This window comes from Lathyrus oleraceus, chromosome 4 (genome assembly GCF_024323335.1).
Source record: "Lathyrus oleraceus cultivar Zhongwan6 chromosome 4, CAAS_Psat_ZW6_1.0, whole genome shotgun sequence".
In the NCBI taxonomy this organism is placed as follows: domain Eukaryota; kingdom Viridiplantae; phylum Streptophyta; class Magnoliopsida; order Fabales; family Fabaceae; genus Lathyrus; species Lathyrus oleraceus.
Genome location: NC_066582.1, coordinates 263,780,596 through 263,924,774, shown reverse-complemented (window position 1 = coordinate 263,924,774; position 144,179 = coordinate 263,780,596). Strand labels below are relative to the sequence as shown.

Here is a 144,179-nt window from a genome sequence, read left to right as displayed (position 1 = left end):
AAAACAATGATATTTTATCAATTAAGTCATGCAAAACATTTGTGGAGTTGAAACAAATAAGAGTGCAAATAATTGGATAAAAGCTCAAACTGATTTGATGGAATGGTAGTTTGCGAATGGCAAGACTCCATAGATCTGTACAAGTTTGAAATTGGTGATATATATTGGAAAGGGTTGCATTGAACATAATGACCATTTCTCCACCAATTCCGAATTTCGATGTATTCGAAGCTTCAGTCGACGACGAATCAAGAATTTTCTGGCGGATGACAGATGTAGAATACAGTCTTGTCAGGATGCAGTTACTTGCCAAATCCCTAATTTTTGCCTAGATTGCCCTAGTGTGAGGTACTCAATCTAGCGGGATGCAAATTCCTTTTTTCAATGTCTCTAACTTTTGCCTGGATCGCCCTTTCGGGTTTTCAATCCACCGAGACGCTCTTTTTTGCCTAAGCCGCCCTTTCGGGTGTTCAACTTAGCGAGCTATTCTGTTTTTATTTTAGGCGAAGTATTTCTTGACTGCATCTGAATTCACAGGACGAGTGAAATTGATCGCGACTTTATGAGTCGAATTGGGGTATTAACTGCAAGTGCACAGTTCTATCGCGTAGTTTTAAAAGATATCGATCCCACCGGGACTTATGAATCGATATGCCGTTTTCTAAGGTTACTTCGTAAAGCTAAGGCGGAGGATACTTTGATTGTTTGGGGGAAAAGTAAAACTAAACCTAGATCTAAATTAAATATCAATTAAGCGGATATCGGTATGTAGTTCGTCGTAATTAGGGAATCAAATCTTCGTTGGTTTCTTGGTTTTAAAATAAATCTTTTCAGTAGACACTATTGATTAAAAGCCTTTTCTCAAACTCTCGCTCTGTTGAATAGACCATGACTTTATATTAACGTAGTTGTCACTTATTAGTTAAGTCCAAAATCACTTTTTGAAAACAATAGAATCTATAGAAACTCTTTTTATTAAAATAATAACCATTTAAACACCCTCGTCTCAAACTCTCGCTCTGTTGACTTTGATTATATAATTAAACTTAAATGCTTAACTCTCGTCCTCACATTTAACCTTTAAAAATACTTTTTGAAAAAGATTAGAATTTAATTAACTTTGGGATTAACCCTGTAAATTGAGGCCATAAAAAGAGTGACTTTATTTTAAAATGAAATTAAACCAACTTAGTTTCGATTCCTTCATTCCGCTTACTTTACATACCGATATTTAAATTAATTAGCCGGACATGCTAAACAGATCTAAACAATTATCATGCTTAAATAAAACCATATCAGGCAAACAATATAAAAAAACAGTAATGCAGGGCATATATAAATTAAAACAATAAATTAAAGAACCTGAATAATTAATAGCAATCTTGAACACTCCACCACAGACCGGTTGGATTTGTTCTCGAATTCTTCAATCGGACAGGAAAATAAAAGCGAAGGAATAAAATTCTAGGATCTAACGTAAGGTTAGATATAGTAAAAGATACACAATAGTTTCCGGTGTAGAAACTATTGTGTGAAAAATTAATTTAGTGCTTAAAAGATTGACTGGAAAAGAAAATAAAAATTGCAAATAAAGTAGAAAACTGTAGAAAAGTAATGCTGTAAAATATGTTTGCACGGAGGAAAAAGACGGAGAGCTTCAGGGTTGGCTAAGAGCAACTATTTATATTAGTATACTTTGTAACGGTTTCCAAAAGTCCTTTCCGTAAAATGTGAAGGAGAATTGCGGTCCAAAACGCAGCGGAAATTAAAATTTTTCTCCTTTAGAGATCCTTACGAATGGTCATGATCAGTGATAGAATATTTACCTCTTGTGACGGTTGAAACCTTTGGTGCAGATCTCTTGTGACGATCAAAACCTTTGATGCAGATCCACGAAACGATCACGAACGTTGAACGATGACAACGTCTCTACTCAGTCCACACGAACGGGTTCCTTCAATCTCAGTGCTAGCTGGTACGAATGAAGGTTTTGAGTGAGAGAGAGAGAGTGATAGAAAACGAAAATAATGCAACCGCAAATTTTTGCTTCTGCACAAGGGTTCTATTTATAGAACCACTTGTGTGGGCTTCAAGCTAAAAGCCCACTTAAGTGTATTTTGGCCCATATCTTATAATATGCCCAAAATCACTTAAGCTCATGGTACCTTACCATATTTCGTATTCTACTCAAGTACATCGTACCTTACGATGTTCTATAACTCACTTAAGGGTACCGTACCTTACGATATTCCTTAGTTACTCTATCTCTCATTAATCCGTCCTTTGTGTGTGACCCTGTAGGTTTTCGTGACGTTGGCAATTATATTAAATCATGCATTTAACATAATAAACAGTGAGCGGTATCTAGCAACACATCACTGCTACCCAAGACACGAAAATGTCATGTGATCTGACAATTCCTTCTGTGATAATACTTATGTGTATAATTACCCTTTTGCCCTTATGTCTATATTGAACACAAGGCATAGACCGTGTCATCCTTGTCCAGTTCAATATTGGGCCCATAGACATTTATCCTGTTACGCAGGATGGGCAAATTCCATCTAGGACACTCATGTCCCTCAGCATGCTTTGTGGAGTACCCATCAACTGTCTTTATGGTTATCCAGTTACGGACAACGTTTGATCAGCAATAAAGCACTCGACTCTACATCTAGGATCCATAGTGGTTTCAGGTCGAAGAGTGGAATACACTATTATCACCATGAGAATAACTTATGACACCTTGCATAACTTTCTATATAGTATTCTCATAGCGGGTCAATCCGGTATAAATATTACTCCTAATATTCATACCCATGTTTAAGACTTGATAACTCTTTATCCATGATCCATGAGATGTGATCATCAGTCTACAAACATAATAGTCTTAATGCTTTAATGTTATCCCACTTCACACTAAAGCTCGACTACGGATACTTTAGGAATAATGTCCTTATGTTTAATGTGTTCTCATGATTAAGTCACACTTAATACATTAAACGGACTATCTATTCCAGGGACTTTACTAAACAAACGTAATAAAGAAAAAGCCTTTTATTATTAATAAATAATTCGATACAAGTACCAAAAGTATTGGCCTCTAGGGCTTACACCAACAAAATGGTCTTCACGTTCCAAGGGTCAAGCGTGAGAATAGGCTTCAACGTGCCTCTGTTGCACTTCTGGAGCCTAAAATATAGGAGAGGGGTGTTACGGGCGTCACACCATGTGTTACGCTCGTAACACAAGGTAGTAAGGCGTGACGCTCGTCACAGCTTGTGTGGCGATCGTCACAACTTCAACGCTCCTGGCTTGTGGGCTGGGCTTTTGTGGATTTTGCTTTTCATTATCTTTTTGCACCCCTTTTTCTCCCTTTTTCACTTATGCTTCAGATAAATTACCTGAGACAAATAAAAGGAAAAATACCAAGTAATATCGAATAAAATGAAATAAATCCAAACAAATAATAATATAATTTAATTAAATCGAGTCCAAAAATGTGATATTATTTCATGTTATCAAACTCCCCCATACTTAGACCTTTGCTTGTCCTCAAGCAAGATACAGTATAGAAATCGTTTAAAAATTTAGCCAGATGAGATTTCAAAACACACATCAATTCGTACTAGGTTGCAAGTAAACCTTGTTTAGAAGTAACCTGGGTTTAATCTTGACATCAACAACTACCGTTACAACCTCAGATAACCTCACCTTATGCAAACCAGTTCGAGTCATGCTATTATAACTAGCCTAGTTCCTTTACTCTTATTTCACCCGTTTTCATTCTAGCGAAATCACATTAAGCCCTTTATCGTTTCGCGCACATAGTGGAGTGACCGGTTAGTGATTCTGATCCCCTTTTTAGCTTGAAGGTCTGGTACATAAGTTGGATAACTTCGTTATTTAGTCCATTGCAAATTGCGGGGGATCGGACCATAGTCCTCCCTACCAAGTTCAACACCAGATACCTGCTGAACCAACTCATAATGGATCTTTCGTATCATGCTTTTGTATGATCTGCAACCTTTAGATTAAATGATCGGGTAAGGATCACCTAACTTAATTAGTGCATTTCCTGATATATATTTTTTTTTGTAATTTTGGGAATCATTCACTTATATTCATCGGCCCTCCACGTAGTTTGCTATTAAGATGGTGCTGACTTCTTGTATAAACTACTCGGGGTTACTATAAAACTAAAAGTTCAAGGGATTGGTATGATAGGTACTTTTCTGATCTAACATGTTGAGGTTTGTTTAGAGCGTTGGTATGGTAATTAATTTGTCTTGATTTCACTCAAGTTTGATAAAATAAGCAACCTTTATATTTATTGATTGTGTTAAATTTTTGTTATGGCTCAAGAAAATTGAGGGGAATAGATAATGGAAAATTTTCACACTAGGGACTTAACTTAAAATAAATATATATTATAATAACTAATTTTTTTTATATAATAAGGAAGGGAAATAACAATGAAAGGGAAAATAACATACTTGAAAAGGGAAGATTGAAAGAACAAGGTTTTTCCCCCTCACACTTAACTGGAACATTGTCCCCAATGTTTCAAAGAAAACAAAAGAAATAGAAAAAAAAAACTAAAATCAATGCTGCCTGCCGCCTCTTGTTCTTGGACCTGGTGATCGTTGACGTACTTCTAAGTCGTCAAATCTGCTGAGCAACTCAGTGAACCGCTGGTCGGTTATGGCATTTCTTGCTTCCTGTTGTTGTTGCATCTGGCGCATCATTTGCATCACTTCGAGATTCTGCGCTTGCATACCATCGATAGCATCCATGATGTCGTCGTTGGTTGCTGGCCTTCTTCGTCGACGACGTCGTGTGGATGGACCAGCTGCGTTATCGGAAGGGTTGAGCGGGACTGATTGTTGTGCAGGAACCTGATCGCCTTGCTCCATTTCTTCAAACTCGTCTGTAGTTGGGTTTGCGTGTGAAGGCTCGGTAGCTTCGGGAGCATTAAGGTCGTAGATGAAGCGGTTGGGATTGGTGACATCGGTGAGGGCGATGTTGGGTAAAACAACGCTTGGGACCTCGTGGTTACTCACCATAAGATAATACCTTCCGCCTACCCTATTTTTGATTAGGCGGCTGGACCGACAATAGCTTATATCCATAAATAGGGGTGGGAGAGCTTGTAAATTTTGAAGTCGGTCCCCTAGATTTAAGCCAAGTGCTATTGTGGTTATTAATCCTCCAATGACAAAAGGTTGGCGGCCTCTAGCACATAGGGTGCGGATATGATGAAATAAGAAAGAAGCAGCGTTTACCTTTGTATCCATTTCAAAGACGCAGTGGAGGAAGAATAATTCCTTGGCGTTGACTTTGTTGTTGTTCGGTCTTCCAAAAACTGTGTTTTGCAGGATGCGGATAAAGTACCGGATGGTTGGGTTATGTATATGGGAAGCAAGTAGTGCATCCCAATTATCGGTTTCTACTCCGGATATTTTCCTAAAGAGGTCGAAGGCGTTTATTTGCCACTGGGAGTTCGGAGGGATTCTTGGGTGGACTCGGTCTCCTACAGGGAACTGTAGCATGGCACTCAGTTGATCCTGGGATAGTGAGTATTCGGTGTTGAACATGCGGAAGGTTGCGGTACCGGTTAAGTACTCGTCTTCACCGGTGGGAGTGTTGTACGAATAAGAACTTAAAAATTCTAAGGTGAGAGATGGGTAGGTAGGTTGATTATGAGTGCATAGAAAGGTTAAATCAGCAAGGCGGAGCATCCATTGGATACCTTGAAGTAATCCTAATTCTTGTAAACAATTTAAATCAGGATACCTGGTAGATAGGACGCCTCGCTGTTGGAAACGCTCGAACTGCTCCCTTTGATAATTATCATCTTCGGATCGGAAGATGATATTTTCGAATTCCTGGTTTCCCGCCATACTGATAAGTGGGTTGAAAGAAGTAGAAGTTAAGAAAATGAAATGTATTTTATAGAATGGTTTGTGGTGTATGAAGAAAGGTATGGTGGGTATTTATAGGAAAAAATTTGGAAGTTGGAAAGGGAGTGGGTGAAAAATAAATAAATGTGGGTAAATGTGAGTAAATGGGTGAATGAATGGGGAAGGTAAAAAGTGGGTGGTGTAACGGTCGTGTCTCCAACGGTTACTAACGTTCACCTAGTCTGAAGGTGTTACGCTCGTGACAGGGGTGTGACGGGCGTCACAGGCACTTGGTGTGCCGACCGTGATGGCGTGTGTGACGCTCGTCACACAATCAGCTTGTAACGGTCATTTGCGTGGGTTCTTCATACTCTGTTTTTATTATTATATTTTATTTTTGTTATTTTGTTTTGCTTATGTTTATTTTATTTTGCTATTGTAATGCTTTTAAATTGTCTTGCATGCTATTCTACTACCATAATATATGTATTTCTTTAACATGCATAGCATATAGTGGATATCATTATTTGTAATAGAAATTGCATAGATCAAAATAAAATAAACCAATAATGCAATAGCTTCATAAAATAATCATAATGTAACATTGGAAAGCAAAAGCAAACATGCGAAAGAAAAACAAATACTAATATTAAAAATAATGTGAAACAAAATTAATAAATAGCCTAAACTAAAATTAAGTAACTAAGAAAAACAACTTCTAGCCACTTGCATGATCTCTGGCTGGAGGAGCAAAGGAGTTAACACGATTTAGCAACTCGTGGAATTGATTTGTCATACTGCTCATGTATCCCAGAAATTCTTGTCCCATGTTAGCTAACTCTTCTCTGAGGGCGTCTTGTTCTGACATCAAGGCTTGAATGATGGTGTTATTGAAGGAGAATTGCGGTCCAAAACGCAGCGGAAATTAAAATTTTCTCCTTTAGAGATCCTTACGAATGGTCATGATCAGTGATAGAATATTTACCTCTTATTACGATTGAAACCTTTGGTGCAGATCTCTTGTGACGATCAAAACCTTTGATGCAGATCCACGAAGCGATCACGAACGTTGAACGATGACAACGTCTCTACTCAGTCCACACGAACGGGTTCCTTCAATCTCAGTGCTAGCTGGTACGAATGAAGGCTTTGAGTGAGAGAGAGAGAGTGAGAGAAAACGAAAATAATGCAACCGCAACCAATGCTTCTGCACAAGGGTTCTATTTATAGAACCACTTGTGTGGGCTTCAAGCTAAAAGCCCACTTAAGTGTATTTTGGCCCATATCTTATAATATGCCCAAAATCACTTAAGCCCATGGTACCTTACCATATTTCGTATTCTACTCAAGTACACCGTACCTTACGATGTTCTATAACTCACTTAAGGGCACCGTACCTTACGGTATTCCTTAGTTACTCTATCTCTCATCAATCCGTCCTTTGTGTGTGACCCTGTAGGTTTTCGTGACGTTGGCAATTATATTAAATAATGCATTTAACATAATAAACAGTGAGTGGTATCTAGCAACACATCACTGCTACCCAAGACACGAAAATGTCAAGTGATCTGACAATTCCTTCTGTGATAATACTTATGTGTATAATTACCCTTTTGCCCTTATGTCTATATTGAACACAAGGTATAGACCGTGTCATCCTTGTCCAGTTCAATATTTGGCCCATAGACATTTATCCTGTTACGCAGGATGGGCAAATTCCATCTAGGTCACTCATGTCCCTTAGCATGCTTCGTGGAGTACCCATCAACTGTCTTTATGGTTATCCAGTTACGGACAACGTCGGATCAGCAATAAAGCACTCGACTCTACATCTAGGGTCCATAGTGGTTTCAGGTCGAAGAGTGGTATACACCATTATCACCATGAGAATAACTTATGACACTTTGCATAACTTTCTATATAGTATTCTCATAGCGGGTCAATCCGGTATAAATATTACTCTTAATATTCATACCTATGTTTAAGACTTGATAACTCTTTATCCATGATCCATGAGATGTGATCATCAGTCTACAAACATAACAGTCTTAATGCTTTAATGTTATCCCACTTCACACTAAAGCTCGACTACGGATACTTTAAGAATAGTGTCCTTATGTTTAATGTGATCTCATGATTAAGTCATACTTGATACATTAAACAGACTAGCTATTCTAGGGACTTTATTAAACAAACATAATAAAGAAAAAGCCTTTTATTATTAATAAATAATTCGATACAAGTACCAAAAAGGTATTGGCCTCTAGGGCTTACACCAACAATCTCCCACTAGCACTAGAGCCAATCAGGCATACCCTTAATACCCATAGATCTAGTATGGCCATCATGCTTCTGCTGCGCAAGAGGCTTTGTCAGTGGGTCAGCAATATTGTCAAGTGTAGGTACTCTGCATATTTTCACATCTCCTCTATCTATTATCTCTTGAATGAGATGATAACGCCTAAGTATGTGTTTGGATCGTTGGTGAGATCTAGGCTCCTTGGCTTGTGCGATAGCACCATTGTTATCACAGTAGAGACCAATGGGATCCACAATGCTAGGAACTATGCCAAGTTCACTAATGAACTTTTTGATCCAAACAGCTTCCTTTGCTGCACTTGAGGCAGCAATATACTCGGCCTCGGTTGTAGAATTAGCAACTATATCTTGCTTTGAACTTTTCCAGCTCACAGCGCCATCGTTTAAGCAAAACACATAACCAGATTGCGATCTAAAGTCATCCTTATCTGTCTGGAAGCTAGCATCAGTGTATCCAATTACAGCCAACTCTTCCTGACCTCCATATATCAAGAATGAGTCCTTAGTCCTTCTTAAATACTTAAGGATATTCTTGAAAGCCACCCAGTGAGCATCACCAGGATCAGATTGGTACCTACTCGTTGTACTTAAAGCATACGAGACATCTGGTCGAGTACATAACATGGCATACATAATAGATCCTATTGCAGATGCATATGGAATCTTATTCATACGATCCCTTTCTTCCTTAGTTAAAGGGGATTGTGTTCTTGATAGACACAGGCCATGTTGCATAGGTATGAATCCTTTCTTGGAATCATGCATATTAAAGCGTCTCAACACTTTGTCTATGTATGTACTCTGACTTAGGCCAAGCAGTTTTTGTGATCTATCTCTATAGATTCTGATTCCTAATATATAGGCTGCTTCACCTAGGTCCTTCATAGAAAAGCATTTCCCCAACCAAGACTTTACTTGTTGTAGGGTGGGGATATCGTTTCCAATGAGTAATATGTCATCTACATATAATACCAGGAAAACGATCATGCTCCCACTAACCTTCTTGTAGACACAAGGCTCATCTTCGTTCTTGATGAATCCATATTGTTTTACTGTTTCATCAAAACGAAGATTCCAGCTTCTGGAAGCTTGCTTCAATCCATAGATTGATCTTTGTAACTTACATATCTTTTGGGCTTCCTCTGGTATGTCAAATCCTTCAGGCTGTGTCATGTACACATCCTCAAGAAGATTTCCATTAAGGAAAGCAGTTTTGACATCCATTTGCCATATTTCATAATCATGATATGCAGCTATAGCAAGTAAAATCCGAACAGATTTAAGCATTAAAACTGGTGAAAAGGTTTCATCATAGTCAATCCCATGAATTTGTTTATATCCTTTTGCAACCAGTCTTGCCTTATAGGTATGTACCTTACCATCCATGTCAGTCTTCTTTTTGAAGACCCACTTGCATCTTATAGGGTTAATTCCTACAGGAGGCTCTACCAAGGTCCAAACTTGGTTTGTGTACATGGAATCCATTTCAGATTTCATGGCTTCTAGCCACTTCTCAGACTCGGGACCAGTTATGGCCTCTTGGTAGGTCACAGGCTCATCTTGATCCATGAGTAATACATCATCTTGATCAGTTATGAGATATCCATATCTCTCAGGTAGTTGACGTATCCTGCTTGACCTACGCTGGTCTTGTTCTACTTGAGCAGGTTGCTCTTCCACAACTTCTTGTGTTTCCTGCTCTAATTCCTCCATAGGTGTATCTATGCTTTGTGATTCTTGAATTTCTTCAAGCTCTACTTTCCTCCCACTGGTTCCTTTGGAAATAAAATCCTTTTCTAGGAAAACTCCAGTTCGAGCGACAAATACTTTGCCCTCAGAAGGATTGTAGAAGTAATACCCCTTTGTTTCTTTAGGATACCCCACAAATAAGCATTTGTCAGATTTGGGCTCAAGCTTAGTTGAAATTTGTCGTTTCACATAAACCTCGCAACCCCAAATCTTTATGTAAGACATATGTGGTTTCTTACCACTCCATATCTCATATGGTGTCTTATCAACCTTCTTGGATGGAACACGGTTAAGTGTGTAAGCTGCTGTCAATAGTGCATGTCCCCAAAAGGAGTTTGGAAGATCGGCATGACTCATCATGGATCGGACCATGTCTAACAGGGTTCGATTTCTTCTCTCAGATCCACCATTCCATTGGGGTATTCCAGGAGGAGTAAGTTGGGATAGGATCCCACACTCTTTCAGATGGTCATCAAACTCCAGGCTTAAATACTCACCACCTCGATCTGATCGAAGAGTTTTAATATTCTTACCTAGTTGGTTTTGTACTTCATTCTTGAATTCCTTGAACTTTTCAAAGGACTCTGATTTGTGTTTCATTAAATACACATAACCATATCTACTGAAATCATCAGTGAATATGATGAAGTACTGAAAACCTCCTCTGGCTGGTATGTTCAGTGGTCCACATACATCAGTATGTATGAGGGCCAAAAGATCATTAGCTCTTTCACCTTTTCCTGTGAATGGAGACTTTGTCATCTTTCCAATTAAACAAGATCTGCATGTCTCATATGATTCATAATCAAAAGAGTCCAAGAGTCCATCTTTATGGAGTTTGGAAATGCGTTTCTCATTTATGTGGCCTAATCGACAATGCCAAAGGTAAGTTGGATTTAACTCGTTAGGTTTCATCCTTTTAGTATTAATGTTATATATAGGCATTTCGAGATCAAGGACATACAGTCCATTGCTCATTTGTGCAGTAGCATAGAATATATCATTCAAATAAATTGAGCAACAATTGTTCTTTATTATAAATGAAAAACCAAACTTGTCCAAACAAGAAATGGAAATAATATTCCTGCTAATTGCAGGTACATAATAACAGTTCTCTAACTGAATTATTAAACCACTAGGTAAAGTTAATACATAAGTTCCTACGGCTAAAGCAGCAACCTTTGCTCCATTGCCAACTCGTAGGTCAACTTCACCTTTTGCCAAATCTCTACTTCTTTTTAGCCCCTGCACATTTGTACAAATGTGAGAACCGCATCCAGTATCTAATATCCATGATGCAGAAGTAGATAAATTTATTTCAATAACAAAAATACCTGAAGTTGAAGTCTCTACTCCATTCTTCGTATCTTCCAGGTACTTTGGGCAGTTTCTCTTCCAGTGTCCGGTCTTACCGCAATGGAAGCAGGTGCCTGCCTTTGATATGCCTCCACTAGGCTTCAAAGCAGCAACAATGGGTCTGGGTTTGGCAACTTGCTTGCCTTTCCCTTTGTCACCCTGCTTGGTGGGCCTTTTGTTCTGTCTCTTTCCATTTCCGATCATCAGAATAGACTTCCCTTTTGTCTTCAGATTCTGCTCAGCTGTTCTTAACATGCCTAGCAGTTCAGGAAGATATTTATCCATATCATTCATATTGAAATTTAGGACAAATTGACTGAATCTATCTGGCAACGATTGCAAGATCAAATCAATCGCAAGTTCCTTTCCGAGGGGAAAACCCAATCTGTCAAGATTTTCCACATACCCAATCATCTTGAGCACATAGGGACTTACAGGGGCTCCTTCAACTAACTTGCTTTGAAAAAGGGCTTTTGAAACTTCAAACCTCTCATGCCTTGCCTGCTCTTGATAGAGCAACTTCAGGTGTTCGATCATATCGAACGCTGACATGTTCTCATGTTGCTTTTGCAATTCTGAGTTCATGGTAGCTAGCATGAGACAAGCAGTTTCATTGGCATCATCAACATGCTTCTTATAAGCATCTCTTTCTGCCTTAGGTGCAGAACTAGGAGGTTCCTCTTCAGGAACAGGAGTCTCCAAGACATACAGCTTTTTATCATGTTTGAGGACAATCCTCAGGTTTCGGTGCCAATCCAGGAAATTTGTCCCAGACAATTTTTCCTTGTCAAGGATTGATCGCAAGATGTTGTTAGAGGTGTTTGTTGTCATGGTAATCTACATAAGAATTAATGAAAATATAAGTATCAATAACATATTTAATTAGGCCTTTAATTAAACATGCTCCCACTATTTTACTCAAAACAAATGACCCTCATCATTTGATTCGGAAAATCCCGTTGGAAGATTTTCTAGTGGGTCGAGATCCATATTTCACTTCGTTCTAAGTCCGCGTAGGCAGATTACACAAAACTAGGTTATTTAGGTAGGAACTCCTTCCAATTGTATCTCATACAACTCTCGAAAATTTCAGTTGGGTGAATAACTCCTTATTCCAATCCATCATATGGATCATTCCCAACTCTTGCTTCTACACATATATAATCTTATTATAATTTGTTTAGTTAAGTTTGACTCATTGTTTTAGCAGTTGGATATTACAATTATCCCATCGCACCTTACTAATATAGAACATGCACCTCGCGTAGGCGAAACCTACATTATCCGATACTAGTCTTGATGAGTGCTAAAACTTGGAAAGCATAAACTTAATATTCAATTTGAGGGAATTGTAATTGTTATGATCTCACCGGCTTATTTATCATATAAATCGTCTCTTACATGCATCAACATACATTCACATACATTCACATGCATCAACATACATACACAACGAAACAGTTATGGCCCCCTAGCGCAATTGTTCTCCCAAGCCAATGAGAGAACCTAAGCTAACCTAATAACGATCTAAGCTTCTCCAAGCAAGATCTTCAAGGTTGTCCTCCTTTGATATTGAAATTTTCTCCTTTCTTCATAACATTGTCTTCTTCTCTTTCTTCATAACATTGTCTTCTTCTCTTTCTTCATAACATTACATTCCAGAAGAAACTCGTTTTACATACGAGGGTTTGAGATGAGAAGAGAAGTTACACTAAGAGATTAAAAGGAGAGGCACGACACGCAGGTCGTATTTATAAACCAAAACAAAATGAAGGAAGACTAAGGCCATAATTGATCACAACAAGGCAATAATAACAATCACATTATTATTATTAATTTTTAATTCCTTTAATTAATTAAAACCAAATTAAATTTTGGCGACCGATCACACTACGCAGAGCCCCTGTCCAAAAATTTTGCGGGGTTGGAGGGGCAGCGCCCCTGTCCAAAATTTTAATGAACAATTCATTTGAAATGGACATTGTTTTGCATCAACACAACCCTTGCGTAGTCACAAAACAGAAACCCCAAAATTTTGACTCTGGGAGTGTGACGACTGTTACAGGCGTGTGACGACCGTCACAGGCAATGTGAGTGTGACGACCGTCACAAGGCATGTGACGACCGTCACGTCCTTGTTACGACCGTCATGGGCGTGTTACGACCGTCACGCATCCAGTTTGTTACGCTTGTTACGCTCGTCACACGAGCTTCACGCGGCCAAAATAACAGACTTTGAAACAGTCAACAGACGTGTTCCAAAAGCCCTAAATTCACAACTCTTTGACGGCACAACCCTTGCGCCGTCACCAACCCTAATGCGCCAATTTCAGACCGTCAAACACACCTCAATTGTTGATTCAGTATGATTGATCAACAGGTCATTGCTACACCATACTAATGTCGGATTCCGAAGTAAATGACCATTGATCGCTCAAAGGAAAACAATCATTTAGTGTTCGAGTGAACGAAACAGAAACAGTATATCACATATACCGTACTTTGCATTAGGATTACTTATATCATATATAAGTGGATCGGTCTCAATTGCGTAACCTATGGACGATTGATGTATCGCTCCTTCACCATACTAATGTCGGATTCCGAAGCATAGTCAACATCAATCATCCAACTCGTACACTCATGATGCCAAATTTTAATTACCCGTTTAATTAATTGATTCATTCTGTCTTTTAATCATATTAATACAAAAAATAAACAGTTATCCGATTCATGGTTTCGTAAGTGGCTCTGATACCACTGAAGGAGAATTGCGGTCCAAAACGCAGCGGAAATTAAAATTTTCTCCTTTAGAGATCCTTACGAATGGTCATGATCAGTGATAGAATATTTACCTCTTATTACGATTGAAACCTTTGGTGCAGATCTCTTGTGACGATCAAAACCTTTGATGCAGATCCACGAAGCGATCACGAACGTTGAACGATGACAACGTCTCTACTCAGTCCACACGAACGGGTTCCTTCAATCTCAGTGCTAGCTGGTACGAATGAAGGCTTTGAGTGAGAGAGAGAGTGAGAGAAAACGAAAATAATGCAACCGCAACCAATGCTTCTGCACAAGGGTTCTATTTATAGAACCACTTGTGTGGGCTTCAAGCTAAAAGCCCACTTAAGTGTATTTTGGCCCATATCTTATAATATGCCCAAAATCACTTAAGCCCATGGTACCTTACCATATTTCGTATTCTACTCAAGTACACCGTACCTTACGATGTTCTATAACTCACTTAAGGGCACCGTACCTTACGGTATTCCTTAGTTACTCTATCTCTCATCAATCCGTCCTTTGTGTGTGACCCTGTAGGTTTTCGTGACGTTGGCAATTATATTAAATAATGCATTTAACATAATAAACAGTGAGTGGTATCTAGCAACACATCACTGCTACCCAAGACACGAAAATGTCAAGTGATCTGACAATTCCTTCTGTGATAATACTTATGTGTATAATTACCCTTTTGCCCTTATGTCTATATTGAACACAAGGTATAGACCGTGTCATCCTTGTCCAGTTCAATATTTGGCCCATAGACATTTATCCTGTTACGCAGGATGGGCAAATTCCATCTAGGTCACTCATGTCCCTTAGCATGCTTCGTGGAGTACCCATCAACTGTCTTTATGGTTATCCAGTTACGGACAACGTCGGATCAGCAATAAAGCACTCGACTCTACATCTAGGGTCCATAGTGGTTTCAGGTCGAAGAGTGGTATACACCATTATCACCATGAGAATAACTTATGACACTTTGCATAACTTTCTATATAGTATTCTCATAGCGGATCAATCCGGTATAAATATTACTCTTAATATTCATACCTATGTTTAAGACTTGATAACTCTTTATCCATGATCCATGAGATGTGATCATCAGTCTATAAACATAACAGTCTTAATGCTTTAATGTTATCCCACTTCACACTAAAGCTCGACTACGGATACTTTAAGAATAGTGTCCTTATGTTTAATGTGATCTCATGATTAAGTCATACTTGATACATTAAACAGACTAGCTATTCTAGGGACTTTATTAAACAAACGTAATAAAGAAAAAGCCTTTTATTATTAATAAATAATTCGATACAAGTACCAAAAAGGTATTGGCCTCTAGGGCTTACACCAACAGTTATAACTATCTTCGGGCATATGATGTCTAGGATCAGGTATTGCCGACTCTTCGGTCGGGATAGGTTGAGGAGGAGGGTCAATATTATAATAACCAGATGGTGTCTGAGGGTCAGACTCAGCATACGGAATCTGGTCGTCACAGATCTCATAGTCCTGGATGGATTCAGTAGATCTAGCGAGAGATGGTATTCCGTTCAGGTTGTAGAGCCAGTTATTGCGGTTATGAACACTAGTCCTCGGACTAGGAAAGGTGAATAGGCAAAGAACTTGGTTGTTAATTATTAGTTCGAACTCTTCAGGCCCGAGGTTTGCTATAAACATAATGTTGAAGAGGAAAGGTATACTCATAGTCGCAATGCCACAAAAAGGGCTTAGGTGAATCATAGGTTGACGTAATCCGATAGCATTACCAATCATGGTTATCAATCCGCCTATTTGAATGGGTGCTCGTTCATCTTGGATAAGGCGGTCAAAGTTTGCCAACATAAAAGTGGCACCATTCACAGGACGGTTCTGGGAGGCACAAAACATGATGAAGAGTTCATCACGTGATATTGTAGTAATATTTGACTTCTTCCCAAAAAGGGTATGGGCCAGGATCTTATGGAAATAACGAAAGGCCGGGTTATGTATGTTTCCAAAAAGAAACTCATGTTCCTCGGGGTCGTCATTTTCAGTCAAGCTTCCCCAAAAATGTTCAAGTTCTCTATATTCAAAAAGGTCTTCTTGGCTCACTGTGAATGTATCAAAAGAGGTAGGGAAACCTAAAAGGTTGGTAAAATCTTGAATGTTAAATTGATACTCCATGTTGAACATTCTGAACTGAATGAAGCCTCTGCTTATTCCTTTTCCATGGCTGGGTAGATAGATCAGAGAACTAAGGAATTCTAGAGTCAGTCTCCGGTAAGTGAAAAATTGTCTTCGGATAGGAGTGGTTTCCCACCCTATTTGATACCCATACGATCAATTTGTCCCATCAGGTTAGTGTTAGCTAGAGAAAAGAAAAACAAGAGTTTTAGTCATGATTTGGCCAAATGCCGAAAGAAGAAAAGAATAAAAAATTTATAAGTTAAAATAAATTAAGAATGAATACTAAATAAAATTTGAAAGAATAATTAAAAAGAAATAAAAATAAAAATAAAGAATATTTGTGGGTTGTCTCCCATGAAGCGCTTTGTTTAATGTCGCAAGCTCGACATAAAAACTATCAAATATAATCTATAAATTCTGGAGGCATTACGTCTAAGTGCAGGACTTGCAAATCTTCATTGTTCTCTGCATAATGATAATGTTTTAGACGCTGCCCGTTTACGATAAATGGTTCCATAGATTTGCCTTTAATTTCCACCGCTCCACTTGGAAAGACATTGGTGATTTGGAAAGGGCCTGACCATCTAGAACGTAGTTTTCCTGGGAATAACTTAAGTCTAGAGTTGAACAAAAGGACTATATCGCCTTGTTTGAATATTTTTCTGGATATACGTTTATCATGCCATTTTTTCGTTCTTTCTTTGTAGATTCTAGCATTTTCGTAGGCGTCTTGTCGAAGTTCCTCTAATTCGTTTATGTCAAGAATTCGCTTTTCACCAGCGGCCTTATAGTTTAAATTTAGATTTTTGATAGCCCAGTAGGCCTTATGTTCTAATTCTACCGGGAGATGGCAAGATTTTCCATAAATAAGCTTAAATGGGGTTGTCCCTATGGGAGTTTTGTAAGCGGTTCGATATGCCCATAAATCTTCGGATAGCTTCAATGACCAGTCTTTCCTTGAGGTGGCGACTGTTTTTTCTAATATTTGTTTAATTTCTCTGTTAGACACTTCCACTTGTCCACTGGTTTGAGGATGGTAAGGTGTCGCTACTCTATGTCTTACACCATACTTAAACAGTAGTTTTTCGAGTATCTTAGATATGAAATGTGATCCACCATCACTGACTACTATTCTTGGGACACCAAATCTCGGAAATATTATATTCTTAAAGAGTCTAGTTATTACTCGTGTGTCGTTTGTTGGAGAAGCTATAGCTTCAATCCATTTTGATACGTAGTCAACCGCTACGAGTATGTACTTGTTACCGAAAGAAGGTGGAAAAGGTCCCATGAAATCTATCCCCCACACGTCGAAAATCTCTACTTCCAAAATGCCCTTTTGTGGCATCTCGTCACGTCTAGATATTTTTCCTGTGCGTTGACATCTATCACATTTTATGATAGCCGCATGCACATCCTTCCATATGTTTGGCCAATAAAGACCGGCTTGTAGGATTTTGGAGCAGGTCTTGGATGTACTTGCATGTCCACCATAAGGAGCGGAGTGACAGTGTTGGATTATATTTTCTATCTCTTCTTCAGGTATACACCGACGGAAAATACCATCGGGGCCTCTTTTGAAAAGTAAAGGGTCATCCCAGTAATAATGTTTTATGTCATGGAAGAATCGTTTCTTTTGTTGGTAAGATAAATTAGGTGGAACTATTCCGACAGCTAAATAATTGACGAAGTCAGCGTACCATGGTGTAACACATATAGCTAAGGTGGTCTCTACCTGTTTATCAGCTTTATTTTCTTCCGAAGTAGCTATAAGTTTATCGTACGAGAAATCATCGTTGATCGATGTTCTTTCCGGTTCCAGGTTTTCGAGTCTAGAGAGGTGATCTGCTACTATGTTTTCAGTTCCTTTTTTATCTTTGATTTCCAGATCGAATTCTTGTAGCAACAAGATCCACCTTAGGAGTCTAGGTTTAGCATCCTTTTTTGTTAAGAGGTACTTAATGGCGGCGTGGTCAGTGTAAACGATTATTTTAGCTCCGACCAAGTAAGAACGAAATTTATCTAGTGCAAACACTACTGCTAAAAGTTCTTTCTCGGTTGTGGCGTAATTCATTTGTGCTTCATCTAGAGTTCTACTTGCGTAATATATGACGTGAAGTTTTTTATCCTTTCGTTGTCCTAAAACAGCGCCTACGGCGTAGTCACTTGTGTCACACATTATTTCGAATGGTTCATTCCAATCCGGGGTCTGCATTATTGGTGCGGAGATCAATGTTTGTTTAAGCGTTTGAAATGCTTCTAAACGTTTATTGTCAAAGATGAATTCAGCATCTTTCATTAATAATCCGGTCAAAGGTTTAGTTATTTTAGAGAAATCTTTAATGAATGGTCGGTAAAAACCGGCGTGTCCTAAGAAGCTTCGTACTTCTCTCACAGTTTTCGGAGGTTGAAGGTTTTCGATTACTTCTATTTTGGCTTTGTCTACTTCAATTCCTCTATTTGATATGATGTGTCCTAAAACAATTCCTTCTTGTACCATAAAGTGACATTTTTCCCAATTAAGTACTAGGTTTACTTTTACACATCGCTCTAGAACTCCTTCTAGGTTTTCAAGACATTCTTCAAAGCTTTGTCCGCATACGGAAAAATCATCCATAAATACTTCCATGATATTTTCGAGAAAATCAGCGAATATTGCCATCATGCACCTTTGAAAGGTTGCGGGAGCATTGCACAAGCAAAACGGCATTCGTCGATAAGCGAAGGTACCAAAAGGACATGTGAATGTTGTCTTTTCTTGGTCATCAGGGTGAATTGGTATTTGAAAGAAACCTGAGTAACCGTCTAGATAGCAGAAATGAGAATGTTTTGCTAATCGTTCTAACATCTGGTCTATGAATGGTAAAGGGAAATGATCTTTTCGGGTTGCTTTGTTTAGTTTCCTATAGTCAATGCACATTCTCCATCCCGATTCGATTCGTTTGGTTATAGTTTCTCCTTTTTCATTTTCAATAACCGTTATACCTCCTTTCTTTGGTACTACGTGTACAGGACTAACCCATTTGCTATCAGATATAGGATATATGATACCTGCCTCTAATAAATTTGTTACTTCCTTTTTCACTACCTCACTCAGGATCGGGTTTAGTCTCCTCTGATGTTCCCTAGAGGTTTTACAGTCTTCTTCTAGCATGATGCGGTGCATACAAATAGAAGGACTTATCCCTTTAAGATCGGTGATGTTGTATCCTAGTGCGGTTGGATATTTTCTTAAGATATGTAGGAGTTTTTCGGTTTCAAGTTTTCCTAGGTCTGCATTAACTATTACTGGTCGTTCAAGTTCTAAGTCTAGGAATTCATATCTTAGATTTTTGGGAAGTGTTTTCAGGTCGAGGGTTGGTTTCTTAAGGCATTGCGTAGGGTCCGGTGTTATTGCTAAACATTGGTTAAGTTTGTCTTCTACACGATAGTCAGACAATTTGTCATTTTCTAACTCTGTTTCTTTTATGCATTCATCGATGATATCCATGAAGTAACATGTGTCTTCTATTGCAGGTGCTTTCAAAAATTGGGAGAGAATGAACTCAATTTTCTCTTCTCCTACTTCGAAAGTGAGTCGTCCTCGTTTTACGTCTATGATAGCACCGGCGGTTGCTAAGAATGGTCTTCCCAATATAATGGGTGTAATTTCGTCTTCTCTTATGTCCATAATTATACAATCAGTTGGAATGTAGAATTGACCTATGCGTACGGGAACGTTTTCAAGAATTCCTACAGGATATCTAACGGAACGATCTGCTAATTGCACAGACATTTTAGTTGGTCTTAATTCTCCCATTTCCAGTTTCTTGCATATGGATAAAGGCATAACACTGATACCGGCTCCTAAATCGCATAAGGCTTTATCTATGACAAATTTTCCTATGTGACAGGGTATAGAGAAACTACCAGGATCCTTAAGTTTTGGAGGCATATTCTGGATTATGGCGCTACATTCAGCAGTGAGTGTAACGGTTTCGCTCTCTTCAAGTTTCCTCTTATTAGAAAGAATTTCTTTTAGGAACTTAGCATATGAGGGCATCTGCGTAATAGCTTCTGTAAACGGAATTGTGACGTTTAATTGTTTCAGTAGGTCAACAAATTTTTTAAATTGGCCTGCATCTTTGGTTTTAATAAGCCTTTGAGGGTAAGGGATAGGTGGTTTATAAGGTGGTGGATGTAACACCCCGATAAAATAAGATAATTATTTAATTTAAGTTAATAATATATTTATTAATTTAATTAAATAATTGGGATTATTATTATTGGATTATTTTATTATAATTATTGGAAAATATAAAAGTTGGAATTTAGAAAAGGTCCCATTTGGTAAAAGAGTTATTTTCACGTGAAAAGGAAAAAGAGGCAGAAAAGTGGAAAAGGGGCAAAGAAAGCCAGAGAACAAGGGTTGAAGGAAGGAAAAGCTTGAAGCTCAGAGATTTGCCGGATTAACTCAGGTAAGGGGGGTTTATCGTCGATTAATGGGTATTATGGGATAATATGTCATGGGTAGTGATAAACCATTGATTGATCTCTGAATTGGATGATTATGATGAAATTGTGAAATATTGGATGAACGAAATTGGGTTATGATTGAGAGGAATTCGTAGGAATTAGATGTAAAAATGTTAGATTTTTGTGAAATCGAATAGGGTATGATTCGTGTTAGATGATATGAACAATTATTGTGAAAAATTGGACTGTGGAAGGTTGAATTGGATAGATCTCGTAGCAGAGAAAGCCATAGCAGATCTGGAAGTCTGGTTTCTGGTCATACGCGTATGGCACTAGGCAATACGCGTATGAGATGGTCTGGTACGCGTATGGCACTAGGCAATACGCGTATGGATGAGGAATATGATGTTTTGAACGTAGATTGGTCTCTGTTGGTACGCGTATGGAGAAGTGGTACGCGTAGCATACGCGTATGAGATGGTGTTACGCGTATGGGATTTGGTCAGGAGATGGGCCATACGCGTATGGGGTTAGGCAATACGCGTATGGGCAGGATTGTGATTTTCCTGAGCTGTTGTTGTGCAGTTTTTAACTGTTCAGCTGAGTAACGTAATGCAGATGATGTATGATATATTAGGGATCATTTCCCGTTGTTTTGAGTAGTATAGGTATTAGTAGAGTGTGCTAATACTGTGGTTGTTATTTAGCATGATATGATATGCTTATGTGATAAAATACTGCTGATGTGTGATAGTATGCGTGATGCTGTGAATGTATCAGTTATGTGTGCATTGGTGAATAGACTGTTTTATGGCTTAGAGTGTGAGCATATATCTATTCTTGAATTGTTGTTGATGATGTAGCATTGCTAGGTGATTAGCATGCATGTTGTGGCCTTTATGGTGGTAGCTAATTCCCATGGTGAGGAATTAGTGATGAGTTATTGTGGATTGTTGTTGATGTTTGCATGCTAGGTGATTTAGCGTGCATAGCATAGCCCTTGGGGTGGTAGCTAATTCCCATGGTGAGGAATTAGTGATGTGAGTCACTAGGTCTCAAATGAGTGGGACTAGTGAGCTTGGTAGCCGTACCTGGATTTGGTCGGTGAGGTTGAACTATATGTTCACGAGTAGTCGGTACCGCATGCATGGAGTCTCATTGCATAATATATGTATGTATGGCGTATAATATGAATGGATGTATTCCAATATTATACGTGTGTTTTATGGTTGTTTGAGTTTGAGTATGATGATGGTGATGATTATGAGTTGATATTGTCGTTGCTGAATATGTGTAATCTGATTAGGGTAATGATATGTGTTATATTACTTAGCATTACATGATATTTTATAATGCTCATTATATCGATTGAAGGACTCACCCTTACAACTATGTTTTCAGGTAACGAGCAGTGATTGAATAGAAGCTAGTCCTGGGAGTCTAGTGTAGTCCTTAGTGGGTCATGCTCTGGTAGATGTAACATCGGGATGGGATGTTTTATTATGTTTTCTTTTGGTTGTTGAACAACTTTACATGTAATGTAGTACATGATTTGAATGTTGTTATTTTGTATCCGCTGCGAATTATGCAAAGGTGTCTTATTTTGATTAAATAAATGAGCATGACAGGATATTTTGATGATTGGTGTGAAATGATTGTGTGACACCCTTCAGGGCATAATTACTCTGATTGATATTTTTATTATTTATTTTAATTAAATATTTGGGGTATTTTAGAAGGGTGTTACATTAGTGGTATCAGAGCATAGTCGGTCGAGTCGAGTCGTAATTATTCTGTTTTCCCTGTACGGGATAGGTGTTGTGTAACCCTATCAGTACTTATTGTTTAGCTTGTTGGGTTTTCAGAATAGAGATGGTTGGAAGAGGTAGAGATGATGCTGCAATTGCTGAGGCTCTGGGTATGCTAGCTGGAGTACTTGGGGGAAATCCGAATGTTGTGGGAATGGGAGCTGCTCGTCAACTGAGTGAGTTCCAGAAGAACAATCCTCCAATGTTCAAGGGAGCATACGATCCAGATGGTGCTCAGAAGTGGTTGAAGGAGATCGAGAGGATCTTCCGAGTGACTGAGTGTACCGATAACCAGAAGGTCAGGCTCGGTACGCATATGCTGTCAGAGGAAGCAGATAATTGGTGGGTTGCTACCCGCGCTGAGTTGGAACCTGCTGGGAATGCTGAGATTACTTGGGCAGTGTTCAGAGAGAGATTCCTGAGGAAGTATTTTCCAGAGGATGTCAGAGGAAAGAAAGAGATAGAATTCTTGGAATTGAAACAGGGTAACAGGTCTGTTACTGAGTATGCTGCTAAGTTCACAGAGCTGTCAAAGTATTATACTCCCTATAACGAGGCTACTGGGGAATTTTCGAAATGTGTGAAGTTTGAGAACGGGTTGCGTCCCGAGATTAAGCAGGCTATTGGGTATCAGCGGATTAGAGTGTTTTCTGATTTGGTTGACTGTTGCAGGATTTTTGAACAGGATTCCAAGGCTAGAGCAGAGAGCTATCAGCAAAGGGTTGATAGGAAAGGCAAGAATCAGACTGATCGTGGGAAACCGTATGCAGCTGGCAAAGGTTTCCAGAGACAGAGTGGGATGAAGAGGCCTAGTGGGGGAGACTCCAGTGCCCCTGCCAAGTGTTACAGATGTGGTCAGGCTGGACATCGTTTCCATGAGTGTACCAGTGCTGAGAAGAAGTGTTTCAAGTGTGGCAAAGGTGGTCACTTGGCTGCAGAGTGCCGGTTGAAGACTATGACTTGTTTCAACTGTGGAGAGGTGGGTCATATCAGTCCGTAGTGTCCTAAGCCGAAGAAAGAGAATCAGTCGGGAGGCAAGGTCTTTGCTTTATCGGGTTCTGAGACTGCTGCAGATGATCGGTTGATCCGAGGTATGTGTTATATTAATGGCTTTCCTCTTGTAGCTATTATTGACACAGGTGCGACTCATTCCTTTATATCTTTGGATTGTGCTGTGAAATTTAAGTTAGAGATATCTGAGATGCTTGGAAGTATGGTGATTGATACTCTTGCGAAGGGTTCAGTGACTACTACTTCAGTTTGTTTAAATTGCCCTTTGAGTATTTTTGGTAGAGACTTTGGAGTGGACCTAGTGTGTCTTCCACTAGTGCAGATCGATGTTATCTTGGGTATGAACTGGTTGGTGTTTAACCGAGTTTATATCAATTGTTTTGATAAGACTGTGATCTTTCCTGAGATTGAGGAAGGAAAGAGTTTGTTTCTATCAGCGAGGCAGGTGAATGAGGCAGTAGCAGATGGGGCAGAGTTGTTTATGCTGTTAGCGACTTTGGAGGCTAAAGATAAACTGGTGATTTGCGATCTAGCTGTGGTGTGTGATTTTCCTGATGTGTTTCCGGAAGAAGTGAATGAATTACCGCCAGAGCGTGAGGTTGAGTTCTCGATTGATTTGGTACCTGGTACTAGGCCGATATCGATGGCTCCGTACCGTATGTCTGCTGTGGAGTTAACTGAATTGAAGAGTCAGTTGGAGGATCTGTTGGATAAGAAATTTATTCGTCCGAGTGTGTCACCGTGGGGTGCACCAGTGTTATTGGTTAAGAAGAAAGAAGGTACTATGAGGTTGTGTGTGGACTACAGGCAACTGAATAAAGTGACGATCAAGAATCGGTATCCTTTGCCGAGGATTGATGATTTGATGGATCAGTTGGTTGGTGCGAGTGTGTTCAGCAAAATAGATTTGAGATCAGGGTATCATCAGATACGTGTGAAGACTGAGGATATTCAGAAGACTGCTTTCAGAACAAGGTATGGACATTATGAATATTCTGTAATGCCTTTTGGTGTGACTAATGCGCCTGGAGTATTTATGGAGTATATGAATAGGATTTTCCATCCGTACCTAGACAAGTTTGTTGTGGTGTTTATTGATGACATTTTGGTGTATTCGAAATCTGAAGAAGAGCATGCTGAGCATTTGAGAGTGGTTTTAGGAGTTCTACGAGAAAAGAAGTTGTTTGCTAAACTGTCTAAGTGTGAATTTTGGTTAGAAGAAGTTAGCTTTCTTGGTCATGTGATTTCAAGAGGTGGTGTTGCTGTTGATCCTTCTAAGATAGAAGCGGTATCTAAGTGGGAAGCTCCGAAGTCAGTTTCTGAGATAAGAAGTTTTCTTGGACTTGCAGGATATTATAGGAAGTTCATTGAGGGATTTTCTAAGTTGGCGTTACCGTTGACGATGTTGACTAGAAAGGGGCAAGCGTTTGTTTGGGACTCAAAATGTGAAGAAGGTTTCCAAGAGTTAAAGAGAAGGTTAACTACTGCTCCTATTTTGATATTACCAAGTCCGTCAGAACTATTTGAGGTTTTCTGTGATGCTTCATTGTTGGGTTTGGGTGGTGTGTTGATGCAGAATAAGCAGGTTATAGCCTATGCTTCGAGACAGCTGAGGGTTCATGAGAGGAACTATCCGACGCACGATTTAGAGTTGGCAGCCGTGGTATTTGTTCTGAAGTTATGGAGACATTACTTATATGGGTCAAGATTTGAGGTTTTCAGTGACCATAAAAGTTTAAAGTATTTGTTTGATCAGAAAGAGCTGAATATGAGACAGAGGAGATGGTTAGAGTTTCTGAAGGATTATGACTTGGTTTGAATTACCATCCGGGTAAAGCAAACGTAGTGGCTGATGCACTGAGTCGGAAATCATTACATATGTCTATGTTAATGGTTAAGGAATTGGATTTAATTGAACAGTTTAGAGACTTGAGTTTGGTGTGTGAGAGTACTCACAATAGTGTTAAATTGGGAATGTTGAAGTTAACAAGTAGTATTCTGGATGAGATTAGAGAAGGTCAGAAATCCGATGTGTTTTTGGTTGATAAGTTGACTCTAGTGAATCAAGGTTAAGGTGGTGAATTCAGAGTGGATGAGAATGGTGTTTTGAAATTTGGTAATCGGGTGTGTATTCCGGATGTTACCGAACTTAAGAAGAGTATTCTTGAGGAAGGACATCGTAGTGGCCTGAGTATTCATCCTGGGGCTACGAAGATGTATCATGATTTGAAAAAGTTATTTTGGTGGCCGGGAATGAAAAGAGAAATTGCGAGTTTTGTTTATTCTTGTTTGACTTGTCAGAAGTCGAAGATTGAGCATCAGAAGCCGTCTGGACTAATGCAACCGTTGGCTATTCCAGAGTGGAAGTGGGATAGTATCAGTATGGATTTTGTTTCTGGTTTACCGAGGACAACTAAGAATTTTGAAGCCATTTGGGTGATTGTTGATAGATTGACGAAATCGGCTCATTTCATTCCGATCAGAATGGATTATCCGTTAGAGAGATTAGCCGAGTTGTATATTGAGAAGATTGTAAGTTTGCATGGTATTCCGTCGAGTATTGTTTCGGATAGAGATCCTAGATTTACATCGAAGTTCTGGGAAGGTTTGCAGAGGGCTTTGGGAACTAAGCTGAGATTGAGTTCTGCATATCATCCGCAGACTGATGGTCAGACTGAGAGGACGATTCAGTCACTAGAAGATCTTTTGAGAGCTTGTGTTTTGGAAAAGGGAGGTGCTTGGGATTGTTACTTACCTTTGATTGAGTTTACCTACAACAATAGTTTTCATTCGAGCATTGGTATGGCACCATTTGAAGCTTTGTATGGTAGGAGATGTCAGACACCTTTATGTTGGTATGAGTCCGGTGAGAGTGCTGTGATTGGACCGGAGATTGTTCAACAAACTACGGAAAAGATTAAGATGATTCAGGAAAAGATGAGGATTGCTCAGAGTCGTCAGAAGAGTTATCACGACAAGAGGAGGAAGTCACTTGAGTTTCAAGAGGGAGATCATGTGTTTCTTCGCGTTACTCCGATAACTGGGGTTGGTCGAGCTTTGAAGTCGAAGAAGTTGACACCTCGATTTATTGGTCCTTATCAGATTTTGGAGAGAATAGGGGAGGTAGCATATCGTATCGCTTTACCGCCGTCGCTTGCGAATTTGCATGAGGTTTTTCATGTGTCTCAGTTGAGGAGGTACATTCATGATCCGTCGCATGTGGTCCAAGTAGATGATGTACAGGTGAGACATAACCTGACTGTTGAAACATCACCTATGAGGATTGAGGATCGAGAGTTGAAGTAGTTGCGGGGTAAAGAGATTGCTTTGGTGAAGGTAGCTTGGGGAGGACCAGCAGGTGGCAATGTGACTTGGGAACTTGAGAGTCAGATGAAGGAGTCTTATCCGGAGTTATTCGCTTGAGGTATGTTTTCGAGGACGAAAACTCTTTTAGTGGGGGAGAGTTGTAACACCCCGATAAAATAAGATAATTATTTAATTTAAGTTAATAATATATTTATTAATTTAATTAAATAATTGGGATTATTATTATTGGATTATTTTATTATAATTATTGGAAAATATAAAAGTTGGAATTTAGAAAAGGTCCCATTTGGTAAAAGAGTTATTTTCACGTGAAAAGGAAAAAGAGGCAGAAAAGTGGAAAAGGGGCAAAGAAATCCAGAGAACAAGGGTTGAAGGAAGGAAAAGCTTGAAGCTCAGAGATTTGCCGGATTAACTCAGGTAAGGGGGGTTTATCGTCGATTAATGGGTATTATGGGATAATATGTCATGGGCAGTGATAAACCATTGATTGATCTCTGAATTGGATGATTATGATGAAATTGTGAAATATTGGATGAACGAAATTGGGTTATGATTGAGAGGAATTCGTAGGAATTAGATGTAAAAATGTTAGATTTTTGTGAAATCGAATAGGGTATGATTCGTGTTAGATGATATGAACAATTATTGTGAAAAATTGGACTGTGGAAGGTTGAATTGGATAGATCTCGTAGCAGAGAAAGCCATAGCAGATCTGGAAGTCTGGTTTCTGGTCATACGCGTATGGCACTAGGCAATACGCGTATGAGATGGTCTGGTACGCGTATGGCACTAGGCAATACGCGTATGGATGAGGAATATGATGTTTTGAACGTAGATTGGTCTCTGTTGGTACGCGTATGGAGAAGTGGTACGCGTAGCATACGCGTATGAGATGGTGTTACGCGTATGGGATTTGGTCAGGAGATGGGCCATACGCGTATGGGGTTAGGCAATACGCGTATGGGCAGGATTGTGATTTTCCTGAGCTGTTGTTGTGCAGTTTTTAACTGTTCAGCTGAGTAACGTAATGCAGATGATGTATGATATATTAGGGATCATTTCCCGTTGTTTTGAGTAGTATAGGTATTAGTAGAGTGTGCTAATACTGTGGTTGTTATTTAGCATGATATGATATGCTTATGTGATAAAATACTGCTGATGTGTGATAGTATGCGTGATGCTGTGAATGTATCAGTTATGTGTGCATTGGTGAATAGACTGTTTTATGGCTTAGAGTGTGAGCATATATCTATTCTTGAATTGTTGTTGATGATGTAGCATTGCTAGGTGATTAGCATGCATGTTGTGGCCTTTATGGTGGTAGCTAATTCCCATGGTGAGGAATTAGTGATGAGTTATTATGGATTGTTGTTGATGTTTGCATGCTAGGTGATTTAGCGTGCATAGCATAGCCCTTGGGGTGGTAGCTAATTCCCATGGTGAGGAATTAGTGATGTGAGTCACTAGGTCTCAAATGAGTGGGACTAGTGAGCTTGGTAGCCGTACCTGGATTTGGTCGGTGAGGTTGAACTATATGTTCACGAGTAGTCGGTACCGCATGCATGGAGTCTCGTTGCATAATATATGTATGTATGGCGTATAATATGAATGGATGTATTCCAATATTATACGTGTGTTTTATGGTTGTTTGAGTTTGAGTATGATGATGGTGATGATTATGAGTTGATATTGCCGTTGCTGAATATGTGTAATCTGATTAGGGTAATGACATGTGTTATATTACTTAGCATTACATGATATTTTATAATGCTCATTATATCGATTGAAGGACTCACCCTTACAACTATGTTTTCAGGTAACGAGCAGTGATTGAATAGAAGCTAGTCCTGAGAGTCTAGTGTAGTCCTTAGTGGGTCATGCTCTGGTAGATGTAACATCGGGATGGGATGTTTTATTATGTTTTCTTTTGGTTGTTGAACAACTTTACATGTAATGTAGTACATGATTTGAATGTTGTTATTTTGTATCCGCTGCGAATTATGCAAAGGTGTCTTATTTTGATTAAATAAATGAGCATGACAGGATATTTTGATGATTGGTGTGAAATGATTGTGTGACACCCTTCAGGGCATAATTACTCTGATTGATATTTTTATTATTTATTTTAATTAAATATTTGGGGTATTTTAGAAGGGTGTTACATTGGAGGTACATAAGGTTCTTTCTTTTCTACGGTTTCCTTATTACTCTCTTCCTTTTCCTTAGGTTTACTTTCTTCCTCAATTGACTTTTTAGAGTTTTGGTTTTCCATTCTTGGATCAGACGGTCCTTCTACTTCCGTTCCACTTCTTAATATGATTGCATGAGCGTGGCTTTTCGGGTTAGGTTGGGGCTGTCCAGGAAATGTACCAGTTGGGGCAGCAGTAGGCGCTTGTTGTTGATCTACTTGTGAGATTTGTGTTTCCAGCATTTTGTTATGGGTAGCCAGGGCATCTACTTTACTTGCTAGTTGTTTAATTTGTTCGCTAGTGTGTACATTCTGGTTTAAGAAATCTTTATTGGTTTGCTGTTGAGAAGCTATGAAGTTCTCCATCATGATTTCCAAGTTGGATTTCCTAGGAACGTTATTGTTAGGTGTAGATGGGATCGGCTTTTGATATCCCGGAGGTATAGCTGGGGCTTGATTGGGAGCTTGTCCTGGTGCGTATAAAGCATTATTACTCTTATATGAAAAATTAGGATGGTTCTTCCAGTTAGAGTTATAGGTATGCGAGTAGGGATTTCCTTGAGCATAATTCACTTGTTCTGGTTGGATTCCTGTTAGGAGTTGACAATCTGCAGGAGTGTGACCTTGGATTCCATAGACTTCGCAATTTTGAGTTACGGCAACCATGGTGGTTGGAGGTGATACATTCAAGCTTTCAATTTTCTGGGCAAGGGCTTCCACTTTTGCATTCACATGATCAAGTCTACTTATCTCGTACATGCCACTTTTCATTTGAGGTTTTTCTACCATTGTTCGGTCGCTTCCCCACTGATAATGGTTTTGGGCCATGCTTTCGATAAGTTGATAAGCATCGGCATAAGGTTTATCCATAAGCGCACCACCTGCGGCGGCGTCTATTGTTAATCTTGTGTTGTACAAGAGACCATTATAGAAGGTATGAATTACTAACCAGTCCTCTAAACCATGGTGTAGACAAAGTCTCATCATGTCTTTGTATCTTTCCCATGCTTCGAAAAGAGACTCGTTATCTTTCTGTTTAAATCCATTTATCTGGGCTCCCAACATAGCTGTTTTTCTTGGAGGAAAATATCGGGCAAGAAAGACTTTCTTCAACTCGTTCCATGTGGTGACTGAGTTGGAAGGAAGAGACTGAAGCCATCTTCTAGCTTTATCTCTTAACGAGAAAGGAAAAAGACGAAGTCGAATCGCCTCTGAAGTGACACCATTAGCTTTAACAGTATCAGCGTATTGGACAAATACGGATATGTGAAGGTTTGGATCCTCGGTAGGATTTCTAGAGAATTGGTTCTGTTGCACTGCCTGTAGCAGCGAAGGCTTAAGTTCGAAGTTGTTTGCTTCGATTGCGGGTGGAGCAATACTCGAATGCGGCTCATCTTGCGATGGAGCGGCGTAATCTCGAAGAGCACGAGCTGGTTCTTCCATCTCGGGTATCGGTGAAGGAAGAAGATTTTTGAGGTCGGGCACTTCGATAGGAGGGAGATTGTTTGCAGCACGATATTCCCGAATTCGTCGTAAGACTCAGAGATATAGTTCAATGTCGTTGATTCGTAAGTAAAACGGCTCGCCTTGTGAGCGAGTGTGTGGCATACAAATCAACGAAAGAAAGAAATAAAATAAAAATTGCCTTAGTCTCTACAGCGTAACAGAAGAGTTACGATATCGACTAAATAAAAGTCCCCGGCAACGGCGCCAAAAACTTGATCGCGACTTTATGAGTCGAATTGGGGTATTAACTGCAAGTGCACAGTTCTATCGCGTAGTTTTAAAAGATATCGATCCCACAGGGACTTATGAATCGATATACCGTTTTCTAAGGTTACTTCGTAAAGCTAAGGCGGAGGATACTTTGATTGTTTGGGGGAAAAGTAAAACTAAAACTAGATCTAAATTAAATATCAATTAAGCGGATATCGGTATGTAGTTCGTCGTAATTAGGGAATCAAATCTTCGTTGGTTTCTTGGTTTTAAAATAAATCTTTTCAGTAGACACTATTGATTAAAAGCCTTTTCTCAAACTCTCGCTCTGTTGAATAGACCATGACTTTATATTAACGTAGCTGTCACTTATTAGTTAAGTCCAAAATCACTTTTTGAAAACAATAGAATCTATAGAAACTCTTTTTATTAAAATAATAACCGTTTAAAAACCCTCGTCTCAAACTCTCGCTCTGTTGACTTAGATTATATAATTAAACTTAAATGCTTAACTCTCGTCCTCACATTTAACCTTTAAAAATACTTTTTGAAAAAGATTAGAATTTAATTAACTCTAAAAATTGCTTTCACCCTGATTTAGAATTAATGCCCAATTTACACTGTCCAATCAAAAACTCAAACTTTCGCTCTATTGCTTTTAACTTCTTTATATCTTTTACTCTCGTACAAAAACTTTGGGATTAACCCTGTAAATTGAGGCCATAAAAAGAGTGACTTTATTTTTAAATGAAATTAAACCAACTTAGTTTCGATTCCTTCATTCCGCTTACTTTACATACCGATATTTAAATTAATTAGCCGGACATGCTAAACAGGTCTAAACAATTATCATGCTTAAATAAAACCATATCAGGCAAACAATATAAATAAACAGTAATGCAGGGCATATATAAATTAAAACAATAAATTAAAGAACCTGAATAATTAATAGCAATCTTGAACACTCCACCACAGACCGGTTGGATTTGTTCTTGAATTCTTCAATCGGACAGGAAAATAAAAGCGAAGGAATAAAATTCTAGGATCTAACGTAAGGTTAGATATAGTAAAAGATACACAATAGTTTCCGGTGTAGAAACTATTGTGTGAAAAATTAATTTAGTGCTTAAAAGATTGACTGGAAAAGAAAATAAAAATTGCAAATAAAGTAGAAAACTGTAGAAAAGTAATGCTGTAAAATATGCTTGCACGGCGGAACGAGACGGAGAGCTTCAGGGTTGGCTAAGAGCAACTATTTATATTAGTATACTTTGTAACGGTTTCCAAAAGTCCTTTCCGTAAAATGGTCTTCACGTTCCAAGGGTCAAGCGTGAGAATAGGCTTCAACGTGCCTCTGTTGCGCTTCTGAAGCCTAAAATATAGGAGAGGGGTGTTACGGGCGTCACACCATGTGTTACGCTCGTAACACAAGGTAGTAAGGCGTGACGCTCGTCACAGCTTGTGTGGCGATCGTCACAACTTCAGCGCTCCTGGCTTGTGGGTTGGGCTTTTGTGGATTTTGCTTTTCATTATCTTTTTACACCCCTTTTTCTCCCTTTTTCACTTATGCTTCAGATAAATTACCTGAGACAAATAAAAGGAAAAATACCAAGTAATATCGAATAAAATGAAATAAATCCAAACAAATAATAATATAATTTAATTAAATCGAGTCCAAAAATGTGATATTATTTCATGTTATGAGAAATCCTCCCCCATCCATTGTTGTAAGTGTCAAAGCACCGCCTGAAAAGGCTCTCTTGACAACATATGGACCTTCGTAGTTTGGAGTTCACTTGCCCCTGGAATCGGGCGCGAAAGACAAGACTTTCTTAAGCACGAGGTCACCTTCTCGGAACACACGAGGCTTGACCTTATTATCGAATGCTTTCTTCATTCTCTGCTGATCTAACTGACCATGACACATGGCAGTTAATCTCTGCTTTTCTATCAGATTCACTTGGTCGTAACGACTCTGAATCCATTCAGCATCAGTCAACTTGGGATTTGAGGGTGTTATTATTCTTTTGTTTCTTTCTTTCTTTTTTTCTTTCTTTTGATTTTGATTTGATTTTGATTTTTTACCCCCCCCCCCCTTTTTTTGATTACATTTGTAGTGCCCCAGTTGGACTATTTTGCTGATTCTCGAGATGCAGCTGAATGATCTTCTTTTCTTGCTCAAGAAGTCGGGAAATCTCATCAGGAATCCTTTCAACATCATCTTCCTCTGCTTCGAATACAGGGAATTCAAAATTGGGAGATGGCGTTGGATCATTATGTTCAATGGGTTTTAGAATCAACCTGCATAATGATTTTGATATGAAAAGCTTTTTGGAAATCAAACAAGGCAATCATTATGCAGATGAAAAGATTGCTTTTATTCTTGTTTTTAGGGTTTTTTGTGATCACCAATTCCATGCAAAAAACAAAAAGGGAAAACAAATGGAAAAACAAATGTTTTAACACGAATTTATTTGAATGAAAATATCATTGCACAAATGTTGCCAACAATGTCATGACTTCTCCTTTTGGCATGGGAGAAGGGTTTTTTAAACAAAGTGATTATTACTCTGACTTATGAATGACTGTAGGAACATCCACAGCGACCCAATTGTGACAGATCCCTCTAGGGATGACAAATGTCAGTATCTTCTGCATCTTCTTCCCGAATAGCAGCAGCTCCCTCAGCTTTATCGGCGTGGATAAAACCTCCACTTCTGAACAACTCTTTTCGTTGAAGACCCCAGAAGAAAAGCCAATGCCATCCCGGGACTTGCTGTCTTCAAGCTCGATTAACATTGGGACCTACGTCCTCAAAGCTCAGAATACCTGATCTCATAAGGTCTTGAACCTTATTCTTCAACTGAAAGCAGTTGTCCACATCATGGCCAGGAGCACCCGAATGATACACACAATGCTGATCAGGCTTATACCACCACCGAGGGTTGACGGGTATAGCCGGTGGGTCTCTGGGAGTAATCAAGTTCCGCTCTATCAAAGAGGGATATAGTTCTGCATACGACATAGGAATCGGATCAAAAGTGATCTTCTTCCTCTCATTACTCGTACTAGCTTAATTACCATTGCGAGGCTGGTTAGCCTGTTGTTGAGGACGATGTTGTTGATGTTGATATTGCTGAGTTGGTCTTCTTTGCTGTTGTTGAGGTTGAGTTGCTGGAATAGTCACAGCAGCGACTTGACGATATTGTCTTATGTTCACATTCCTCCGATGGTGTACAGCATTTGTTCCACCCTCTCCCCTTCCGGGTGCCCTAGAAAATGGCTTCTTAGAACTGGAAGAGCTTGAAGAGCCAGGATATCGGATCTTTCCTGCTTTGATAAGACTCTCCGTTCTTTCTCCACAGATTACAACATCTGAAAAGCTACCAAACGGGCAACTTCCCATACGGTCCATGAACACACCCTGCAGGGTTCCAATGAACATATCGGTCAACTCTCGCTCCAACATCGGAGGTTGCACTCTTGCGGCTAATTCACGCCACCTCTGGGCGTACTCTTTGAAGCTCTCACCAGATTTCTGACACAAACTCTGCAGCTGAGTTCTGCTCGGAGCCATATCCATGTTGTGCTTATACTGCCTCAGAAAGGCTTCACCCAGATCCCTCCAGCTTCTAATGGATTCTCTCCTCAGGTCCATGTACTAGTCTAAGGACGCTCCAGACAAGTTGTCTTGGAAAAAGTATATCCACATCTTCTCGTCGTCAGTATATGCGGAGATCTTTCTGTAGTAAGCCTGCACATGGGTGCGAGGACAAGAAGTGCCATTATATTTGTCAAACGATGGCGCCTTGAATTTGTAAGGGATCCTCAGCCCATCAACCAGTCCCATATCGGTAACATCAAATCCCAAAGAGTTCTGACACTTCATGGCCCGGATCTTCTCAGCAAGGGCATCGACTTTTCTATCCCTCTCTTCAGTCCTACCCACCTCATCATCATCGCTAAGGAGAGTGAACATATCCTCTTGTCTATCAACCAGCGGAGCAGGATGGCGAACCGGAGCACGGGTTGCTCTAACATTAGCAGTCTCTGCAACAATAGGTTGTCCGTTGATTCTGATACCCCTCAATTCATCACCCACAGCATAGTTATTGACGGGAATGGTAGCAGCAGCAACGTTATCATTAACAGGGATTCCCTCTGGCGAAGCACGGTTGACCGGTGGAATCACAGCTTCCTGTCTCTGGGCTAAGGCTCGCAGCTCCTCTTGCCCTTGTACAACCCCTTGCATCATGCTCATGAATTGGGCCATGTTAGCCCTCATCTTTGCCATCTCAGCCTGAACTTGATCCATACTCCTCTGTTGATTCAGTCTTATCGCGTAACGGTGCGGACGACGATCAGCAATCCTGCCTAGGACAGGAACCAGAATGAGAAGTCTCTTCAAGAACACCTGTAATGCAAGAATGATATGGGTATGATGCTTATGATGTGTATGCTGTTTATCATGAATGATCCTGAAAAGGATATGCGTATGCGGGTTAACTTTTTTCCTTCTTTGCATTTTTCATCATTCATTTTTCATTTTTTTTTTGCGTTACTTTCTTTTGATAATAAACATGCTATGATGCAAATGATGCAACTATGACTGGCTGGCTGTGCATCACAAGGCACAGGTTTAGAACTTCGGCATGAATTCGGAACCGGAAACCACAAATCAAAGTCATCTGGAACCCAAGGTCATCTGGAACCCATACTTCATAATCAAGTCACCAACAGGACCCAAGAGTCACCCACAGGATACGGTCACCAACAGATCAAGTCACCAACTGTACCTGTAATGATTCATTCCCTCCCCACTCACGGGTGTCATCTAGGCCAGGGTAAGGTCAAGAGAAATGCAGGATAAACGACCCTTTCAAGAATATCATCATATACACACCAGATGTATGTAACGATAATACCCCATCAGAATATGAACTGCTCGTGATATCATGTTCCGCTAAGTGGCGCCACACCACCCACTTCCCATGAATCACTCTATTCCTAGGTGTCCTAAAGCTCACTCATAGCCTGGGTATTGGGCCTTTTACCTCTTGTGAATTCCCACCCAACAGAGAAACAGATACACAGCCAGCACAATGATAATATGATGAATGCAAACACATAATGCACATATATACAATCACATCATAATAAACAAAATGCAATAAATAAAGCAGTACAAGCAACCACAACTATCCTAAAGAGTGCTAGGATTTACTCGCTTAGGGAAGATGGACCAGTAAGAGGTCAACTTCTCTTTAATCTCCAACAGAGTCGCCAGCTTTCGCATTACACGAAAAACCGGCGGGAAAAAGACACAAATCCGCCACCGTGCGTTATTTATCCCAAAGGAGGGAAAGGAAACGCTCGAAGTAAACCTGGAAAGGAAATGGTCATACGACCAGAGATTGATAGGATCGGGAGTCGGTTATGCGAAGGGAAGGTATTAGCACCCCTATGCATCTGTCGTACTCGACGGGATCCACGCTCAGAAAGAATAGAATAGGGTTTCCAAATAACTGCTCGGAAACTGCACAAAATTGGAATAAAACACAGATGAAAGACGGAAGAAACCGGACTCGGCAGGATGTCGCATCCTGGGCCTATGTAATTTGTCAGAGACAAACATCAGAGTTAACGTAGTTCGGGGACAGGGGAAACGTGCTCACTAGGACATCGCATCCTATGCATACGTATCTTCTCTAACCAGAGAAGAATCAGAGCACTCGTAGCTCGGCTCACGCACGCTGAAACAAAACACTGAAACAGGGACGCTGAGACGTCAAACGAAACACACAACTGGAAATGGAATGCCAATCGCTGGTCTTACATCCAACTCCGAACAAACAACAAACAAACAGGAAACCGAATGCCAATCGTTGGACTTACATCAGACTCCGAACAAACAAACGCAAATAGGATATGGAATGCCAATCGCTGGTCTTACATCCATCTCCTAACACACATAACACAAAAGGGTTTAAAAAGAAAAAAGGGCGAACAAAACATACGCAACAAAACAAAAAGGGGCGCCCGGAGAGATCAGCTCAATCTCCTTCCTACGTACCTCATCTGGTATGAGGATCGGGGTGACGTAGTTCCCCTTAACAGGGAAAAAACTTCTATCCTAACCAGAGACTAGGGAGATAACAACTAAGAGGGAGACTGCGACTCGAGCCTAGAAGTTGTCATGCAAACGATCCCTATGTCGAGGTCTCTAATCAGATCCTAACTTGCACAGGAAGCAAGCTAGCCTAAACAATAAGTAAGCAATCAAAGGTGAACAAGTATCACACGTTATATGCACACAAATGGCTCAGACAAGGTTGGGCTTTAGTCAAGGGGTCATGTCAACCTCGACAAACAAGCCAACTAGAAGGGGTGTTTTGAGCTCTTAACCCTAACATTGAGAGTTAGGGTGAAGCAGATGAAAAGGTAATGAGGATCAGACCTCATAGCTCTTAATCCTGGCCTGGGTGAGCTTCAATCAATGAAAACGTGGGAGTCCAGAATGTGGGACTCTACTCCACTTGACTGACTCTATATACAATGATCTTGGGTGTTTATTCAAAATGCATCAGCACGTAGTGCGAGCAAGATGAAAGACTCAACTGAATAGCAGGGGATGGATTGTACATCCCTTCTATCTGCCAATGCCTCTTCACTTAGGAGGTCTTTGAATTACAAGGCACAAAGACAAACAAGCACAAACATTGCCTCTTAAGGAGGACTTCAGACATGTGCCTGCCAAAAGAACATGACAGGTCTTCCAGACTACATGGAGTTAGAGGTTATTACCTAGGTGGTATGCCAATAACAAGCAAAGCAAAGCAACTCAAGCAATGAGTCAAAGCTACTAAAGTACCTGTGTAAACAACCAATCAATCAGTATGGTCTTCAGACAAAGTACTAACAGACAAACAGACAGTGATTCCAATAGACATAATAAGTCAAGCCAACAAGTAAACAACTCAAATGAGTTCATCTCCAAGGAACCTAAATCACAACAAATGTTAGTGGAACACATCATTTTGCATCTCAATTTATGAGATCAACATCATCCATCAAGACTAGAAGCTTGAACCTGAAATGCACAACTCAACAGATGAGTACAAACCACCAGCACCAAGGCTAGGGTCAAAGGTAAGGCAAAAAGTCAAAACAGCAACCAATTCTCAACATGGAGCACATTTAATCTATCATGAACATGTCCTAAAAAGGACCAAGTCAAAAGCATTAAGCAAGGTCATCATTCAACCAAGAGAAGGCAAGGCAAGCAAAAGGTGCATACAATTGATCATCAAGAATCAAAATTCCATATTAAAACAGAAATGACCCAAACAATTCTGGAAATTTTTATGAGCATACTGTCGCAACCTGAAAAATACAGTGCGCGAAAAAAACAACCGGCGAAAGAAAAAGACAGGAGAGTCGCCACCGTGCGTTATTCATCCCAAAGGAGGGAAAGGAAACGCTCGAAGTAAACCTGAAAAAGGAAAGGACAAGACGGGGTCTCGCAACCAAATCTTGGGTTCGGGAGTTGGTTATGCGAAGGGAAGGTATTAGCACCCCTACGCATCCGTAGTACTCTACGGGATCCACTTTTGTGGTTTTCGTCTAAAGGGTGTGGGTTTACCTAATGTGTTTATTTACTAAAAAGGTTAAGAGAAATGACTCGCGCGGATGTCGCATCCACTGCATACATATCTCATCTGAATATGAGAATCAGAGTCTTCGTAGCTCGGCTGACCTATGGGTTGGGAGATGTGTGCTCGCTAAGACATCGCGTCTTATGCCTACGTATCTCATCTAGAATGAGAATCAGAGCAAGCCGTAGTTCGGCTAACTACGGGGTTGTGGATTGGGTTTTGGACGAACGACGTCACTACGCAATCTACCGGATGCTCGACCTTTGGAGACTTACTCGCCTGTAGTAGAAGGAGTAAACGTGTTGCTTTGGGTTTTAGGGTTTGGGATGCTCGAGGGCAAAGAGGCAGTCCTTGACGAAGGAACCGCGCTACATGTGGGGATATGAATACAAAATACAAAACATGTATCTCAAAGTAAAATGCCACCAAGGGGCTCAAACATTGCCTCCTATCGAGGTCTTCCAGCTAAGAAAGCGATAAAGTACGAAAAAGGGAAAAAATTACCACACGGATAAAGATCCGAAGTTACAGCAATTAAAGGATTAGCAACCCTGAGATCTCTCCAGCTGATTGGAGAGATTGATTAAGATTGAATGGTACGGCCGGATCTGCAAAATAATACTATGGTTTGTGTGAGGCGGAGTGAACTTCTCAGGGCTGCCTGAAGGTTGCTGCAGAGTAGTTCCTAGGTTTCCTTCTCTCAAAATCTTTCTCTAGTGAATCTCCCAGTGTAACTCCAAGTGTCTTTTCCTCTACTGAAACTTCAGTATTTATAGACTGATTTTCGTGGGTACTGGGCTCAAATGAGGGAGACCCAAGTCCAAAAAAAATTGTTATATTTTATTTATTTATTTAATTAATTTTATTTATTTATTTATTTTTAACTTTTTTTTTTCGTTTTTTTTTTTTTTTAAGTTTCTTGGATCTAATTATGATTGACATGATGAAATGCAATGTATCTAATGTTAAATGACCTAAAAATGAATGCATGCATGAGGTGTAAAGCGTATGCTTCCAGGAAAAATGAAGGGTAAATTTTGGGGTATTACAGTTGCCCCTATTCAATCAACTGGAGACCCGGAAAGAAGATGGCAGCTGCTTTCGTACTTTCAAGGTATCAAGGGATTGAATACAATAAAAGCCCAAAAATTTGCACTGAAGTGAAGTGAAGTGACAATGCCTGTCAGAATCGGCAAAGAGGTGGTCTTGAAAGAAGAATTCGTCTGGTACGGTGAGAGTCAGTCTAAATACCGAAAAAGAATGTTAACTTGGATACCAAAATAAATGGTAACACAGAAATAACCATGGCCTGAATGCCGCTCATCAGTCTGAATACTAGAAATGACTTCGATCTGAACATCGGAAAATTGGCCTGAATGCCACAAGTCGCATCGACCTGAACGTCGGAAACTTCTTCAATCTGAACATCGGAAAGACTTGGCCTGAATGCCACTTCGATCTGAATATCGGGAAAACTGGCCTGAATGCCACTTCGATCTGAATATCGGAACACTGGCCTGAATGCCACTTCGATCTGAATATCGGAACACTGGCCTAAATGCCACAAGTCGCATCGACCTGAACGTCGGAAACTTCTTCGATCTGAACATCGGAACACTGGCCTGAATGCCACTTCGGTCTGGATACCGGAAAACTGGCCTGAATGCCACTTCGGTCTGGATACCGGAAAACTTCATGCCTGTCAGCATCGGCAGAAATATGGAAAGATAATAGAGGCGGCGCATGGGCCAATGACACTTACTGGGGATAACCAAGGTGGGTCATGAACAATCTTCAGTCTGAGTACTGGAAACAACTTCTAGCTTATCACTTGGGATACCGAGAATGTTTTATGCTTACATGCGTATGTTTGAATCTTTCAATGGCGTAATGCTCCATGAAAATGGAAATGCTACGCGATTTGGGAGGATGCAATGCAATATGATTCTACATGCAGGGATGCGAAATGCTAGGTAGAATGCCAAGCTGAGGCAAGGGGATCTACTGGGGAAATGATCACCATCTTCTGGACCCTGACAAGGCTGTTGGAGATGCACAGCGCAAAGAATTCTGTGGGGAAATGACCCGTCACACGGTGTTCTAGCAATGACGAAATACCGAGATTCTGACTGGGGAGAGAACGACACTGAACACCTGTTGTTGGGGAAAGCGATAGTGGTTCTGGCAACCACGATCTGCGAGAGATGACTCAACAGGGGAAGCAAACACTGATACGGTACCGAGGTTCTGCTTCAAGGAAAGAAACCATGGATCTGGCATTGGGATTATCGATCTGGCCTCGAACTCTAAGGAGCAGCCACTTCTGCTGGGAAGATACAGTCTGGCACTGTCAACTCCGCTGGGGGTATACAATCTGGCACTGTCAACTCTACTGGGAAGTGTATGTCCTGAAACAAACGCTTGGGGAAGTACAGTGGTGAGAACCTGCTGGGGATTGAAGAATCCAACACTCTGATCAGCTCTGCAGGGATAAGACACCAGATTCGTCTGTTGGCGACTTCACTGGGGAAGATACTCACGATCATCTGCAGGGGATTTTAAGGAAATGCCCCGAGGGTATCTGTTCTGAATAGACGATCCAAAGCACTTAAAATTTACAGCAATTTTAAATGTTTATTGAGCATGTACCTGTAAAGCCCTTATGTGTCATGATGCAATGTTTATCAAAAATTCAGACGTCATTTTTGCAAACAAAACAGTAAAATGAAAATGAAAACAGAGATATACTTAATAACATGATTTTATTGATTGAATGGCCTCTGAATAGGCATTTACATCAGGAAGCAATCCCTGGAAAGAGGTAATCGCACAAAAGATAAAAACAGAAATTAATCTAATGGCAATGTGAAATGGATTTCTATTGGGTTCCAATTCTGCTATGACTTGCCCGTCTTCAAGATCCTCCAGATGATCAGCCTTCTGAAAAGGTGATTGGACTGTTTCCTACCTTTCGAAAATTTCCAGTCATCGACATGAGATGAGATTCAGAACTAACTCAGAACGCAGTCATTCGCTTAATCCCTAACTTTTGCCTGGATCGCCCTTTTCGGGTTTTCAATCCACAAGGATACCCATTTTTGCCTAAGTTGCCTTTTCAGGTTTTCAACTTACCGGGTGTACGATCTTTTCATTTTTAATCCCTAATTTTTGCCCAAACCTTTTCATTTTCTTGGTTCGTCGGGATGCCCATTTTTGCCTAGACTATTCTTTTTACTGTCCAGCGGGTCTATTTTATGCGAAGTATTTTTTAACTACGTCTGAATTCACAGGGGAAGTGAAGTTTTCACCATCCATAGTTGCAAGCATTAAGGCCCCACCATCAAAAACCTTGGTGACAATATACGGTCCATCATAGTTAGGAGTCCACTTGCCCCTATGATCTGTCTGAGGAGGAAGGATCCTTTTCAACACTAAATCTCCGACTTGGAAACAACGAGGACGCACTTTCTGATCAAAGGCTCTCTTCATCCGACTCTGATACAACTGCCCATGACAAATGGCTGCCATTCGCTTCTCTTCGATAAGACTCAACTCATTGAACCTTGTCCGAATCCATTCAGCTTCGTCTAACTTGACATCCAACAGGACTCTTAGAGAAGGAATCTCCACTTCAACAGGTAGGACTGCTTCCATACCATACACCAGGGAGTAAGGGGTTGCCCCGGTCGATGTACGTACTGAAGTGGGGTACCCATGCAAGGCGAAAGGTAGCATCTCATGCCAATCTCTGTACGTGACGACCATCTTCTGCACAATCTTCTTTATGTTCTTATTTGCCGCCTCAACAACGCCGTTCATCTTAGGGCGGTAAGGGGAAGAATTGTGATGCTGAATGTTGAAGTTCTGACACAACTCCTTCATCATTTTGTTGTTGAGATTAGAACCATTATCAGTAATGATTCTTTCGGGAATCCCATAGCGACAAATGATTTCTTTCTTGATGAAACGGGCAACCACATGTCTGGTGACATTCGCGAACGACGCTGCTTCGACCCACTTGGTGAAATAGTCGATGGCAACAAGGATGAAGCGATGCCCATTGGAAGCAGTCGGCTCAATCTTTCCAATCATGTCAATGCCCCACATAGCAAACGGCCACGACGAAGTCATCACATTCAGAGGATTTGGCGGTACATGCACCTTATCAGCATAACTCTGGCATTTATGACACTTCCGAGCATATTTGAAGCAATCTGATTCCATGGTCATCCAGTAATAACCCGCTCTCAACAATTTCTTAGCCATTGCATGTCCGCCGGCATGAGTACCGAAGGAACCTTCATGAACTTCCTGCATTAACATGTCCGCCTCGTGTCTGTCCACGCATCTGAGCAAAACCATGTCGAAGTTCCTCTTATACAGCACATTGTCTTTGTTTAAGAAGAAACTGCCTCCCAATCTTCTCAAAGTCTTTCTGTCATTGTTGGATGCCCTTGCAGGGTACTCTTGATTCTTCAGAAAGCACTTGATATCGTGATACCAGGGCTTGTCATCGACTACCAGTTCAGCAGCAAACACATATGCGGCCCTGTCAAGGCGCATCACATCGATCCTAGGAGCATGGTTCCAGCGAATTACCTTGATCATGGAGGATAGAGTAGCAAGTGCGTCTGCCATCTGGTTCTCATCACGAGGTATATGATACAATTTTACTGTTGTGAAGAAAGTCAACAGTCTTCTCGTGTAGTCTCTGTAGGGGATCAGAGTGGGCTGGAGAGTATTCCAATCACCATTCACTTGATTGATCACCAGAGCCGAATCTCCGAAGATGTCCAGAGTCTTGATTCTCAGATCAATGGCTTGCTCAATACCCAAAATACAGGCCTCGTACTCAGCTTCATTATTTGTGCACTCAAAAGTCAAACGAGCGGTGAAAGGTATGTGGGCACCTTTCGGAGTAGTAATAACAGCGCCAATTCCACTTCCTCTAGCATTGACAGCCCCATCAAACAACAAAGTCCACTTTTCGTTTGGATCAGGTCCCTCCTCAACAACTGGCTCTTCACAGTCTTTCATCTTGAGGAACATGATGTCTTCATCTGGAAAATCAAACTTCATCGGTTCATAATCATCAATCGGCTGCTGAGCAAGATAGTCTGACAGAATACTCCCTTTGATGGCTTTCTGGGATGTATACTGGATATCATACTCTGTCAGTACCATTTGCCAACGAGCCACCCTTCCGGTGAGAGCTGGCTTCTCGAATATGTATTTCACTGGATCCATCTTAGAAATCAACAAGGTAGTATGGTTCAACATATACTGCCTCAGTCGGCGAGCAGCCCAGGCCAAAGCACAACAAGTTTTCTCAAGCTGCGAATATTTGACTTCACAGTCGGTAAACTTTTTGCTAAGGTAGTATATGGCATGCTCTTTTCGACCAGACTCGTCATGCTGTCCCAATACACACCCCATCGAGTTCTCAGTCACTGATAGGTACATTATCAGAGGTCTCCCAGGAACTGGAGGTATAAGGATTGGAGGTTTCTGTAGATACTCTTTTATCTTCTCGAAAGCCCTTTGATAATCTTCATTCCACCTGATAGCCTGATCTTTCCTCAGCAATTTGAAAATTGGCTCACACGTGGCTGTTAGGTGAGAGATGAACCTTGCAATGTAGTTCAACCTCCCTAAGAAACTACGGACTTGCTTCTCTGTTCTTGGCTCTGGCATTTCCTGTATTGCTTTCACTTTGTCAGGATCCACCTCAATCCCTTTTCCGCTAACGATAAAACCCAACAATTTTCCCGATCTCACCCCGAAAGTGCACTTGTTCGGGTTAAGTCTCAGTTTGAATTTCCTCAAACGCTCAAACAGTTTCTGCAAATTCACCAAATGTTCTTCTTCTGTCTGAGATTTGGCAATCATATCGTCCACATAAACCTCGATTTCATGATGAATCATATCATGGAACAGAGTTACCATAGCTCGTTGATATGTTGCTCCGGCATTTTTCAGACCAAACGGCATCACCTTGTAGCAGAAGGTGCCCCATGGGGTTATGAAAGTTGTCTTTTCCATGTCTTCTGGTGCCATCTTGATTTGGTTATAGCCAGAAAAGCCATCCATGAAGGAGAATACCGAGAACTGAGCTGTATTATCCACCAAAATGTCGATGTGAGGTAATGGGAAATCATCTTTAGGGCTAGCTCTGTTCAGATCCCGGTAGTCGACACACATCCGTACCTTTCCATCCTTCTTAGGTACTGGGACGATGTTTGCAACCCATGGCGGATAATTGGTGACTGCTAGAAACCCTGCATCCAACTGCTTTTGTACTTCTTCCTTTATCTTGACAGCCATCTCTGGTCTTGTTCTTCTGAGCTTCTGCTTGACCGGAGGACAACCTTCTTTGAGAGGCAAGCGGTGTACCACGATGTCTGTGTCCAGCCCAGGCATGTCCTGATAAGACCAGGCGAAGATGTCAACGTATTCTTGCAGCAATTCAATCAGCCCTTTCTTCACATTGTCTTCTAAAGCAGCCCCTATCTTGATTTCTCTCTTGGCATCCTCGGTGCCGAGATTAATCACTTCAACAGACTCTTGATGCGGTTGAATAACCCTTTCCTCTTGTTTTAATAACCTGGTAAGCTCTTCAGGGAGTTCACAGTCTTCATCACCCTCTTCTTCAGCTTGAAAGATTGGATTTTCAAAGTCGAAGCGAGCCATAGCAGAACCGTTATCAATAGGATCCGATGATGTGCATCTGCATGAGTGATGGTATGTGCTTATGAGTGTGAAAAAAAAGTGGAAACTAAACAAAACATTGCCATTTTTTTATTTTGAAAAACTGCAAAAATAGAAAGACAGGGAACGAAATATTTGAATGCAAAAAGACGTCCTTTATTTATGATAAAAAATGCAAGTGTCACATAGATGGGCCCTACAATGAGTCATTACGCCCTGGGCGGAACGTAAGACTTGGATATGCATGAATAAACAAAGAAAATTACTCTTCAAGAAGAGTGACTTGGATAATCTCTTCAGAAGACCAATTGTTGATGACTTCACCCGGGATCCTCAGACGCACCCAGTTGTCGATGTCACAATCACTATCCCCACCCTCTTCATCATTGACCGTAGAGACCTGGCCATATTGGATGACACCCGCACTGGAGAAAGTAATCGGCCCCTGACGAGTCTGAGGCGTTGAAGTACACACATCCGAAACATCGGAATCAAGTTCAATTACATCAGGATCATCCACATTGGAAAAAATAAATACATCATCATGGATTACAGAATCAGTAGGAACAACATCTGCGAATTCATCAGTAGCATCTTCAAACCCTTCTTCCTCAACCCCTTCCACAAACTCTTGGACAGACAAATCTTCAACCTGGAGGATACCTTTGTTGAGCAAGGCCTGGATACCCTGTTGTAGCTTCAAACAACCTCCACTCTGAGTGGCACAATCCAAACATCCCTTCCCACAACCGGGGAAAACATCGGCCTTCATCAAGCATCTTTTGATATCCAACAATGAAGTCTTCAACTTCAACACATCCTTAATGGACTTGGCTTTTCCCTCTATCATGTTAACGTTCGCACCACCATGCTGGGGCATGGGATTGTTAACGACATTCGGAGCCGGTGCAAGGTCGATGGCCTTTAAATCTATGAGGTCTTGAACTACGTGCTTAAAAGCTTTGCAGTTCTCAATATTGTGGCCAGGTGCCCCAGAGTGGAAGCTACACCTAGCATTGGCGTCGTAACCCACCGGAAGTCTACCAACAGGAGGAGCCAGAGTGCGCAACTGCACAAGTTGTAGTTGTTGAAGACTAAAAAGCAACTGAGTGTACGACATTGGAAGGGTGTCGAAACGCCGGTCCATCATCCTTTGCCTCTGTTGATAAGCGGGTCTGTTACCCGGTTGCTGCTGCTGTTGATACTGAGCTGGTTGACGTTGTGATTGTTATTGTTGTAGTGGCGCTGCAGCTGGAATGGTCACAGCCGCAACATACGGTTGCTGATGATAATTCTAAAAATTATTCCTCCGGTTATCCCTGTTCTGATAAGAAGATATGGCATTTGCATCCCCTTCTCTCCTCTTCTGTCCCTGAATGAACGGCTTCTTCACCCCTGATGAGGATCCACCTCCACTCTGGCTCTTATAGGTCTTTAGGTAATTCTCCACCCTTTCTCCAGTAGAGACCACATCAGCAAAGTTGGAAGCATTGCAACCTACCAGACGCTCCAAGTAAGGTCCGGGCAGAGTGTTCATGAACATGTTGGCCATTTCCTTTTCCAACATCGGAGGCTGAACACGGGAAGCTGTATCCCTCCAGCGTTGAGCGTATTCCCTGAAGACCTCATTGCTTTTAAGAGACAGATTCTGAAGTTGAGTTCTGTCCGGAGCCATGTCTGCATTATACTGATACTGCTTCACGAAAGCCTCTGCCAAATCCCTCCAGCAACGGATGTGGGCTCTGTCCAGCCTCATATACCATTCCAAGGATGCCCCAGCTAGGCTGTCCTGGAAGAAGTACATAAGTAGCTTCTCGTCATCAGAGTATGCAACCATTTTACGAAAATAGGCTTACACGTGAGTTTTGGGGCAAGAGTTGCCATGGTATTTGTCAAATATCGGGACCTTGAATTTCGGTGGCACTCTCACACCTGGGACCAGCCCCAAGTCAGCAACATCTACTCCCAGAAGATTCTGTCATTCCACTGCTTTCAACCTCTCTTCCAATCTTCTAAACATGGGGTCCATGCCAAAGTCTTCCTGAAGCAAGGGGAACTGATCATCCTGACCATCCTGAATGGGTTGTTGATCTAGGTTGACATGCGGGATCGGGATAGGCCCCGGTCCATTGGGACCATTAGCCTCTCCAGCTGGAGGATCAGCCAACGTCTCCGGTTGAGTAATAGGGGGATCCCTCTGTACCAACAATCTAAGCTCCTGCTGTCCTTGAGCCACCCCTTGAACCAAATCCATGAATTGATTCATGTGAATCTTCATCTCGGAGAGCTCTGCTTGTAGGCTCTCCATCGCTCTCTGTTGATTCCTTCGGGTACCGTATTGGTGAATGCCTGAGTCAGCTATCCTGCTAGTGGAACACCAAACAACTGAGAACACTGCAGCGGTACCTGTTATGCAAGACATGCTATGGATATGCAAATGCAATGACATGTTTATCAATTCCAAAAGGTATTCTACCCCCTTGATTCCAGTCTCTCGTTTGATAAACAGTGTAAGAAGAAAACCCCGACTAGAATCAAGAAGAAGATGTAAACCCCCTTGAAATGGATAAACATGTGTTAAATGATATGAATGCAAATGATATGATGATGTGAATGCAATGCAGTGGTATGTCAATCAGGATTGCTGTATCTGCTTGAACATCTGTCGGGTTACACTGTCTGAAGAGAAAACCACTGAGGAATATAATATGAGATCAAAGCTCTGCTCCAGAAAACCGGGTTGGTTGGAGGTTAAGGTTTCCTGAATTTAGCCAGCCCCTCACTGGTAGGTTCTAAGAACAGAAGTTCGTCAACTTCAGCCCTTCAGTCGCGAATAATACGTTTACCACTGAAGGTTTGGCATTAACACCCAAAAGCTAGTAAGTAAGTAAATAAATGTACAAAAGCATGAACACCCAATGAACAAGAAATCACAAAAGCTAGGAGGGACTCGCTTAGGGAAGATGGACCAGCAAGAGGTCAACTTCTTAATTCCCCAGCAGAGTCGCCAGCTGTCGCAACCTGAAAAATACAATGCGCGAAAAAAACAACCGGCGAAAGAAAAAGACAGGAGAGTCGCCACCGTGCGTTATTCATCCCAAAGGAGGGAAAGGAAACGCTCGAAGTAAACCTGAAAAAGGAAAGGACAAGACGGGGTCTCGCAACCAAATCTTGGGTTCGGGAGTCGGTTATGCGAAGGGAAGGTATTAGCACCCCTACGCATCCGTAGTACTCTACGGGATCCACTTTTGTGGTTTTCGTCTAAAGGGTGTGGGTTTACCTAATGTGTTTATTTACTAAAAAGGTTAAGAGAAATGACTCGCGCGGATGTTGCATCCACTGCATACGTATCTCATCTGAATATGAGAATCAGAGTCTTCGTAGCTCGGCTGACCTATGGGTTGGGGGATGTGTGCTCGCTAAGACATCACGTCTTATGCGTACGTATCTCATCTAGAATGAGAATCAGAGCAAGCCGTAGTTCGGCTAACTACGGGGTTGTGGATTGGGCTTTAGACGAACGACGTCACTACGCAATCTACCGGACGCTCGACCTTTGGAGACTTACTCGCCTGTAGTAGAAGGAGTAAACGTGTTGCTTTGGGTTTTAGGGTTTGGGATGCTCGAGGGCAAACAGGCAGTCCTTGACGAAGGAACCGCGCTACATGTGGGGATATGAATACAAAATACAAAACATGTATCTCAAAGTAAAATGCCACCAAGGGGCTCAAACATTGTCTTCTATCGAGGTCTTCCAGCTAAGAAAGCGATAAAGTACGAAAAAGGGAAAAAAATTACCACACGGATAAAGATCTGAAGTTACAGCAATTAAAGGATTAGCAACCCTGAGATATCTCCAGCTGATTGGAGAGATTGATTAAGATTGAATGGTACGGCCGGATCTGCAAAGTAATACTAGGGTTTGTGTGAGGCGGAGTGAACTTCTCAGGGCTGCCTGAAGGTTGCTGCAGAGTAGTTCCTAGGTTTCCTTCTCTCAAAATCTTTCTCCAGTGAATCTCCCAGTATAACTCCAAGTGTCTTTTCCTCTACTGAAACTTCAGTATTTATAGACTGATTTTCGTGGGTAGTGGGCTCAAATGAGGGAGACCCAAGTCCAAAAAAATTTGTTATATTTTATTTATTTATTTATTTATTTTTAACTCTTTTTTTTTTTCGTTTTCTTTTTTTTTTTTTTATTTCTTGGATCTAATTATGATTGACATGATGAAATGCAATGTATCTAATGTTAAATGACCTAAAAATGAATGCATGCATGAGGTGTAAAGCGTATGCTTCCAGGAAAAATGAAGTGTAAATTTTGGGGTATTACACATACAACATGTCTAACACAATCACCATGCCAAAAATCAGGATCAACAGAACTCAAATGACCTAGAAATAAAATGCACAAGCAAGACATCCAATTGTGTGACACACATTGTCACACCATAAGTCCATGTGTCCAAAATAGGGAAGGAAATAGCAAAAAATGCCAAATAAAAACACACAAATCCATCAACATGTTAAGAATCATCATGCAAAATTTCATGGCAATTGGATCATTTATGAGCATTTCACAACAATTTGAATGAGGCATGTCACAAAAGCACACATGTTCAATTAGTCTAGCACATTTTAATTTCCAGAAATGATAAAATCATAAAATCACAACCAAAAAATAATAGACAGCTCAAGGATCATGTAGGAAAAAACCTGGAATTATTTGGATCATTATTCTATTTTTTATAATTTTTTGAAGTTGGATAGAATAATGAAATAAAAATTGAAAACATGGAAATAATGAAAATGAATTATGAAGTTTTGAAATACACTCAGGCTGGATCGAACCGAGGTAGTGCCAAAACGACGTCGCTCTCAGGCGCGTTTCACTAATTGAAACGCAGCGTATCAGTGGACGTGGCGTCCCAGTCAGCTTCCAATGTGCATGTGGAGCAGCGAGAACCAATGAACTCGCCACGAAAGCGCATGCGTGGACACGAAGCCCTAGCCAACTCTGCATGTTGCAGACGGAGGCGCTAGCGGCGGAAACCACCGTCTCCTTCGTTGAGACGGTGGATGAACAGTGACGTTCATGAAATTTTTTCCAGATTTCGCTCATGAGTACATCAAATAAAAGCTTACAACATGAGGAGTGCAAATCCACCATTATTTTACTCTAATTCATCATGAATCATGCAAATCGAAGAGAAAACAAAATGAACATTCAAACTTTAATTTGCCATAACTCCATCCATATTGCACCAAATTTCATGTTCTTTATACCAGTGGAATCAGCAAGCAACGAACTACAAGTCTATGGCAATAAAAACAAGAATTAAGAGATGCGAAAATTTGACCTCTTGAAGCTCCAACAATGGCAGTAGTAGATTCAAGGCTTGGCACGTGTGTAGATCCACTCCTGAACACTTGTTATGAATCCTGAAGTTGAAATTGAAGCCTGGAGATGCTTGGATCTAGCTCAAACAACAATTTCCATCTTCATGTTCTTGCTTGGAGTATGCACAAATTCTGCTCGAATTCAATGATCCAATGCTTGATCTACACTAAATCAATATCAGAGAACAAGAATATGGAAGAAAAATCAAGTGTTCTTTGAAGAATTTTTGAATTTGGAAGAAGAGAAATTTTTGGAGGGAAATTTTCAATCTAGATCTAGAATTGTGTATTATGAAAATTCTGTTAGGATTAACCTTTTATATGCTTGCCTAATCATGCTGAAAAATTAATTAAGCTTTGGTTAATTGGAGATTAGTGAGAAATAAGGTGTTATGCAAAAATTGGTTTTTTCACCCCATGCATGCAATCCCACGTGAACAGTAACCAATGGCCATGCATTTTCACTTAAAACCATATTATGAACATGTTGGAATGGTTAAAAAGTCCACATGATGCACCAATTTTGAATTCATGATTTTCCCTCCAAAAATCACATGTATGCACCAATGATCATATGATGAAATTTCATGCAATGTGATGAATGATTTGGAAAGTTCACGTCATGAGAAGAGTTATGCAAAAAGGAGAACTCAATTTGGAGTTATGAGTCAAAAGTTATGGCCTTTTGAAGTTCCATGCACACTTGGCAATGATTGGATCATATCTTCTCAACCATTCATCAGATGCTCATGATCTTGGACTTTTTAGAAATGGGAGAGAAAGATATTCAACTTTCATGTTGGACAAAATTTCATTTGAAGCTTTTTTGATGTTGGAAAGTTGAGTTGAAGTTGGTCCAAAAACTTGCCATTTTTGGAAACTTGAAATTACAGGTCACTTTCCATTTTGGGAAACTTTTGATCTGGCTTCAAAATCTTCAAGGCATGAGTTTGACATGTTGAATAAACCTCTTTGGGACATGAATGAAGTGTCTCAAGCCATTTCTCCACCTCCTAGCCCTCAATTGACTTGTAGTTGACTTTTATGGGCCCTAGATGACCAGAAACTGCACTGTGGACTTTGAGCCTTTAGCACTTGATACAATGGCTTCAAAATGAACCTTGGCTCATATAAGCTCTCTAGAACAACCATAGGGCTTTTATCTCAAGAAAAACCTTGCTCCTTTGCACTGAGGAATTCTCCTGATGCCAGTCTTGACTGATGAGATGCAATGTACTATGCAATGATAATGTATTGTCAATGTAATGTCAATGACCTAAAAATGAAATGAACGCATGAATGGGGGGTGCAAATTTGAGGTGCTACACTATGTGAGCCACGTGGTGCTGGTTACCGGCGGGACGTACGATCTTCCTCCTCACAGAGGGTTTTTTTGGTTTCAGATGGGAAGTCACAGCATGTACCTCTCTATCTTTCTTCTTTGCAAACGACCCATAACGTTTGGCAGAAGAGCCTTCTTCTCTGGTCAGACGTCCTTCTCTAACCCCTTCTTCTAGATGCATCCCCATATTCACCATCTCGGTGAAGTCAGAAAGAGGGCTAGCGATCATCCGCTCATAATAAAAAGAACTTAAGGTCTTCAAAAAGATCTTAGTCATCTCTTTCTCTTCTAGCGGAGGCACGATCTGTGCTGCTAACTCTTGCCACCTCTGGGCGTACTCTTTGAATGTTACCTTGTCCTTCTGGGACATGGCCCTTAATTGATCCCTATCGGGAGCCATATCTATATTGTACTTGTACTGCTTGACGAAGGCCTCGCCAAGATCGTTGAAGGATCGGATGTTCGCACTGTCTAAACCCATGTACCAACGCAGAGCGGCACCGGATAGACTGTCATGAAAGTAGTGGATGAGCAATTGGTCATTGTCGGTCTGAGTTGACATTTTCCTGGCATACATGACCAGGTGGCTGAGAGGGCAAGTATTTCCCTTGTACTTTTCAAAGTCAGGGACCTTGAATTTCACAGGAATCTTCACATTAGGAACCAGGCATAGTTCGGCAGCAGACTTGCCAAAAAGATCCTTTCCTCTGAGAGTTTTCAATTCCTTGCGAAGCTCAAGAAATTGATCGTTCATAGCGTCCATCTTCTCATAGACATCTGGACCCTCAGACGGCTCAGAATGATAGATGGTGTCGTCCACTCTGGGCAGAGTATGCACGACAGGAGGAGGAACAACAAGGACCGGGCTAGATGCCAGCATAGAAGCAAAGGTGGGAGCAGGACCCTCAGGCATGAAATTGGGAGGCATCCCCCACGGGAACCCGGCTGGCATGGACGTTGGAGCAAAGTGTGCACTGGCTGCAGGCACAGTCGAGGAGACAATCTCAGAGATGACTGTCCTCTGGGGAGGAGTTGAAGGTGTCGGAGAAGACTGGCTTTGGGCAGCCATGAATGATTCCATCAAGGCACTTAATCTGGCCACTTCCTCTTTCAGTTCACGGTTCTCTTGTTCCAGATGATCCATCAGTCTTGAAATGTTGGCTCTGGTGTAGTACCGGTGAGTCAGCTTGTCTTCAAAATAAATAAAGAATACAGAGTTAGACCACAGGACAAGAAGCCGGGAACAAAACCTGCTTATGCACATGATGCATGCAATGCTCGTGCATATGATTTTTTTTCTTTTATTTTCAAAGGAACTTTAGGGTTCTATTTGCAAATTTTTGGAAATATTAAACATTTATCACATATGGAAATATCTTATCAAATAATATCGGGGAAAAGAAGTACAACATTGTCAATCATATACAAGAGAAAAGGAAAATAGTCATCCTATGGATCCCTATAAACAATCATCTAAAGCTCGAGATGCAGGAAGATAAGATGCACGAAGCCTTTTCACCTCCCTCTCGTAGGCTACCTCCATATCTGCCTTCTCTTTGGCGAGTCGATTATACTTCCTCTTCCAAAACTTGGAAGACTGAGGAAGTAGAGAAGTCCATGCATCATCAGGATCATCAATAACCTGATGTTCGAGGAACTTTATCAAAGCATCCTCCTTAATCTGCTGAAGCAACTCCTCCCTTTCACGGATCCAAGCACGTGATCAGTCTTCGTCTCTTAACTCCTCTACTCCTTGGTCAGGGAGGGTTGGAGGCCCAGCCATAACCAAAGGTGTAGGTCTTGGATACTCGTAAGGCATGAGATACTCGGACGCTCTCTTCCTAACCCAAGCAGTGTAAGACTCCATAGCAACACAATTCTTAGGACCCAACTCTTTCCTTCCCTTCTTATGGATCTTGCGCCAAGCACGGATCATTTTGCCCTTCAAGCCTTGGGGATCTTTACCCTCCTGAAAGAACACACCCTCTAACAGAATGTTATTGGGTTTATCCTTTAGGGGGAACCCAAGCTGACGATGTGCCAAAACAGGGTTATAGTTAATCCCACCACATGTACCAAGAAGAGGTACATTGGAGAATTCACCACAAGAGTCGATAATCTGCACACCATCATACACACGGTTGTACCAAGAGATATCATCATTAGTGAGAGACATAAGTCTCGTGGACCACCGTAGACATCCTTTGTTCTCCTTGAAAGCGACCGTCTGAGGTAAGTGAGAAATAAACCACTTATACAACAGAGGCAAACAGCACACAATGGCACCACCACCCTTTGCATTCCTCATATGCAAAGAGAAATAGGTATCACCCAACAGAGTCGGAACGGGATTAAGAGTAGAGAAAATCCTAATAGCGTTCATATCCACAAACTTGTCGACGTTGGGGAATAACACTAACCCTTAGATGAGAAGTACAAATATGGCCTCAAAGGCGTCCTCACTCATGGCCTTCCCATACATAGTAGCTTGAGCAATGAGGAACTCAGAAGGGAGACCTTGAATTCCACCTTTGGTAGTCATATGAGCACCAACCAGAGATTCATCTATATGAAGCATATCAGCTATCTCTCGAGAAGTAGGAATACTCTCCAAGCCACTGAACGGTAACTGGTCTAGAATAGGTATGCCCACAAGGTAGGCGTACTCCTCAAGTGTAGGCAAAAGCTGGAAATCCGGAAACGTGAAGCAATGGTACAAAGGGTCATAAAACTGCACCAATACACTCATCAACCCTTCGTCCACCTGAGTAGTCAGAAGAGGAAGAAGCTTTCCAAAACGAGCCTTGAAACCTAAGGGATCCAATACATAAGATGTCAAATTCCTTAACCCTTTCAAGTCTGGTTGTCTGAAACTGTACTTATTTGTATTCCTTCTTTGTCTTTCCATGTCTGAAAATTTTGCAAATAAACCCCTTAAGTTCCTTGAAAATTTTCTTCATTATTGATGATATGGATGCAAAAGGGTGCATGAATGCATGAATGCAACAATCACACTCAAGGATCAAGCAAAGCACACCAAACAAAGGTCATGGGATGGATCATATTATCCTTAATATCAATCATCCATTTTGGTGGATTATGGTTTTCACCTTATCAACACCCAAGTTCCATTGATATTAAGGATACATGAACGGATCAACCATGAATCAAGGGTTTGTTGCGAGTCACGAGCATGGAGTCTCGGTTAAGAACCACCCAAAGGGAGTGTACTAGGGTTTAAACCTGCCAAACATGTTCTACAAGAGGTTCCCATAGTCATCATCCCATTTTTCGGATATTATCGGATAAACGACTACTCGTTTTCCAAAAATATTCTCAAGAGAGACTCTTATGAGTGTAGTATCGCATAACAATCGTATCAAACCTTACACTTGAACGACTTTCACACTACATCCTAAGAATAGGCCAAGATGGGCTTGGTAAACTAAGGTCCTTGGCTTCTAAGGTCTATATTGGAAAGAGTAATGTCTAACCACAACTTACTTGTGTGACATTATTGATCCCAACATGACCTCCACCAAGTGAATGGACTTGCAAGTCAACTTGCTAAGGAATAACTCCACACAAGTCAACAAGACTACGCCATTCTCCTATCCTAAGGGCACTCGAGTTCGGGTATAGAACTCATCTCACAAAGATCACCAAGCATACAAGGAATTAATATTCAAGCAATTCAATCATTACATACAATACAGTAATCCCAAATTGCACAAAAATATGTCACAAAACAATACAATACAATACAACAAAAATATGAAAAGTAGGCAAAACCCACTAGGGAGTCCCCAGCAGAGTCGCCACTTTTCTGTAGCGGGGTATTCGTTACCATTAGAGATATTGACTAAATCCAAGGTAAACCATATAAGTCAAGTCGCCACCGCACTTCTATTTATCCAAAGGAATGGTTAGAAAGCGAACAAAAACCTAAAAGTTTTAACAAAAACTAGTAAAAGAGAAACAGAGATCTGGGTAAGGGGGTTGGTTATGTAATGGGAAGGTGTTAGGCACCCAAAACATCCTAGGTACTCCTAGAGAGCCCTTTTCATACTTGTTGTAAGGTTTTTGTTTTGTGAAAGTTTATTTGTGCAAACATGATTGAAGAGATGAGAAGAGAATATACAAGTTATTTACATTTTTTGTGTTTGGATGGATAAACCCATTGCCTACGTACCATCTTAAAAAGATTAGGATCAAAACCTAGTAGTTCGGGGTAAAAATCTCAAAATGAGTTGGTGAATTGATTGATCCAAAAGCCTTAAGGTCTTTTGTTATCAAAGGGAGAAAACTCAACCTAAAACCACAAATCCACCATGTGAGGATAGCTTCAACATGCTAGTGAGAGGTTAACCCTATAATAAGCATGGAAGACTCATTGTCCATCACTAAGGATATAGGTGAGTATTACATCTACCACAAAGATAACTCAAACCTAATAGCTAAAGGTTATGAAAAAAGTTTTGATTAGAAAGTGGCCATTGAAACCACAAAAAGACATTTGAATGGGTTATATTTACCAAATAGAAGTATATACAAAAATGGTCAAAGTGGACTTAAAGATTCAATTCAAAATAAGTATTATGAAAAGAAAGTTTGAAAATCAAAAGCATAAGGCTTACCTTTCTAATGTTTGGAAACAATGGTTGAATGTTTGCACAAAAGTTTTGGCTTGGGTTAGAGTGGAGGGAAGAAGAAGAATGGCTAAGTCCTAAGCAAAGCAAAAAGGTGAGGGATAAAGAAACAAAACCACCATGGAGTTCCTCTCTTGAGATCATATGGATGATCCAAGTAGCTCCCATCCTTTGGAATAAGCAATCACAATAATAGATTCAAGCAATCATCAATCAAATGAACTCTTGGGAAGACTCCTCAATGCATCTTGGATCTCTCTTTCTTAGAAGCTTATGGCAGTGGTTCCCCAAATTTGAATCAAAGTGGAATCCCTAGCCCAAGAACACACACATCAAAGAGTTTTATGAAGCAAATCAAGAACGGACAAAGGGTGAGTTTAGAGGCTTGGTCCTTTTAATCCAATTTTGCATAGGGAATGTCCTAGAAACTAAGTCCATTTCTCCATTTTTGCATAGGGAATGTCCTAAGATCTAAGTCCAATTCCTTGCATTTGGTTCACAACAATCAAAACAAAAACACAAGCACAATAGTATATACACAATTATGTGCTGAAGTGAGCAAAAGGCAAATGGCATTAACATAAACATGTGCTCAAGTGAGCAAAGAGAAAAGCAAATGGATAAAATGTGCAAGAATAGTAAATTGCATAAAAGTAAAGAGCAAAAAGTAAATGTTAGTTGTTAATGGTTAGTGTTAGTAGTTAGTGTGCCATAAGGCAAATTTAGTGCTATGTTAAGCAATCGTAATTGGACTTGTGTAGAAGTCACAACTATCTGAGGCCGGTCAATAATAATGTAGGCAACAACACAAGTTAGAAGTCTTGATTAGTGAACCAAGTTCCAACAACTTGCCATGCCAAAAAAGAAAAAGAGAATTGATCTTGTATTGGTTTAAGCCTTTTGCATGATTTAGAAAACAACCTATCCTTAATGCAAAGCCATTCACTTGATCAATTGATCAAGATGAATTAGATTTGAATCAAGGAAGATTAAGTCTCCCTAATCAATGCTAACTTATCAACCTTCAACTCATTGATCAAAAAGGAAGAAGAAAAAGAAGAAGAAGATGAAGAAAGGATAAGGAAATGGAAAGATCAAAATGCATAAGATGAAATAAGATGTATCAATCCATATGTATTGACCAATTGACATTGAAAGTCAAAGTCAAACAATAAGAAATCAGAAATGAGATGGAGATTGGAGATCAAACAATGAGCCTAATATTTTTGGCATTTTTAATATTAAAATAAACTTGAATTAAAAATAAAAAAAAGGTCAAACTTCAAAATTACTTCAAATCAACCTTGAAAGGTCCAAGTAATTTATCCCAAGTTCAACAAGGTCAAACAAAGTTTGACAAAAAATTTCAGCATTTTTAAAAGTCAGAAACTATTTTTAATCAATTAAAAATGAATAAAAATAACTAAATTGAACTAAAATCTCAAATAAATCTCAAATCAATTAAAAATTTGATGAGAATATTTTTCATAGATTCATCATCACTCAAATAGGTTAGGAAAATATTTTTGTATTTTTTGAATATCAAAAACTATTTAAAATGAATTAAGAACAACCTGGAAAGAGAAAATTCATAAAAAATATCAAATGACAAAATAAAAAAATAAAAAATCATTTTAAGAAACTAGAAATTATTTAGAGACTAATGCAATTGGTCCCATAATTTTTGGATTAAAAATGAGAGAGATATGAATTTTTGAAATAAAAGGAAATAAAGAAAATAAAATCAGAAATTAAAAAAAGTGGAAAATCAGGAAGCGTTGGATCACGTCCATTAATTGACGTGGCCAATCTGATGGTCCTGAAGCGCCCGCTCATGGTGAGTCTAGGTCAATGCAACCACACGCTGATTAAGCAAAAGTCATAACATCGAAAGGTTGGGATTTAATCTGGAGATGAAATCCAATGATCCAGATTCAAACTGGCAATGGGCGGCCACCGGAGCCACCTTCTTCTCCGGTGAGCTTCCAAATTCCGGCCAGATTTGCAGGTTTTCAAACCTTCACCATTTTGCACGATCCTTATACCAAAATGAAGTTGGGGTGATGTACATCACCCCTGTAACCTTGAATCACACTCAAGATTCCTATAGGTTAAGAAATCTGAGGTGGAAGATTCAGGTATGAAAAATGCAGATCAAAGAAAAACAAAATTGAAGCTACCACTAGCTTGCCTCTCAAGTGAGGACTTCAAAAAACACTTTGGCCAGGCAAATGGATCAATATATGATGAGTTTCGAAGAAAATACCAGTTGGAGAACAAACTTGAATTCTGGAGATTTGAGCTCGATTCCTTGTTTGCTTTGCCAAAATAGAAAATCAATGAGCTGCAGGATGAAGGTTTAGAAGCTCTAGATCCAAGGATTCAACCAGATGTAGTTGAATTTTGGATCTGAAAATTTTGAAGAAAAGTGAAATAGCTTCTTTGGTAACGGTTATGGATTCAATTGTGCAGCATCTTAGGCGCCATTAGGTTCCTTCTTGAAGAGAATGAAGCATGCTATTTATAGCCAAGGCTGATGCAAGCAAGGAGAAAACTCATGTGCGTGGAACTTGGACTCTTCATGCATGGGCCTGTACAGGCGCGTGCAAAGCCCAAAAATGGATGGAAATGCAAGCTGAACTCAAATGCCAATGGTTTGGACGTGTGATTAGAGCTGCATTGGCTTGTGCATGAAGTTATGATGTGAATTCCATATTTGAACCTAAATGTTCACCTCTTCGAAATTGACACATGGAAAATCCAAAAATGGTCATGTGAGTAATGGTTGGAAAGGTTTTGATGTAAGGAACAATTGTTATGTTGGGAAAAAATCCATTTGAAGTGTGGAAATTGGTGAAATTGGAGTTTAAAGTGCAAGGTGCAAAACATGAAAAGGCAAAGTTTCTAAATTTGGCCAATGTTCAAGCCCTTCTGTTTTGATAATGCAAGCCTCAAATGAAAACACCTCCAACATCAAAGTTGTAGACCTTTTCAATACAATAAAAATGGACTTAAATTTTGCATCATTTGGAGTTTTGATGAAAGAGTTATGGGCACTTGAAGTTGGACTTTTTTGCCTTTCAATGCATTTGATCCAAAAGGACCTATAATGTCTTTCATGATCACATGTATTTCCTTTGATATTTTGAAATTTTGTTAAACATAACATTTTAATTAGACATCTTAATCTTTCCAATGCATTTGATCCCACCTCAAAATCATAAAAAATGGATGAGTTATGTCCTTGGGAAGTTGACCCAAAATTAGGGTTTCAGTCAAAATGACCTATAATGTATTGGAATGGGAGATGACCTTCCAAGCTTCAAATAAATTTTTGATGAACATGAAAGTTGTTCATATTGTCCTTAAGAACATTTTTTCTTTTGGAACCATCTCCATTTGACCAACACATAAAAAGTTAGGTCTCAATACATTTCAAAATAGTCAGATGAATTGACTGATCAACTTCTCAAGGCCATGACTCATATCTTGATGAATTGATGATTGAGGACACTCAAACAAGATAAAATATGCATGAAATTATGAATTAAAGAACTTCCCTTGATTGTATTTGACCATGGACTGAGGTTGCTTCATGAGCAAGGCATTGTGGTGCACAGATGAATTAGGGTTTCCATGAGGAACCACTCTCAAACCCTTTGACTTGCTTTGATCAAAATGATGAATTGAGATGCTAGTGAGGCATACTTGATGGATGAGAGCTTTGGGAACCAATACCATGCTTGCTTTCATCTTCTCTTGGCCATGTCATTGCATAAATGATCTCCTAGAAGCTTTGAACCTTGTGTTGCTCTAGCTACAAACAAAAGATGTTAGTGACATATTTTTGTGCTTTTGGTTAGTAAACAAAATGAGAAAAGTAATGATATACAACTCAAGCATGCTTGGTGATCTCAAACCACTCACAAGAGGTCCCACCTAAAGGCAAAGGGAACCAAGATGCTTATGATCCTTTAGGCAATGCAAGTGCAATGTTATGATGCCATGAGGGATCTTAGGGACAAAATTGGGGTCTTACACATAGTAGCATGCGCTTATACTCGTCAAGACGCTTACAACCATTTATTTGATGTGTACAAGGCCAACACCATCATGAATGTATATACTCAAAGCTTCTCAGTACTACCAATGGAGGATTACTGGCCTCCATATGAAGGTGATATTGTTTGACACAATGACGAGATGCGTAGAAAGAAGAAAGGAAGGCCAAACAGCACACGTATAAGAACAGAGATGGATTCCACAGATAAAATGATAAGATTATGTAGTATCTGTCGTCAACCAAGACACAACAACAACAATTGTCCCAATCGAGGAGCATCATCTAGGTCTTAAGCTTTTTGTAACATTGTATTTCTGTAACATTCAATCATTATATATCATTAAGTTCTTGTTACAACGAGGTTCACAACAAACATCAGTACAAAACATCTGAAAACATTAATATTTCTAACTGATTATAACAATCAAATTGATATCGTCTCGACCGAACATCATTTCCCTAGCATCCTTATCAGTCTTCATTCGCACCCAACCAAAGATATTGTCAAGTCTCTCAATACTTCTGATTTTTTCCCCTTCTGGTATTTTCCCATCTAACCAACGAACCAGCTCCCTCTTCAGTTGATCGAACGTGGTGATGTTCCAAAACAGCATCAGCATTTGAGGTTTGTCTCTCGCATAAATCACTTTTCCGTATCGACGACGAACATCAAACATGATAGCCAAATGATTATATGAGATGTGGAACAATAAGTCACACAACGCATCTATTTATAAGACAAAAGGTGCATTTTAGGAGGAGTCTCCAATTGAATTGGCGACTCCTTTTAAAACCTACACATGGGCGCCAATTGGATTGGCTAGGGCACCTGCCCTAACCAATCCAATTGGCGCCTCCATTCAAGTTTTAAGTGGAGTCGCCAATTCAATTGGAGACTCCTCCTAAAAATGGGGTATTTTGGAAAAAAAATTGAAACCAGGGGTATTTTGGAAATTTCATTTAAAAAGTGGGTTATTTTTGTAAAAAAACCAAAAGAAAAAGATATTTTGATTTTATTTTTTGTTTTTTAGACTAAAAATACGTTAAAATACTAATTATTAAAAAAATAATTTAATAAAAATTTGAAAATAAAATATAAAAAAATAATAAATTCAATTTTTAGTTTTAAAAATAATGTAAATGAGGGTAAAACACAAAAAAAATCTAAAATTGAGAAATGTGGGATTTGAATCCAAATCTTTATGCTAAACGCATCCACTACACTAGAGTTATTTCATTCATTCAAAATAAAAAGCTCTTTAAAACTATATAAGGTAAGCTAGTCAAAATTTTGGATATGACACATTTCCCTTGTGTAATCGACTTCCGAACTCGAATTTGGTTGCGACGATCATATTCTTTTTTTTATCGATATTTTTCATTTCCTTCCTTGGAATAAATAAAGTTCGGTGGCGATTCTATTCGAATCATTTTTCGCAAGCGCGCGAACGCCTCTCAGAGGATCGTATTTTTCAAAATGTGACACTGCCTTCTTGGTCAAACCTGATTCGAACCAATTAGGATGGTCATCTTTTTTAGATCCAAGAAGAGACATTCCTTTCCACGACAAGAAAACATAGAGAATCACTGAAAGACTGTCCCTGGACTTCAAGAGGAGACAAGGGAGGCACCATACATGGCAGAAAGGATATCAAACCAAAGACCAGAAGCATCAGACAGAAGATGTCATCTTCACTTGGTTAAAGGAGCAAGATAACTAGCCGAAGATCTTTAACTCGTAAACCCTCATTCTTCTTAGACTTGCAAACATAGGACCGTCTAATCTAGAGTATCCTTTCACACATCCCCAAAAGAACCTCCTCTAAATCTTGACTAACTTTTTATGCACTTTTATAGACATTTTGAAAAAATAGCAAAAGAAAATAGAAATAAAATTGAGAACATAATTAAGAAGAACAACCCTTCCATCTAAACTAATATACTTATGATTCCAAGAATGAAATATATTTCTAATACAGGCTCAACAGAGGTTCACAAAGAGATTCTTATTTAATGAATTATCAAGAGAGTGCTTTTTAATGTTATTTTTAGTATACTAACATTAAATAACCAACATTCACTTATATTTTATTACAAATTGCTCAACTAAACTTACTTAAATTTTAATACGAAGGAAATATATCTTGTTGTATGATGTTCTTTGAGGGACTTTACCGTTTATTTTTGTAAAAAACAGTGCTTTTGAAAAAAAATCAGTTTTGTAAGCTTTCATAAGTTTATTACATATTCATAAAAAATAAGAATCTAAAAAAATTTAAAAACAATTTTAAATCAAAAGTTGTTAGGAGCAGTTTCTTTTAAAAATCTATTTTCTATTACTAACTAATTTATAAAAAAAAAAGTAACTTTCGTTTCTATAAACAAACCCAAAACAATTTCTATTTTTTATAATTTCTAAAAATTAATCTCTAAATTATTTAACATCAAAATCACATTTTATATAATTCATATCAAATATGCTCTTAATTAATTATGTTTCACAATATATATTCTTACTCCAAAATGACAACACTTACAATTTTAGTTTATCTTTATGAAACAAATTCAATGATAAGGATGTATGTATAACTTCATGTTAAGGAATGACTACTTTTTATTGAAGCAATAACAAAAGACAAGCATGTGTAGCCATATGGTAATTGATGGAATGAAAAGGTTTTGGGAACAAAAGGGAAAAGAAAGAAACATGAGCATTTGATATCAAGCTTTACCATAAGAACTAATCATCCTAAAGCTGATCTTGTCATCTCATATGCCAAGAAGCATGCTGCATTTGCAGGAATACTTCTTCCCATTGCAGGACCAAAACCCTTATATAGGCCTTTGATTCCCTCAGAAGATTTAATCTTTCTGAAAGCATCCAATGAACCCGAGAATTTTGGGTTCTTATGATCGTCTACTTGAAGCACACTTTTGATAACATCGGTCGGGTAAATAAGGAACCAGAACGAACCACCTGCCAAACCTCCCGCAACAATCAGAGAGCCTCTGCTTAGGCCAGAGGTATCGGTACCTCCTGCAAACCGTTGCTTTAATGCTTCGTATACGCCAAACATTATCGCGTTTCCAGGTATCTCACGTGCCATTGTGGGAACCAGGCCTTTGAAAAGACCTCTCACGCCCCCCTCTGACCGAAGAACCTGTCTGGCTACATCCATTGGTCCTCCATACTTAACAGCCACAGCTGCTGTTCCTGTTTCAGCTAGTGCGCTTTGTGCTTGCAACCTTATGATATTCATAAAGAAACAAAAAGATTATTATTTTCAAAAGAGATCAAAATCGAGGAAAATTTTACGAAGAGAAAAGGAAGGAAATGAGAACAGCAGAGCTACCTGCATTTGATTAATTCAGTTGGGCAAGCAAGAAAGGAAACAGCAAAACCAGCTCCAGCTCCACAAACAAACTGCTGACTCACTGTGAGGGGGGCACCTGGATGTGACCTCAATAGTGATTCCATCTGCCCCCTTACTGTAAACAAGACTGCGTTGAAGGCTGCTACCGTAGCGAGTGGGGCGCCCATTCCTTTGTATAAACCGCCTGCACCTTCGGCTGCTATTGTCTGTCTGACGGCATCAAATGCACCAGCATATTTGGGAAGCTGACCAGGTAGTGGTGTAGGCTGGCTTTGGAGCTTGACCTTGATGGTGTCAAAGGGATGTCCACATACTAGTTGTGCAGCCCCTCCAACAGTACCGGCAGTAAGATCCTTAGCCACGTCTCCCATCTACAAAATATAGTTTCCAAAGAGGAAAACAAAGAATTAGGATAATGAAATATAAAAGTATTAAACTAAAAGAGTGTTGTCGATGGTGGATGAAGGAATCTGGCGGAAGGCCAAAATTCAGGAATATAAACACGCCATTGCGGCCTATGGTGCCACCATGGCGGTCATCCATTCACAAATTGTCAATAGTGGTTGTCAGACATGGCGGTATCATAGGCCACAATGACAATGCATGCTAGCAAGTAAGCCAAACTTCACATGATCAAATACTGAAATTATCAATAACTCACTGGGGTGCATACTCTTCAGTTTTTTCGATTTTAATGACAGACCTATGTTTTTTGCTTTATTGCATATTCAATGTTGTTGTCTAAAACACTTCTAAGAGGGTTCAATAATACCACAATATGAACCATGCAGACAGGACAACTATACACTTGATGAATAGTTAAAACAAGCTTAGCGATCAAATCAAAGTTCTGTTTATCAAAAGAGGACTTAAAAGTTTATAGATATACAAGAAACATCATAGGCAAGAAAGAATATTGAATCATTGATATATCCTCTACATAGATTCCACTTAATCCTTCACTCTATGTATATATGTACATAAATATCACGCCAGAAAGATTCGACAACAAAAAAATAATGTGAGCGATCATTGATATTGCATAGTAGAACTGCAATCAAATGCATTTGATACAGTTACAACTATGGTCACGGTTGCAGGCATTGCGATGGCAGCAGTCGTTACGGCTATTAATGCGTGAATATTGATTGGGAGGTGTTTCAAATATACTATTGAGAGAGTGTTGATAGTAAGATTTTTCATTAGATCTAAAGGAGATTGGGATCTAGGGTTCAGAAATTTTAACTTTTGATGAGAAAATCTAAATGAACATAGCCAAAGTTGTCTGATGTAATGCCTAATGACACCGCAATTGCAATGTGATGCTATTGTGGAGGAAACAGTAACAGCAATACCGTGGTCGCAATTGCATATGGCAAGCCATAATTTAAAACGCTGCGGACCACTACATGGACAAATACACAAATACAGCAAAGGCAACATGTAATAAGCACGAAAACGAAAACAGACATTAAACACGAAACTGATTTCGAGTAGACACTATTAAAAGCAATTGTGCATAACAACTTCGATGTAAGACTAGAAACTTACCGAGCTTTAGCAGAGTCCAAACTAATCAAACGACGCAAAGGTTGAAAAAAAGCTAAATCTCCAAAATTTCCACCGTTAGAAGAACCTGGGAGAAAACAAAAACATTATCATCAACCAATGTAGAATGTTTAACGAAACAAGAACGTTGTATTATTATCTGGTACAGATGCGTTATAGTGACGTGGTAGAATGTAAAGACACTGAAAAAAAAATGTAACAAAACGGTAATTGAATATAAGAGAGCCACAAGTTAGTTGAGAAGAGGACAAAGAAGAAATGCGGTTGGAAAAGGGAAGATTAGGAATCAGAGGCAGCAAAGGCCACTCACGTTATTCAACAAGAATCGAACAGTGACTGTTGTTCTGTTGCGTTTTGTTTCATCAAAATGGGTGATTCCTTACTGTAACAAAAAATGCTTGAAATTTAATATTGTCCAATCTCAATAGTTATGGACATTCCTACCATTGTGACTAGGTTCATACTTTTTACTTTTTGTTTACAAAATCTATAAAGTATGTAGTATAATAAATTATATGTTTGACCATGCCACACATAATAATAATAATAATAAATTCTATGACTATAAATAAAAATAAAATACTTTTGTAATACTTTTAATCAATTACCCTAATTAAATTTATTATAGTCATAATTATTGTTGATGAAAAGATGAATATATTAATTTTTAATAAAGTTAATTTATTAAATTAAAAAAAAAGGATCGGAGAGATGGAAAATCTAACCCATCAAAAAATTAGTAATCATAGTTTAACATGTTCAACTTATCATTCAAAGTTCTTTCAAAAATATAAATAAAAAGTGAATCTCACCAAGTATCATAATCAACAAAAGAATCAACATTGTGTAATCTATTTGAAGATGCATTTCACTCTTTAAAAATGTGAGATATCTTAAATTTAAAGAAATATATAGTATGTAAAATATTCTTCCATTTAATTAAAAGACGTCAATGAATAATATTCAAATTAGAAAATACATGAATGGTAAGTGTTGAGTTGGTTTCAAAACAAAGATTTCACTACAACAAATAGCATATTTCACAACAAAAAATTTCATTGATTAACTACACAACCAAAGTAAAATTTATTTTATGAAATATTTTTATTTTATTTTAATCAAAAATAAATCAAACCAGATGAAATAAAGTAAAATTTATTTTATGAAATGTCTTTATTTTGATTTAATCAGAAATAAATCAAACTAGATGAAATGCCTTTATTTGATTAACTACACAACCAAAGTAAAATTTACTTTATGAAATGCCTTTATTTCATTAAATTTATTTTATGAAATGCCTTTATTTTATTTTATGAAATGCTTCAGCGTATGTTAGTCAAACCAGATAATTTAATCGGAAATAAATCAAATCAGATGAAATAATAATATATGGATACACTCATAAAGAAAAAAAGTGAACAATGGAAATATTTGGCTCAAACCTTACTAGATGAGGTATCTGTAAGTTTAGTACAAGTCTGTTGGTTCTTTTTTCATCATTCGCCTTCAAGTTGCTAGTTGCTATTGTTATAATCAAATTTCTTTTTGGATCATCCGTTCAAAGTTAAAGTTCTAAACTTGCAAATCTGAAGAAAAAAATCAAAACAACTACAAATTTGTTTATTAAAGACAATATAGATCTTCATGGAAGGGTCATGCTCGAGTAGCTAATTCCTCTTTTGGACGGTCTCGAATAAAAATAAAGTAGATTCTGTAAAAAAAATGGTTAAAACCGATGGATTGCCTCCCACCCAACACTTCTTTAAGGTCATAAGTTTGATCTTTCGTTTTTTATGTTAGGGCGACATATATGACACGAAAAACACATCATCATTCTTCTTCCTTTTGTTTGGTAGGAATTTCATCACTTTCAGGAACTAAAGATTTTTCTTCCATATTTTCTTCAGTTTGATAGTATCGAACAAGGCATAAATCTCATCTAATATTTCATCTATTTATCCTCTTTTATCATCTTTGTTGCTAGGTGTAGGACTATTCTTTTGTTGAAGATCTTATAGTTGGATATCTACGTCTAAATGAATGATTGAATTTGGAGCTTCATCCAAAACTATATAATCCTCATATTGAATTCTTATTCTTTTCCTACATATATTTTTCACCTCCATTTCTTCTATTCTTACTTCTATTTCTTCATCAGATGGTGTGAATTTTTCTTCTTCTTTCTCTTTTTCAACTCTTTCTTCATCGACTACCTCACTTTCCTTTTTTACCTCTCTTTCTCTTTTTCAACTCTTAACCTCGCATACAAAACAAAAAGAAGAATATCTTAGTAGCACTGCACTAGATAAAAAAACAAGAATAGAACTAAAAAGAAAAACAAATAGAAAAAGGAAAATGAAGAAGAAACAAAAATAAAATATTTACAAATAAAAATATTTACAATTGAAAACAAAAATAAATTAAAAAACTAAATGTTACACAAGCGTCGCCATGTTGAAAAATCAACAGTCCCCGACAGCAGCGCCAAAAACTTGATGAGTTCTCGGCAAGTGTACCGATAATGTCGAAGTAATAAAAAGATCGAATCCACGGGGACTGCCGTCAAGCAAGATAAAATGTGTAATGTATAGAAAACTAGTAAAGGGGGGGGGGGGGTGAGTTTCAATTTGAGAAGTAAATAAACGAGTAAACAATATCACAAAAGTGGTCATGTTGTGTTCTAGAATCCCTTATTCCTCTATTGTTGATTTTTGATGCCTGGTATGAATGGTCTTATCACTATAACACCACAACGAGTTAACAAAACCGTTAAAGTCGATCCCTCACGAAATAACTCACAATTCAGTACTCGGAGTTTTCTATCCCTAGTTCTCCAACATAAGTAGAGGTAGGCGATGTATAGAATGTTAATTCTCTATGCCATTACTCGGGGTCTCCTATTCCTATTCAATCAACGTAAGCACAACAATTGTCGTAGGTCCAACACATAGACTAATGGTCAGTATTTCCTATATGCCCAAAATCAGATTAAAAGAGTATCTTACATAAAAAACATTAAAAACAATAAGCAATTGAATGACATTATAGATCAAAAGGTTCATACAATAGTCAAATCAACATAGAATCCAACAATATAGAAATAGGTTCATCATAACAGAATCTAACCTAGAGGGGCTTAGCTACTCATAATGCAATTAACAATACCACAATTGATATATGAAAATAACATATGAAATCCATTGAAGTAATGGCCTTCAATAACTTCAAATGCTCTAAAAATCATCATGTGTGCTCTCAAAATCGTGTCTTGATCTCCCAATTTTGTAACCCTAGTGAAAGTGCAGAAAATCCTCTTTTTAAGGTGTTAAAATGGACCATAACGCATCAGAAAAGCCCATAAAAAGTGTTTATCGCACGCGTGATAACTTGCATCGTGCAATGCAGCCTTTATGTCACTATCGCGCATGCGATGCTGCGCATGATTATTTCAGTGGTTGCACGCTTTTTGCTCCCTTTTCACTCAAATTTTCACTAAGTTCACAATTTTCACACTTAACTTTTTTTCCCTCCTTCTTTGGTCATTCTTCTTCATTTTAGCTCAATTTTCACTTGTTTTGCTCCAATTTTTCGACTAAATATATGCAATGACGAACTGCCATAAATACCCATGAATACTTTTTTTTAATTATAATTTACTATTTTTTCTTATATGATGTAAATAGAAAATTATGTGTATAAATTTTGAAGAAGACGCAAGGTAAGAAGAATCACGGAAGAAAAACGTGTGTAACTAGGGTTTTAAGTGAAAAAGAGATTACCAAGTTAAATTAAGTGGCTATTAATGAAAGAAATTTACCAAGTAGAATAATTTTAAAGGATATTTAAGTATTTTTTTTGGTCAAATAATCTAGTGACTTGAATTCGCTTTTTTAAAGGTGAACAAGTGGAATATCGCAGATTCGAACTCACATTCGTGCACTTTATGCCCCTACACGTCTACCAACTGAATTGGCTTAACGAAACGAAAATAATATCTTTAGTATTATAGAAAATTAGGGGTTATCAGCTACATTGGATGGTAGTAGAAAATCTTTATTTTAAAGCAATCTGGCACATAACCAAATTGATTAAAAATAAATAAAACAAACTTTCCAAGAAAAAACATTTTTCTTTCCTTCCAAAAATTAGGGGTTTAGAATCAGTTCTTACTATATGAAGATTTAACAAATAAGAAGTGAATTGATTTTATATTAGTTTATCAATTCTAAAAGATAAGTTATACTATTTTTCATTTAACTTTTCTCCCCTTGTTTTATTTTGAATCAATAAAAAATTAGAAAATTAGGGTTTTTTCTCCATATGTTTGAGTGCCGCCTCCCCTTTTGTAGGGGTTTCACCTCCGCGATCATAGCTCATCTCCTCCAACATGGATGTTTCTTCTCCCCGATGGAGGGTTCTCCCCCATTGTGATTTTTTTCTTCTATCCTTACCATTCCTTTAAACCACTCATCTCTTTTATTCTTATATCTTGTTCTATCACCAACCTCCATCACGGTTTCTCTCCTCCCAGTCAACAACCACCAAGCTCTCATTACCCAAATCAAATATGATAATGTGTTCTCTACTCCAAAACCATTTGCATCAACAAATGGTCCACAGCTATACGGACATGGAAAATGACCTCCACCTGAGCCTCCACCACCGGAAGATACGAAATCGCTAAGATATTGTGTTAGTGTATCTATTGTAATTATTGTTATTATGTTCTCTTGTCTGTTTTAAATTTGTTTGTTGTTCTTAAGTTTAATATACTTTAAGTTTGTTGTCACGATGTTTATTGAAATGTCCTAAAGAGGTGTGGATGAAGGAAATGTGTTTACGAGTGAAAATCCAACAATGGTTGTTGTATATCAAATTCTCTTTTCCACTCAACAAAAGAATCCTTCACGCATGATGTGTTTGACCAATTTCAAGAACCAGTATAATTGAACAATGCATGATAAAGCTAAAGAAATTATCCATAAATTGATAGATTTAAAGATTATGGTTCCTTAACTCACCTATGATATGTGGAAGAGTTTTATTTGATTGCTTGGATTAAAGAATTGGGTTGGTGATGCTCTATTATTTTCTAAATTTTCAAAGGTTATTTGACGTCTAAATCTTAGTTGGCTTAATTATTAATTTTGTTGTTAAAATCTGAATGGAAAATGTTTCATGTTTGTATTTTATTTATTTTATCTATCAAATGCATAAAGTATTAACCGTAAAAAAAGAAGTTATAAATGCATTGCATGATGAAATTTGTAAAAGATATATTTATTGTTTAAATATAAAGATATGCTGTCAAATAAACTTATAGAAAAACATGAAATAAAAGTTTTTTTTTAAAATAATCATGTTTTTTAAGAATTTTTTTTCAAATAATTATCTTTTTTAAATAATTTTAAATATTTATATTAAAAAAAATATATTTACATGTAGAAGGCATGTGAATCCAATTGAAATTTTTTTACTCAAATATCCCACTTTTTCAAAAACTTTTCTAAAATAACCTAGTTTTCAAAAAAAAACCTAAACTACCCCAATTTCAAAAAAAAAAACGTAAGGCATAGGCGTCAAACCAATTGGCGTCTACCCTTAAACTTTAAGTGGGGGCGTCAATTGGCTACATCACATGGTGCTGCCAATCTAATTGGCGCCCATGTGTTATTTTGAAGAAGAGGCGTCAATTGGTCTGACACCTCAGTGTAATGTGAAATTTTTTAGTTATAAATAGATGTGTTGTGTGATTCATTTTTCCATATCTCATTTCGTTATATTGCAAATACGTTTGGTGTTCGTTGTCCCTATGGAAAAGTGATTTACTCGAGAGACAAGTCTCTGATGTTGATGCTCTTCTGGAACATCTGTAGTTTCGATCAACTGAAGAGGGATCTGGTTCGTTGGTTAGATGGAAAAATACCAGAAGGGAAAAAAATTAGAACTATTGAGAGACTCGATAGTATATTTGGTTGGGTGCGAGTCAAAACTAATAAGGATGTTAGGGAAATGATGTTTGGACGAGATGACATCAGTTTGATTATTGTAATCAGTTAGAAATGTTATGTTTTAAGTTTGCTTATATTGTAGTGATGTTTGTTGTTAACCTTGTTGTAACAAAAAGATAATGATATATAAAAATCCAAGGTTACAAAAATTGAAAGGAGATACTAAATTATGATGCAGATGTTGCTCCTAGATTGGGACATTTGTTCTTATTGTGTCCTGGTTGATGACATATACTACATAATCTTATCATTTTATCAGTCGTATCCATTTCTATTCTAATACGCGTGTTGTTTGATCTTCCTTTTTTCTTTATTCGCATCTCATCGTTGTGCCAAACTATGTCACATTCATATGGAGGCCAGTATTCCTCAATTGGTAGCACTGAGAAGCTTTTGTTATACACATTCATGACGATAATGGCCTTGTAAACATCAGATAAATGGTTGTAAGCGTCATGGCGAGTATGTGCGCATGCCGCAATGACATGGGAGCAAGGAATACGGAAGGCGTAGAACTTTCCACAATCACACCACACTACGCCAAAAACTAGAATAGACAGCGCACCTTAGAGGGCGCTTTATTACAAAAGCGCTCTCTAAAGTGAAGCGAAAAAATAAGGAGTAATAGACAGCGCACTTTAGAGGGCGCTTTTGTAATAAAGCGCCCTCTAAGGTGAAGCGAAAAAATAAGGAGGAGATAGACAGCGCACTTTAGAGGGCGCTTTTGTAATAAAGCGCCCTCTAAGGTGAAGCGAAAAAATAAGGAGGAGATAGAGGGACAACAATACAGGGCGCTTTTTAGAAAGCGCCCTCTAAGGTTACCCTTAGAGGGCGCTTTTAAAAAAGCGCTCTATAAGTCCATGTGCATTTCCAGTTTATAAAGCGCTTTTGGAAAGCCTTAGAGAGCGCTTTCATAAGCGCCCTCTTAGGCCCCCTTTAGAGGGCGCTTTTTTTCCACAAGCGCCCTCTAAGGTCCCCTTTAGTAAACATTAAAATTATAACATACTGCACGTTTTGTTATTTCACTCTCTGTTATTTTCGTTCTTTTTCACGTTAGGGTTCTAAGGCGTTCTCCTTCCACCTCTGTTAGATCTACGACGTTTCCTCCTTCTACCAATCAAAGGTACACGATGCATACATTATTACTTGCACTATTGCTTTGTTTTAGCTTTGCCCCATTTCAGTTTTATGTTATTGTTGTCTATGCTACGTTTGTTTCGACCTGTAAAGTTTCAATATTCATAGTCATTTAAATAGTTTGGGTTTATTAGGCAATTGACGGTTGGTTTTTAAATTGCTGAATTTGATATCGCTATGAATCACATTCAAAGACTGTTGTTAGGGTTCGGTTATGGTTGCATTATAGAGACATTAGAAACCTTTGATTCTAGTAACTTAGCGTACATAGCGTAGTTAGTAACTTAAGAAGTTTAGGTATGGATGTTATTTGATAGAGTAAATGGAGACATGAATGCCCTGCACAGAGACTAACTCAATAAAGCGAAATTGTTTTGTCTCATCCCATTTTTGGTTTCTCTTCTGAAATTGTTTTTTGTTTATTCTAATTAGTAATGGATAATACATGGATGTCTTCCAATCGATTGTCGAGAGAGTACGAGAATGGGGTATCAGAATTCGTTAAGTTTGCCGTTGCGCACGCCGAAGACCCCAGTAGAATGATATGTCCTTGCTTGGGTTGTTGTTATGGGAAACGGGTTGACGCAGTTCAGTTGACATCGCAACTAATGAGGCATGGAATTGATCAAAGTTATACATGTTGGAATTTGCATGGTGAGAAAAGTAACGAGAATGTTGAACCGGGGGATAGAATCAAAACAGATGAAACAATAACCACCTTAGCACTACGAATGCCACTGGAAGAAACCATTCCAATGAAAGAAAAATAAAACTAAAAGGCCATCAACCCAAAGAGAAGTAGAAAGCACAACCAATCTGCTCTGCTTTATTAAAATTGGAAACACGACAAGAGGAAACAGCCGTATTTATTAAAATTGGGTTTCTATAGTCCATTAGATTCTCACGCCTGCTCTGCTTTAACAGGTCCAGAGTCTTTATTGCTACTCTGCAAATCATAGGGCTAGTTGTCCCATGCCTACTGCTACTTTGTGATCAGTATTAACTTGTACGAGTAGTATGGTAAAACTATTTGCGTTCGGCAGAGTAGGCATGGGACAGTTAGCCCTATGATTTGCAGAGTAGCAGTAAAGACTCTGGACCTATTAAAGCAGAGCAGGCGTGAGAATCTAATGGACTATAGAAACCCAATTTTAATAAATACGGTTGTTTCCTCTTGTCGTGTTTCCAATTTTAATAAAGCAGAGCAGGTTGGTTGTGCTTTCTGCTTCTCTTTGGGTTTATGGCCTTTTAGTTTTATTTTTCTTTCATTGGAATGGTTTCTTCCAGTGGCGTTCGTAGTGCTAAGGTGGTTATTGTTTCATCTGTTTTGATTCTATGTTGCCATTCCTTATGCCTAGTCTTTTTTCCAACAAAGTAATTGATGAAAACACTGGAGATCAAGGTGATTAATTGTTTTCTTTATTACAGGTAAAATGACTTTTATGATTTTAATTGTTTTTACATTTGTCATCTGATTTTAATTGTTTTCTTTATTACAGGTAAAATGGCTATTATGAAGTCAATCATTCGTGCAAGGGGCAAGGGATACTTGAAAGTATCAATTGATATTTGTTTAGATGGAGATGTTCCATTGTCGTCAAGCCTCATTCGCGTAGATGATGATGCTGGATATTTGAAAGTATCCCTCTACGACAATGGAACATGTCCATCTAAACAAATATCAATTCTATCTTCAAAAGATAAGAGACCAAAAATATAAGGGGATTACGCAGCAAATCGAGTCAGTTGCATCAAAAAAAAAGGTATAAACACAATTATATGATATTTATGCATAGAAAATGTTAATTCTTGATCTTATACATCACCTAACTAATTTTATGATATTTTAGGTTCATGCTATTGATATTGAACAAAAAGAGGTTGTTGCTAAGAAGACTGCTGCTAGCAAAAAAAACATACATCTCAGAGATGCTTTTGCTACTTAGTTTTATTTCTTTTTAAGTTATGAATTGGTTGTATATTTAGAATCTTTAGAAGTTAACGATTATATATCAGTGGATTGTTGTATATGTATGGATTGTTGTATATAAGGCTTGTTGAATGCAATGTGTGAAAAAGGGCTTCAAATTATACAGTTTTGGGTGTACTGCTTCAATATACAGGTTGTCTAAAATAAATAAATAAATATAGCGTTTTTAAAAAAAAAAAATTTAAATAACCACCCACTTTAGAGGGCGCTTTCCAAAATAAGCGCCCTCTAAACCCTTTAAATTTCCACTTTAGAGGGCGCTTTCCAGTAAAAGCGCCCTCTAAACCCTTAAAAGTTTCCACTTTAGAGGGCGCTTTCCAGTAAAAGCGCCCTCTAAACCCTTAAATGTTTCCACTTTAGAGGGCACTTTCTTTAAAAAGCGTCCTCTAAAGTGGCCCTTAAAGGGCTTAAAGAGCCACTTTAGACAACGCTTTCACCAGGAAAAAAAGCGCTGTCTTTACCTATGTCAGCGCCAGATTAGAGGGCGCTTTAAAGCGCTGTTATAGGCCAAAAAAAGCGCCCTCTTTTCCCTCTTTTGGCGTAGTGCCAACTTCTGTTTAGTTTGACATCATAGGATAAATTTGGCCTCCCCTCATTGTGGTCCATTGTTTCTTGTACACTGAAATTTTGCCTATGACGGTCAAAGATTGTAACCGCGTGTGTGCTAGCTTTGATACTTTCCTCTTTCATCACTTTCATATAACATTCACTAAATATTTAACCTGACATTAACATTGCACTCCATCTTTCACCTCTGGTTACGAAGGTAGAAGCCAACCTAAAATAGGTTGTTCTGACCAAAGCGGTTATTGGTAGATTTCTAATGCCTTTGAATACGTCGTTCATGCATTCCACAAGGTTTGTTGTCATGTGACCCATCGACAACCTCTGTCAAATGTCTTTATCCACTGCTCTACTGGTATGTTATCCACCCATCTTCCTGCATCTGCATTAGACAATCTAATTTCATCACGATAATGTTGAAATGACGGCTGAGTTAGAGCATACCCTGCATTCACCACTTTTTTGAGAAGGTTCTTATCTTTGATTGCACACATGAAGTTTTGTGCGATATTTCTAATGCAATAGACATGGGTAAAAGGAGGATCATGCCATCTGTTATCATGGTTATTGTAAGCACTCTCAATGGAAGCATGTCTATCTGAAATCAAATAGAGATTGGCTTGTGGAGTGACATGTGTTCTGAGATGTCGAAGAAAGAAACCCCAACCACCAGCGGTTTCACCTTCAACCAGAGCAAAGGCGATGGGAAAGACATTATTGTTGTTGTCTTGTGCAAAAACCATAAGCAAAGTACCCTTGTATTTGTCGTATAACCATGTTCCATTAATTTGAATAATAGGTTTGTAGAATGCAAAACCTTTGATGCACGGTTCAAGCGCCCAAAAAAGACGGCGAAAGATTCTATTTCCAGCAACACATGTTCTGTCTGGCGTAAATGATGGCAATGTCTCCATAATTGCAACAGTTCCTGGTACGTATGTTTTTAGGGCCTATAAAAACCGTGGCAATTCTTTGTATGAATCCTCCCAATTGCCAAATACTTATTCAACAACCTTTGCCATCGCAATCCACACTTTCTTATAAGATGGAGTATAATTATATCTTATGACGATATGAGATATTATTATACTCACCTTCATTGATGGGTCTTTGTTAACAAGCGACAAAATGTCTTGACATATCAATGCAGCGCTTAATTTATGGTGATCTTGTTCAACATTAGTTGCAATGCAACTGTGAGGTGGGTCTATAAAAGTTATCTCCCAAGAGTCGCTTCTCTTTTTGTGAGACGCAGCCAACCGAAACTTGCAAAGGATGTTACGACATTCGATGACATACCTTCTCAAATCAGTGCGTTTCACGGTGAAATCAACAGAGTTATTCATGTGAAATTTTTTGATAACTCGCACACATTCTTCTTTAGTGCGGAACATGTCTCCCACTTTTAACTCATCCTCTGATCGTGGATATGAGTTATAAAAAACACTGTTGGATGTTTCATCGTCATGTAGATCCATGTGTTGTCATATGTTGAGGCATATTATATACATGACTTGGAGGTAATGGCGTTGGATGATCGTCATATTCAATGTTGTTGTTCAACATATGATCGACCTATGTCTCGGTCTCTTCTTCTTCATCATCAACGACGTTGACTTTTACTTCTGCTTATAGGTCGGCTTCATCTAACCCCTAACAACATTGTCAAACCGACTACTCACAACCCCGTATCCATCAAAATTTCTGATCCACAAACACACAAACCTACAACCCTAACATGCCAAACACCTAACCACAATACCAAGAGCATATCCTGTACCACCACCACCAACTAGATCATCATCAAGACATCCAACAACGATATGACCCAACACATCACCCTATCATAGCCGTCTTAGCCAAAATATTCAACGATAATTTAACACCAACCGTCTCTCCTCCTACCATGATCAAGAAGCTCAAACATCTCAAAATTAAAACCTTCAACAACCGTATATCTACCAAACACCACAACAAACATTTCAACCTTTACTCGACGCATCATTCACACCAAAGTCTCCCTTCAATCGTCCCGTTCGCCCTCCAACAACTCAAACACAACCTATCTACTCTAACATGGGTCATGAACTCAGCTATGACGGTACCCCTTCGATGCATACATAAGACTACGCTGATTTGCCTAATTATCTCAAGTAATCTCCTGCAGTTGGTGGTTATGTTCCTGGACCCTCAGATACTCAAACACTTGGGGTGAATCATCTACGTGGGTTAGGGCCATGAGTTCGGGTAGCTAGGGGATATGGGACCGGAGGTCGGTTAGGTGATCCCGGTCATCAACATTAGTCTTTTTTGTGTAAATGGGTATTAATATTAATATGAATTTGTCTGATTTCGACTTTATCTATCTTGTACAATGTTTTTAAAAAAAAATTACGACACACACAGGTGTCAGACCAATTGGCGCCTCCTTTAAAACTTAACACATAGGTGTCAATTGGATTGACAACACAAAGAGGACTAGCCAATCCAATTAACGTTTGCTCTCTAACTTTAAGAGAAGACGTCAATTCATCTAGCACTTCCTTTTTAAAGTGGGATAGTTTGGGGGGGAGAATTATTTTGATTTTTTTTTTAAAACTGAGTTATTTGGATAAAAATTTCTTCAATTGACAACATAAATAACATAAATAAAAGAGTTAACAAATTGAATTGGGGATTGTATCGGACCTAACCAATTTAATTGGAGGCAATTGAATTGGGGATTGTATCGGACCTAACCAATTTAATTGGAGGCTATGGACTATGTAGTCATGCAATTGCCAATTGATCTCTCTTTTATATATTGAATATTTTCCTTTTTTAGTTTAATATTAGTATAATTAATTAATAAAAATTATTAATAATATTTAGTTTAAGAGAAAAAGAAATATGCACTGACAGTGTAAAATATTTTTTATATTGTCAACCAATGACACCCGTATATCCCGTCACATCACTTTTTTAACTTAATGTTATAATTTGATAATATAAAATGTTAATATTTTTTTACACCAAAACTAAAGTACCTTTAGCATCTTAGTTTAAATAGAATTAAGTGGAAAAAACAAAAATCTGTCGACGGCCGCTTATTGTACAAACCGGCGGTTCACACTCCCTAACTAGTCTTTCTGGTCTTTCATAGGAATTTCCTAGAACATCACCATCATCATCATCATCAGATTCCAGCATTGAAGCACGCTACTGGTTCGCTGTGATTTTCAATTTCTTCTTCACCATCTCTCTTCCTTCTACTGGGATTCCACAGGCATGTTTCTTCTTCATCACTTTCTTTTATTTTTTCAAATTAATCTTCATTCTAGCGGCCGCCAAACTCCACCACGGCAGCTACATGCGCCGTGAAATGCATCTCAGGCAGCCGCAACAGTGTTGCGCGACGCTCCTAGCATCACTGTAGCGGCCAGCGGCCGCCCCTCCGCACTGCCGCGGTCCCGACTAAGATAAGATATCTTGAAGCTTTGGTTTTGTTAATTTAGGGTTTTTGAAATCAGAAATTAGGATCCTGTTAATTTACTGTTAAATTAGAAATTAAGATTTATTCATTTTTTTTCAAATTCTTATTGGTGTTGATGTAGTTGCTTCCGGTGTCTTGTCTGTACTTAATAGGTTTATATTGCTCTGCTTTTAGTCTTGGCTACATGCCATAGTATTCAAACACATAATGTTATGTTATTACTAGTATGCTTTAAACATGCTGTATGTATGCTTTAAGTCCCTTGTGCTGGTGCATTTTCAAATCAACTTATCATTTGAGATGTTTTATTTTATCAATTGCATCTCTTGTTCCATTATGAACCGGTTTCATCCCATTTAATGTATTTGTTATGGATAGTTTATGGATTTTGTGTATTCTATTTTATTTATTTAAAACAATGAGCTCAATCAAATGCAATAAAACACAGTCAATGCAGCTTGGAACTCAACCTGCCGGAAAACAGAGTGGAGTTGGTTGTCAGCCTTTAGAAACAGTGAATAATATGTCCTGGGTTTTCTTTTTGTTTAATTTTAAGGATTTTCAATGCATTTTATATCTTTTGATCAAGGTAATGGTGCTTGCACATATCCCTTCTCACACAGATTTGTTTTATTAATACTATTTTTTTCGTATAAATGCAGAATGGAAACCATGGAAGACAAATCAATTTTTGACTTGGAGAAAGAAATTTTAAACAAATTCAGAGATTTCATGACAAGGTAATTTCTAAATGTTTTCCGATGTTACTTTTTTATTTATTTTTAATTGTTTCCTGAATATTTCCTTCAAAGTAAGTTATATGCTTATCAAGTAAACGAGTTATAAGCTTGTCTTTGTTGCGTGCCTTCAAAATCGATTATTTCCTTGAAATTTGTTCTTGCAAGATCAAACTCCATGTTTTAGGATTTTTTGTCTTCTTTTATGAGTCTCATCTAACTAGAACATATAGCCTTGACACTTCATATTAAAACATGTCAGAGTGTTAGACACATGTCAATGTCCCACGCCAACACTTGTGACCATACACAATCACTTCTATTTTCTCAAAATTATTATCCGTGTTTATGTGGCGGTGTTGCGTCCGGTGTTGGTGTTGGTGTTTGTGTCAGTCTATGCTTCATATAGTTTTTCGGGTAGTTCCTAAAGTAGTTTCGGATCAATAAATCCAATTCATGCCTAAGTGAAGAATGAAATAAATTATTTGAAAGTACTATTTTTTGCAAATACTAACTTATTAAGCATCAGTTATAATTCTTGATAGATGTTTTATTTTTGTAGAAATACATAGTAAATAATTGATTTTAAGACCTCCTACAAACCATATAAACACTAACCATTAACCCTCTCCCAGTGTCTTCTAGATAAATAAATCTTGATATTCAATAACTTGAGGTGATCCTTACGTATGAGATTTTTTATTTTATTTTGAATTATTGCTACAACAGGATAATTTTGTACTTGTTTTTCACATAATATATCTGTATAATTTCATATTTCTCAACAGCTACCCTATTATAGGTTTACAAAGATTGATGAGTTGGGAACTGCTGGAAGCAAGCTGTTGTCCGGTTTTCAACAGGCATTAGGTATTCTTCAGATATTATTTTATCATGTGTATGTAGTTAGTGTAAAATAAGAATATTGCTATCTCTTAACTTTTGCTTTGTCGTACAGAGTTTATTCGAAAGCCTCCTATAGATACAAGTTCTAAATTAGTCAACAGTATCATTAAAGCTAATGAAACTGAAAGACTTAAGTCATATGTCAACTTTGAATTCAAGAACCGCAAAGATGTTAACCAGAATGCAACCAATTGTAAGTACGACTCTATTTTGTTGGTAGTTAAGAGGAAGGGGCAGTTTTTTTCATTACGAGCTTAGGGGTTCCAATGATGTCAAATAGCGGTAATAGCATAGTGGAATTTTAACCAGTCGCAATTGTTCCACGATACACTATATAGTACAAAGTATTGTCCAATAGTGACTATATCACTATAACGTAACGAAATTTGAACAAATTGCTATTATCTGCTATTTACAACACTAGGGCATTTCGCAAGTCTCAACGAGTGCTTGCTTATATTGACATCTAACTACATGCTTTTCATTCTTGTGATCAATAGGATTTTTATAAAGTAATGTCTTCACGGCCATTTTAGTTGGATTAACATTTTTGGCTTGCAGTTCTTGTTTTTTAACATTTATTACAGTTTCCCCTATTCATCCGTTTTAAGTTTCCTAATAATTCTCGTATCCACTTTATTTTAGTCACTTCCCCTTCAGATTTTGATTGAACTCCACAAAATTGGCCATATAATGCTCTTTTCGTTCCAAAATACATCTGTCCTTGCAATAACATCAAAAAACCTTTCCTACCACCAACACTGATCAAACAATGTGCAATGTCATCATGACAAGCCATATAAACACATCCACACTTGTAATGTCATCATGAAGTATGCATCTATACTTATTTGATTTTTTTGCTATTTCTTTTCTCTAACTGTATTAATTGTTGCAATATGGCAAAATATGCATATGGAAGTGGGCTCATGTAAACATGGACTTCTTCTCCAGATAAGACAAGGTATGGCGTCTTTTTCAACCAAAAGTAATTATGATTGATTACTTACTTTACTGCTATGGATTGTGTTCATATATATATACCGGTGAGGCATTATTTATGTTGTCTTCAGTCTTAATTTCTGAAGCTGGACTGGCGAGTCTCGTACATTTAATATTTGTGCTCGGAACAAACAACCTGTCAGCTTAATTTATGAATATGCAACTCCAACATGGAGTATGCTTCTATTTTTTCAATATTTCTTTTCATTCGTAGCTTGTGTTTGACAATTAACTAATTGTTTATTTCTTGCAGTGAAGGTAGTACTTGATGAACTTGAAGATATACAGGCTAATGTAAGAAATGTTATGCAAAGTATACATGGAAAATTATCATCCCTTTCAGATACGGATATTGATTTTAAAATGAATGAGCAAGCGATCTATAATGATTTGGTAATGCTACTAATTTTTTAATTGAGAGAATTTCTTATGCAATTTCAATTTTTTTTACACACTATCTGATTTAAGGCTTTGATCTGACAGAGATGAGTCAAGATTGTCAAAATATTTTTGAATAAAAATATATCACTAGATTAGCAATTGGTTGGGAAGTTATACACATCTACTAGATTTGTGCATCATTTTCATGCCATTTAATATTATGGGAATTATGGAATTCTGGCTCACTAGATTAACAATTGCTTCTTACTCAGGACGACGAAAATACTGCTTTCTGTCATTCTGGAAGCACTGATGTTACAACTACAAAAGTTAAGAAAAATACTGATTCCACGCATTTAGCTGCCCTAATGGTTTCCATATACGGTATGGTCCAGCAAGACTATTTGATGCAGGTAATGATTGGTTTGTCTGTGACATTACTGTAATTCAAATGAAGAAGTCTTAAAATATTTCATTTTGTTACAGGATAGGATTGTTTCTGCGTTAGATCTGAACGTGTCATCGGAAGAACTGGAAAGCTACTGCCTAATGTGGTCTTTGCGTCCCTTCATAAACGATGAACTTGTGCATGAGGCATGGAAATATATTCACTGAACAATCTTTTGTTTTGACTGTATAGAATCAATTACCGTCAGGCTAGATAAAGTTTTTGCCCTATTTATAAAGATTCTATTTAAAGAATGGCTCTAAGAGTTGTCATATTCATTGCATTATTATGATACTAAATCTAATTGTAACAAAAAATATATTTTTTTTTAATAGCAAAGATTGTACAAGTATTTATTTACATGAAAGGTATGATCTAAATAGAGTTAAAATCGTCTCTACAACCAATAACTATTGATTATTGAGTATGACTCATTGTTGAGATAATTATGGGTTGTTGAGAGAATATAACTTATATTGTTGAGATAATTATGAATAGAGATAATTATTTGTTGAGGGATTAGGGTTCTAGATAAACTGGACTTGTGTGTGTTTTGAAAAGGTGCTAGACAAGTTTGGCATGAGTAATTCGAAAGCTATGAGTACTTCATTGGTGAATCACTTTGGATCAGTGTCCAAGACAAATGGAGAAGGTGAGTATATGCCAAAGGTTCCTTATGCCAATGTTGTTGGCGGTGTAATGTATGTTATAGTCTGTACTATTAGATTTGGCACAAGTTGTAAGCAAGTTTGTATGTTTATGTCCAAACCAGGGTCATTGAGAAGGGTACTTACTATGACTTATAGTATCATGTTTAGCAGCGAACAGTGTGATCCTTTAATCGTAGGATATGTTTATTTAGGCTATATCGGTGATATGGATGATAGAAGGTCTACCATAAGATATGTATTTACTCTAGCAAGATAACCTATTTGTTGAAAATTATCGGCAATTGAAGTAGAATACATTGCGACAGACGAAGCTGCCAAAGAAGCCTCATGGCATACATAATTGGTGAGAGAATTTGGTATTGAGCAAAGTGGAGTTCGGTTACATTGTGATAGTCAGAGTGTCATTGCAAACAATCAGGTGTACCATGCGAGAGTATCATTGCAAACAATCAGGTGTACCATGCGAGAGTATCATTGCAAACAATCAGGTGTATCATGCCAGAATCAAGCATATTGATGTGAGGTTTCACATGATCAGAGAGTTACTTGCATTTGAATAGATATTACCTGAAAAATTTCATACTTTAGAGAATGCAATTGATATGTTGATCAAATCAGTCATCAGTGACAAGTTCAGACATTGCTTGAACTTGGTTACATGTTTCTCAGTGTTAAGGATGAAGTGTACCTCCCAATTTTCCATGATGAATCGTCATGTATAAAGTCTTTACAGGGGTTTGATATTCGACAATGTGAAGATTGTTGAGATAATTATACATTATTGAGATAATTATGGATTGTTGATAGTATAATTCATATTGTTGAGATAGTTATGGATAGAGATAATTATTTGTTGAGATAGTATAATTTTTATTATTATATATGATTCATAACACTCTAATCCAATCAATTCAGAAGACGGAAATAAAGGAAAGCATAACTATTCTAGTAGCAGAGGTAGACACCATTAACCGAATTGAGTTAATAAAGATCGATCATGTCTATTATCGTTTACTCTCGTTTATCTTTAATTTTTTATATTAATTTTCATTCAATTTAAAGAATGACTCTAAGTGTTGTCATATTCATTGCATTATTATGATGCTAAATCTAATTGTAACAAGTATTTATTTATATATATTAGCGTGCGCGTGTGTGTCTATTCTGCTAGTCAAAGATGATAGTATTTATTTATATGAAAGGTATGATCTAAATAGAGTTTAAAAAAATCTTGTCAACTCAAATTACATATAATTACAAGCAATAACAATATCGCAACACTCTCCTTCAAGATGGAGCAAATTCTCAAACATGGTTAGAATCCAATAATGATTCTGTACTGTCTTAGTAATAGTCAACTAAATATGCAGAAATAAAAGCACAGCATAAACGGGATAAATTAGTTTGCAGCTAAGTTAATTAAAATCAGTCAAAAACACATATACTGTTTCCAAGCTTTATTTATAGCAAGCCTTGGTCTTCTCAGCGAAACCGAACACAAGAGTGCTTCAGTTTCCTACGCATCAAAAGATTGGACCAGCTGCAAGAATATCTTCTGTCAATTTGTTGTCTTCGCCAATCTTATAGTCAGTGAAGGTTTCGAAATTATTCTTGAACAATCCAGCCAGCTTCAACAATGTCTCTTTGTGAGCTGTTTTGTCTGACCACTGCAAAAGAACAAAACATCCAATGCTTAAAAGATTTCGAAAAGTGATTGGCTCGAATAACATGTAAAAAGCGCGAGTTCAAGGGAAACGAACCGTGTTCTCAGGGTTGAGAATTTCTGAGGGGACTCCCTCCACTTCAGTAGGGATCTCAAGTCCAAAAATCTCAGTCTTCTTGTACTCAACATTCAAGAGGCTTCCGGAGTGAATCGCATCGATGATTTTTCTTGTATAAGACAGTTTAATGCGACTTCCAGAACCATAGCTGCATTTTGACAGAAGCATAAACCAAGTTAGCTTCAAATTCTATATAAAGAAACAAAAATCAACATTTCATTATAATCATATTCATAACTGAAAGCATACCTTCCACCAGACCAACCAGTGTTAACAAGCCATCCAGTAGCACCATGGTTTTGCATTTTTTCAGCAAGCATGGCTGCATATTTTGTAGGATGTAGCATTATAAATGCTGCACCAAAACAAGCCGAAAACGTTGCCTGTGGCTCTTTTATACCCTCTTCTGTGCCAGCCACCTTCAGTTATGATCCATATAAGAATCAATATATGAGAGATACATAAAGACGCAACATTATCCTATTTAACACTAACGCTTCAAGTTCAAGCCGTCTCAGAGTATCCAACATGTGTACATGTGTCAGTGTCTGACACTTAACTAGTGTCATGTCAGGTGTTTTTGTCGGTGATTCATAGATATTACTAAGATATTATATAGGAGAGTGAGTTAGACATTACCAAAGCTGTATATCCACTGATGAAATGATACATTGTCTGTGACAGGCTTAGCTTGCTAACAGGTGGAAGCACACCAAATGCATCACATGCCAATAGTATCACATTCTTCGGGTGAGGACCAACACATGGTAACTTCACATTTGGAATGTACTCAATTGGATAAGCCGCACGAGTATTTTCTACAATACAAAACAACGATATTATCATCGCTCGGCCAAGAGAGGACATTTACATTGGCAACTAAAGCAACTAAAAAATAAGGTTATTAGTTACCTGTAACGGAGTTGTCTGTATAATCAACTTCTCGAAAATGATCGTCAAAGACAACATTCTCCACGACTGATAAAGCGAGTGATAAAAAAAAGTATCAAGATCTCGTAAGCGGCAACTAAAGATGAAAATAGATATTAAAGTAGTCTCATTTGAATACCTGTACCAAACTTGATTGCATTCCAGATATCAGGTTCTTTCTCCCTGGAGAGATCAATGCACTTTGCATAGCAACCACCTTCAATGTTTGAGACACCGTCCTCGCTCCAACAGTGCTCATCATCTCCGATTAAATACCTATTGTGATCCGTTGAAAGAGTGGTTTTTCCAGTACCTAGTATAGATTACGATAATTTTTTAAGGGTTATCAACAATGTGTTATTTGAAATATGGTTTTAAACCATAGTCTGCAACCACAATTGCGAACCTGAGAGTCCAAAGAAGAGAGCAACATCGCCATCTTTGCCCATATTGCAACCGGAGTGCAGTGAGAGGATTTGACGCTTAGGCATGAGATAATGCATGAGACTAAAAAGACCCTTTTTCATTTCACCAGCATATTGTGTTCCGAGAATCACCATTTCTTTCCTCGCAAGATTAATATCAACGCTGGTTGAAGATGTCATGTAATGTGTATAACGATTACACGGAAACTTTCCTGCATTGTAAATAGTGAAATCCGGTGTTCCAAAATCCTCAAGCTCTTTAGGAGTCGGTCGAATGCACCTGTCAGTCCACACGCCCGGTTAAATTTCAGTCCGCATTGGAGAGATCTCTACAACTGCAATTTTGGCTACATTGGCCTACTAAGGTGTGGCCACAAATAACAAACATCTTAAATTATTGTTTGGAATAAGTTATAACTTACATGTTGTGCATAAAAAGTGAATGATAAGCTCTAGCAGATACAATCCTGACTTTGATTCTGTTCTTTAGATCCCAGTTCAAGAATTGATCATTCACGAAAACCTGCATATATGATTATATCATTCTCTTAGAATTCTCTCGAATTCATATTCAATCTCGGTTACATTTTTAGTCCATAAATAAGAAATAACCTTATCCAAAGAGTTCAAGTAATCAACAGCTCTTTCTCTATTCACCATGAAACTGTGCTCGTCCATCTCAATGTTCGGAGAACCCCTTCAAAACATAACAGTTTTTTAGATAAAATTACACTCGCAGTCCCTTAACCGAATTTCAAACTAGTCCTCAAAATGAAAATGATGCTTACTTTCCCCACCAAAGGTCATTCTCAGTGAGGTCATCCTTCACCACACGCTTATCTTTCGGACACCGTCCGGTCTTGGCCCCTGAAAGCGTGGCCAAGGCTCCGTTTGAAGTTATGAACGATCCTTTCTCGTGCTTTATTGCTTGCTCATAAAGTTCTGCACCATTCTTCCATATTAAGTTATAGTCTTTTTTTATAGTATTATACAAAACTAGTACATTTTATTTTATGAAAAGTTGAAAATATTGTGAAAAGAGAAAGTAAAAGAGAACCTGCTGGAGAGAGATTATAGAGAACATGAGTAAACTTGAGGGCACTGTCACTGACAGCAATGGTTGGTGTGATACGTTGGTGAGGCACATGAGCAACCCTTCCTGTTTCTGATCTCACAGATGGATCTCCCTTCACCACCTTGGGTCCAGTTTCTCTTGTCAATGAAGCTAGAGATGCACTGTTTCATCAAATAGGTATTTCAAATTATTTATCACTATATAATACAATGGCAGAAAATGTTCATGTTCATCACCTTTGTTTCCATTTTTTGAGGTAATTAATTAAGAAATGAGTTTTTGTTATATAATGAAAATGAAATGCTTAAATCATGTAACAATTTATTATAATCATGATGAACATACATAAACATAAAAATTTGTTACACACAACACATACCTGATAGATTCAAGTTGTTGTTTGTGACGCTCTTCTCCGGAAACAGTATTTAAATCATCCTGAGATTTGTCGGGAGTAATAACTTTCTTCCTTTGCAGCGAATGAAGCTCATCAATGGTGTTAGCCTTAACGGTTCGAATACTTCCCTCATCGTCACTATTTTCCATTGTAGCTTTATCTTTGGTTGGCGACATCTTGCAATTATCTGCCATTAACAAGACACATCAACACCCAAATTTATAACATGACACTTACATAAAATTGTGACAATGCATGCATGCATGTGTTACATAAGTACTAGTATAACCTATAAAATATGACACTGACACGAATTCAGACACATCGATATGTCTCTGAACACGGTTTTGATAAGAAGTATCTATGCAACAACATAGACTATTACAATAACTTAGTAGATATATGTATGTGTGTGATTATTTAATGTAGATCAACTAATAACTATGGAGATGAATGAGAGAACCAGAATTTGGAGAGAGAACGTACCGAGTAATGAAAGAAATTAGAATGAGTATGAAAGAAAGTAGTAGGTTTTTATGATGTGGTAAGAGGGAAAAACTAACCATGGTTAAACCTGTTATCCCTAAGCTTAAGGGCTTAGAATAGAAAATTTCCAATCACATTATCCACCGGAAATGTTGTTAGTTAGTTTCCATGGAAGTATTAATTTTCATCCATTGACCTATTTTTGCAAAATGCATGTGAGTTTCCCAAAAATCATACCAAATTTAGAGTATATTTGTTTCTATGGTAGATATGGAGGATTTATTCAGACACCCCCAATTAAATTTGACAAGTTAAATTCTGTAGAACATGTCACACGCGCATTTAGTTAAAGCTAGAGTTTTTAGCTTCTAAATTCACGGTAAAATGACATTGATATAAACGTTTTTTCATTCTAAACACCAAACAAATTACATACTTAAACATAATGCATTTACTCTCTTTTTTTTATATTTAAAATCAGAAATGGTGTCCTCACAATTTTAATCACTTGTTAAGTTATTAGAAATATAGCATATATAGATTATAGATTAGTACTTAGTTGGTTACTCATTGGTGAGCTATATAAAAGATGTTGATGTGATATTTTTTACTACTTTTCTCATTTTGTAACATTTCACTTTTAGTTCAATATAATACTTCTCTCTCTTTCTTCCATGATGCCATGTTTCCTAACACCAATCTTGAGATGTAGCTATATATGAAATCTATTAAAATGTAACATCAGTTTTTTACCCTTAGAGAATCTAAATTCACCTGTGAACTAGATTTAAATTGTAGTGTCATATGTCTCACTATTGGTGTTTGGCTTTAAAAATCGAACAAGTCATCGAACTAGTGAGGATATTACGTTATTGGTTGATTGGTCGAACAACTGAGTCACTAGTCGAGCCGCATGATTAAACCAGATAAAATCGAAAAACTCAATTGAATAAACATGTCACAATAACAAAATTATATAGGTATTAAACCGGTCAAACCGAATGACTCGGTGTCCGAAAAAATTACTAACACCTAAATTTTTTGAAAATATCATACAAATTCATAATTTAAATTCAAATTTGAATAATTATAAATTTGAGTCAAGTAACTAATTTAAAATTTTAATTAAAGTATCAATCTCAAATATAAACTTATCTTTTTATTGTTTATCAAACATGCATTACCATTTACTTTATGCAACACTTCAGACCAACTAATAAAAATCAATGATATTAATCACATAGGAGAGAAAATAGAATAGGTTCAAATTATGTGACCTATCAATATTATAATACTACTGTAATAGCCTCTATTTACTATATTTAATATCACTATCGCCAATTTTTAAATGAAATAATATACCTTTTCTTTTATTTATTTTTTTAAAAATAATAAAAAACGGCGTCGTTTTAATTTTAAAATATATGTGTATATATAATAAAAACACTTAAATCGTCGGTTTTTCTAAACCACCGATTTTTATCGGTTCTCATCAGTTCAATTACATATCTAATTCAACAATTGAACCAGACCGATTACCACTCTGGTTCTCGATTCAACCGGGTCGATCCAGACCGATTTTTAAAACTATGAGTGTTGGTGATGAGTTGTTATTAAAATTACATGTAGCTTCGTTGATCACCAACAAAGAACGAAAGAGGTCAAATTAACCTATCAAATAATTAAGCCTAAAAATTTAGCAACATCATCATTCCGTACGAGGCAATTATATGCTCAATCTTCACTGAAGGATTTTTGATATCCTACGAGGCAATATATATTACGCCTTTTGAAGGATCATTGTCACTCTACGTAGTATTTATATGATGAACTTTTATTGAAGGATCTTTGTAGTCATATGAATCAATTATATATTAGACCTTCACTAAAGGCTCATTGTCGCTCTACGAGGAAATTATATGTTTAACCTTCATTGGAGAATTTTTGTCGCCCGACGAGGTAATTATACGCTAGACCTTCACTTAAGGATCCATGTTTTCCTACGAGACAATTATATGATGGACATTCACTAAAGGATCTTTGTTATCCTACGAGGCAATTATACGTTGGACCTTCGCTAAAGGATACACGACAATTATACATTGAACTTTCACTAAAGGATCCTTGTTGTCGTACGAGGAAATTATACAATTGACCTTCATTAAAGAATATTTTCTGCCCTACGAGAAAATTATACGTTAGACCTTCACTAAAAGATATTTTCCGTCCTACAAGGCATATTATCAAGGGATCACCACTAAAGGATCCTCACTGCAGGAAACTCTAATCAACGGCAGAGGAACTCGTCCAAAAAAAATGTTAGAGGGACTCAACTATCTAAGTTCCGCGGGAGGGACTCGAATATCTAAGTCTCTCCAAAATAAATTACTTTCTACCTGGATTAAATCACTTTGCCTTTTTCCAAGGCCTCATGCCTGAGAGAATGTGAACTTGAATAATTTTATGAGGATTTCTTAATGCACTTTATATCTTTCTTAGGCACCATGCGAAAATTCAAAAATATCTTCAGTTTTCTGAGCTGCATCTCCGGACGCACCCCAGCACACACTCAACACGGGCCATTATGAAGGATGCCATATTATTTGGTTTTTTTATTTCGGAGATGTATCTCCGAAATGTTTCCGTAGTTACATTTCCGTAACGCAGACACATCAGTAGCAGAACCAAAAACATATAATTTTCCAAAATAAAATTAAGATTCATAAAATAAAATTAGGATTACATAGATCATTTCAACATAAAATGTAACATTACTTCAATATTCAGGTGGACGCTTCAACATCTTTGCAATATCTTCCACCGATCTTGAAGTTGTCGCTTCCAACTCGAGCGAACCTTTTGTTTCAAAATGAAAAAATGTATTCCACATAGCCTTTACATATGCTTGCAACTTAAGCTCAAATTTGTTGAACTCAATCTTGCATTCGTTATTAATCGACGGTGAATGATACTTGAGCTTCAGAATCCTTCGATTGTCTCCGGGAGGTAGAAGATGGTGGATTTCGTATTTAATATCTTTGAGGGAGATGAAGTTGTTGAGCTTAAACGTTCACCCGGGTGTAGAGTTGGAGAATGAGACATTTGCAACATACCAGTCAATATTTATTTGTGTCATTTAAGACATTTTCAGTTTTGGTGAAATATAATATAAGAGCACCTTAATTTATAGAAGTCATAGATCAATATGGACCACTCAATAATTGGCATGCTGATTCCTGAGATATATCTTCAGTTCCGCATCCTATTATCTTGTTTCGTAGATGTATCTCTAGAACTTCTCCAAAACTAGTTCCAAAATTGAACCCTTTTTTTTAACAAAAGAACAAATATTGTTATGGGGATGATCAAGAATGCATTAAGACACAATATGAAGAAATATTAAATATATTACATTTCATTTATATATAGACACAATTACATACACTTATTTGTCCGGCTAAACAAAAAATTAAAATGAATCGAAATATATGTTGCTGGCTAAATCTATGGGTGGTACCCCCTAGGACTTTTGTGCATTTGATTCTCTTTCAATGTTGTTCAATTTATCGAACTCTTGCATCTTTTCCATAAAATGATCAGGTCAACTCTCGGCTTTTGTTGTTGAATGAGTCGTCCACTTCGAGGATGTAAGTGGTATAGGATGTAACACCCTAAACCCCACAAATAATTTATCGCATAAATTAAATATAAAATAGAACCACGTAGGGTGCCACACATTCATAACACACATGACCTGCTCCGTAACACGGGTTTCAACAGTATATTTCAATACACACATTTGTAATAAGGATGTTTACACGACATCCTACTTATCTGAATCATACCTGGGATATTTACACAACATCCTTCTCATCTGATCGGTATTATATATTTACGAAATAAGACATTCATAACTTGTCACTGCATGCTCACTTCTATTTTAAAGTATCATCGCAGCGGAATTATCATCACAATTATGGAAGATAAAGCAAGTAATAACATCTAGTCTCAACTTCAATTACAATAACAAAATAAGAGAGTTTTAATCAATCAACTCAACATCTTAAGAATTCTCAACAACAAAATTAGTCTTATGACTTCAACATGATCAAACATAAAGAATAAAGTAAGTGTTTAACCCAACCCGATGTTACATGATCAGAGCAAGGTACCACTAGTAAAAGCGACAAAATAAAGAAGTAATCCAAGAGCTACCTTCCACTTAATTCAACAATACTACTCTTGAGTATCTGCACGATGCCCATGTAAAGGCAACATTCAAACAGAAGGGGTGAGAATTCGTTTCAATAATAATGATATAGAATGAAGAATAGAGTACAACATCTACACAATCATGCACAACAATATATCACATTCTTACATCCAAATCATAATCAACATCATATACGACAACTTCTCAATTATCATCAACATCATACAAAACCACATCTCATTTATCATTAACATCATATGCAACAACATCTCATTCAACAACACATCAATAACAACCAATACAAATGCAACACTTATGCAATGTACTAAACACCGACTCAACATGCACATGGTACCAAAATGAACACTCAGGTTCATCTCACTCCATGATCCCCATCATAGGATCGATTCCCTCTTGGAACCGGAGCACACCAAAATCGCCACCATCACCATAGGTAACGCTTCACTAATCCCCTATAATAGGAATTAGCTACTCGCACCCGATCCATCACCATGGGATCGAGGCTCGCCAAAAATCTTTACCATCAACATATGTAACGCTTCACTAATCCCTCATAATAAGAATTAGCTACTCGCACCCGATCCATCACCATAGAATCTAGGCTCACCAAAATTGGACCGAAGCCCATACACCAAGATGTATGACTCTCAAATAACATGCATTAACACGATAAGGTTCACTTAAAGGATCCCCATACACATCTCATCATTTATGCATCACACCATTCATCATGCAATAACCAATTCATGTTACCACATGAATAATATCAACAAATAGCAACAACTCATCAACATCTTAACATCATCGACATAACAACACAATTATCGCACAATGATATTACAACAATGCAACGATTCATCAACCAAACATATAAATCAATATATTTATCAATACAGTAGGCGTGTGAATATTATTAAAACATATCAACAATCACTACCATGTTTTAGGTATGAGAATTAGCTTTCTAATGCTTCAAACGCCATCAAAATCGGACTTACGAAATGAAAGTTATGACCAAAATCGTCGGGATGTGTCAACAATTCATTAACCGAACGTAAGAACAAAAACTTCACCAACACAGTAGGCATAGGAATAATACTCAATCAATTCACTTATCACCATCAAATTATATCTCTTAGAGTCACCTTTCTAATGCTTTAAACCCCAATCCAAAATGATTCACGAGTTGAAAGTTATGATCGAAATCGTGCACGAAGGCGTTACTAAAAAGTTATTGTTTTCTAAATTATCCAACATAATTTTCATCTTCTTCAACCCCAAAAATGTCCATGAAATAATCTCCAAAATTATTTTATTACTGAAATAAAGTTATAGTCCTCTGTTTCAGATATCCAACACTTCAAACGGCACTCGATTTGGACTTACGGATCAAAAGTTATGACCAAAACCATTTCGACCAAAAAACATAAAAAAATGCTCGCGATTGCGACGGACAGAATGCAGAATTTTCTGCGTTTTTCATCGTTGGAGGCCTTCCGGACCTCCGATTTCGATTCCGTAAAAAGGCAAATGCTCAGAAAATTACAACCCATATAATACTATAATTATACAAAGTTAATTTACAGTTTTAACCCAATTAAATAATTTAATCATAACTTTAAGATTATGCCTAAAACTTTCAAAATTGCAACAATGGTGAATATAAGTTTAATCATCAAAACAGAAAACTACACACATGTAAAATACATGAAATTCATCATATCATCATCATATAATAATCACCATAGCATCCAAATTCAAAATTATGAATCAAAACACTCAACCCTAAGGAGGTTAAGGGTTCCTCCATTCTATCATTCTATCATATCATTTACTATTGGAACAAGTTCTCACCCTTACCTTAGATTTTCCAATAAGATGCATACTTCAAGCTTTAACAATGGAGTTTTCCTTTAACCCTAACTCTTGCCTCTTCTCACCACAAAATTCTATTTCACGTAAAATCCTCCAAATTCTCTTACTAACCTTTTTATCATTAACTTAATCCCCCCTTATTTAGGAACTTCCACCATTGCCCTCACTTATCATCTTATTTACCACCATACCCCTATTGGCTCTAATTTTCTTTTAATAAAATAATACCAATATTATTCTTCTTTTTCTCCCTACTATTTCTACTCTTCTATTTTATTCCAACCAATTAAATAATATAGTTATAGGCTAATTATTAAAAGTTCTCATTATCCCCATTAAATAAGTAAAATAACTAAATTTTATTATTTAATTAAGATGTTCATATTCTAGTTATTTTATTATTTATTTAATTAATTCGAATAAAACACTATTTATTTCAATCACTAATTAAAATTCTAATTAATTATCAACAACTATATCAAACTCTTACTCCCCCATACTTCTATTTCAAGGATACCTACCCCATAATCATACACAATTAATTTAAACACCCATTAATCATATAAAAATCTAAATAATTCAAATTAATTAATTAATTAAATTTGGGGTGTTACATAGGACATCCCTATTTCAAGTAAACTTAAACAAATGACTTGATTTTGAAAGTCACCCAATACACATAATACGATCATTTGGATTTAGAGGTGGAGCGATGCGCAGTGGGAAAGAGGTTTCCGAAAAACCGTATCGTGTCATATCAACATACACTCTATAATATGCACATGTTATTAGGTGACTCATGTCAGGGAAGCGCGTCCATTTTGCCTCTAGTGCCTGACCTCTAAGACAAGGAACAAGAGACTCATAAACTTCGTCGAATTTTTCTTTCTTTTCGTACAACCATGTGTATGATTCTTTATGCGTCTTCAACTTTTGTATAAATTAATGGCGAACAAGTGTATGATTATCTTCTCCTTTACCGAGTAAAGCCAAAACTGCTCGATAACCATAATTACCGTCCCCCACAACATTGACGATCCGTTCGATGTATTTGTGCATAAAAATAGACATCTCGTCGATGGATGGAATTTTTGGTGGAGGTTGCGTATGAGGTGATTTGCTAATGCGAACTCCTTTGACAATATTTTTTTGAGATTTTGGAGTTGGTGAGTAGGAAAAAACTTTGTCAACGTGTTCAAAATATGAAGGGGACCGTGTAGTCGTATTGTCATTCGGTGTAGGTTTCATTTTCTTCTGAACACCTTTTGTTTTTACTGATTGAGATGGTGTTTTCAAGTCAGTGGTTTCCGAATAGGCAGTCTTCCTCAATTGTTCTTTGATGTGGACCTATATGTTGTCATCAGCTTTCAAAAATCTCTATTGTATCACTTCTCATTCGGTCAAAATAGAGATGTTCGAATTACCATCATTCATGACACCATCATCATCAAACCAAAGTCTCTTCCAATGAGTGCAAACCTCATCCATCGTTATTGGGCTACCAAGTTTCACCTTTTTTGCAATAACACAAGCACATGGAAGATCATATATTTTTATTATTGTACATCCACACTTTGGGCTATCGGATCCTACATTATCAACTCGTTTAGCCTCGTGAAAAATATAATTCAAACCCACTCGAGATATGTTGTCGACCAACTGAGAATAAAGAGTGTTGTCTTTAAATATGTGTTCCAAAACTGTGATGCTCCGACCAAACGATGTATGTATCTCATAATGCTGGTTTTGAATCATGTGGTTCACAGAGTCTCAATCTCTACACAAATCTCCCTTACTATTTCCCAATCAATTTTTCAAAGTAGCATGGGTAGGCTTAACTCTGTTAGTTGTTGTATTTTGAAGATCTCTAACATTATCAGTCCATGCACATATAATTTTCTCCTTCACCTGATCAAGAATTGTGCTTTTAACATATTTCAACAAATCTGGATACTTTTCACACACTTTCCTGTAATGCATAATGGAACCGGCATATAATTCTTTTGTGGAAGAATTTATTATACGATTCCATGCATCCATTATTTTTTCAACAATCACACCCGCCTTCACCATTTTTCCATCTTTGGACTTTATATGTTTCGCCCCTACCGCGGGTTTAACCCGACTTCTCACATTCTTTGTTATGTGATAGCTACAAAGTAACACATTAGAATAAGGAAATATCTTTGCAACTGATTTCATCAAGGCGGCATCGCAATCAGTAACAATCACTTTAGGCATATCCACTTGGTCCTTTAACAGTGTCTGACACACCTCTAAGGCCCAAGTAAATTTGTCCTTTTTTTCGCACTCAAGAAATGCAAACTCAACCGAATATGTCTTCTCAGTTGAGGTAACACCAACCGTCTCCAATAATGAAAGTTTATACTTGTTAGTCTTGTAGGTTGAATCAAGTATGAGCACGGTAGAAAACGCGTTGAACAACTTTATGGAATCATGATGAGTCCAAAATATATCTCTAAAAGTAACTTCATCCTCGCATGTTCCGTACCTAGACACGTAACTGTTATCATCCAGCAGTTTCAGAAATTGTTGCATTTCAGTTTTATCCCCCCTAAGTGTCTTGTTAGTTTGGTATCAAATATTATATACTTGCTTGATATATGATATATTTTTGAATCTTTTCTATTTCAATGTTGCAAGTATATTTTTCGATTGAACCAAATTCAATGTTATGTCAACAACATATTCTTTCTCTTCTGGCATGAGCCGACACACACTAGGATGGCCGGTTAATTTTTCACACATATCATGGTTATGCAAACCACATATGACATTAAATTTATATTTTTTGTTTTCCAACATGTAACTACGCACCTTAAATAGACACTCACACTTTCTTGAATTGTGTCATCTCTTTTAAAATCTGTAGAGGAGTTCTATATTTTTCGCTTCTTTCACACGTCATGGTCACAAAAGCGCATCTTATATCCGAACCATTATCGGACCTTCCAATAACCATACCAAATCCAAGTTTAGAGACATTCATGCGAAACCATTGAAGCATTTAATTACGAGATTCAAACTCTTACTCGTTTTTAAATTGATTGTCAACATCTACTGCCTTCACAACAACACCTTGGACATTCGGAGAAACAACTTGTTTTGGGAAAATATCAGGGTGCACCATATCTAATGAAAACAACGCTCGTTTTCAGCCAAAATGCATCTCTGGGAAAGTTCATACTCGTTCCTGAGATACATTTCTGAACACAATGCTCATTTTTTCAGCCAAAATGCATGATTAATGTAAAATAAAAGATCTTTACCTGAAATTCAATCTTATTTTGCTCCCTTCGATGTGATGAACCACAAGATTGGAGATTTGGAGTGAAAAAATGGATTGAGAATGAAGGAGTTTTTGGTGAGGGTTTGTGTTGGAAAACAACAATGGCAACAATGATTATGTGATCATGCAGTTATTTCTTTTATCAGATTATTCCAGAGATGCATCTCCGAAAATATCTTACATATAAAGGTGACAAAATATTTCAAAATCCCATCCAAATTTTCAAAGATGTGGCTTTGGAATTTTTATTGAACTGATCAATTATCAACATATTTCTTGAAATGTTCAGAATATGCATCTCCGGAATAAAAATAACAAATATCATTCATACTAATATATTTTGTATGTTAGAATGCGTCCGGAGATGTATCTCCAAAAATTGGAGGACATTTTAATATTTTTTAATAGTGCGTAAGAAACATATAGAATGCATTAAAAAAATTCTAATTTTATTGAGTTAAAAAAGAATAATGCATAATACAACAATCCATAACAAGGACGAACTAAGAGGAGGAAGGCCGAGCCAGCGCATGAAATATTAATCAATTTGCATTGGCATCACACATATTTAACACTTCCTCCATTCTCATATCCATATCCATTCTCTTTTATAAGTAAATTTTAATTTATAAATTCATTAATTAAATAATATAAGTGAATTATTATACGATAATTATTTATGAATTTGAAAATCAAAATTTGTTTATAAAAGAAAATGAGGGAGTACTAAATAAAATGTCTCCACAATTTTAATTAGAAAAACACAACCAAGCAAATCCACATCAGATTATTACCAACTTAAAAAATAAAATAGAGTTTTTCATACTTAAAAAATGAGGTTGAATGCTGAATCATTCAAATACATTTTTGATCATGTGATAATTTTCTTTAAAAAAATAAAAATATATTGCAATTCTGTAAAATAAAAATAAAATTACAGTTTCATGAACAAATTCTCTATCAGATGTTGGCCTCCCTTCATCATAAACATGTAGGTTGATCTCAAATTCTAGTGTCTTGAAAAATTGGGTAGTGTGTGAGTTTCTTGACTTGAGAAATGCAAAAACATAGCCTCCCCATGAATTCTTATGCTACAAAACATTATCTATACCCTTTATGGGAATCTGATTTAATTAATTGGTAGTATTCTAGCTCACCGTAGAGTTCCCTGAAACATCAACAGCCACATAGTATATGTAATCAAATCTAATGTAATGTGAACATGGTTATATGCTTCATTACCATTGACAAACTTTTATTTTTGAGAAAAGAACTATGAAACTTTGAGAATCCGATACAGTCCGCATCGACAATAAATTTAAAGAAATAGACTTACGCTATATCTGCTGTGGACTCGGACTTGATCACAGCCCTCCATTCAGGGACTTCTAGGGAGGTATAATGTGACTTCATATCTCTTAATGTATGTTTGGTGCTTCTAATATCATTATCCCACAAGATGCACTGAAATGAAAAATAGGAAACAGCAATATCTAGTAATGAGGCTCATGAAATCCACAACAACCAGTATGAGAATAAACCCATTCATCTAAATTGGAAATAAATATCACAGAACTCAGAATAACAATTCGGTCTGTGTTTAAAAACCGCCTATTCATAAGATTATCATTCATCTCAAGGTACATGATAAACGATAATATGTGTGATTTTGTTGTAGTTAACATTGAACATAGAAAATTTGTTACCTTCCTAATATATTGTTTTTGCGTGACCTCGTAAGAAACTTCTCCTTCGGGTGAAAATATTGAAGGATTCCATAGTGCCCCTCTTGCCGCCATCACCGATGAGGCACCTTATGCCAAACCATGTCAATTAAAAAATAATTCAGAAAAATGAGTTGCCAGTTTCTTTCATGATGAAAAACAAGCACATGTATTGTTGTAAATAAGCAGATATCTCTAAAAGGGTAGAACTGTATCTTTAATTATTAGGAAAATAATGTTTGTAGCTATTAGCATATCGTTGTATTTCCTTATTTCCTGATTAGCGTTTCTTTGGATTAGCCCACATATCAAGATTGAAGCTTGCACTTACAGATTATCAAATAATATTCAAAAGCTCAATTCTCATATGATAAACAGCTCTTGATCTTGGGGTTTGCTTCCCAAGCTGCCTGCATTGCAGTTCTCTTATCCCATTGAATCCAGAACTATTGAACTGAGTTCGTTGTCCCTAGACTTTGTAATAACTTGAAGGGTTCTACTACCTTATTGATGAAAGAGCACATGATTGTTCTAGACAGAAACTATCTTCAATTCCTCTTCGATACCAGCTATCAAATGTTTTAAACATGGGATTATCAACGAAATGATTCAAACAAACTTACTTGCAAGTTGGGATTATAGCTTCACCATCTTAAGGGGAAGTGTTGTAAATACATAGACATCTCTAATTTTGGGTATTTTATCTGTAGTTAATAGGAGAATAATATCGGTAATTATTAACTTTTAAGCATATATTTCCTTATTGGCTGATTATTTTTATTACTAGTAGACTATATATCAAGATCAGAACAAGAAGTTCAATTCTCATACTTATTAATACAAGTTAATGGTCCAGAATCCAGATCAAAATGAATTCTCATTAAATGCAATAAAAACTGATAACTTTCTTCACTTAAGGCTTTATGAGACATCCAAATGTGTACTTGCCTAACATTCCTTTAATCTAACATTGAATGTCAAGTGTTGTCAGATGGGAATGCAAAGATTACCAATAATACGATCAGGAGGCTTGATCCAAGACATCCTTTGGGAAGGCTAAGTCTAGGGACGTGCGCAAACATTCCTGTAGAATTGATGAGAATCTATCATGGCCTAGGAGGGCAAGGAATATGCAATACATGGATATCACGGAACAACTAAATTTGCTAGCTTTGGTCCATCTCCTCACTTTCAAGGACAGAGATATTAGTCATTTCTACTCAGATCTTTTATCGCAACTTGTGAAGAACTCATTAATTAACAAGGACAGAGATATTAAGTTATTAATTGCGGCCTCTCCAGGCGCTATCCCGGGATTCTCTCCCGGTGGGCAAACCTCCGCTACGGAGGAGTGGCGCGCATCCCAGTTTTGGATAGCGGCCGGGAAAGCTGGGATAGCGGATTGAGGGAGCGGAGCGCTTCCCGGCCTGGAACGGTTTTCTGCTTTCAGGGCTTTTTTGGAGTGCGAAAAGACCTTTTAACACTTAAATAGTTTTAAAATTGGAAAATCTATTGTAGTCGTACGTGTTTTCTCCTCTCATTCGTGTTTTTTCACCTTTCTCCATCGCGTATCTTCTGTTTTCTCCTTTTCTATTTTGTTCTTTATCCTATTCTTCTCTATTCATTGTTTTTCTATTCAATTTCAGGTTGTTTTTTCTTTCATATCATTGTTTTTTTCCCTTTCTTTTAAAATGTATTGATTCCGGGATGAATAATTATATATGTAGATTATTCATAAAATTAGTCCAAAAAGTTATCCCGCTATTCCATATTTTGGGTTGGCCGCTCCGCTCCGCTATCCGGGATTAATAACTACAGTCCTAAAAGTTTGTTTCACCGAACAGCCTCTACAATTCTAACAGATAACTGAAAATCTGTGAAAACCTTGAAAAAATTCTTCAGATACCTGTAGCAGATTTAATGCGTTGGAAATCGTCATACTCAAAGACATCCCCATTTGCTATAACTGGAATAGATAATGCTGACACAACATCGGCAATTCCACTCCACTTTGCCGGATCTCTGGGCCTATCTAAGACGTATCTGTACATAGATTAAAACAAAAATGTGAGGCATATTTTAAATCTCTGGGCCTTTTTAGTTTTTATACACCATTAACTCTTAAGCAACTTATTTTTATACAGCTTTAACATGTATAAATGGAACAGATTTATTTCAACCAGTGTGCGAGTTCTGCTTTTGCCCACAACCCTAACCCCCGTATGACACAGTGGAATTTTTACTTTATGTCATTTCCACAGTTTGTTATTGATAGCACAAGCCAAGACAATATCCTAAAAATGAGGTAGCACAATTATCCCAAAATTAACATAAATCATTACAAAAAAGTACATATATCCTACTTTATTATGCATTGTTTTCTTCCCTAAGATTATATAGATATTCTAACAAAAATGTGCCAATATAGCTGGATTGGCATATCGCAGTCGTTTGAATTATCTTAGCTGTTTGAAATCAGTTCACGTATTCGGAAATGTATTACCCTACTTTGACCGATATGAGCTCAGTTAACTCAGCTGATGTCACGTTCAGTAAAATTTGAGTGACCTTATAAATTTTAAAACATTGATTTAGGTAAACCGACTAGCATTTGAAAATGAGCTCTTACAAAGTTAAAACAACCATATGGTTGCTGGTTGCTCCCCCTTAATTTGGAAAGGTACAGGAAAAAACAAATAATATTTGGAGATTACCTTCCATGGACTGCAATAGCGTGAACACCAGTTTTCTCAATTCGCCTGGCTAGCTCCACCGTATCATGCGGTGATTTTAGAAGTCGGATTTTACATGTTACTGGTAGGGTCAAATTCCTCCGTAATGTTGTTAAGATCTGGATTTTTAAAGAGGAAGGATTCAAACATGTTGCAAATTTACAATATGATAGGAACCCGAGAACAAAATAGTATGAAAGTGAATGTATTACTTCCCTCTCCTCTCCCAAAATCTCCCTTTCTTAACAATCAAAACAATGATAAATTATTAGACTTACATCACTAATAAGCTCTGGTTTGGATAACAGAGCAGCACCCATCCCACCACTCAAAGAAAATGGCTTGGGGCATCCCATGTTAATATCTATTGCAGCAACATCATTACATCTGCAATGTCAATAAAGATAAATTAACATTGGAAAAAATCAACATAAAGAAAACAATTAGAACTTCATTACTAAGGAACTCAGAGAAAACAGCAAACACATTTGTACTAAATTGCTATTTGCTAGCTTAGTGTTAGAAAAGTCAATTGAATCAATCATGTATAGGATCCTTGATGCGTGTCTGAAAACATGATAGGAACTGAGCATCTTGTTGCAAAGAGTAGAGAAAACCCCCTTAGTTATTATGCTGCAGAACTTCAAGGGCCTGCAACCTTCTTTTCCCTAAAACCCTCAGAAATGACTAGTCATCTCCCCCCTCTTCTTATTTATGAGCAGTGTGTCTTATTTCTCTAATTATCCCCACCCAAAGTAACAAACTAAATGACCATGGGGTACCTATCAATACTCTCCCTTATTACGTTGTCCTCAAGGAAAAGGTTGGGTAAAACGCTCTGAATTACATACTCCCAAGAACTATTTGCTGCCATTTGATCAACGCACTTGTCCTTAGGGCATGATTAATGCCAGAAGACAACTAAACATGTAAAAAATTGAACTCTACCAATACCAAGTCATTATTCCCCTTAAAGTATAAATGCAAAAAATATATCAAAGAAGAAAACTAAATATACAATTAACTTACACTAACTGAGCAGCAGTTAGGGCCCTTACAGCATCAGATGTGCCTATTTGAAACACAACTCTATCTTTTTCTTGATCACAGGTTCTAAACACAACACTTTCCGTCCCTTTCTCCACAAAATCAGTGGATCCAATGAGTTCTGAACAGTAATATAATGTGGTGTTAAAATCCAAAACTAAGCGGGAGTGGGGGGAAACTACAGGCATATAACTCTGATTAGATATCTCCAAAGTTTCTGCCCAATCCCTTAGCACATGATGTCAAGCCGCAATATAAATAAAAAAATAAAACATTTGACTTTTAATATCAAGAGTCAACATGGTTTCTTTTCATCATGCTAATAAGTACTCTCGCTGAGATATCAAAGAGAAATAAAATATTAGAGGGTCAGTTATCCTACTATATATAAACAAAAAATAGAAACAGAGAAACTAAAACATGATATTTTGATTTTGGATCTATCTAGATATTAGTTGTAAGCAGAGGACATAAGAAAAAGAAATGTTGGGCCTCCTGTCCTTCTATTTATGTGTATTAGAGATGATAAACTGTATAAACACATAGGGCTGCCTTCAATAAGTTTTTCTTTTCCAATAATTCCTAGTTGTTTATTTTGTACTTTTTTAAAACATCTATTTGCAACAATGACAGGATTTAATTAAAGTCCTAACTTTTCTTTTACTAAAAAAACAAATATTTTATACAGACGCAAACAACAGAAACTTCACTTGCATTTACTAAATCACCAATTGTAATTTTTGGAAGATTATAAGTTATCTTGTAATATCTTGATATTATCGTAGAGTGTCTTAGATAAGCTCTTGAGATTACTTTCTCATTATAGAATATCCTAAATTACCTCTCATAATTAGTTTCAACTTTCTTAGTGATTGTCAGGATTTGTTTCTCTATTTGATTTGAATTACGAGTTTACTATTAGCATAAATAAGGGTTTGTGCTTTTACTTTTGTATCATCATATATCAAAAATAATCAGAAGTCTTTTATTTCCCTTTCCTTATCTTTAAGACTAACTAAAACCCTTTAACTTTAATACGGTATCAAAGCAATAGCACCCTCCTTGACTTGTCAAATTATGGCTTCAATGCCAAGATCCCCAAAGGGTGGCAGTCTAAGACATCTTTTTCTTTTGTTGTCCATCCACAGATTCATGCTATTCTTTCTCTCTCCCAAATTTTCTTTCTATTAGTGGCTTCTTTTAATGTCTCCTCTGTCATGAGTCCCTACACTCCTCTCTCTATTCTTGCATTAAGTTATTCATTCATCAATGGCGACCGAGGGTGGCCTCTCTGTAACCACCGTTCTTCCCTCCTGTGTGAAATTCGGTCATTCTACTCCTTGTTCCAAATCCACCTTTACTCATGCTCGACATCCTCTCTTAATAGACAAAAAGTGAATAGAAGAACCTAAGGGACTTTTAGGTTACAAAAACACTATATGTTTCCAATTTCAGTCTTCAGGTTAAACTACAAAAATGCTACTTTATTTTCACTTTCTTTTCACTTCGTTTCCTATTCTCAATGTTTTGTACAAGAAGTAATAAAAACAATAAAAGTTGTTTCCATTGTTTCTTATTCAAAACATTGAAATCGTAAAACAAACTGAAAACAATGCGACATTTAAAACTACAACAACAACCAAGTATTATCCCACTAAGTGGGATCGGCTACATGGATCTACTTCCACCATAATGTTCTATTCAAAACCATGCTTCTATCAAAATCATTAATCTCGAGATCGTTCTTAATAACTTCCCTTAAAAATTTTCTACATCTTCCTCTACCTCTAGCTGTTTGACTCTTCTCCATCTGATCTACCCTCCTTACCACAGAATCTATTATCTTCTCTCTACATGTCAAAACCACCTAAGTAGTTAAAACTAAAAACAGAAAATGCTTTCAAAACCAAAAACACCGAAATCAATCCCTCTTAATAATCTACAACTACAACAATCCTAGCCGGCACCGCGTAAGTCCCCATTCTTTCTTTCAAATACAACTCCACATGTTTCCAAAGAAACTACCTATATTAAGACAGTAATTAACTAACTTTAACCACAGTCTTCCAAAATCCTAAACTTGTATCATGTGAGGTTTATGTAGTCAAACAAAATTACAATTCTACATTATTCTCGAGCTGAAACAAACAAGAATTGATGAAACGAAAAGAGTGATTTTGTACCATTGATTCTGCGGTCGCATTTGACGATTTTATGGTCAATGATTTCCTCACCGTAAGTGATATCTGCACCATACTCAGCAGCTAGTAATCTTAGTGGGAGAGTGCCCTAACAAAACAAAACAAAAAATCGAATCTTAAAGATAAAAATATAGAGTGGTGATTTGAACTGTGTGGTTTGAAGAGATGAGAAGGAAAATAGAACTCACAACGCGAACCATGGGAGCGAGAATGAGCTTGTTGTGGTAATCCATCTTTGACGGATGGATGGTTTGACGAATCCTGACTGTGGAGACGAAGAAGAGAGAGTTTTGAGGTTTTTGTTTCGGGGCATTACAACGCGTTCAAAAGTTGTCACGATCTCAACCACACAAAAAAATGCATTTGTAACTTTTAATTTAAATCTATTTTTTATTTAAAATTATTTTTTTCTTTTATTTTTTAAAATAGAACATGGAATATGCATAGTAAACACACTATAAATTTTAATTTTAAAATATTAATTTGTGTTAAAAAAATAAAAAATAAAAAATATTAATATGAGTTGATAAATTTATAGATTTAATTGGATGTTTGGATAATATTGTTCATATTAACAATATACTATCTTTAAACTTTAAAATTTAATTTTTACTACATTTTTATTTTGACAATTTTAAAAGAGACTCAATATAAAAAAATAATAATAACAATAACATATGTTTGTCTTTCAATAAATTTAAGAGGGATAAATAAGAAACTTCAAAGTAAACATATAAAAATAATATTGAGAAACTTCAATATTACATCAATAAGAATATTTTGTTAGCAAAAATTGACATGAAGATGAACGAACAAGAAAATGATGGCAATCGCGAATCGATCAACAAGGAAGAAAGTGCACATCAAGGGAGAACAAGTCCGGGTTTTTTTGGTAATCTATGAAGAAAAAGGAAATCGTGGGATTTTTTTTCTCTTGGCAACTCTGGTTATAAGAAGACAAAGAATCGGAAGTGAACCAATCTTCCCCTTTTTTATAAAGAAATCAACACGTTATATCAAAAGAGACATTCTCAAAGTTAAAAATAGGACCTAGATCGATGCACCTAATGATGTCTACGAAATCATATGATATTCGAGTACAACCATAAGGGACTTATATCTCATAAAGAGGACAAACCAACAATCATATCAAGTTTGATCGTTATAACTCTTTCACACCAAGATAATTTTGTGGCATCTGTTTGTCAAAAGTTAGAGAAAATTCAATAGATTATTATACTTCTCAAAAACATTAGTATTATTTTATAAGAGCGCCTTAAACTATAATTTTATCCCTAACATTTCAACCACATACCAAAGGAATACTCCAATATAAAAAGTTTTAGCTCACCTAAGCACATACTTATGATCAACTGTATTCTCAAAAAAGAATTATATCAAATCTACTTTTAATATATAAAAGTTAATTACCACCACAATTACTTAATTACCCTAATTACAATCCATAATACAGCTACTTTCATGTTCCTATAAGTAATTTCGTACTAAACTCTATTTATACTACTAAAAAATATTACCCTTATTTTATTGTTGTTGCAATCTTATCATTCCAAAATAAAATCAATATTCTGAAATCAAATTAATTATTATTGTAGTTTTTTTGCCAAATATTATCGTTACTTGATTTTCTTTAAATGACAAAATGAATATTTAATTGTATAATTATATGTTATTAAATTATAACTTAAAAATTAAAAATAACTATTTAATATAGTTGATTAATATTAATTGAGTAATTTAATATTATTGTTAATTTACCTACCAATTAATTATTATTATTGTTATTATTATTATTGATATTTACCCGCCATATATGATAAGAATATTTTTAAAATTTAAATAGTATATTTATTATTTGATTTGATTTGATTTAATTGAGATCCAAACTCTATAAATTAAAATCGGTTACTTATTATGAACAATAATATAGGGTCATTCCAATGTCAATCTATTATTAATTGAATTTTACATAGATGTAATTTTGCAATAACACGCTGGCATATTGAATCTTATACCGCTGTTATCTTTGCACTAACATATTTTATCCTTTCAACAGAATAATTATAGTAAATACATACATTTTGTATACCGAATTATAATAAAAATGTATTAAAATCAAAAGCAATAAAACTGTTTACAGTAAATAAAAATATAGAATAACATCTTAAAATTCTATTCTATTTGATTATTCATTTACTTATTACTAATTTATTTATTATATAAAAATATATCAAATAAAATTTTAAATATATGTTGTGTCATTAGCATTTATTTCAACTTTTGATTTATTATTGATTTTTTATTTCAATGAATTTTTCTTTAAATATTTATGATCATGAAGAAATTAGACTATATTTTTATTTACTGTAAACAGTTTTATTGCTTTTGATTTTAATACATTTTTATTATAATTCGGTATACAGAATGTACGTATTTACTATAATTATTCTGTTGAAAGGATAAAATATGTTAGTGCAAAGATAACAGCGGTATAAGATTCAATATGCCAGCGTGTTATTGCAAAATTACATTTATGTAAAATTCAATTAATAATAGATTGACATTGGAATGACCCTATATTATTGTTCATAATAAGTAACCGATTTTAATTTATAGAGTTTGGATCTCAATTAAATCAAATCAAATCAAATAATAAATATACTATTTAAATTTTAAAAACATTCTTATCATATATGGCGGGTAAATATCAATAATAATAATAACAATAATAATAATTAATTGGTAGGTAAATTAACAATAATATTAAATTGCTCAATTAATATTAATCAACTATATTAAATAGTTATTTTTAATTTAAAGTTATAATTTAATAACATATAATTATATAATCAAACCGATGTTATATATGTGTAACATCAAAGGTTGGATCCTTTTCAGCATTTTGCCACACACCTCTATCAAATTTATATACTCTTTTTTTTCCAGGTTATTAGGTTTGTAATTTTATAGTCATCTAAATTTGCAGTTACATTAATTTTTGAATTTTTTTTCAGTGAAAATGAGTAGAAAGGTTGATTCTGTGAAAGACATCAATGAGTCAAAAGAAACTTGGCGTCTTGCTGTTCGAATAATGGATGTTTGGAGTGTTGTGAATAATAAGGGTATTGAACATTTGGAGATGATTGTTATGGATTCCTTGGTAAATTGCTTTTCTTTTTTTAAGTATAGATTTTTGTATGATAGTTAGTAATTACAACAAAATGCTTTTTTGTATAACATATAAAAAGAAGATTATTTTCATTTTGTTAGGGTGATCGGATTCAGGTCCTTATTCGTCATGACCATTTACTGAAATGGAAAGAGGTCATTAAGGAGAATATGACCTGCATTATAAACAATGGCAGTGTCTATAACAATGATTTTCAGTGGAAGGTATGTGATCATTCAAAAAAAATTGTGTTTCTTGGTGGTACCACAATGAAGGCAATCGAACTTCAAAATATTCCACCTAAAGGATATTTCTTTAAAGATTTTGGTGAGATACTTCAAGGCAAATGAAAAACCGATAGACTGGAAGGTAATTTAAATTCTATTATAACTTATATATTTGCAAACACATTCAATAATGAACCTTACTTTAATGTAGATATTATTGGTTCTGTTAGTGAGATAAATCATATCCAATCCAACACTCCGGGGAAGAAAGTTGTTGTTTCTGTTGTGCTGAAAGATTTGAAGTAATGCGCATTGTTTTCATAACTTATTGGTTTGATAAATTTATATATTTTGCATCACTGAATCCCATCATATAATATTGTTTATTTATATTGCAGAATAAGGGTAATTGCATAAATTGCAATTTATGGGAAATCTATGGATCAAAATTTTTGGCTTACTACAATGATCCTAAAAACAATGGAGCTATTGTAATTCTGCTCACTCATGCAATGGTAAAAGATGGCCAAGGTATTACACTATCAGACTTTATAAATACATAGTTGATTTGTATTTTTCATTATACGTTCAATAACTTTTATATTAATTATACAATTTACAGTGTCAAATGCATGGAGTGGTTCCAAATTGTTGATAAATGAAGACATCCCTGAAATTCAAGATTTTATGTCTAAGTATGGATTTTATTTATTTATTTATATTCAGATTATTATACATAATTTTTAATTTCAAAAACAATCTTATTTCTATAGGTTGCCTACTAATGAACAGAAGAAGAAGCCTACTCAATCTGCAAAATCTCTTTCTAATTGGTCTGGTGGTTCTCAGTATTCGCCAGTAGAAAGGTTTGTTCATAATGCAAAATGTATGTCCTTAAGTCAGTTCTGCAAAATCAAACATGTAAGTTGAATACTATAGAGCCGAATTTATCTTTACTATTACAATTATATTGTTTGCTTTTTGAAATTAATATCATTTTTGATTTGCTTTTAGGAAACTTTATGTGTTACTGTAGCAACCACATTGAAATTTGCTGTCTCAAAGTATGAATGGTTTTATTATGGCTGCACAAGGTGTTCTTCGAAGGCACCTAATCCTGAAAAAGCTTATGAATGTTCATGTGGGCAAAAAGTCGAACAGCCTATACCAAGGTACATATAATCTAGATGAATTGCAAATAAATTTGGTAATGGATTTGTTATTAATCATATTATTTTCTTCGTTTAAAATACTATAGGTACAAGATTGAGATATATGTTAGCAATGGTGAATCAAAATATTGATTTGTATTCTAGGATTCTGAATGTGCTGCTATACTTGGAATGACTGCTGAATTTATGCATAACTCTATGGTGGAGGTACATTGTTATACATAAGTTAAAATGTTAATAGTTTATCGAGTTGTAAAGTTCAGATTATCACTCATGGTTGATATTTTATTTTTCCATTAGAATGGAGAAGATGATCCAATGGTTTATCCTGATAAGCTTGAAATGTTGTTGAATAAGAAAATGGCTTTTAGAGTTAAGGTGCAGCCAACGTTTTCCCAAGCGTCTGTTTGGAAGCTTTGTGATGATGAAGCCTTTGTTAAAGAGATTGAAATGACTACATAGTAGAAGACGTATAATATTCACTTAATTCATGTATTATTTAAACATTTAACAAGTATAATAAATATTCGATGTTTCAATGTGCAGAATCAGTCTAAAACTGAATATGCAAAGTTGGTCCCTAACAAAGAAAATTTGGAAACTTCCGCAGTAAGTATCTTCATTTGTTAACATAATAATTTTCTATGATAAATATTGTATTATTATAATTCATTTTATATCTGACAATTAATTTTTTATATTGCAAGCAAACATTATCTGCATCTGGTGAAAATGATTCAGAATCAATCATTCTAATGACTCCGGCTAAGGATGTTGTAATTGCTGATAAGGGTGAAGAAGTTGATTTTGAAGCGTCTGGCGCTACGCAATTATCAGGCACCAAACCATCCAAGAAATTAAAGATAGAACCATCTTCTTAATTAGAATTTTCGGAAATTTGATATTGAAATATATTTTATGAACTTTTTAGCACCAGAATGAGTTTATAGTATGAAGTTGTTAAGAACATGATATGTTTTGGTTGTAGGATGTGTTCTTACTTTTTTGAAGTGTTTATTTTGTGGGATTACAATTGACATTTATATTTCATGTATGGTTTAAAGGATGATAATGAGTATTTAATTCATGTGTGTGAAATTATTCAAAATCCTATGTTGTTATGTTGAACATTGTGTTTTGTGTGTTCTTTCAACTACAAAATGTATATGAGTATCATATCTTCAAATGTTAATAAGTATTTTAGATTGATAACAAAATACGTTGTCATCTTATGAAATATGTGTATACGACTAAATTATAAATAGATTATTGCATGTCATGTTTGGTTTCAGCATGCCTAATGGTGTTAGAAATTAAAAAAACAATTACATAAAAATTTATTATGAAATCCTTCAAAACTAATTATAGAAAACACATAGAAACACATTTTTTTACAATTTTTTTCAAAGTCTAATACATATGTTAAAATTGCAGGTAGTTCAAAAATGTTGGAGCAATGTTTGAATCTTGCATTCAACTGAATTAAGGATTTATAAAAAAAACAAGGTATAATTATCATATACAGTGAATTGTCTTTTGATTGGTAATGGAAAATCTACATTGTTTGTTTGAAATGATTAAGTTAAGCATGCAACTATACTTTTTACCAATCTCACGTCATCATATATAGTATTATAACTCAACATATTTAAATTATTTATTTGCCAAAATATAGTTGGGGGTTGAAATGAATAATTATGTCCACTGCCTCCTTTCTATTGGCTAGGTCAGTGGAGTATTAAAATAATTCAGCCGTAAGATAATTAATGTTATGCATGATTTGTAATAAATCAATAAGAATATCAATTCTTTATACATTTAGTTGTACAAGAAAATGATTGTAAATAATTAAAGTGAGCTAAGAAAATGGGTCCCACTAAATCCCACTATATATTATATAAAATATAATTAAAAAATTGATTCAAATATATCAAAATACATTAAAAGAGAGTTTCTCATTGGGTAAGGTGATGTATGATATGAGTAATTTCCAATGGGTGAATTATTTTATGGATTTGGGATAAAAAGAGAATTTTGAAATCTTGAATTATGGTGTGGATTTGGAATAAGAGGTGAATTTCCAAAATATGGGGTGTTTTGTTGATTTGAGATACAAATAGGACTTCCATCATTTTGCATAAAATTGGAGCATGTGTTATGTTGATTGAGGTTCATTTTCAAATGAAATGTGTACACACACAAAATTAAAATTAAATAAAATAAATTGGTCAAATTTAGACTAGATGTGAGTGAAAAATGTGATAAAATAAATTACCTATTTATACTACTAAAAAATATTACCGTTATTTTATTGTTGTTGCAATCTTATCATTCCAAAATTAAATCAATATCCTGAAATCAAATCAGTTATTATTGTAGTTTTTTAAGGTTGCGGGCAAGTTTTGAATCATCACTTCCTAAAAGGTTGCGGGCAGGTTTTGTATAAACCCAGTTTTTTAAGGACCAAAGAATTGTACGAAGTTAAATCATTTTTGTTGTTGGACTTATTTCTCACAATTTTAACTAAAATTGTGAACCTTTTGTTTCAATATCTTTTGTTGCATTAAACCTTACTATATCAATTGCAATTAATTTCAACATTTGGTAGTATTCATTATTATATTTTAAAACAAATGAGGTTCTGGTATTTCTTTTACATGGTTTATGTATTTTGGTTAAATAATCATTTATTATGAAGGTTAATATTTGCGCTTTTATACCTCAAATTAGTAACAGATTGGAAAATTTCATCCATTACTAAATAAATATATTTTTATTTCTTATGTCCAAAATCTCAATGATAAATGGAATGTTTATTCATAACATTAACAATGGAATGTTTATTATATATCAATATATCAATAAATTGTAAAAATATTTTTGTATTATATTTTTTGATTATTTCCTTAATATAGTATACAAAAAAATTAAGCAAATTATATTACTATAAATTAATAATGTTTTACTTTATTATGTCCCAAATTGGAAAAAGTTATTTGTGGAAATTTTTTGAACCCATTTATTGATCATTTAACATCCATTACATTAAAAAAAACTCTTATGCAATAATTTGTGTACGTTGATCCAACCATATATATATATATATATATATATATATATATATATATATATATATATATATATATATATATATATATATATATATATAAACAAAAAATATATTATATTTTAATTTTTTTAAAATAAATTATTGCACTTGCGCGACCCGTGCGAACGCACGGGTCCTTTACTAGTTATGAATAAAGATATAATGTATGACATCATCATCTGACTTGTTTAACTAAAGGCTTGGGAGAATAAGGTTCCTTATAAAGATCTACCTACTAAGTGAAGTTCCTTTTGGATTATATGAATTATGCAAAACAACATGGAAAATTTAAATTGCTTTTGTGAAGAAATGACATGTGTGGGAAGAGATGCCCCAACATGTGGCCCTTGTCTACAGATCAAGGTTGTGATTGTTTTGGCGTGTATTTCTGCAGCATTGTACAATAAGATTTGTTGTTATCTTTTAGCAATGTTTGTGTGATTTATTTGACAGTTGTTTGAAGATCAAATCAATTTAAATGAATATTTAAATTTTAATGAGTTAAAAACAAATCATATATTTTGTTGGAGACTTTTTTGGAGCAAATCAAATCCAACCGTATCAGCTATAATTCTGGACGAAATCAAATCAAATATCCAAAAGAGAAAGAGCCCAAAATTGCGTTGTTATTTAAGGAGACTTTCACCTCATCATTGAGTGGACACTAGGATTGAATATCTTTGTGTTAAGGTTTATTCGAGCCTTTTGTTTGTGTTTCTTGTACACCAAATTATTGCTTCATTTATATCATATGACATTATAGTTGGTTTGTTTAGTTGAGTTGTAAATTCAACATTGATAATTCTGATTATTGTTGTTGATCACTAGGATTAGTGATTAAAAGAAAGTGAGAGGGGGTTCTCATATTTAGGGGGAGTCCTAAATAGAAATACATTAAGTGTAAAATTAAGAAGGGGGCACTAAATAAGGGGATTGTTCATCTAAGACACTTTGTACTAATTCTATTAAAGAGTGATTTCCTTTATTGGATAGAGTGCCCTCAGACATAGGTGTTGTTTACATTAAACTTGGTTAACAACCATTTTGTGTTCTTTACCGTTTTTGCTTTGATTCGTTATTTTTGTCATAGTGTGTTAAATCCGGTTTAACAAGTTGGACAAGTTGTCCAAGACATCTGGTCCAACATTTTTCCCTTGAGGAAGATGATTTCATTTGGGATCAGAGCAATCACTCTGTTTTGTTTGGGTGAGCTTCAGGGAAGATATTTTCTGTTCAAATGGACAACACTAAGGAAAGAGGGTCAATCAATAGGCCACATGTGTTGGATGGCACCAACTATGATTATTGGAAAGCTAAAATGGTTGTCTTCCTTAAATATATAAACAACAAAATTTGGAAGGGTGTGGTTAAAGGTTGGAAACACCATGTGATCACTTCTCAATATGGTACAAAAAGTTTAAAGCATGAAGCTTATTGGTCAAAAAATGAAGATGAAGAAGCTCTAGAAATGACAAAGCCTTGAATTTTATATTCAATGTCGTTGACAAGAACATGTTCAGACTAATCAACACATATATTGAAGTTAAATAGGCTTCGGAGATTCTCAAGACTGCCCATGAAGGCACATCCAAAGTATGTATGTCAAGGCTACAGCTCTTCACGACTCAGTTTGAGAATATGAGAATGAAAAAAGATGAACTTATCTCTAATTTTTACACCAGACTTAATGACATTGTCAATACTTCATTTGCCTTAAGAGAGAAGATGTATGAATAAAAGCTAGTCAGAAAAATCCTAAGATTTCTACCTAGGAAGTTTGACATGAAGGTTACAACTATTGAAGAAGCCCAAGACTTAAGCAGCATGAAATTTGATACACCCATTGATTCTTTACAAACCTTTGAGATTACTATAGGTAGATCTGAAAAGAAGAACAAGAACATTGTCTTGGTATCCAACATTATAGAGGATGAAGATCAAGGTGAAAGCCTATCAGATGCTATAACATTTATTGGAAGAAAGTTAAAAAAATCCTTGAGAAGGTTTGAAAAACAATGGAGGATAAATGTCCAAGATAAAGGGTCAAACATCAGTTCCCAGAGCAAGAGCAAATATGAAGACAAACCTAACCAAGGCAAAAGAGTTCAATGTCATGAATGTTAATGGTTTGGCCACATCAAAGTTAAATGTCCTACCTTTTTAGATCCTAAGTCTAATATTTCTTCAGAAGATCCAACACGGCTCTAAGATTTGCACACATGATGTCTTGTCTATCATCCATTGACTTCATCCTTTCATCCATATCATTTTGCTTGACAGTCATGGCTTGTTGAGTAGCTGCAACAGAGGTCAGTTTTTCTTCCAAAAAATTCTTGCCTTCTACTTTAGGAAATGACAGTTTCTGAAGTGACATCCTTCAGATTATGAATGATTGATACAACATGTGTCTGGATAGAATCCCATTTAGCAGCAAAAACTATTGGGTCAGAGGAAGATGTTCTCTCTTCAACCAGACTCTATATCTTATCCAGAAGGATTTATTTGACTACTTCCAGGTTGGTTTGGATAACAGGTGGATTAGATGAAATGTTAGACTGTGAAGGACCAAAGGATTGGTTGTTATGGACAGATAGGTTTATGGAGGTTTTTGGGTGAAGGTATTCAAAAGGGGCGTGTTCATATTCAATTTTATATTCAAATGTGATTTAAACCAGAGATAGATCCTAAAAAAATTGTTCAATTTCACCCTGAAGTTCAGATACATCTAGACCTTGAAGTTGAGTCTGAATAGTGCTTGATACTTTATGAGGTGAATATTTAGATGAGGGTTGAGTTTCTGGTGGAAAGGTAATTTCTAGTTTGACTAAGGTTACATGTTCTACTTCAGAATCAGAACATGTTTGGTTTGATGGTAGATTTTAAGGAGAAAAAGTTTGAATAGGAATGGCAGGGATAATTTTGATGATCACAGGCGAGGGTTTTTTAGATTTGAGGTTAAGGTCAGCTTCAAAACCTACTCCATCATACTCTAACTCAGAGCTATAAGAAGTAGCTTTCCCACTAGAAACATATATGGGGGGTTAGAGCATTATGTTCAAGGGTGATGGTTGTTTAAAAGCAAAGATTATGATTAACTGATTCTGAACTTCAATGGATACATAAACACATAGTGAAGTGTGTTTTTGAGATTGATTGGGTGAGGAAATTGGTGAGGGGGTTGGAGATATGTGGTTAAGGGTGGATTAATCAAAACTATCCTCATAGATAAGGTTGATATTAATATATGTTATACCAGTATTCAGAGTTTCTGAAGTAGTCAGATTTTCTTTAGCAGTAGCTTCTGAAACTACTTCTTCGGGAAAACCAGAAGCTTCAATCTAAACAGACTTCAACCCAGCAATTACTTTTGCAGATTGAACCTCTTGAGTCTCTAGTTTACCAACACCAGTGGCCTCTTTAATCAAAGCATCAGAGGTTTCTAAATGCTTCTATGATTGATCCAACATGGTGGATGCTAATAGTTGAGCACTTCTAAAGACAGGTTATATCGCACTCTTCTGAGCAACAATGTATGCAACTTTCTTTATTTTGATCAGTGACTCACTAATATCCTCTTCTTCCTCATCCTTTTTTATTTCTCATAGCTTCCTCAACTTCTTCCTTCTTGAAGGTGCATCAGATGATACAGAGGAAAAAGACACATTTGGAGGATTCCTTACACTTCTTGTCTTGGAAGGCATTAAGATAATGGAAGCAATGACTTCATCAATCTCTTCCTCAATCTCCTTTATTTTATTATAGGGCTTCTGAACATCCTTTCGAGCTACTGAAGCAATATGCTTTCTCTTTTTAGAAGGATGGAATACATCAGTAGGTTTATCATGTAATTATTTCAATCTGATAAATTATACCTCTTTGAATGCATGTTCTATGTAAAATCTGATTACATTCGGATTATCCATCCTAGTGATGACAGGATAATCCTAAAAAATAGTCAGGATTATTATATCTGATAGAGAGAGAAGCACCCTTAAAGCTACCACATCACTTTTATTCATAGGCTTAATGTTTGCAAGAACAGAAGCAGATAGGATGTTTCCATGAATGTCCTCCATATCCACATTGTCATGCAAAGTTTTAAGGGCATCAATTAGACGACCTTAATAAAACAATTCAGACAACAGTCTAGCATATGACATGTTATTCTTGTGAAGATTTGTGTTATCCTTGATAGCCTCACAAAGATGATCGAAGATGTATGCATGGAGATTTATCTTATCTTTATTCTTCAAGTAGAAGATAAAATGCTTGTGATCCCATGAGATTTGATTAGTACTCCCTTCTATAGGGATCAGACACCTAATAAGAATTTTGAATAGAGGCTTAAAATCCTTCTGCATGTTGTTGAACCAGAAGATTTGCTTTAGCTTCTTGAACTTGTTGATTACCTTCATGGGCAGCACATAAAGAATTAAAGATAGTTTTGGCAATAGACTTATCAATAATCTTTATGTGCTCATAATGAATGCCTCTCGTTATATGATGTTTTTTGTATATCTTTTTCTGATTGAGAGTGAGAGACTTTCTATCAGAAACCATACCAACACCATTAACATGAATGTCAATGCCATCTTCTAAGATATCTCGTAACTCATAATCCATACCAATAATGTCAGTGTACATCTTACTCTCCCACCATTCAAAATTAGTATAATCTCCACTGAATGTTGATGGTCTAGCAATATAGTTGTTTTGACCATATGTACTTTGATTATTGTTATTATTCCCACGAGGCGGACTAACAAGACTAGTTACTTCAGAACTATCAGGCATGATGGAAGCTGTATTTTTCTCAAGATATTTTATGTACCACTGTTAAGTGTTATAGTACATATAATGCTCTGATGCCAACTGAAGGTGAAAAACACACACAAGAATGGGGGTTGAATTGTGTATGCTTTCTCACTTATTGCTTATGATGAACAATTTCAGATTCTGAACACAAAATAGTAAGCAACATAATAAAAAAGTTCATAAGCAAGTAAATTAACACACATAGAATTATATTGTTTCCTATCTACAGCTGAGAGTAATCTAGTCCCCTTGCCTTAACAAGAGATTTTCACTATAATCAAACTGACTACAATTTACTCAAGCACTCTTGCTAAAGACTTCAACTTGCTTAATCGCACATGAAAAGGGACTTCTTCTCAAGCACACCTATAAGAGACTTATGCTCAATCACACCTGAAAGATACTTCACTACTTAAGCACACAAGCAATAGACTCCCTTTGCCAATACACACAAGTATAAGACTTTCACTGCTCAAGCAACTTGCAAGAGACTTCCTCTACTTTAAACAAACAGTTGAATGGAAAAAAATAACAATTATACTTTAATACACAATCAGAAGTATAGTAATTGTACAACAACCACAAAGGTTCTTAATTAACTCTTAATACTTCTAAGATACATTTCATCTCCGCATTTCCAAGGACAAAATTTGGGGTCGTTTCCTATTTAACTATCTTCCACCATGAATGTACGTAGGGTGATTTTATTCATACCTTCAAGTTTAAGGTAATTAAATAGGGGCAACCATCATACCCTATTTTGTCAGGGCTTTTTAAACTTTCATGCATTCAACTTTCTTTTGTTTTGCTTAGAATAAAATCTTGATTTTACACACAATCCGATTGAATCGATTCCTTAACCGTACGTAAAATCAATAAATAGTTTTTTCAGGTTTTGACATGTAATTGTATGTTTTATTGGTCTATGTTACACGTAGTTTAACCTGGTGCGTTTGGTTTATTTTTTCACGTCTTTGGGAGGTCGCATTTTGATCTGTCTGAGCCTTTTCATCCGGGTACTCTTTACTACGAGATTTGATTCGCGACTGTCTGTTCCACAGAACTTTATTTCTCACATATTATTTGAATGCGTTCATTTTATTTCCCCCCGCATTTTCGTACTTGATTTTTATTCATTTTAATTCCTTTTATTTTTGTTTTTTTTATCAAAATGTCAAGAAGAAGAAATATAGACAAATAAATAGTCATTTGATTTTTATTTACTTTAATAAAAAAGCTTTGAATTTTATTTCATTTTATTGTTTAAAACTCATTTTTTATCATTGAAAATATCCAAGGGCTTCTTTGATAATGCATTTAATAAATGAAATCCTAACATGTGATAACTCTCATTGGCCATTAGATGAAGGTAATCAATGGTACACAATCAAAGTTCACATGGATCGTGACCTCTCACCTCATTAGAAAATAAATAAAATGAATTAACACAAAAAAAAGTTTAAGAAAAAGAGAAAAAAAGAAAAAAAAACATGTATGTGAGAAAAAGAGACCACATCACTTTTGACACATGGCGCCCCTCAATTGGGGACTCCATCTCCAATTCAAAACATGGATCACATGGAATAGTTGGTAAGGCTTGAAAGAAACGTGTATACCACTTTTTAGGGAACCACTTGATTTCCACTAAAAAAGAAACGTTATCACCACACTATTCCTTCATTTAAGTTACCTGAAAGAAAAAAAAGAATTTTCTTATTCATTTTTCAATTGATCATTTTTCTTCTACACACTGATCCCTTCCCTTTTCTCTCACACTAACAGTAACCAACTGACCCATTTATCCATTCACACGTGGCATACCCCATTCCATCTCTCTCTCTCTCTCTCTCTCTCTCTCTCTCTCACACACACACACACACACACACACACACACACTCTCAAAAAATTCAAAAATAAAATCTGGGAACAAATGAGGGAGCTTCATTGATTAAAAAGCCAGTTTCCTCTCTCTTTCGTCCCTAATACATGTTTCATTTTCTTACAAACAACTTTTCATTCAAAAGTGACCACTTGCCTCTAGACACCATCACTTATATTCACTATTCATCTTCTTCCCAACCTTGCAGCCACCCTTCTTCTGCAACTTTCATAACAGTCGGTCCACCTACAACTATCACCCGTAACCTCTATTATTTGCTAGTCCATAATTCTTTTCTCTCATACACAAATTAACATACACTTTCCTTTTCTTCTTCATCCACTCAAATTGTGGCCGATGCACAACTTCATAACCCAACAAACTTCCTAAAGTTGTTTCATACCATATTCCACTATTCCCTTCCTGCAACTACACTATAATCACAATAACTTTGCGACCATAACCTCCCTTTGCCTTACACCTTACATCCTTCATCCACATCAAACACAAATCACCATAAACAACCTAATAATATTCAAAACACTTTACTCTCTCCAAAATCCCTCACCTTCTCACCATTAAACCATACCCTCACTTCCACATCATAATCTTGAAGCCGTGAGAACCACCATTTCTTCTCCGACGGAAAAAATCACCTCTCATTGCCGACCATGTGAACAGAAACATACACAGACCAACAACATCCAAAGTGAATTCCATCAGACGAAGTACATTCCACGATGCAAGATATATTCGACTCAAACACGTCATTCACTTGTGAACCACCACCTGCACCTCGCTTTCACCACCCAGAATCATTGTTCACCACCAGAAGCTGCGCGATATGAGTTTTACTCTTTCTTTTAATTCTTTTTAATTGCCTTAGTTCTTGCATTTAAATGATGTTCCCATGGAATTAAGTTTCTTATTTTGTTTGTTCATGGGAAAGAATGAGAGACTGGAGTTTACTTAGATCCTTATTTTTTGTTCATTGTTTGTTAGTTTGACGTTTGTTGTTTAACAGTTAAGAAGATTTATGTTTATTGATAATAAGGTAGATGAGAGTTTTATGAGAGAAAAACTTTGAAAAATGGCATAGAGAGTGAGATTTATTGCATGTTTCATGATGAAGAAAAGGAAAATAGAACTTTGTTCTCATTTTAGCAAAAGAGAGAGTAAGAGCATGTTTGAAACACTTTTCAATTTTAGTTCTTAAAATTTATTTTTTAAATCTATTTTAAAAAACTATTTTTAAGAAGAAAACTAACAAAAAATTTGTTTGATAAACTAATTTTTAAAAACTGTAATGAAAATATGAAAATGAAAAAACTTGTTTGATAATCTAATTTTTTAATAGTATTTTAAGAAAAGAATAAAAATGATGTTTTTTCTTCAAATTTTATAATACTAAAAACTGAAAAGTAAGAAGCAAAACACAACTAAACTGTTTCACTTTTTTGTTTTTAAAACTGAAAAATAGAAAAGAGTTTTTAAAAACACTTTTGCAAAACATTATATTCAAACAAGTTTTTAAATTTTAAATTTTCAAAAACTAAAAAAGAGTTTTTAAGATGCATTTCAAACAGGCTCTAAGTTTTCTATTTTTTGCTTTCGTAATTTTTTTAAATATTGTCATGGGTTGAAAAGTCAATTCTTCCTTGGATTTTTGAAATTTGAAAGTTAATCGTGTGAAATATATATATATATATATATATATATATATATATATATATATATATATATATATATATATATATATATATATATATATATATATATATATATATATATATATATAGAGAGAGAGAGAGAGAGAGAGAGAGAGAGAGAGAGAGAGAGGTGCCACCATGAGTTTTTACTTCTTTTATTTTCATTTATTATTATTATTATTATTATTATTAGGGTTAGAATGTATGGACCTCTTGGCATTTGGTGTATTCTAAGTCCTGGTTTGTACTCCCATGTTGTTGCTAATTGCACCCCATGCTTTTATTTTTAATTGCTTATTTTATTTTATGGTTGATAAATATATTCATTGCATTAATATTGTCCAACAAATATTCCGAGGATGGATAATTCCTTTTTTAATTAAAATTTCTTCTTATTTTTTTAAATAATCAAAGTCACACTTATTTTCACAATTAAATCAAGTTTATTTTTTCATAACCCGATTAAGTATTTTCATAGTAAATGGAATAAAAAAGAAATGGTGTAGTGTCTACTATTCTTTCCCTGAGTACTTGAATACGAGTTGCCTAACTCGACCATTCGAGTATTCGTCGTCCATTCAAAACAGCTAATCATTTTTAAATATTTTTCATAAAGGATGAAAAATGAAATGGTCTAGTTCCTACTATTCTTTTCCCCGTTGTTTGGATACGAGTTGCCTAATTCGGCCATTCAAATAATCGTCATCTGTTAAAAACCATCAACTCGATTTACCTCAAACCAATTTCGTAATCAATATTTAAGCGATCTTATTTTCATAATAAATCGGACAAAAAAGGAAATGGTATAATGCCTACTATTCTTTTCCCCGTGTACTCGAATACGAGTTGCCTAACTCGACCATTCGAGTATTCGCCGTCTATTGAAAACACCATAACAATATCTAATTATTTCACAATTAAAAGGATGAAAAAGGAAATGGTATAATGCCTACTGTTCTTTTCCCTGATTGTTTGGATACAGGTTGCCTAATTCGACCATTCGAACAATCGTCATCCACTCAAAAACATATCAACCAATCAAATCTGTCTTTTCTCGCCCCCGCATGATCGAAAACCTTTTCACAAAATGAACACTGTTTAGTCCTTTCTACGGTGAAACAAACATACGCTAGAGCCTCCCATGCGCGGGCCTACAAGCAATGTTTAATCGCTAGAACACGATCAAGCATGATCCTTTCTACTGTGATACAAAAAAAATGCTTAAGCCTCCCATGCACGAGCATACAAGCAATGTTTAACTGCTAGAATGCGATCTAAACATTTGTTCATTAAAATCAATCAACCAACACTCATATGCTACCAATAACTACATAGCTTTGAGTTCTCCATCGCACTTGGAGGTTCGTAGGAGCGAGATTTAACGTCTCGTCAAGCACTATAACAAAAAACCCAAAAAATATCTCTTGTCTTATACACAATTACATCACTTTAAATTCCTTATCGCACATGAGGATACGTATGAGCAAAACTCGGAATCTTGTCATGCACCCTAATAAAAAAACCCGACTTCTTTTCTTTTCCTTTTGAATCTTTTGTTACTCGAAGAAAGCAATGAACATGCGCTAACATTCAATCACAAATTTAACAAAAAGGTCCCCGTTGAGTACAATGGACGTGAGGGGGTATTAATACCTCCCCCTTGCGTAATCAACTCCCGAACCTGAATTTGGTTATGACAACCATTTTCTGTTTCTTTTAAGGGTTTTTATCAATATTTTACCTTTCCTTCGTTGGAATAAATAAGTCTGGTAGCGACTCTATTCAATCATTCAGCGACCGCCCGTGAGGTCGTATTTTTCGAGATGTGACAGTACCTCCATAAAATCTTGCATAAAATGAACATAAATCCCAACTTCAAGTTTCACTCAAAATGTGAAAAATTGAATATAATCAACCTCGGTTTTGCATATGATATGTTGCTTTTCACGAGAGGTGACATAACTTATGTTGATCTTGTCATGAAAGCCTTTGCGAATTTCTCCAAATCCACCAGGCTAGCAGCCAATCCCTCTAAATGCCAGGTTTACTTTGGCAATATGGAGGATAAAATCAAGCAAGACATTCAAAGGTTAACATTCTTCTCTAAGGGTCCCCTTTCATTCAGGTAATTGGGTATTCCTCTTACCAGTAAGAAGTTATTTGTTCACCACTGTTTAATTTTGGTTGAGAAGATTATTGCAAGAATTAAGCACTAAAGTGCCAGGATGCTCAACTTTGCAGGCATGATTCAATTGATAGAGAGTGTTCTATTTGTCATTAGTAACTTTTGGATGCAATGTCTGCCCATTCCCAAACAGGTTATTAATAAAGTGAAAGTTGTTTGTAGGTCATTTCTTTGGTCTGGTAGGGAGACTATTACAAGGAAATCTCTAATTTCCTGGTAGAATATATGCTCTCCCAAAAACCAAGATGGCCTTAACATTATATCTCTAAAATTTTGGAACAAAACAACCATGTGCAAATTGCTTTAGAACTTGTGTGGTAAAGCTGATAGTCTCTGGATTAGATGAATCTACTGCAATTACTTAAGGGGTGATGATATTATGACAATTGTAGTTAGAAAATCTTGCTCTTGGATTCTCAAAGCGATCCTAAAGATCAGGCAAGACATGGCGCAATCCAAGGCCTAAATTACAATGTTGCAGCAGTCGAGGTTTCATACCAGAAAAATATACTTGTTAATTAGAGAAGAAAATCCAATAGTGTAATGAAGGAAAATTCTAAATGGAAATGTGGCTAGGCATAGGGCTAATCAGAACCTTTGGATGGCCTGCCATGAAAGGCTAGCCACCAAAGATATATTGAACCAGTTTGGCATGCTTCACAATGCAACTTGTTATTTTGTAGGGAGAAAGAAACATTGCAACACCTCATGTTTTCTTGTACAACAATGAGTGAAATATGGATGTCTGTTTTGAGTTGGCCGAGTATTAAGCACATACCAAAAGGTTGGAAGGAAGAGTTTGCTTTGATTACTTGCAATTGTCAAAGAAAATGTTGGAAAGTTAACATTTTAAAGTGTGCTTTTACTGGGACAATTTATGAAGTGTGGAAATACATGAACAATAACTGCTTTGGAAACAAGACAAGAATACAAACATAGTGACTAAAATTATTGATAACATTATGTATAGGTGCTGACAAAACCTAGGCTGAGGAAACACATAGGTCAATTGCTCATAGGTTGTTAGTCCTATAATCGCTTTTGACTGGATTATTTTTTATCGTTTTATATGTATTGTTTTTGAATCTTTCAATAAAGTAATTTTTGATTAAAAAAATGTAACTCCATTAAAAAATACTTATACTTTAAAAAAATGTAAAGTAAAAAATCTTTTTATTTTGTTTTGATTTTTTTATGATAATAATATAGGATATTTAAGAACATTTTAATAAAATCATTGAATTTTAGGAGTGAATGTAAATAGGTGTTATTAGTAAATAAATTAGAGATATTAAAAATGGAGATTTTGATCTAATTACTTAATTAGTTTCTTATTATAAATTTTATGGATAATGATAATTGTGCCCGTGCCCTTGGGGTATATGTTAAAAAACCTACAAATAAAAAATTCATATTAAAAAAAACAATATAATTATTAATTATGAACTTGTATTAAATTCAACACACAATTTCCAATAAATTTTTACTATATTTATCTCTTAACTTGTGCCATAATGACACAAGTTAACATTATCCTAATTTTATTTATAATGTTATTATATTATTTTATTCTTAAAATCTATCAACAGGTTACCATCAATAAAGTATCTAATAACCGTTTTACAAATACTTTTGAAAAAAAGAAAAAATTTAAAATTATATAAAGTAAAAAATAATTTTATACTTAGTCTATTTGTTTTAGTTGAAAACTTTATTTTAATAGTAATTACTAATGTATTTAATTTTTAGTTTTTAGTTTTTAAGTTATCATTGTTATATTGTATATTATTTTTCAATTTATTTTTGGTATGAATATTAGTTACAATTTTTTAATTATATTCTTTTTAATTATTGTAAAAATTAATGTTTAGAAAAGGAGAGTTTTATTAAACGGTTAATTCATTGAAAATTTAAACTATAAATCCAATCATAAAGATATAAATTTAATTTAATAGGTTGTGTTTCAGTAATAAATTCAAGCAAAATATATGTGATGTTTGATTTTCTTCCACAATATCATCTTATTATTTTTAAATGTCAATTTGTCCCACTTTCTTACTTGAATAAATAAATTTCTCTCACTTTTTTCTCACATATATTTTAGAACTTATGCTGCCAAAGCATGTGATGAATGAATGAACTATTCAACACCTATTCTAAAATTGAATTTGTTTTTCTATTTGGAAAGTTTCATTTTTTTTACATCTATTCATATCAATTTCATGCCCATATTTTATCCATATAAACTTTAATTTTGATCATATTCAAATTCATTTCATAAATATTATTTTGACAATATTCAAATTCATATTGTTTAATATAATTTCTAATTATTATTGTGTAGATTTTGCAATTTAATTGAGAATCTAAACGATTCAGCTTCTACCAACAACAATCTTAGAATAAAAATTGAAGTATATGTCTTTTACAATCATTTCAAGTATCACAATTCTAGTAACTAACTTTCGTTCAAATATTTTTATTTTTTGTATTGATTTTTTTTTGTTTAATTCCCTTCATCTTTCTTCACATTTTTAGAATGATAGTAATTATGCTTTCTTTCAAATATAAATTCTTATTTCTTTAGTATAAATTCTAATTATTATTTAAATCATATTTTACACTTATAATTATTTTGATATATGATGTTTATTGTTCTTGTAATAAAGATGCATATAAATTTAGGATTTTTGCAATTTGAAAGTTTATCGTCTCTTAAAAAACAACCTTAAAATGAAGATTGAAATACACAACTATGACAATAATTTAGATTGTCAAATTTCTAAAACTATAATACATATGCTTTTGTTCCGATATAACTATACCAATTAGATTATTATTATTATCATCAAATATACGACTATTGCAATAGTTCCGATATAATAATAATAATAATAGTAATAATAATAATAATAATAATAATAATAATAATAATAATAATAATAATAATTATTATTATTATTATTTTGTTTATTTTCCTTCTTCCACTTATGACTTTTTTTACTATAACCATAGCAACAATAATTAATTTCCATTTAATTATTATAAATTTTTTCTTTAATTTAATTTTCTTCATCTCAATTTCAAAATGTTTTTTCTGGTTTAGCCACATGGAATAGTTATGTTGTTATTCTTTATAAAAAAGTATTTTATTCCTTTAGATAAATTATTTATAAGAATCAAGATTCTTAAAATATAATTAGTGGCTATCAATAATATTTCATTTTCATTTTAATTGTTATGAAATTTTATTTTTTATTTCTTTTCTAACTGTGAACAATAATAATCTATGAATCTACATTTATATTTAACAATTAATGATTTATTAAAAAATTTAAATCTATTTCTCTATTTATAATTATTTATCAATTCAAGTTCTAACTCTAAATGAAATTGAAACTCCATTTTACAATAGAGAATCAATCAAAATTTTAACTTGGCAGTTAATATTATATTAAAATTAAATTAAATTGAATCTCAATTTTTCATTATTTACTAATTATTTATCAATTCAAATTCTAAACCTATAATCGATCACTATTAAAAATTTTGAAATTACATTTTTTTATTTATTATTGATAACAATTATCTACCATTTCAATTTATAAGTTAATGTATTCTTAAAAATTTTAAAACTCTTTTTTTCATTATATTTTAGTATAATTATTATCATTGTAAATGACAACCATTCAATTATTCTTTTGAATAAAAATAAATTAAATTAAATTATAATTGACCCATAATTTATTAAAATCATTAAATTTGTAAGATACAAAGTAAGTAGTTGATAAAATTTAATATAATTTCTATATTATTTACAATTTCATCGATTTTTTAATTACTCCTTAAAATTCAACCTAACCTCAAATATTCTAATAAATTCATATATATATATATATATATATATATATATATAATAATTATTCAAATATCTCACTAGAAAATAATCCTATAAACATGATTAATTGATCTTCTCTATTAGTCTTAAAATTCAACTTTTTTCTAAATAAATATTTATAAAATTATATATAATAAGAGATTAATTACCATACACCACCGTCAGTGTAAATTGTTTTATATTATCGATTCATCATCATCACCCGTTTGTATTATTTTATAGATATTTAAAATAAAAGTCAATTTTTTTTATATCCAACGTTTAGAACTAACATAGGTGTAAAATTGTCAATATATTTTAATTAAATTTATATAATAAAAAATTAATCAAATATAATTATTAAAAAAATACTCAAGAAACAAAACAATAAATCAAAATTTTTGATGAAATTTAAAATTTCATATACAATAACAATAATTGTGATTTATGGGTCATACCGGAAAATAAAACGGGTATGGGTTAAGTGGACCGGTGTAGTAAAGATGAAGATTAAGCAACGGATGAAGAACACGTAAGCATTTCTTCCTTCATAACTCTCTCTCTCTCTCTCTCTCTCTCTCCTGTTTGTAGGTTCTTGCCCTAATCACCCACCACAGATCTCTTCCCTCCATTTTCAGTAAGCAACTCTTCCTTTCCCTCTTTCTCTTTTTCCTACCAATTTAATTTAATTTCATCAATTTCTTTATCTTGCATTCGTTCTCTAACAATCTGTAATCAAATTTTGCTTTAGGTTTTTCTTCAATCCAATCCAAGTTAATCTGTTCGCGTTTTTTGATAGGATGATATTATAAATTCTTTCTTCCTCATATTATTGTATCTGATAGTATAAATCTACTCATGTTTGTTGGATTTCATGTTTATTTTTCAACTCTTTTAGTGTTTTATCATGATGCACTGTGTTTGATAAATGAACTGGAATTTGGAGTTCGAATTGAAATCTTGGTAATTATCTTATACTGAATTTAGTTAATGTTTTCAAATGAAAGTGTTTATGATGGTTATGGTCATTTGACTAGAGATGATCCAAATCAAACTTTGTATTTATAATTTGATAAAGGTCTGATTGATTTGATTTATATACTTTATGTTTTTTGAATCTGCTTCTTAACAATGTGATATGTTTGCTTAAAATCTAGGTTTGTAATATAAAGGTTCTCCCCCTCTTATGATTGCGATTCAGACTATATCACCACCACCCACCCACTTTGTCTAAGAGTCTAAGAGTGTTCTAGCAAAAACAAAAAGTTAATTACTGGCATGGTAGCAGTTATAACTCAAACTGCTGCTCATTTAGTTCATGTCTATGTTTTTGTTTGGTTAACGACTTAAAGTCTGATTTTTGATGCTCAATTATTTAGTCAGTTGGAAATAATTAGGTTGAGTTAGTTAGGGAATTATACTGTTACATATCTAACTAAAAGGGAAGTGCAGTGAATTAAAGCATTAGGGTAGGGAGGTTGCACAGTGCAAGCCTTGATGTTATGTAGAGCTGTAATCAACTGGATTTTCTCTATTCTTGCTAATAAACTTTCAGGGTTGTATTAACCGGTATCAGTACTCTGATCATGAACCCATGTGGCATATGTTTTTGAAAATGATTCCATTAATTGATGGAAAGAAAGATTATTGATGTCTGTTCAATGTAGATAAGTATTTTGTGGCTATTGGAGTAATTATGAAGTAGAAGCTCAAGCTATCATGGGTTGCAATGGCTCTGTGAGGGGAGTGGGACAGTCAAATGGTTGTTTTTCTAGGAAGGGAGTAACTAGAATGACATATTATGGACCGTTGACAAGGTGGTGTTCGAGCATTTCTGGATAGGGTTTGATCCAGACATACCAATCTGCCTCAAGATTAGGAAGTAAAAACTAACTCGGAACCAACAACACCCGCAGGAAAAGTAGTTAGATCAGGAGGAAAGATGGGACTATGGTTATGAAGGAGGAACAAGGCAGAGAAGTAAGAAAAGGGAAGGATCCAAACCTGACCATAGAAGTAGTGAAGGAAGAACTTCGTTAAACACGGGCAGAAAGGAGTCATAAAAATGTTGGTGGCTTAAGACAAATGTCATAGTGATGTAGAAAGCGATTGGCTTAGGATGAATGTCAAGTGATGTAGCAAGCAATTGCCTTAGGATGGATGTCAAGTGATGAGCACGAAAGGTGGGTTTTTTGCAGCACATGGACTTGGAGGGTGGGACTTTGCTGGTCAAACGGACCATTAAGCTACTCGAACTACCAGACTCAGCCTCTTCCGTAGACAGGGCAGCAACAGCGAGCAAACTGTGCCTCCGTAGTTTTTGCTACTCTGGTGAGGGCTGCCAGGGGTGGGGATATGTGCCATCCCACGACTCCAAAACTTTGGGGATGACATCAAGGATCAGGCACGATGTAGCCAAGCTTCTACTGCTGAAATTTAAGACTGAACCCTCTGCTGGGTGGAGATGGCAGAAGCCTTGCAGGACCAAGCAGAGACTGTTTTAGTTAAAAGCAAGTTTGGGAAGGAGAAAATTAATTAAACAGAATTGAAATTACAAATAGCTGAAACAGTTTTTGACCTATTGGGTGGCTTAAAGTATTGGAAAGAAGAAATGGGGCTTCAAAAAATGTGGAGTGATGCAACTGTAGCAGATTGAAACAGGAGGAAATCAATAGAACTGTAGATGCTTCTCTGATTTGTTAAATCAAGCCCAAATCATTGTAGTAAATTGGGATGATGTAGCACAGAAATAGAGACTTGTTTTTGAAGAGGGAAGGATAAGCCAAGCCCAAATCAATAAAGATGATATAGGGATGTTGGCTGGGAAAATAATCATCCGATTTGATTGCTTGCTAATAGAGTCCACCCAAGTAGCTGTTACTCAATTATTTAGTTAGTTGGAAATTATTAGGTTGAGTCAGTTATATGGTCTGCGATGTATCTATCTAAGAGGGAAGCTTGCTAGTTATTTTTGAGTGAATTGGAGCCTTAGGGAAAGGAAGTTGCAGACTCTTGAAATTCGGTATAGTTGCAACCAAGCGGCTTTTCCCTATTATTTCTAATAAACTTCCAGGTTTCTACAAGTTTTCTTGGCAATGCTGCATGAAACCATATATACCCTGTGGAATGCAGAAGAGGGGGGTTTTATTTTGATCTATCTTGTTGTGATGGTCATGAATTTGGATCATACTAAAATACATTTTCAAATAAAATGATAATATTTACAATTGCATTATTCATTTTTTTTTATAGAACTCATGTTCTTAGATGTCTATCTGCATCATTTGTTCCATAAACCTATCGTAACTGTTTTATTGAAAACTCATAACAAACTACTTATGACGATGTGAGTTCATATCCCTTTTGTTTTTCAAATTGTATTACAAGCAGTTTGAGAGGTTGTTAGTCTTAAAAGTTCATTTTATTAATACCATGGAACTTTGCAGGTGTATTAAATCTTTTCAAACTGTAGATACAGTTAATACTCATCATGGAGCTAAATTCTGTTAAAGATGCTTTTGACCGAGTTACTAAGAAGCAAAAGTTATCCAGTTCTAAGGCTCAAGAGTTGCTTGATCAGATCAGACAGGAAATTGAACATGCTTTAGAATCGATGCAGTCAGTCAGTAACACTGATCAATCGCGTGATTGTAAAACTGTCCTGAATGAGCTGAAGGCCAGTTTACTTAAAATTGCTCCACTTGGCCAAATGGAAAGTACACAAAAGGAGCTAAATGTAGCACTCAACAAATATGGGAAGCAGGTTGAGAAATGTTTCAACCCTGATATATCCAAAGCTTACAGAAACATCGACATGGATACGCGCACTTTAAATCAAATAATTGCCAACCATTTTTATCGCCAGGGTCTTTTTGATGTTGGGGACCATTTTTTAAGTGCAGTTGGAGAACCTGAATCTGCTGCAATTATGAAATCTCCATTCCTGGAAATGTATCAAATACTCCAAGCCATGCAGAATCAGAACCTGGAGCCAGCACTCAACTGGGCCGCGACTAATTCTGACAAACTTGCTCAAAGTGGATCTGACATTGTGTTGAAACTTCACTCGATGCAATTTGTAAAAATACTTCAAAATGGTGGAAGTAGAGATGAAGCCCTTCATTATGCAAGAACTCACCTTTCTCCTTTTGCTAGCAGTCATATTGCTGATGTCCAGAAGCTTATGACTTGTCTTCTGTGGCCTGGAAAGCTTGATAAGTCTCCATACCATGCATTACTTTCCCCATCTAACTGGGATAATTTGGCTGAGGAACTTAAAAGACAGTTCTGCAATCTTTTGGGACAGTCATACAACAGTCCATTGAGTGTGACCGTAGCAGCTGGGGTCCAGGTTTTGCCAGCTCTCCTTAAATTTATGAATGTCATGGCAGGAAGGAAGCAGGAATGGCAGTCTAATAACCAATTACCAGTGCCAATTGAGATCGATGAGGAATTCCAGTTTCATTCTATTTTTGTTTGCCCTGTCTCAAAGGAACAAGCATCTGAGGATAACCCTCCAATGTTGATGTCCTGTGGTCATGTCCTCTGTAAGCAGTCTATCTTGAAAATGTCCAAGAATAGCACAAAAGTGTTTAAGTGCCCATATTGTCCCTCTGATATCGATGCAGCACAGTGCAGGCAATTATGTTTGTGATTGCCATGGATTTGTATCAAAATCTCGTGTCATCTGAATTATGTGGTTGTAATATAGGTGTACCTTTGTATGGTGAATGTAGAAGCCAATGGCTACTTGTGATGTCTGTATGTTTAATACAGTTGTAAATATACATTCTTTTTAGTTTTGTTATGACTTGTGTTCGTGATTAGTTAGTGGTACTCATTTGAATATGATTTGATACACCTAAATGGGAATTTAGGTACAAACCATGGTTGAAGTCCTAATGATTCCTAAGGTTGTTAGAAGTTGTTAGAATACTCCCTGAAATATGCTTTGAAACCTGTTCACAGTTTCATTCCTTTTTTTTGGGCATGCCTAAGGTTAGAAAATGGTGGGTCTAACTCAATTTTCATCTAATCCATCCTAGCAAAATTAGTAGGAGCATAACCGGGTTTTATCTATTGATACATAATATTGACCAATTTCTGAAAGAGAAATAAATCTTCAAGATGCGTTTATTAGTTTTTTTAATAGAGTTTGTTTAAGAGTTTAAAATGATAATTATAATAAAAATATCATTTTTAATTTTAAAATGAAAAGTTAATCCTTGTATTTTTTTTTGAAATTTATTTATTTAAAACAAAAAACTTAATTTTAATAGCCTTAAATAAACACAATTTAGCTTCAGATTTTTTTTAAATCTCTAAAAAAACTTTAAAATTTTTAAAATAAAATGATTTTTTACAGATTTAAATACAGTTTTGGCCTTGGCTTGATTTTGGCCTCTTCAAATTTCAATTTGCTTATGTAATATTAAAAAAATTAAACCACCGCTAATGTGACATTAAAAAAATAAAGTGGTTAACGTGATAAAAAAAACTTTGCCAATTCATATATGAAGAAATTATATGTCCTATATAATACATAAGAGGTTGGAGAAGTAAAAAAAAGCTAATAAGTTGGAGTCTAGTGTGGTTTGTAGACCCGAATCAATCTATTTTTTCTGCGTCAATTAAAATCGAATAGTATATGGTAAATTTGAAAGATAAGACATATGTGGGTAGAAGATAAAATAATCTGGAATACCTTGTATATATGCTATTTGTAACATGTGGTTTAATAGCATCAAATTAGAAGATTTTGTTTTATACCGATACAAATATGAAATGTAACTGTGCTCTTTAATGTGTTTAAATAATATAATTGTTACTAATTGTTTTTTTTTTAATTTGCAGGAAAACTACATTTGTGGGTTGTTATAACAACGCCATTTTGTCAAATAATGAATCTAAATTGTGGCTAAGATCTAAAGGGTTGTCAATTCAGCGTCCATTTGTTAGAAGAGTTCTAGGGAGACAAAAAAAGCAAGAAGAAAGATCAATGATGGACCAAATACTAAAACAATGAAAAAAATTATAGGAGGACAAATATCATGTAAGACTTGTTGTAAGTTTGGACACAATAAGAGAACTTGTATAGGAAAGACAACCGTTGACCAAATGATACCAAAATGGGGATGTTTACCATTGTTTTTGATAAACATTCATAATTTTTAATTCACTTATAGGACTAAATTCGAAAAAATCTCAGGACATATGCATAAAATAATTAGATAAAAACTCGTTTGTGCTGGGATATTTGATGTTTAGATGTAAAAGAATGGGGTAGAAATTCATAAGATGAAGAATAATTAGATAAAAACTTCAAAATTAAAGTGCATATTTGCTCAAATAGTGAAGTAAATGAAAAGAAATGACAAAGATCAATCGAATATAATGCTTGAATTAAAGAATTAAAAGAGGGACGCAGATTCATACATTTCTCATGAACTCTTTTTCTCTCTGTGACTTGGATACTCGAGTTCTATAGAGAATACTAATGAAAAATTGCGAATCTTAATTACATGAATGAAGTCGACTTATATACTAAATACAACAACAACCATCGATAAATGTTACTTCTCTAAGACTCGACACATATCCTACTATGTGAGCTCTTGTTTTTTGATAAGTTTTCATGGAGCTTTAGTCTTTAAACTACCTCTAAATTGCTCCTATTATTGAAACTGTCTTTACAAACTCTAACTACCTCTGTCGAATATTTGTAGTGTGGTGTCGAAATGTCTCTAGATCACTCATTCCTTAGACTTAAATATATACTACGTCCCAAAACCCGATAGGCAAGTCGAACTCACCACCTTTATACTACACTTTCATGTCGAAATGCTAAATCACTAAAAACCTTTCAGAGATTTTGAACATGTTTTGAAGAGAGAGTGATCGTAATCTTGTGGATTTGCTCTTGAGATTCTTCCAAAATAGGCTTAATGGGTTTCAGCGCAACTTGAGTTGAAAATCACAGGCTAACAGATTCCCCCCAAAAATGTCACTTTCGATCATGTTTGTAATATGGAAGAAAAGTGACATTTTTTAGCAACTCTCGGCACTGTTCACAACAATCTTCATACGCCATAGTCACCATGACTACTTTTAAGTTAAGAATAATGACTTCCACTTCAGGTCTGAAAAAATAACTTCTGATTCTGTCTGCTGTTGATGTTACTGCTCCTACTCTCACTAGAGATCACACTTATATCCTTGAACCATCAATGGAGAAATATAAATCTCTCATCCGGTATTCTCAAGTATTAATCCCTTTTTCAATCTTATGTAATGTTCATGCATTTTTGGATCCATTTTTCTTGATCCTCTGTAAAACCTGATAAGTTAAAGAAATTTTCCCCTTGTTATCGCTGCTGCAAACCTCGTGCATTTGAAGAAAAACCAATGAGTTAGGTTTTATAAGTTCACCCCAACATGTGTTCCTCTCTTCTCATACCATCAACAATAAGGCCTATATCAATTGGTTGAATAAAGTAGAAAAGAAGAAAAAGAACAAATCTGGAAAAACCAAGGCATATGTGACTTGATTCAATTGTTCAGAACTGGTCCCAAATATAACCCCAATATGCTCATTGCAACCCTTTAATTTTGGTAAGGTTCAAACAACATCTTTCACCTCTTTTGTAGAATGATAACTTCTACTCTTCTCGACGTGGCTGCTATCACTGGTCTTCGACCAACTGGGGATACCTTCGACCCCACTCTTAAACACAAAACCAAACCCAACAGTTCTTTCATGCGTCCAAGCTTCAGTAATTATATTGAAGACCATCATGAGGATACTGAGGTGGTCTCTGACTATGATCACATTACTTTCCTCACCATTTGGCTATCCCACTTCAGTTTTTGCTCCGGTTCTCTACAGATAGCCAAAAAGTTCATAGCTTTGGAAACTCAGATCCATGAGAGGAAAGACATATGTCTTAGCAAGATGATTTTAGGTTCCCTTTATGAATATTTAGGACTTGCTTCTTTTGACCTAAAATCTATAAAAAATTATGAACAAAAACTCTTGATGTCTGGTCCTATGTGGCTTCTACAACTTTGGCTTACTTCCACCTTTGAACTTTGGCTCACAACAATTGAATATCACGAAGGATCACTCGACTCTTCTACAACATTTAACATACGCTTTTTCCTCTCTGCAAAATAAATGGAAGAAAAGTCTAGGTACACACATCAAGGAAATTCCAGCTTTTCAATGTTATTTTGAAACTGTGTATAGTCATTGTCAAAAGCGTATGTTAAAACAAAAAGTTCCTAAGAGAATCCAAAAACTAAAATTTTCTTCTTATGTAAAAGATACGTATGGTTTTGCTTTAAAAATTTATTTTTCCAAGTTCCCACCATTACCAAATTGTGAATTTGACTTAGTTTTTCGACCGCCAATTCCATAATGGTTCACTTATGGGTGTTAATTAGTTTTAAATAATGAATTGAAAAAACCTTCCCAAAGAGTAGTTTCGACTAAGTACAATATGCACAACTTCTCACAACCTTTACGAATTGATCTTGATCATGTTCAAATCCTCGACACCATCCAAAAAGGTGAAATTAAAGGAATTGCAGAACTCACTAAATCCATTTTATGTTTCCATCTTATTTACCTGTGTCAGAATCTTGCAACTCTACCTCTTGTCCCAAAAGGGTTGAAGAAAAGGAAAGAAGCTCAAGTAGTCGACACCAATGAAAAACCTAGCCAACCAAAAGAAGTAAAACATGTCGATTCTCTGAACCTTTGATTTTTATTTTTCCAATAGGTCTTACTTTCTCCTATGATTACTCTTATTATTTTTCCAGGGTCTAAAAAGAGGAAGTGGATCTACTACTGCCACATCCACTCAAAATAAGGCAAGGAAAGACAAAGAGGCATTCACTCCTAATAGTGAAGGAACACATGTCCAACTTACTCTCTGACTCTCTTTTATATCTTCACATTCATTATTTATTATACTAACAATTATAACTGCTTTAGTCTGACCTAATATTTCAAGAAGAAAGTAAAGAAGTTGAGGGCACTAATGAAAGTGATGAAAGTGGAACTGCTCAAAGACCTATACCTCCCAAGTATCATAGTAACTGACAAGAGGATGTTAAAGCCTCAACAAAAAAGAAAAAAGTTGTTATTGAAACTTCATCCATTCGACAAACTAAGAAGAAGAAGAAGAAAGCAAAACCTCAAGCTCCTAGGGCCAGTTCACCAAAGAAACCAAGGAAGCAACATGTTGTCACTGTTAGAATAAGATCTAGTTCTGCATCTATTCCTTGAATTTTGATGATAACAATGTTGTATTTGTGTGAGAACAATTTTAGTACCCTAATAGTTTGTTAGTTTGTAGCTTTAACAACCGGTTTCAATTCTGAGTATATGACGTGCAACGTCATCACTTTCTAAACATTGCATTCCAATTCCGCTTCTACACCAGTCATGAGAAGTTCTGAAAGATGTTCAAAGTTGCTGCTGCAATGATCTTTCTGCTTCTATGCTGATTCACTCCTGAGAAGCTTCTGAGGAGACGTTATATTGCTGCTGCAAAGTTATCTCAATTCATGCTTTTGGACGTGACTCTGATCATAAAGCTTCTGAAGAATGGCAAGCTTCTGAAGTTGTGTTACTTAGCTGAAGATTCTGAAGATCTCTAGCCAAATGTTGAGGTTATCAAGGTTCTGACTGTAGACTCTAAAGATTCCGAAGATTTTGAAGTTTTTGAATCCAACTTTATGTTTCTTCATTTCATGCTTCATCAACTTTCATTAGAAGCCAATGAACTTGAAGATAAGATCAAATGGGTATATTATCAAATAATACATAGTACAAATCAAATATTCTTTCCACTACCTGATTTCACGGGCAAGGACAATACTATACATCAATCCTGTTACTGAATTGATGGGCGAAAGACAATACACAATATCACTCCTTTTACTATCCAACAGTGAACAACCACTCTATTTGGTTTCCCCATTTTTCCCTCCAACGGTCTTCTCCTTATGCTATATAAGTTGGACTTAGAGACTTGGAGACTTGAAGAAAAGACACATATAGAAGAATACTAAAGCACTGCAAAAACTTAAGAAAGTTTATTTGAAAAGCTATCATTTTTCTATACAGTTTTTCTTTAAGTATTTGTTTATCATTTATGTAAAAGCCATTTGTAACACACAAAATATTATTCAAATTGTTTGTTTGATTCCTCAAGGATACTAGGGTATAGTCAGATTCTTAAGAAGACAAAGAAAGTTATGTTGGAGAATAGCCATCCAAGGCGCAGCGAAATTTAAAAATTTCTCCATTTAGTGATCCTTACGAATGGGCATGATCAGTGATAGAATCGTTACCTCTTGTGGCGATTCAAACCTTTGGTGCAGATTTCTGATAATGATCAAAACCTTTGATACAGATCCACGGGGCGATCACGAACGTTGAACGATGACAACGTCTCTACTCAGTCCACACGAACGGATTCCTTCAATCGCAGTGCTAGCTGTTATGAATGAAGGCTTTGAGTGAGAGAAAGAGGGAAACTAAATTCCAAGTCTCTACTTGAATTTCAGTATGAGTGGAGTGGAGTGACAATGCTTCTACCCAAGGGGTTCTATTTATAGAACCACTTGTGTGGGCTTCAAGCTAAAAAGCCCACTTAAGTGTATTTTGGCCATATCTCATAATATGCCAAAATCACTTAAGTATTTGGTACCTTACCATATTTCGTTTCCACTTAAGTGCACCGTACCTTACGGTGTTCCTTAGTTACTCTATCTCTCATCAATCCGTCCTTTGTGTGTGACCCTATAGGTTTTCGTGGCGTTGGCAATTATATTAAATCACGTATTAACACATCACTGCTACCCAAGTCACGAAAATATCATGTGATCTGACAAAACCTCCTGTCATAATAATTATGTGTATAATTACCCCTTTGCCCTTATGTCTATATTGAACACAAGGTATAGACCGTGTCACCCTTGTCCAGTTCAATATTGGGCCCATAGACATTTATCCTGTTACGCAGGATTGGCAAATTCCATCTAGGACACTCATGTCCCTCAGCATGCTTCGTGGAGTACCCATCAACTGTCTTTATGGTTATCCAGTTACGGACAACGTTGGATCAACAATAAAGCACTCGATTCTACATCTAGGATCCATAGTGGTTTCAGGTCGAAGAGTGGTATACACTATTATCACCATGAGAATAACTTATGCCACTTTGCATAACTTTCTATATAGTATTCTCATAGCGGGTCAATCCGGTATAAATATTACTCCTAATATTCATACCTATGTTTAAGACTTGATAACTCTTTATCCATGATCCATGAGATGTGATCATCAGTCTACAAACATAATAGTCTTAATGCTTTAATGTTATCCCACTTCACATTAAAGCTCGACTACGGATACTTTAAGAATAGTGCCCTTATGTTTAATGTGTTCTCATGATTAAGTCACACTTAATACATTAAACGGACTATCTATTCCAGGGACTTTATTAATCAACCATAATAAAGAAAATGCCTTTTATTATTAATAAATAATTCGATACAAGTACCAAAAGTATTGGCCTCTAGGGCTTATACCAACAAGTTATTCTTTGCGAGTCCTTAAGGAGACTGAGGCATTTTCAAATTCTTAAAAAGACAAAGAAAGTTATTGATTGTAAGTCCTTAAGGAGACTATGGTATAGTAGGATCCTTGAGAAGACAAAGAAGGTTATTCTTTACGATTATTGTAATTAGTTGATTATGGTGGATTAAGTCCTTGTGTATAAGGAAAAATCACCTTGGCGGATGAACTGGAGTAGCTTTGAGTTTCAAGCGAACAAGGATAAAAATACTTGTGTTTTTATCTCTTTTTTATTAACATTTAAGTGGCATTCTTGAGATGGAGAAAAGCTTTTGTTTTGTAATAGCTTCTTTCTTGGATACGATGTTGATCTCTGGGATCTTGTAGTCGATGGCTATGTTCACCCAGTTAATGCTGAAGGAAATACTATAGCAAGAAGTGCTATGTATGATCAACAAAAGAAAGATTTCAAAAATCATCATAAGGCCATAACTATATTGCTAAAGGCTATCTCTTATACCGAGTATGAGAAGATAACAAATAGAGATTTTGCCAAATCTATATTTGACTCTCTGAGGATGAATCATGAGGGGAATGCTCAAGTAAAGGAGACAAAGGTTTTGGCCTTAATCCAGAAGTACGAAGCATTCAGAATGGAGGATGATGAAACCGTTGAGACTATGTTCTCAAGATTTCAGATGCTTGTTGCAGGATGAAATTTCTAGATAAAGGATAGTTGATCATGTCAAGAAGATAATCAGAAGTCTCCCTAAAAAATGGAGACCTATGGTAACTGCTTTGAAGTTGGAAAAGGATCTTAACAGTTTTAGTCTTGAAGAACTTGTTAGTTCTTTTAGAAGCCACGGGATTAAACTCGAGGAAGATGAACCTCAAAAATGAGGTAAATATGTTGCGCTTAAGTCCAAGCTTGGGAAGACAAGAGCATATCAAGCTGAGGAAGAATCAGAAGGTTCTGATGAAGACTCAAATGATGATGATGAGTTATCTTTGTTTTCTAAAAGGGTCAACAAACTCTAGTAACACAGGAAGCACGAGCAAGGGAAGTTCAGAGGAGCTAGAAGAACTGTTGGTTATTCTGATTCTTCGTTTGGACAAAAGAAGTAAGCTTCTGGAAAAGAAGTTATCTGCTTTGTCTGCAAGGAGCCAGATCATTACATAAATGAATTTCCTAAGATGAAAAAGGTAAGAAGGCCTAAGAAGAATTTTTCTAAAGGCAAGAAGGGGTTGATGGCTACACGGGATTACTCAGAATCCGAAGAAGAAGATTATGACGAAGAAAAAGCCAACGTTGCATTGATGGCAACTACAGATAATCATGAAGGTTTTGAAGAACCAAAAGACAAGGTGTTGACAAAATCAGAATCAGACTCCGATTTTGAAGAGGTATTTTCTAAACTATCTCGTTCTAACTTAGAATTATGTCTATCTGAAATACTGGAAAAGTACCAGAGTCTTCAGAGTAAATACAAGGACCTTAAACAAGTCCAAGTAGTTACTCCTGAAACTCACAAGGATCTTGAGAAAGATATTTCCTCTCTAAGTGAAAAAGTATTTTCCTTAGAAAGTAACAACTCTGCATTGAAAAACAAAATTTCAAAACTAGAGGAGGAAATTGTCTTAGAAGCCTCTAGTACTGATTGCGTCATTAGATATGACAAAGCATTCCAGTACTTTATAGATAAAAGCATAGAGAGACACAAAATGGATTATTTAATCTATGGACTTAGTAGAAGTGGCAAGAAAGGTTTAGGTTGTACAAAAACTATAAAACTTGACGAAAGTCAGAAGATAAAACTTAAACCTCTCTATAAGTATTTTGTGCTTGCTGACACTGAGCTTGATGTTTCTGCATAGAAACAGAAACATAGAAAGGGTAAGAAATAAATTATGAAACCTAAGTATCATTCTTAAATCCCATGTGATTATCCTTCTGCTCAAAGACCCAAAGTTGTAAGAAACTCTAGGAAAACTAACAAAAAAGGACCCCGAAAGTGGGTACCTAAGGATAAAATAATTTATGTTGCAAACATCCTTAGTAGCTTAGCTGAAACACCAATTATGGTACCTGGACAATGGATGCTCACGACATATGACAGACAGAAGGTCTATGTTCCAAGATTTGGAACTTAAGCCTGAAGGCTTTGTTGGTTTCGGAGGAAACCAGAAAGGAAAGATCACTGGCTCAGAAACTATTGGTAACAATAAACTTCCTTCTATTATTAATGTTATTTTGGTCGATGGTCTGATGCATAACCTTTTGTCTATTAGTTAACTTAGTGACAATGGTTATCTTATCATTTTTAATCAAAAGTCCTGTAAGACTATTAGTTAGAAAGATGGTACAATCCTTTTTAACGGGAAGAGAAAGAACAACATTTATAAATCAAACTTTGTGATATTAAGGATCAAAATGTAAAATATTTAATGTCTGTTAATGAGGAGAAATGGGTAAAACATAAACGTTTGGGCCATGTTAACATGAGAAGGATTTCTCAGCTAAATAAGCTTGGATTAGTCAGAGGCTTACCCAACCTGAAATTCACTTCAGATGCTCTTTGTGAAGCATGTCAGAAGGGAAAGTTTTCTAAAACATCTTCTAAAGCGAAAACTTTTGTTTCTAGCTCTAGACCGTTAGAACTTCTGTACATTGATTTGTTTGGACCAGTGAAAATTGCCTCTATCAATGGAAAGAAGTATGGATTGGTCATCGTTGATGACTATAGTCGATGAACATGGTTAAAGTTCTTGAAACACGAGGATGAGTCACATTCTGTGTTCTCTACCTTCTGCTCACTAGTGCAAACATAAATGAATTGCAAAATAGTCAAAGTCAGAAGTGATCATGGTGGCGAATTTGAAATAAACATTTCAAAAATATTTTTGATTCAAATGGTATTTCCTATGATTTATCCTGTCCTAGAACTCCATAATAAAATGAAGTTGTAGAAAGGAAGAATATGACCCTACAAGAAATGACCCGCACCATGATCCAAGAAACTGATATGGCTAAGCATCTATTGGAAGAAGCAGTTAACACAACTTGTTATATTCAGAACATAATTTCTATTAGACCTATTCTGGGTAAGACTCCCTATGAATTATGGAAGAACAGAAATCCCAACATTTCTTACTTTCATCCTTTTGGCTGTGAGTGTTTTATGTTGAACACTAAAGAGAATCTTGGCCAATTTGACTCTAAGGTAAAAAAGTGCTTATTTTTAGGATTTTCTGAATGCTTTAAAGGCTACAAAGTTTTTTACACTGAGACACAAATTGTTGAAGAATCAATTCATGTTAGATTCAATGATAAGCTTGACCCTGAAAAGTCAAAGCTATTTGAGAAATTTGCAGATTTGAAGATCAATCTTTCAGAATCCAAGGATAATGATTATGAAGAAAAAGACTCAGAAGCTAAAACTAACGAATTAAGAGAAAAAGACCCAGAAGCGACTCAACCGGACATTGTCGTTAGTCCGACTCATTAGAAGAAGAGTAGACCAAGAACTTCTCATTATGAAGAATTGATTATGGGAGATAAGACGCTCAAGTCAGAACTAGATCTTCATTCAAACCTTATGAAGAGACTCTTTTGCGTTTGGTATCTCTTGTAGAGGCCACATCTATTGATGAAGCTCTTCTGGATAATGAATAAATTCTGGCTATGTAAGAGGAATTACATTAATTCACCAGAAACGATGTTTTGGATCTTGTTCAAAAACCAAAAGGTTTCCATGTTATTAGAACCAAATCGATTTTCAGAAACAAGCTCAATGAGAAGGGCGAAGTTGTCAGAAACAAGGCTGGACTGGTAGCACAAGTTTATAGTCAGCAAGAAGGTATAGACTATACAGAAACCTTTGCTCTAGTTTCCAGGTTAGAGTCTATTCGTCTTTTATTTTTGTTTACAACCAATCATAACATCATCCTTTATCAGATGGATGTTAAAAGTGAATTCTTAAATGGATACATTTTTGAAGAGGTATATGTGCACCAACCTTATGGTTTTGAAAGTTCTCAAAATCCTGACTTTGTTTTTAAACTGAATTTTTTTATATGGTCTTAAGCAAGCTCCCAAAGCTTGGTATGATAGACTAAGTAACTTCCTTTTGGAAAATGATTTCACTAGAGGGGAAATGGACACAATTCTCTTTTGCAAAACCTTTAAGAATGATATTCTGGTTGCTAAATATATTGATGATATTATTTTTGGTTCTGCTAATGCTTCATAGTGCAAGGATTTTGCTAAGTCAATGCAGGAAGAGTTTGAAGCGAGTCTGATGGGAGAACTCAAGTTCTTTCTGGGAATCCAGATTGATAAATTTTTAGAAGGAACATACATTCATCATATAAAATATACAAGGGAACTTCTGAAGAAGTTCAACTTGTCAGAATGCAAGCAAGAAAGACTCCAATGTATCCTACATGCATTATGGAGAAAGAAGAGGTTAGTAAGGTAAATCAGAAGCTATTCAGAGGTATGACATGATATCTCCTTTATCTAACCACTTCTAGACCTGATATTTTATTCAGTGTCTGCTTATGTGCTCGCTTCCAATTAGATCCTAGGGAGACTCACTTAATTGTTGTTAAGAAAATCTTTAGGCATATGAAAGGTACCACTCACCTTGGTTTGTTTTTATAGAAAATCAAGTGAATATAAATTAGTAGGCTATTATGATGTTGATTATACTGGAGACAGAATAGAAAGGAAAAGTACTTTTGGAAGTTGTCAATTTCTGAGGGACAATTTAATCCCATGGTCCAGTAAGAGATAACCAACAATTGCGCTTTCAACAACCAAAGCTCAGTATATCGTAACTGGAAGATTATCAGATATCTGAGAGTAATATTCATATTATATGTGATAATGCTTCTTCTATCTGTTTTTCTAAGAATCCTATCTTGCATTCTAGGGCTAAACATATTGAAATTAAACATCATTTTTTACGTGACTATGTCTAGAAGGGTATTTTCACCTAAAATTTATTGATACAAACCATCAATGAGATGATATATTTACAACACCCATTGCTGAAGATAGATTCATTTTCATTTTGAAAAACTTATTTATGTATTTATGTCCATAATGAAAAGATGAATTTCAGAATGTTTAAGTCTTTAGAACTCTAGGTTAGATTCTGAGAATTTATTTGTTGACTCTGAGACATGAGCTTTATGAAGTAAGGAAGCTTCATGAATCATAAAGGTTATGATAAGAAGCAATCTTATCGATTTGTCTTCCTAATTCTGAATAGTTATCATCATGTCATTTGATATCATATGATTCTAAGTGGTGACAGCTGACCCACCTTCTGAGCGTG

The 144,179-nt window shown here is 36.1% G+C and overlaps 5 protein-coding genes and 1 pseudogene across 11 annotated transcripts; 3 read left to right on the top strand and 3 right to left on the bottom strand.

The window, feature by feature from the left end:
- Positions 1 to 30,036: 30,036 nt before the first annotated feature.
- LOC127077114 (uncharacterized) lies at positions 30,037 to 30,136 on the top strand (annotated as a pseudogene).
- A 33,068-nt stretch (positions 30,137 to 63,204) lies between these two features.
- LOC127074993 (mitochondrial carnitine/acylcarnitine carrier-like protein) lies at positions 63,205 to 66,011 on the bottom strand. The gene is made up of 4 exons (XM_051016430.1): positions 65,862 to 66,011; positions 65,534 to 65,618; positions 63,962 to 64,353; positions 63,205 to 63,854 (listed from the first exon to the last, which is right to left on the bottom strand). The coding sequence occupies exons 3-4, from the start codon at positions 64,351 to 64,353 to the stop codon at positions 63,353 to 63,355; spliced, it is 894 nt and encodes a 297-aa protein (XP_050872387.1). The 5' UTR covers positions 65,534 to 65,618; positions 65,862 to 66,011; the 3' UTR covers positions 63,205 to 63,352.
- Positions 66,012 to 78,282: 12,271 nt separating this feature from the next.
- On the top strand, positions 78,283 to 82,548 carry LOC127074991 (uncharacterized). Of its 4 annotated transcripts, none has more exons than XM_051016429.1 (8): positions 78,283 to 78,518; positions 79,388 to 79,465; positions 80,265 to 80,332; positions 80,421 to 80,561; positions 81,291 to 81,332; positions 81,624 to 81,664; positions 82,024 to 82,164; positions 82,243 to 82,548. In XM_051016429.1, the coding sequence occupies exons 2-8, from the start codon at positions 79,389 to 79,391 to the stop codon at positions 82,330 to 82,332; spliced, it is 600 nt and encodes a 199-aa protein (XP_050872386.1). In that variant the 5' UTR covers positions 78,283 to 78,518; position 79,388; the 3' UTR covers positions 82,333 to 82,548. The 4 variants fall into 4 exon arrangements, with proteins under 4 accessions (XP_050872386.1, XP_050872385.1, XP_050872384.1 ...); XM_051016428.1 differs by having other exon boundaries at positions 78,291 to 78,518; positions 82,238 to 82,548; XM_051016427.1 differs by having other exon boundaries at positions 78,292 to 78,518; positions 81,624 to 81,763.
- A 1,602-nt stretch (positions 82,549 to 84,150) lies between these two features.
- LOC127135431 (phosphoenolpyruvate carboxykinase (ATP) 1) lies at positions 84,151 to 88,226 on the bottom strand. Its single transcript, XM_051062146.1, has 13 exons — positions 87,965 to 88,226; positions 87,461 to 87,665; positions 87,064 to 87,242; positions 86,795 to 86,948; positions 86,619 to 86,703; positions 86,429 to 86,529; positions 85,988 to 86,286; positions 85,721 to 85,894; positions 85,564 to 85,629; positions 85,291 to 85,469; positions 84,901 to 85,070; positions 84,631 to 84,799; positions 84,151 to 84,537 (listed from the first exon to the last, which is right to left on the bottom strand). The coding sequence occupies exons 2-13, from the start codon at positions 87,652 to 87,654 to the stop codon at positions 84,394 to 84,396; spliced, it is 1,914 nt and encodes a 637-aa protein (XP_050918103.1). The 5' UTR covers positions 87,655 to 87,665; positions 87,965 to 88,226; the 3' UTR covers positions 84,151 to 84,393.
- A 9,955-nt stretch (positions 88,227 to 98,181) lies between these two features.
- LOC127074990 (uncharacterized) lies at positions 98,182 to 105,438 on the bottom strand. Of its 2 annotated transcripts, none has more exons than XM_051016424.1 (9): positions 105,276 to 105,438; positions 105,070 to 105,175; positions 102,869 to 103,007; positions 102,118 to 102,226; positions 101,822 to 101,958; positions 101,014 to 101,150; positions 99,090 to 99,196; positions 98,720 to 98,847; positions 98,182 to 98,551 (listed from the first exon to the last, which is right to left on the bottom strand). In XM_051016424.1, the coding sequence occupies exons 1-9, from the start codon at positions 105,318 to 105,320 to the stop codon at positions 98,485 to 98,487; spliced, it is 975 nt and encodes a 324-aa protein (XP_050872381.1). In that variant the 5' UTR covers positions 105,321 to 105,438; the 3' UTR covers positions 98,182 to 98,484. The 2 variants fall into 2 exon arrangements, with proteins under 2 accessions (XP_050872381.1, XP_050872382.1); XM_051016425.1 differs by lacking the exon at positions 98,182 to 98,551 and adding an exon at positions 100,135 to 100,191 and having other exon boundaries at positions 98,716 to 98,847; positions 105,276 to 105,427.
- Positions 105,439 to 127,736: 22,298 nt separating this feature from the next.
- LOC127074989 (protein RMD5 homolog) lies at positions 127,737 to 132,076 on the top strand. 3 transcript variants are annotated; one of them, XM_051016421.1, is made up of 2 exons: positions 127,737 to 127,887; positions 130,697 to 132,076. In XM_051016421.1, the coding sequence occupies exon 2, from the start codon at positions 130,741 to 130,743 to the stop codon at positions 131,902 to 131,904; it is 1,164 nt and encodes a 387-aa protein (XP_050872378.1). In that variant the 5' UTR covers positions 127,737 to 127,887; positions 130,697 to 130,740; the 3' UTR covers positions 131,905 to 132,076. The 3 variants fall into 3 exon arrangements, with proteins under 3 accessions (XP_050872378.1, XP_050872380.1, XP_050872379.1); XM_051016423.1 differs by lacking the exon at positions 127,737 to 127,887 and adding an exon at positions 127,984 to 128,001; XM_051016422.1 differs by lacking the exon at positions 127,737 to 127,887 and adding an exon at positions 128,053 to 128,213.
- Positions 132,077 to 144,179: the final 12,103 nt, after the last annotated feature.

What these genes read in the sequence shown, in the direction of transcription:
- LOC127135431 (XM_051062146.1), bottom strand. Translation starts at nt 87,654, where the DNA reads ATGTCGCCAACCAAAGATAAAGCTACAATGGAAAATAGTGACGATGAG. An exon ending in CAACAACTTGAATCTATCAG is followed by an intron (nt 87,243 to 87,460) that starts GTATGTGTTGTG and finishes TTGATGAAACAG; the next exon opens with TGCATCTCTAGCTTCATTGA. An exon ending in TTCTCAACCCTGAGAACACG is followed by an intron (nt 84,538 to 84,630) that starts GTTCGTTTCCCT and finishes GTTCTTTTGCAG; the next exon opens with TGGTCAGACAAAACAGCTCA.
- LOC127074993 (XM_051016430.1), bottom strand. Translation starts at nt 64,353, where the DNA reads ATGGGAGACGTGGCTAAGGATCTTACTGCCGGTACTGTTGGAGGGGCT. An exon ending in ACTGAATTAATCAAATGCAG is followed by an intron (nt 63,855 to 63,961) that starts GTAGCTCTGCTG and finishes GAATATCATAAG; the next exon opens with GTTGCAAGCACAAAGCGCAC.
- LOC127074991 (XM_051016426.1), top strand. Translation starts at nt 79,389, where the DNA reads ATGGAAACCATGGAAGACAAATCAATTTTTGACTTGGAGAAAGAAATT. An exon ending in TCTTCTCCAGATAAGACAAG is followed by an intron (nt 81,333 to 81,623) that starts GTATGGCGTCTT and finishes TATTTCTTGCAG; the next exon opens with TGAAGGTAGTACTTGATGAA. An exon ending in AAGCGATCTATAATGATTTG is followed by an intron (nt 81,764 to 82,023) that starts GTAATGCTACTA and finishes CTTCTTACTCAG; the next exon opens with GACGACGAAAATACTGCTTT.
- LOC127074990 (XM_051016424.1), bottom strand. Translation starts at nt 105,320, where the DNA reads ATGGATTACCACAACAAGCTCATTCTCGCTCCCATGGTTCGCGTT. An exon ending in ATGCGACCGCAGAATCAATG is followed by an intron (nt 103,008 to 105,069) that starts GTACAAAATCAC and finishes ATTACTGTTCAG; the next exon opens with AACTCATTGGATCCACTGAT. An exon ending in GCTATTGCAGTCCATGGAAG is followed by an intron (nt 101,151 to 101,821) that starts GTAATCTCCAAA and finishes ATCTATGTACAG; the next exon opens with ATACGTCTTAGATAGGCCCA.
- LOC127074989 (XM_051016421.1), top strand. Translation starts at nt 130,741, where the DNA reads ATGGAGCTAAATTCTGTTAAAGATGCTTTTGACCGAGTTACTAAGAAG.